The following is a 128,985-nucleotide window of genomic DNA, read 5'->3' as shown; positions in this document are numbered from 1 at the left end:
CTGCAATATGACACTAACATTCTCATCTCTGGGATTAATTTTTTTTCAATGGAATTTATTGGATACAGGCCTGATTAATATGTAATGTTTTTCTATAATTTGAATAATAACACAGTACACTAAGACATAAAAACAATCTGAGTTGCTAACTCTTTAGTTTATTTAAAATAGAAGGTGATTGATTCATTTAAAATGGAAAATTAAGATCTAAGAAGTTTTCAGTCTTCTTTTTAATGTAATAAGTTTAAAACCAAGGAAATAAATATAAAATAAATTAGAATTTGCAATTTTATGAAAGATAATTACATCATATAATTTTATACTTGGTTTCTTCATCATTAACAAATATTTTATTTATAAACAAGGATACAGGTCATGATAAATTATCTGTCTATAATAGATTTTCTAGGAGGTTCAAATCTGTTTCCTTTTCATTGCTGGGACATGGCTTACTTTATGTTTTGCTGTGGTGGGACCAGAAATAGTGGACGCAAATAACAAAGAGAAACAAAAAGTATGAAAATGTGTAGGGAGAAGAATGACTCATGTATGCAGGAATAAACATAAGTAAAAAGTTTTGAACACTGAAAGTGTTTGAAAAAGACATGTTAGAGAATTTTATAATAGAAGATTTGATTCATTAAGGTACCTATGGCTTCTTAGACTCACAGTGAAGTTCAAAACTTTAGAATGCACTACAATATTTACTAGTTATACAGCCTTTGCCAATTTCATGCAGTCCCTACAACTAAAATTGGAATAATAGTACCTACCTCCAAAAGCAGTGGGAATTCAAAGGACTTCCCGCAAACAAAAGCCAGATCCAGATGGCTTTACTGCTGAATTCTACAAAACATTTAAAGAAGAATTAATATGAATTCTCCACAAAGTCTTCTAAAAAATAGCAGAGGCAGGAACACTTCCCAACTCATTTTATAAAGCCAGTATTACCTTGATGCCAAAACCTGACAAAGACATCACAAGAAAAGAAAACTGCAGACCAATATCTCCTATGAATATGGATGCAAAAATCCTCAACAAAATACCAGCAAACTGAGTTCAACAGCATAAAAAAAGAATTATACACCATGGACTAGTGGGACTTATCCCAAGGGTGCAGGTTTAGCATCTGTGCCAGTTTGAATATATTGTGTCCCCCAAACGCCATTATCTTTTATGTAATCTTGTATGGGCAGATGTTGTCAGTGTTGATTAGATTGTAATTCTTTGAGTGTTTCTTTGGGAATGTGCCCCACCCATCTGTGGGTGATGACTCTGATTGGATAATTTCCATGGAGGTGTTGCTCCGCCCATTCAGGGTGGGTCTAAGTTGAGTCACTGGAGCCATATAAATGAGCTGACAGACAGGGGGAACTCAGTGCAGCTGTGAGTGACATTTTGAAGAGGAGCTACAGCCAAGAGGGAAACTTTGAAGAACGCACTGGAACTGAGAAAGGAGCTTCAGCTTACAGAGACACTTTGGAGATGGCCTTTGAAAGCAGACTTTTGCTGTGGAGAAGCTAAGAGAGGACAAATGCCCCAAGAGCAACTGAGAGTGACCTTTTGGAGAGAAGCTGAAGCTTAGAGAGGAACGTCTTGGGAGAAAGCTAAGAACTCAGGAGCAGATGCCAGTCACTTGCCTTCCCAGCTAACAGAGGTTTTCCAGACACCACTGGCCATCCTCCAGTTGAAGGTACCCGATTGCTGATGTGTTACCTTGGACACTTTATGGCCTTAAGACTGTAACTGTGTAACCAAATAAACCCCCTTTTATAAAAGCCAATCCATCTCTGGTGTTTTGCATTCCAGCAGCATTAGCAAACTAGAACAGCATCCAAAAATCAACTAATGTATTATATATCAATAGAATAAAAAAACAAAGATCACATGATCATTTCAATAGACACAGAAAAAGCATTTGACAAGACCCACCACCCTTTCATGATATAAACCGTCAATAAACTAGGGAGTTGAAAGAAACTCCCTCAACATGATAAAAGGCATCTCTGAAAAATCAACAGCTGTCATCATACTTATTGGTAAAAGACTGGATGCTTTCCCCCTAAGATCATGAACAACAAGGATGTCCACTCTCACCATTTTGATTCTATATTGTACTGGAGGTTCTAGCTTGAGCAATTTGGCAACTACCTTAGAAAGGAAGAAATAAAACTATCTCTATTCACAGATGATATGCTCTTATATATAGAAAATCCACTAAAAACTATCAGAATAAATAAATCAGTTCAACAAGGTTGTAGGATACAGTTGTATTTCTATACACTTGCAACAATGCAAAAATGAAATTAAGAAAGCAGTTCCATTCACTGCATCAAGAAGAATAAAACACTTAGAAATAAACTTGACAAAACATGTGCTAAAGTTATGCTCTGAAAACTACAAAACATTGTTGACAGAAATTAAAGAAGATCTAAATAAATGGAAAAACATCCTATGTTCATGGATTGGAAGACTAATTGTGAAAATGGCAATACTTCCCAGATTCCACATAATCCCTATTAGAAGTCCAGATGACTTATTTGTAGAAAATGACAAGCTGATTCTAAAATTCACATGAGATTGCCAGGGACCCATAATAACCAAATCAATCCTGAAAAAAAGACAAAGTAGGAAGACTCACACTTCACAGTTTAAAAACTTATTATAAAGCAACAGTAATCAAGATGGTGTGGTACTAGAAATCTATAGAGACAGAGAGTAAATTACTGGTTGCTAAGGCTCAGGTGGGGAAGACGGGGCAGGGAAGGGATGTGGGGGTGATAACTAGAAGATACAGGGTTTCTTTTTAAGGTGATTCAAATGTTCTAAAATGGACTGTGTCGATGGTTGCACATTTCTGGGAATATGCTAAAAACTGTTGAATTGTACACTTGAAGTAGGTTAATTGTATGTGTATCAGTGAGGGTTCTCGAGAGAAACAGAAACAATAGAAAAGAAATTTATTTTAAGGAATTGGTTTGCATGATCGTGGGAGATCGCAAATCTGAAATCTGTATGGCAGGGTAGTGGGCTGGAAACTCAGCAGGAGTTGATGCTGTAGTCTTGAGGAAGAATTTCTTCTCTGGGAAACCTTAGTTTTTGCTCTTAATGCCTTCAACTGATTGGATGTGGCCCTCCCACGTTATGGAGGGTAATTTTCTTTAAAGTCAACGGATTGTAGAGGTTAACCACATCTACAAAAAACCTCAATGGCAACACCTAGATCAGTGTTTGATTAAATCACTGGGTACTACATCCTACAGAAACTGACACATAAAATTAACCATCATTGTGTGGTATGTGAAACAGATACAATAAAGCTAATTTTTTTTAAAAAAAGGAAGTGGAGCAAAAGACCTGAACAGATACTTCACAAAAAGATATAAATGAATGGCCCATAAGCGCATGAAAAGATGGCCAAATATAAACCACGGTGAGATACCACCTCATGCACACCATGACTGAAATACCAAATGTTGGCAAAAATGTGAAAGGATTGGGAGTCTCATACTTTGCTGATGACCACAAAATGGCACAATCAATTGGGAAAACTATTTTGCAGTTCTTATAAATGTAAACATACTCTAACAATATGACTCAACAATTCCACTTCTAGCTGTTTATCCAAGAGAAATTAAAATAGATGTCCATAAAAAGACTTGTACAGCAGTTTTCATGGTGCCTTTATTTGTCATAACTTAAAACAGAAAACAATGTGAATGTCCATCAGCAGATGAATGGATGAATAAATTGTGGTGTAGCCACACAATGGAATACTACTCAAGAATCAATTTTTTTAAAAAAGGAATGAACTACTGGTACAGCAACAAGGTGGATGAATATCAAAAACATTAAGGTGAATGAAAGAAGCCAGACAGAAAAGAGTGCATAGTGTATGATTGTGTTTATATGAAGTTCTAGAGCAAGCAAAACTAAGTTTATGGTGATAAGAAATCAGTCAGTGTCAGAGATTGACTGGAAAGGGGCACAAGAGAACTTTCTGAGGTGATGGAAATGTTCCATATCCTGATTTGTCAGAAATCATTGATCTGCACACAGAAAATCTATATTTATTATGATTCTCTCTACTTTGAGGTATATTTTTAAATTTCCATAATAAAATTTTTAATTAAAATTCAGTTTTAACTGAAGCCCCAGAGGCCTAGAATAAAATAGATACCAGGACTTTATATTCTAAAGCAGTGTGCCTGACCCTACTTTTGGAAGATTTGCTAAGTTATGTGAAGTTGTTTCTTCCAGCACTGACAATCTCTCCCCTCCAGCCTATAAAAGGATGGAAGTAGAAGAGGTCAAATGAGGGGATCTCTTTGGAGTATTTTACTAAAATGCTGAGATGTTTTGTCTCCCTCATGCCCAGGTAAAGAGAAGGTGCTTCTTGAAAACACCATTCAATGAACTTGACACATGTGCCCTAGAGTCTTGGAATTCAAAGTGTGGTCCATGGGTCAGCAGCATAGACATCACCTGGTAGCTTGTTAGAAATGCAGAATCTTATTCTCCAACCCAGACTCACTGAATCAGCATATGCAGTTTAACAGTATTCCCCAGGTGATTGGTCTGCACATTAAAGTTTGAGAGGCATGTCCTCAAGTGTGGGCAGGAATAGGACTGGAATGAGGGGCTGTGCCTAAGCCACCCTGAGATAGCAAAGCAGAGAGGGGAAGAAGGCCACATGGGAGTAGACTGCACTCTCATCCATGGCAGCACGGGGATAGTATTTCTGTGAACCAAACAAGATCCACTCCATGTGCTGTCAGCCTGGGGCTCTCTGAAGGGGACTTTGCTGTGGAGACTCTCCTGAGAGCAAAGGATCCATCAGGAGGCACTGCCAGAGGCCCAGAGCCAGTACTGGAGAAGTAAGCAGTTGGCTGCAAGAGAGGCGTTGCCCGCTCATGGGAACTGCAGCTGTAGTTTCCTAATGGTGTGTGTTGTGGAGTGAGGGAGGATACCTCTAAGAGACCCAGAGAGGCACCCTGTGAGAGAAAGAGACAATAGTTGAACATTTGCATCCAGAGGGCACCAAAACCAGTTCAAGCTCACCCCAGCCCTTTTGTCTATTCTTCTACCCACTAGCTAGACCCCAGGGAGGCTGGAAAGCAGGGCAACTGAGTAGAGGGCACAGGAAGGACAAAGAAAACCAAAGGTGACTAGACTCCCCTCTCCCCACTTCAGGTTTCCCAGCTTGAAAAATTCAAGCCTTGGGATGAAAGAAGATTTAACTTTGTATGAAGTTCAGAAGTTTAATTATTATTCCAGAGAGGACATCATAATCACAGAAATAAGACTGTTCTTGTGTCTGAAAGTGATCAAAAGATTTCTTATTATCTAATAATAGCTAGAATGTGTGTGAGACCTGCCCAAGATTTCACCCAAAAGGCAGGAAAAAAGGCTAGATCATATATCAGATGTAAATTGGCAGTTAAAATATTAAGTTAATCTTCTGTTCACATCTTACTGAGTCCAGCTGTGTAAGGAATGAAAATATAGCAAGATACTTTGAAAAAAGGTCAATATAAAAAGAACCAAAGGAACTTCTAAAAATGAAGATTTAAGTCATTGAAATAAAATAAAAACTTCAATGAACCACTTAAATGACAGTTTAAAAAACAGATGAAGAATTAATGAACTAAAGTTTTATCTAAGGAAATTCATTAGATTGTAGCAGAAAGAGAACAGGAATGGAAAATATGAAAGAGAGATTAAGGGATATAGAAGACAGAATGAGAAGGTCCAATATGTTTCGAATCAGAGTTCCAGGAAATGAGATTAAAGAGAATGAGCAGAGGAAATAATTTTTCTTTAAAAATGAATGACTCAGGCCCCCTTCTCTCTAAGCCCACTCAGCAAGTGAACTCATTACCTTCCCCACTACATGGCATGTGACTCCCAGGGGTGTGAATATCCCTGGAAACGTGGGAGATGACTCCTGGAGATGAGCCTGGACCCAGCACTGTGGGATTGAGAGGATCTTCTTGACCAAAACAGGGAAGAGAGATGAAACAAAGTAAGGTTCCAGTGGCTGAGAGATTTCAGATGGAGTCGAGAGGTCACTCTGGAGGGTATTCCTATGTGCTATATAGATACCACCTTTTAGTCTTTAAGAGAGGGAAATGCCTGAAGCTATCAAACTGTAGCCCAGTGACCTTGATTCTTGAAGATGATTGTGTAACTATGTAGATTGCATAGTGTGCCTGTGTGACTGTGAAAGCTTTCAGCTTGTCCATATCCAGTATATGGACAGATGAGTGGGAAAAGGGGGACAAAAGTTAGATGAAGAACAGAGTGGGATGGAGGGGATGGAAAGATTTAGGTGCCCTTTTTTACTTTTATTTTTATTTTGGAGTAAGGAAAAGGTTCAAAAATTGATTCTGGTGATGAAGGCACAACTGTATTATGCTGCTGTGAATAATTGGTTGTACACTGTGGATGACTGTAGGGTGTGTGAATATATCTCAATTAAACTGTATTTTTAAAAAAAGAAATGAACAATGGGGGAGGAGAGGAATGGAATGTTTTGGATATTCTTTTTTATTTTAATTTTCATTTTAGTTTTTGGAATAATTAAAATGTTCAAAGTTTGACTGTGGTGATGAAAGCACAACTATATGATGATATTTTGAACAACTGTAAACTTTGAATGATTGTATGTAATAAGATTATATCTCAATAAAATTGCATTTAAAAAAATGAATGACAGTATTTTTCAGAAATGAAAGATTGCATTCTCAGATGGAAGATCACAACTATCTCAAACAAAATTTTTTAAAAATTATATTTATACATCTATGCATATAATGTGAATACATATGATACAAATATTACTTATAAATAACAAAATATTGAGGACTCAAAAATCTTAAAAGCAATCAGTGAAAAAAGACAGGTTCTTAGACTGATAACTGACTTAACAACAGTTGAGGCCGGCAGAAAATGGAACGTCATTACCAAAGTGCTGAAGGAAAATAATGGTCAGCCTAAAATTTAATTTCCAGCTAAAGAATTAGTGAAAACTGAGGGTGAAATAAAAATGTATTTCAGATGAAGATTGAGACTTAATAAAAGCACTACTAAAGGAAGAAGGAAATTGAAACCAGAAGAAAAAGTGCCTTGCAAAAAAATTTTTTACTATTATAAGTAGTAAAAACATGAATAAACCTGAATAAAAATTGCCTGACCACACCATAAGTAAAAATAAAAATTAATGAGGGGAGGAGGATGGGAAAAGGTGGAAATTTTTCTGCCTTTCATCAAGAAAAACATGTAAGAGAGACTAAATGGAGAGTGAGGGTGACTGAGACAAAAGGTCTAAGGTTCTTATATTATTGAAGAGTAGCAGAGAGATTTTGATTGACTTTAGATTTTTCTAAGTCAGGTAAAAAGTTTAAAAGTTAAGAGTAAATACTAAAATAAAAGAAATAGAAGGGAATAAAGAACAATGCCATTAAGCAAATAGAAAGAAAGTGGGGGGGAGGGAAGCAAGGAAAAAGAGCAAGATTTATAGAAAATGCAAATTAAGACTAGAAATGAGTCTACATATATCAGTTATCAAAATAATAAGCAACTGAGCTACTGCAACTGAATCAACAAATCCAGCTACATGCTATTTGAATGAGATATGTTTAAATAATAATAAAAAATATGTATTAAGCAAATATTAACCAAAAGAAAGCTCATATAATTCTACTAAGATCAAACAAAAGAAACGTTAAGGCAAAAGGTATTATTTGGGATAAAGAGAATCACCACATATTTAAAAGAAATAATTCTCCAGGAAGCTACTTTGCTAAAAGGTAAGATTTTGTCTATAAAATGGTTTTCTCACAGCTTCCATTGCAAACTTTAGAAAAGTATTCCTACTAGAAAAAAGTTAATAACACTTTCCCTATTCCACCTCCCAAATAGGACAGATCCAGAATTACTGTTTGATTGCTTCTCAGCCTTTTGGCTAAGATAAGTTGTAGAATTACCAAGTTTGGTTCTTTTCTCTCTTCTTTTTAGTTAACCCCATGGCAATCTAAAAGGTTTAAAGCCACTTAAAATTTTCAGGAATGTCTTTTTGAGTTCTTATATATTTTATTTATTAAATCCTGATTGCAAAGAGCAACAAAATATAGATTTAAGTGAGGATTCTCTGCAGGTTGGGAACACTGGCTCTAGTGTATTCACAATCATATTAAACATTATAAAAGAAATTAAAGTTTCCAGGCAAAGCAGTGAGTAATTTCAGAAACGGAGTGCCTTTTATGCCATGTTTCAGATACATTTCTTATAATCCATGGTCATTTCAATTAAGTTTCTTTCTTTAGTTTTTCTGTTTTTGAAAGAATATAATTTCCCCATATAGAAAATAAGATAGGGATAATAATACCTGCACTATCTGGTACAGGGTTATTGTGAGAATAAAACTAAATAATGAGGAGAGAATCTAAGATGGCAGCTAGGCAAGACAGCAAAAAAAACACCTCCTTGAAAAATATTAGATAAAAGCCAGAAAGTGACTCGGAACACCAGTTCCAGTGATGAACCAGCCAGACAAGGTCTGCTGAATCCACAGGGACCATGCATTTGGTGAAACCAGTAGTCTGCATTCTGAAACGAGTGAGTGAGCCGGCTGAAAGTCCAGTGGCCGCGCTGTGGTGTGGGGAAACTGTGGGTTGGCATTTGGAGATGGACTAGTTCTTTTCAAAACACACACACACACACACACACACACACACACAACCCGAGAGCGGCTGCAGTCACGACAGTGAGAACTGCGCAGTAAAGCATGGCAGGAGCAGGCTGTGCCAACCTCTCAATGTCTGGCATGGAGGATAGCCCGCTGCTGATTGCCTCAGGGCCAGGGGAGCATAGGGGAGCCAAAAGGAGAAAGAAACCACTCCCCTTGCAGCCATCTCCCCGGCGGGCTGAGAACACTCCAGCCCAGGGTCGGAGCCACAGCCCAGAGCTGCACCAAGAGTCCCATTGTGACGGGGAGTGTCTCCCACAGCACCGTGCACACACCATAATATTGACCATGGACAGTGGCCTTTAGTGCACCCACAGCTAATTGTCCAGGAGCTGGGAAGGTGGAGCTGTGCAAAAATGGGGAAATTAACACGCCCCATTCAACCATCTTTATAGCAGGCTGGGAATGCCCCTGCATGGCCCAGCGGCCCAGGGCTTAACTGGAGGCTGGCGCACACTTGTGACATGGCACAGCTTTCCCTCAGCAGAGGTCCTGGAAGAGCACGGCTGAGAAGGGGACCTGCTAGGAAATCCCAGGGACCCTACACCAATACCAAGAACTTGTTGGTCAGCAGCAGAGACAATTTGTGGCAAGACTGAAAGGAAGGCTTAGGCTCTTGCAACAGGCTTAAATCTCCGGGAACACCTGGGAGATTTGATTATTAAAGCTGTCCTGCCTCCCTAACCACCCAGACACACGCCCATTCAGGGCAGACGGCACCAACAACACACCCAAACTTAGTGCACCAATTGAACCCCATAAGAACCAGATCCCCACACACCACAAAGACAAAGCTGGGGAGAACTGACTTGAGGAGAATAGGTGACTCACGGATGCCATCTGCTGGCTAGTTAGAGAAAGTGTCTACCACCAAGCTGTAGATCTGACAAATTAGAGATCAGTATTTTTTACATCCAGAAAGAACCCTATCAAGTAAAGCAAATGCCAAGAGGCCAAAAACAACAGAAAATCTTAAAGCATATGATAAAACCAGGCAATATGGAGAACCCAAACCCAAACACCCAAATCAAAAGATCAGAAGAGACACAGTACTTGGTGCAATTAATCAAAGAACTAAAGTCAACAATGAGAGCATGGCACAGGATATAAAGGACATGAAGAAGAGCATGGAACAGGATATAAAGGACATAAAGAAGATCCTAGAAGACCATAAAGAAGAACTTGCAAGAGTAAATAAAAAAATAGAAGATCTTATAGAAATTAAAGAAACTGTTGGCCAAATTAAAAAGACTCTGGATACTCATAATACAAAATTAGAGAAAGCTGAAAAATGACTCAGCATCCTCGAGGACCACAGAATGGAAAATGAAAGAACAAAAGAAAGAATGGGGAAAAAAATTTAAAAAAAATGAAATGGATCTCAGGGATACAATAGATAAAATAAAACATCCAAATTTAAGACTCATTGGTGTCCCAGAAGGGGACGAGAAGGGTAAAGGTCTAGAAAGATTATTCAAAGAAATTGTTGGGGAAAACTTCCCAAACCTTCTATGCAATATAAATACACAAAACATAAATGCCAGTGAACTCCAAATAGAATAAATCCAAATAAACCCACTCCAAGACATATTCTGATCAGACTGTCAAATACTGAAGAGAAGGAGCAAATTCTGAAAGCAGCAAGAGAAAAGCAACTCAACACATACAAAGAAAACAACATAAGAATAAGTAGTGACTACTCAGCAGCCACCAAGGAGGCGAGAAGGCAGTGGCATGGCATATTTAAAATACTGAGACAGAAAAATTTCTGACCAAGAATTCTTCATCCAGCAAAACTCTCCTTCAAATTTGAAGATGAGCTTAAATTTTTCGCAGACAAACAAATGCTGAGAGATTTTGCTAATAAAAGGCCTGCCCTACTTCAGATACTAAAGGAAGCCCTACTGACAGGCAAACAAAGAAAGGAGAGAGAGATATAAAGAAATTTAACAGACATATATAGAACATTACATCCCAAATCACCAGCAAACACATTCTTCTCAAGTGATCATGGATCTTTCTCTATAATAAACCATATGCTGGGACATAAAACAAGCCTCAATAAATTAAAAAAAAAATTGAATATATTCAAAGCACATTCTCTGACCACAATGGAATACAAATAGAAGGCAATAACCATCAGAGACTCAGAAAATTTGCAAACACCTGGAGGATAAAAATGAGGGGGGTGATGAAAACATTCCCAGATAATCAAAAGCTAAGGGACTTCATCACCAGTAGATCAGTCCTATAAGAAATGCTAAAGGGAATTGAGCAGGCCGAAAGGAAGGGACACTAAACAATTGACTAAAACCACATGAAGAAATAAAGATTTCCAGTAAAGATCACATGGTAAATATAAATACCAATACTACTATATTTTTTATTTGTAACTCCACTATTTACTTCCTACAGGATCTAAAATACATAAACTGCAATGATAAATCAGTGGTTTTGGACTCAATGTAAAATATGTAACTTTTGGCAAGAACTACATAAAGGTAGGGGAATGGAGGAATATAGGAACATAGTTTACGTGTCCTATTGAAGTTAAGTTGGTATCAAAGAAAAACAAGATTGTTACAGATTTAAGAGGTTAAATTTAAGCCCTACAGTAAACACAAAGAAAGTATGAGAGAATATGACCATAGAGATGAAAAGAAGAGTATGGGTTATGAGAAGTGGGGTAAAGGGCAATGGGGAGTTAAGAAATGAGTGTAGGTTTTCTGTTCGGGGTGAAGGGAAATTTCTAGTAATGAATGGTGGAAGGTGATAGCATTGCAACATTCTAGATGTGATTAATCCTACTAATGGAATGATAGGGAGGGGTTGAAATGGGAAGATTTAGGCTGTATATATGTTTCCACAATTGAAAAAAAAAAAAGAAAGACAGTCTAAATAGATAATGACAATTAAATGCCAAGGATGATCCTGGATGGGATCTGAGGATGGAGGAGAGGAGGCTCAAAGGGACACAGTTGGGACCATAAGAAAAAAAAAAAAAGGAAATACAGAATCTAAACTTTGTATCAATGTTGAATTTCTTGAACTTCTTAGCTGTGCTTAATGGGATTGCATAAAGGAATGTTCTTGTTCACGGGAAATGTATATGTGAATTACATTGTTTGTTCAAGGATGTGTGCAGCTTGCTCTCATATGTTCAGAAGACAGAGCAATAGATGATGAATGACAGGGAGGGAGGGAGGGAAAGAAAGAAATGGTGTGACAGGATGTTAAAGTTGGTGGATTGGGGTATCGGGGGAGGGGGGTTGGGGTATGCTGGAGTTCTGTATATGGGGTTTGTATTGTTTTTGCAACTGTTCCTGTAAGTTTGAATTTATTTCAAAATAAAATAAAATAAAATGTACAGTGTGAAACAAGAGTGCAAGACAAACAATGAAACAGGAAATTATGGCCCATCCAAGGGAAGAAGATAAAAATCCAGAAAATACCAACAAGGAAGACAACAATGTGGAATAAACAAACAAAGCCTTTAAAATAATGATCTTAAAAATACTCAAGGAGATGAAGGAAAACGCAGAGTAAGAACTAAAGATATCAGGAAAGCAATGAATGAGGAATATGAGAGACTAAGTAAAGAAACAGAAATTTTGAAATGGAAGAAAAGAGAATAACTGGAGTTGAGGACCACAATGAATGTGTGAAAAATGCCCAAGGGGCTTTCAAGAGCAGATTGGAGCTAGCAGAAGAATCAATGAACTTGAAGACAAGACACTTGAAATGAGTCAGGCTGAGGAGCAGGAAGAAGAAAGAAATATTAAAAGTGAAAATAACATAAGACATCTATGGGATAACATCAGGCCCACCAATATACACATTATGGGAGACACGAAAGAGAAGACAGAGAGAAAGGGGAAGAAAGAATAGTCAAAAAAATAATGAGAGAATTTACAAAACTTGTTACATACAAGTAAAAGAAACATGTTACATACAAGTGAGTCCCAATTAGATTGAATGCCTATTTCTCATCAGAAACCATGGAGACAAGAAGGCAGTGTGCTGAAATACTTAAAGTGCTGAAAGAAAACAACTGCCAGCCAAGAATTTTACATCCAGTGAGATTCTCTTCCAAAAATGTGGGTGAGATTACAACATTCTCACACAAACAAAAGCTGAGGGACTTCATCACCACTAGAACTGCCCTACCAGCATTGCTACTGGGAGTTCATCAGACTGAAAGTAAAGGACACTAGACAATGGTTCATATCCACATACATAAATAAAGACCTGTGGTAAAGATAACTATTTGGGTAAATATAATGCCAGTGTTATTGTATTGTACTGTTTGGCATGTAACTACACTTCTCACTTTTTTATTGCATTCATGCAAATGTATAAAAAGTAATGACAAATCTGTATTTTTGGATGTAAAATGTACAAGGATATATGTGGTAACAAGTACAAAAAATGCAGGGGAGACAGAGAGGTATAGGAAAAATAACTGTGCATGCTTTTTTAATTTTTTTAATTCAATTTTTATTGCACTATGTTCACATACCATGCTGTCACACACAGTGAATTATATAGCTGTGTGTTCATCGCCAAAGTTAATTTTTGAACATTTTCATTACCACACACACAAAAATAATAAGAATAAAAATTAAAGTGAAAAAGAATGATTAAAGTAAAAAAGAATATGGGAAAGAAAAAAAACTAAATAATGACTTGAAGAAGATGGGGGCATAGAGAGGAGTGGAATTAAGTTAGTCCTCCTGGAACAACTAATGAACAACCAGGAACAATTGGTAAATAATCTGGAATAACTGCTGGGGGACAACCTTGACTGTCCACACATCATACACCAACCTGGATTGGGAGGAATGCCTGAGATTGCAGCATGAAATCTGCAAGTAAAAACTGCAGACCAGAGCTGGGAGCTGCCTCCCCCCATGGCAGCCCAAACTGCAAAACCTCGCTGTGATAGAGAGTGGCACTCTCTGAACAAATGAATATACCTCAGGCCAGCTCCAACTCGGGTTTTCATTAACAAGTGTGGACTGCTCAATACAAGCAACAAATCTCCAACAAACAGACAGAGGCTTTTAGTGACAACTGACCCTAAAGAGCCAGGGGACTTCTCTGTACTGGGAGGGGGAGCCCAGAGGACCAGGTGCTATCTCTGGCCAGCGGGTGAAGCTGGGGGGAATTGAGGCAGCTTTTCTGTCCCTTTTCTCTCTCTCAACCTGGGTGGCTCAGTGGAGAAAGCCACAGCCATTTTTAGTTCACAGTTCTCTGACCCAGACAAGGGGAGAGATAGCAGAGTCAGAGAGACAAAGAACCTATTTAAATGCTGATGATCACTCCCTAGGTGGTGCATTTTCCCTAAGAGGAAGGAGGTGGTGCCTAGCCCTACTACAAGCTTCCCATTCAGAACCAGACCCCAGAGCCTAGGGGAAAACAGACAAAACAGAAACTAAGGACTAAGAGGGCCACAACTCTTTACACCAGTCAGAAGTGATGGGCTGAAAGGCACCACCTGCTGGGCAGTTTAGGAATAGCACAGTGGCTTGAGGCCTCACAGGGTGTGTCAATCTTCTAAGACATGTCCTCAGGGAAACCTGATACTGAATATTGCTCCCTTCTGAGATCTGAGCCTGTTCTGGTCTGGGAAAACCTGATTGGGGTAACCAAGGAAACTAGATGCCTAGACAACAGAAAACTACAACCTACACTAAGAAAAACAAAGTCATGGTCCAGTCAAAAGAACAAACCTACACTTCAACTGAGATACAGGAATTGAAACAACAAATGCTAAATCAATTCAAAAAGTTTAGGGAAGATACGGCAAAAGAGATGAAGCGTATAATGAAAACACTGGGAGAACATAAGGTAGAAATCAAAAGTTCAAAAAACAACTGGCAGAATCTATGGAAATGAAAGGCACAAGAGATGAAAGACACAATGGAGACAAACAACAGCAGATCTCAAGAAGCAGAAGAAAACATTCAGGAACTGGTGAACAAGACACCTGAAATCCTACACACAAAAGAACATATAAAGGAAAGAATGGAAAAATATGAGCAATGCCGCAGGGAATTGAATGACAACATGAAGCACTTGAATGTACATGTGGATGGGTGTCCCAGAAGGAGAAGAAAAGGGAAAAGGGAAAGAAGCAATAGTAGAGGAAATACTCAATGAAAATTTCCCATCTCTTATGAAAGACATAAAATTACAGATCCAAGAAGCACAGCATACCTGAAACAGAATAGAACTGAATAGGCCTATGCCAAGACACTTAATAATCAGATTATCAAACATCAAAGATGAACAGAGAATCCTGAAAGCAGCAAGAGAAGCAATCCATCACATACAAAGGAAGTTTAATAAGACTATGTGTGGATCTCTCAGCAGAAACCATGGAGACAAGAAGGAAGTGGGGTGATATATTTAAGATACTGAAAGAGAAAAACCACCAACCAAGAATCCTATATCCAGCAAAACTGCCCTTCAAAGATGAGGGAGAGTTTAAAATATTCTCTGACAGACAAACAATGAGACAGTTTGTGAACAAGATACCTGCTCTACAGGAAATACTAAAGGGGGCACTACAGACAGATAGGAAAAGACAGAAGTGAGAGGTTTGGAACACAATTTTGGGTGATGGTAGCATAGCAATGTAAGTACACTGAACAAAAATGACTGAATATTGTTGAAAGAGGAAGGTTAGGAGCATGTGGGACACCAGAATGAAAGATGAAAGATAAAGACTGGGACTGTATAACTCAATGAAACCTAGGATGCTCAACAATTGTGATAAAATGTACAAATATGTCTTTGCATAAGCTAGAACAAATGAATGTCAACCTTGCAAGGTAGTTAAAAATAGGGTGGTATTGGGGAAAAATACAATCAATGCAAACTAGAGACTATAATTAACAGAAACATTGTATTATGCTTCCTTTAAAGTAACAAAGGCAATATACCAAAGCTAAATGCCCATAAGAGAGGGACATAAGGGAGGGGTATGGGATTCTTGGCATTGGTGATGTTGTCTGACTCTTTATTCTGCTTTAGTTTATGCTATCTTTTCTTTTGTTGCTTCCTAGCTGTCATTTTTTTTCTCTTTCTTTATTCTTTTTCTTTTGTCTCTCTATCTTCTTTGACTCTTCCTTCTTCTTTGTGGAAGAAATGGAGATGTCCTTATATAAATAGTGGTGAGGGTGGTAAATACATAAATACGTGACTATACAGGGAACCAACGATTGTTTACTTAGGACAGAATGTATCGTGTGTGAACAAAACTGTCTTTAAAAATAATGGGGTTGATGAAGAAACCTTGAGGGTAGTATATTGAGTGAAATAAGTCAGATACATAAGGACAAATATTGCAGGGTCTCACTGATATGAACTAATAATATGTAAACTCATGGACATGAAATATAAGTTACTAGGATATAGAATGAGGCTAAATAATGGGGAGCAGTTGCTTGTTATGGGCAGAATGTTCAACTAGGTTGAACTTAAGTGTTTGCAAATGGACAGAGGTGATGGTAGCACATTGTGAGAATAACTAATGGTGCTGAATGGTGTGTGAATGTGGTGGAAAGGGTAAGCTCAGAGTCATGTATGTCACCAGAAGGAAAGTTGGAGGTTAAAAGATGGGAATGTATGAAACAATGAATACTGTGGTGGGCAATGTCCATGATTAACTGTACAAATATTAGAAATCTCTTTCATGAACCTGAACAAATGTATGACACTATAACTAGAAGTTAATAACAGAGGGGCATTTAGGGAAAAATATACCTATTGCAAACTATATACTAGTTAGTATTTTAACATTCTTTCATCAACGACAACAAATGTAGTATACCAATACTATGAGTCAGTAATGGAAGTGGGGTGGTTAGGGGTATGGGAGGATTTGAGTCTTCTTTATTTCTTTTCTGGAGTAATGAAAATGTTCTAAAAATAGAAAAAAATTAATTGTGGTGATGGATGCACAGCTGCATAATGGTATTGTGGGCAATTGATTGTACACTTTGGATCTTTGGATAATTGTATGGAATGTGAACAATCTCAATTAAAAAAATGTAAAAAAAAACTAAATAATGAATGTAAAAGAGCTTCAAAAACTTTTTAATACTATATGAATGTAAGTTATCATTCTTACCATGAATACATGGTCCTATAATGGATTGTTAGTATTAAAAAGCTTACCTGCCATTTCTGTAACATCTCAGTTATCTATAACTCTGCTTTGTCTAATCTTAAAGAGTATAACCACTGCCATTTATATATTTATACATATACAAGCCAATAATGACCCAGTAAAACAGTTCTTACCATTCTTCTATGGTATACCCAAAGACACAGAAGATTAGTTTCATTGTTTAGTGTAAAGAAATGTTTTTCTTAGTAACAAGTTCTGTAGCTCTTTTAAGCATGAATAAAATGTCTTGCCATGCCACACTACAGTTTGACCCATTACACTTATTTAGGTAACCCTGAATTCTTGAGGTGGATAACATGAGACTGGCCTCCCAAAATAGTAGTCAAAGTTGTAGTGAAGAAGGGTTGATATGAAACACAAATAGCTATGACACAGCAATGTTCCTCCCAAATGTCATGACCTTCCCTTTCTGTAGAATTCATAGACCTAGACACATGTGTATCTGTAGAAAGTAAGGGCTCTAGAGGTAGACAGACTTGGCAAAACTGATTTCAAACCTTCCTACAAAGCTACAGTAATTAAAAGTGTGGTAACAGCATAAGGATGGACATATAGATCAATATAATTACTAGCAAATCTACAAGCAAAAGAATGAATGTGAGGGAGAACCTAAGATGGCAGCTAGGTGAGACAGGGCGAAAAAACACCTCCATGAAAAATACTAGATAAAAGCCAGAAAATTACCCAGAACACTAGTTCCAGCAATGCACCAGCCAGACAATGTCTACTAAATCCACAGGAAACATGCATTTGGACTCACCAAACCAGGAGTCTGCATTCTGAAATGAGTAAGTGAGCCAGATGAAAGTCCAGCAGCCATGCTGCAGTGTGGGGAAACCGTGGGTTGGCATTTGGAGACGGACTAGTTCTTTTAAAAAAAAAAAAAAACCCGGGAGCAGCTGCAGATACGGCGGCAAGAACCGCGCAGTGAAGTGCAGCAGAAACAGGCTGTGCCAATGCCTCAACATCTGGCATGGAAGATAGCTCTTCCCACACCCGCTGCTAATTGTCTCAGAGCTAGGAGGGCAGAGGGGAGCCAAAAGGAGAAAGAAACCGCATCCCTTGCAGCCATCTTCCTGGCGGGCTGGGGACGCTCCAGCCCAGGGCCAGAGCCACAGCCCAGAGCCACGCCAAGGGTCCCAGTGTGACAGGGAGTGTTTCCCACAGCACTGTGCACACGCCACAATATCAGCTGTGGACAGTGGCCTTTAGTGCATCCACAGCTAATTGTCCCAGGGCTGGGAAGGTGGAGCTGTGCGAAAAGAGGAAAATTAACATGCCCCATTCAGCCATCTTTACAGTAGGCTGGGAACACCCTTGCAGGGCCTGGTGACCCAGGACTTCCCTGGAGGGCTGGGGTGCACTTGTGACCTGGCACAGCCTTTCCTCAGCAGAGGTCCTGGAAGAGCACAGCTGAGAAGGCGGACCCGCTTGGAAATCCCAGGGACCCTACGCCAATACCAAGGACTTTTGGGTCAGCGGCAGAGACAGTCTGTGGCAATAGTGAAATGAAGGCTTAGACTCCTGCAACAGGCTTAAATCTCTGGAAACACCTGGAAGGTTTGATTATTAAAGCTGCCCTGCCTCCCTAAATGCTCAAACACACACCCCTCATTCAGGGCGGACAGCACCAACAACACACCCAAACTTAGTGCACCAATTGAACCCCATAAGAACCAGATCCCCACACACCACAAAGACAAAGTTGGTGAGAACTGACTTGAGGAGAATAGGTGACTCGCGGATGCCATCTGCTGGCTAGTTAGAGAAAGTGTCCACCACCAAGCTGTAGATCTGACAAATTAGAGGTTGGTATTTTTCATATTCTGAAAGAACCCTATCAAGTAAAGCAAATGCCAAGAGGCCAAAAAACAACAGAAAACTTTAAAGCATAAAACAGAGGATATGGATAACCCAAACCCAAACACCCAAATCAAAAGATCAGAGGAGACACAGTACTTGGAACAATTAATCAAAGAACTAAAAACAAACAATGAGAGCATGGCACAAGGTATGAAGAAGGGCATGGCACAGGATATAAAGGACATGAAGAAGACCCTAGAAGACCATAAAGAAGAACTTTCAAGAGTAAATAAAAAAATAGAAGATCTTATGGAAATAAAAGAAACTGTTGGCCAAATTAAAAAGATTCTGGATATTCATAGTACAAGACTAGGGGAAGCTGAACAATGACTCAGCATCCTCGAGGACCACAGAACAGAAAATGAAAGAACAAAAGAAAGAAAGGGGAAAAAATAGAAAAAATTGAAATGGATCTCAGAGATTTGATAGATGAAATAAAACATCCAAATTTAAGACTCATTGGCATCCCAGAAGGGAAGAGAAGGGTAAAGGTCTAGAAAGATTATTCAAAGAAATTGCTGGGGAAAACTTCCCAAACCTTCTACGCAATATAAATACACAAAGCATAAATGCCCAGCAAACTCCAAATAGAATAAATCCAAATAAACCCACTCCAAGACACATTCTGATCAGACTGTCAAATACTGAAGAGAAGCAGCAAGTTCCGAAAGCAGCAAGAGAAAAGCAACTCACAACATACAAAGGAAACAACATAAGACTAAGTAGTGACTATTCAATGGCCACCATGGAGGCGAGGAGGCAGTGGCATGACATATTTAAAATACTGAGAGAGAAAAATTTCCAACCAAGAATACTTTATCCAGCAAAACTCTCCTTCAAATTTGAGGGAGAGCTTAAATTTTCACAGACAAACAAATGCTGAGAGATTTTGCTAATAAAAGGCCTGCCCTACTTCACATACTAAAGGGAGCCCTACTGACAGAGAAACAAAGAAAGGAGAGAGAGATATAGAGAAATTCAACAGACATATATAGAATACTACATCCCAAATCACCAGGACACACATTCTTCTCTAGTGATCATGGATCTCTCTCCAGAATAGACCATATGCTGGGACATAAAACAAGCCTCAATAAATTTTAAAAAATTGAATATATTCAAAGCACATTTTCTGACCACAATGGAATACAAATAGAAGGCAATAACTATCAGAGACACAGAAAATTCACAAATACCTGAAGGTTAAAAATGAGGGAGAGATGAAAACATTCCCAGGTAATCAAAAGCTGAGGGACTTCATCACCATTAGATCAGTCCTATAAGAAATGCTAAAGGAAATTGTGCAGGCTAAAAGGAAGGGACACTAAACAATTGACTGAAACCATATGAAGAAATAAAGATTTCTAGTAAAGATCACATGGTAAATATAAATACCAATACTACTGTATTTTTGATTTGTAACTCCACTGTTTACTTTCTACACTATCTAAAATACATAAACTGTAATGATAAATCAGTGGTTTGGACTCAATGTACAATATGTAATTTTTGACAAGAACTACAAAAGGTGGGGGAATGGAGGAGTATAGGCACATAGTTTATGTGCCCTATTGAAGTTAAGTTGGTATCAAAGAAAAACAAGATTGTTACAGATTTAAGATGTTAAATTTAAGCCCCACAGTAAACACAAAGAAAGCATCAGAGAATATGACCACAGAGATGAAAAGTAGAGTATGGGTTACAAGAAGTGGGGGAAAGGGCAATGGGGAGTTAAGAAATGAGTGTAGGTTTTCTGTTTGGGGTGAAGGGAAATTTCTAGTAATGGATGGTGGGAAGGTGATGGCATTGCAACATTCTAAATGTGATTAATCCCACTAATGGAATGGTAGGGAGGGGTTGGAATGGGAAGATTTAGGCTGTATATATGTTTCCACAATTGGAAAAAAAAAAAAAAAAGACAGTCTAAATAGATAATGACAATTAAATGCCAAGGATGATCTTGGATGGGATCTTAGGATGGAGGAGAGGAGGCTCAAAGGGACACAGTTGGGACATAAGAAAAAAAAAAGGAAATATAGAATGTAAGCTTTGTATCAATGTTGAATTTCTTGAACTTCTTAGCTGTGCTTAATGGGATTGCATAAGGGGATGTTCTTGTTCATGGGAAATGTATATGTGAATTATATTGTTTGTTAAGGATGTGTGCAGCTTGCTCTCATATGTTCAGAAGACAGAGCAATAGACGATGGATGATAGGGAGGGAGGGTGGGATGGAAGGAGGGAAAGAAAGAAATGGTGGTGTGACAGGATGTTAAAGTTGGTGGATCAGGGTATTGGGGGAGGGGGGTCAGGGTACGCTGGAGTTCTGTGTATGGGGTTTGTATTATTTTTGCAACTGTTCCTGTAAGTTTGAATTTATTTCAAAATAAAATTAAAAAAAAAAAAAAAAGAATGTGAACACCTGCCTCTCACCATATACAAAAGTTAATTCTAAATGGATAAAGACCTAAATATAAGAGCCAATACTATAAAACTCTTAAAAGAAAACATAGGGAAATAACTTCAGGCCTTGTGTTAGGCAATGAGTTTTTACGCCTTACCAAAAGCACAAGAAACAAAAGAAAAAATACATAAATGGTACTTCATCAAAATTAAAAATGTTTGTGCACCAAAGAGCACTAGCAAGAAAGTGAAAAGACAACCTACAGAATGGGAGAAAATATTTGGAAACCATATATCTGATAAGGGTTTAATACCCAGAATATGTAAAGAACTCCTACATCTCAACAACAAAAAGATGAAAAACCTCAATTGAAAAATGGGCCAAGGATTGAACAGACATTTCTCTAAAGATGATGTTTTTTAAAAACAGAAAATAGCAAGTATTGGTAAGGATGTTGAGAAATAGGAATCCTCATCCATTGTTGGTAGAAATTTAAAAAAAAAAATGGTGCAGCCACTATGGAAAATAGTTTGGTGGTTCTTCAGAAAATTAAACACTGAATTAGCATATGGCCCAGAAATTCCACTTCTAGGCTTACACCTAAAAGAACTGAAAACAGGGACTCAGATAGATATTTGTACACCAGTGTTCATCACAGCACTGTTCACAATAGCCAAAAGTTGGAAGCAATCCAAGTATCCAACAACAGATGAATGGATAAACAAAATGTGGCATGTCCATACAATGGAATAATATTCTATTTGGCTGTAAAAGTAGTGACGTGCTGGTACGTGCTACAACATGAATGAATGTTGAAGATACCATGATGCGTGAAATAAGAGACACAAAGGAAGAAATATTGTATTATTTCCTTATATGAAATACTCAGAATAAGCAAATTCATAGAGACAGAATGCAGAATAGGGGTTACAAGGGGTGGGGGGATGGGGGAATGTGGAGTTATTGCTAAATGAGTATGAGGTTTGGTTTAGGATGATGAAAATAGTCTGGAATTAGTGGTGAAATTGCAAAGTATCGTCAATGTACTTAATGTCAAAGAATTGTCCACCTAAATTGGTTTGAATGATTTTTATATCTTACCAAAATTAAAAATACTTTTTTTTTTAAAAGCTGGGTGAATAAAGACAAGTTACTTCATTGCCATTTTCTCATATAGGGGAAATAATATCTACTAAACAGGACTGTTGCAGTGATTAACAGGAGATATTGTACATAAACATGTGGAATTATGCCTGGCATACAATATTTGCTACCTTTTTTTCTTTTTTTTAGAATCAATCATCTTTGTGGTAGTTTCATCTATCCAAATAAGCAGTAAAGGCTGAGTCAGATAATGGAGAAGAAAGATAAAGAAAACAGATCTTAAAAGAGGGGGAGGGGATTAAGTCCATATCCACAAAATATTTTTAACTTCATAATCAAAATACCTCAAAATCTATCAGAAATAAATTCAGTATTGTATGTTACCACTAATATGAACTCTGTGAAAAATGTAAAATAAATGTTTTATATTGTAGAGTGTAGGGGACCTAGAGATAGACAACAACTAGTGAAGGGGGAACAATAATCTAATAAGAACAGAAAAGCTATTAAAGGTAACCTTAATGTTCTGGGAATGCTCAGTTTTCCGGTTTGCTAATGCTGCCGTTTTGCAAAACACCAGAAATGGATTGGCTTTTATAAAGGGGGTTTATTTGGTTACACAGTTACAGTCGTAAGGCCATAAAGTGTCCAAGGTAAGGCATCAACAAAGGGTACCTTCACTGGAAAAAGGCCATTGGCATCCAGAAAACCTCTGTTAGCTGGGAAGGCATGTGGTTGGCGTCTGCTTGCTCCCAGGTTGCTTAGCAAAATGGCATTCTCCAAAGTGTTGCTCTTGGGGTGTTTTGTCCTCTCTTAACTGCAGCTGCTCTGTGTCTGGACCTGTGTGGCTCTTTTTGAAGTACTCTAGTGATCCAATAAAGAGCCACCCTGAATGGGTGGGGCAACACCTCCATGGAAATAATCCAATGAAAGGTCTCGCTCACAGTTGTTTGAATCACATCTCCATGGAAACACTGAACAAATAGGTTCTAACCTAATCAACTCTAATATGTCTGCCCCCACAAGACTGCATCAAAAAACATGGCGTTTTGGGGACATAATACATCCAAACTGGCACACGCAGGAATGATTACGGTTTGTAAATTTTCTTGGGTATGGTAGGAACATGTTGGAAGCAATGTAGTTATTTTAGGTAATCTGTTTTTCTTATTTCTTTGTTTTGTTTTAAATGTTATTTTTTAATTTTTTGATGAATAAAGTTAAAAAAACAAGGAAGGAAGGAAGAAAGAAAAGAAAGAAAAGAAAAGATAACTGCAGGGTAGAATTTGTACATTTCCATTTCAAAATGAATGTGATCATGAGGTCACCAGTGTCATGGATCAATGTGATGCTCTGTGAGATGTACAAGCAGTTTAGGGCTCTTCAGACTATCTCAACAGAGGGCAGGAGAGTTAACATAATCCTAAAGCAAAAGTGTAAATGAGTATTGTTATTCATCCCAATGAATGTGACCCATTTCTGATTCCCTTTTCTAATTAGAATGGAAAAGAATGTGTATGAATTTCCTGCACCTGCCATAACAAATTACCACATACTAGGCAGCTTAAAACAACAGAAATTTATTTTCTCACCATTCTGTAGGCCAGAAATACATAATCTGGCAGGACCACACTCCCACTGGAGGCTCTAGAAGAGAATCTGTCGTGTGTCTCTTCCATCTTCTGGTGGCTGCCCTGGGCTTGGGGCCACATTCCTCCAATCCCTGCCTCCCTGGTCACATTGCCTTCTCCTCTTCTGTCTGTCTGATTTCCTTCTGCCTCACTCTTATAAAGACACTTGTCATTGGATTTAGGGCCCAGGTAATCCAGGATGATCTCATTTCCATTTCCTTAACTACATCTGCAAAGACCCTTTTGCCAAATAAGGTATGCAGCGTTCACAGTTTCCAGGAATTTGGATGTGAATTTATCTTTTAGGGGGCCACTATTCAACCCACTAGAGAAGGTGACTGCCAAATCAAGGGCAGCATACCAGGTTATTAATCTGTATTCACAACAATGCCACATGTGGAACAAAAGCTGTGGTCAAGGCTTCTACATGGCTAAGCCTACAGTCGTTCTCCAAGACCCTCCAGTTTCTACAGGAGTCAGACTGGCAAATCAATGCTCTTTTAATGGTGGCACATATCTCTTCCATCCTCCCACTCTGGTATGTAATATTGTTTTTTATTTACTATCTATTGGAGCAGTGGCAGTGAGGGCAGTTTCAGAAGTTTCCATTTGGCCTTCCCCGCTATGATAGCTCTTACCCATAGGCCAAGGACCAATGTGAGGGTTACTCCAAATGTCAAGAATATCAATTCCAATTATTCACTTGGGTACTGAAGAAATGACCACTGGCTAGGTCTAGGGATCTTGAGGGCCCACTGTGATCTGGACTTTAGCTAGAACCCCATTTAGTACCTAGGTCCCAACATTCCATACTTTAACAGGGAGGTCATGATGGTGCTTTGATCTCTAAATATCATTGTCAACACACACCCTATATCCAACAGTCCTCTAAATGTCTACGTATTCTTTCCCAGTGTATAGTCACCCAAAGAAATGGATAGGTCCCTTTTGGGTAGGACTGGGGAAATCATAAGTGTTTATTCTTGCCATGGTGATACAGGATCTTTCCTCCTAGGGATCTTGCCACCCTCCAATGGGTTCCAGATCTGAAGATTGACTAAGGCCTGGGAAATAAACAAAATATCATGACTTTTTATTGAGGCAACCACCTTCAGCCTCCTGCTCTTTCATTCTTGCCTTTTCTGATTGTTGATGCTAAGCAACACCCTTGCTGGCTGCCCATCTATTTTGCCCCTAAGGACTCCATGCTCTGTTAACCATCTCTATAACTCTCTGCAGGTCAAAGCCCTTGATTGGCAACCCCCTTGCCAATCCTTTCAGTAATTGCAGCCTCCTTGCTTTTTGCAACTAAGTGCCTCCAAATGGTCTCTATTATTTGGAGGCCCCATCTTCCCCATATACATTAATGAACCCAGCTCTGTGACCACCTCTTTCTTGTCATCCCTGACCTGCAGAGGAGAATCACCACTGAACATCTTAGTGATACCAGTGCTCCTCTCATTAGTGCATTCTTGATGGCCTTTGTGGATGGTATGTCTTCTGGGCATCCCCACAGAGCATAAGTCTCCTGGTGGGTCTGCTGACTTTATACAATATGTCCATTTCAGCATGCCTACTTCACTCACTCAGCCTCTTTATTCTTTCTTCTACCAGCTAAGAGAGAAACTCAAGTGTTTTCACTTTGCTCAACATTGGCCAGTACTTTTTCCAGGCTTCTAAGATTGAGTTATGTACCCCAGAAATAAATATGTTCTTAATCATAATCCCATTCCCATCAGCAGGAACTCATTGTAATAGGACCCTTTGAAGATATGATTTTTGTTACTGTGTGGCCAATGAATCAAGTTGGGTCTTAATCCTATTGCTGGAAAACCATGGAAAGTAGCTGGAAGATGGAAATCAGCAGGAACCCAGAAGAAAAAGGAGAGGATATCACCATGTGATGGGAAAGCCAAGAAATCCAAGAATTTCCAGTCAGCCAGAATGCTAGGGACCCCAGAAGGAAGCAAGCCTTCTAGCTTCCAAAAACGTGAATCAACAAATTCCTGTTTTTAAGCCAACCCATCGTATGGTATTTGTCATAGCAGCTTGGAAACACACAACGTCCCAGCAGCGAGTTTGCCCCATCTCCCATGGTCTTGCCAAGGCTGTTAAGTCCTGAGTCCTGAGTCCCAAGAATGTGATCCCAAGTCATTGAATGCTTGATTATCCACCCCCTTGATCAATCATCCTCAAAATCTAACCCCAGGAGTTCTTACTCCCTTAGCTCCTGTCAGTACATGCCAGCTAATTCTTGCAACTCTTTTAGTCTCTTTTGTCCCTTAGGTCCAGCAGGTACCCAGGCAGTTTATGCTGGGATTTAACTCTTGTTATCAGTCTGTCACCCAGGAGTTAGAGTGGGAGCAGATGCTCAGGATGACACCTGTTGCCTTGTCAGGAGAGAACTCTGCCACATCATCCAGCAGGTGAAAGTGTGAGCTCTTACCAAGGAAGAGTGGGCTAACTCTGCAAGCTCTAAGGATTCAGGGGGTCTACAGAGTCAACAACCTCAGAGGTGCCATCCACGTGTCCACATCCCAAGTGTTAATGTCCCAAATTTTCCAACCAGGCATGGCTTAGCTTCTAAACATCTCTGGAGCTCTCCAACTGTACCTACAAGATCTTCAGTCCACTGCTCAACTGTGTCTACTTTTCCACTGCAGGAGATCAGGGCCTCTTTGTAAGTCATCAGAGGATCTCTGGCACTTAGACTTCACCTTTAATTACTTTTTATCAACCCTCAGTTTCTCATTCCTCTGCAGAGTGCCAATTAACTTTAAAGTAATTAGGAACTCTACGGCTTTTATAAGCATAGCTTTCCCCATATCTTTTAAATGCACCAATCATCACAGCTGAGATGGCATCTCCCAGCATTTTCCCCAGGTCACCACCAATGATATCTGTGCCAGTTTGAATGTATTGTGTCCCCCAAATGCCATTATTTTTGATATAGTCTTGTGGGGCAGACATTTTGGTGCTGATTAGATTTGCTTGGAATGTGCCACACCCAGCTGTGGGTGATGACTCTGATGAGATATTCCCATGGAGGCATGCCCTCCCCCATTCAGGGTGGGCCTTGATCAGTGGAGCCATATAAATGAGCTGACTCAAAGAGAAGGCACTCAGTGCAGCTGTGAGTGATGTTTTGAAGAGGAGCAAGCTTGCTAGAGAGGAACGTACTGGGAGAAAGCCATTTTGAAACCAGAACTTTGGAGCAGATGCCAGCCACGTGCCTTCTAGCTAAAAGAGGCTTTCCGGACACCGTTGGCCATCCTCCAGTGAAGGTACCTGATTACTGATGTGCTACCTTGTACACTTTATGGCCTTAAGACTGTAACTGTGTAGCCAAATAAACCCCCTTTTTATAAAAGCCAATCCATCTCTGGTGTTTTGCATTCTGCAGCATTAGCAAACTAGAACAGATTTTGGTACCAGGAGTGGGGTGCTTTTGCTGCTGAGTTTGCAAATACCAAACATGTTGGAATGGCTTTTTAAATGGATAAGGGGAAGACTCTGGAAGAATTGTGAGGAGCTTGATAGAAAAGGCCAAAACTGCTTTGAAGAGACTGTTTGTGGAAATATGGACTCTAAAGATACTTCTGACGAGGCCTTGACCAGAAATGATGTACGTGTTGTTGTGAACTGGAAGAAAGGCGATCCTTGTTTCAAAGTGGCAGAGAATTTGGCAAAATTGAGTCCATATTTGTGTAAGATGGAAGGAAGAATTTGAAAGTGACAACCTGGAATACTTAGCTGAGGAGAACTCCAGACTACATGTGGAGGATGTACCCTGGCTTCTCCTTGCAGCTTATAGTAAAATGTGAGCAGAGAGAGATAAATTTAGAACTGAATTCTTGGGTTCAAAGAAACCAGAAGCTGAAGGCTTGGAAAATTACAGGCTTCCAGGGGGTGGAATCCCAGAAGCTACAGTCCAACATGAGGATGTAAGCAAACATGGAACCCAGCCACCATTTCAGTATAAGCCAAGATTGGAAAAGGAGTTAAGCAGGAAGGATTTGTGGAAAGTCCTATTGTCTGACAGCTTTGACCTCTGTGTGCTTCATGCAAAGCCAACAGAATTTTTGCGAGATCTTTATAGACAGAGCTGTTGACAGTCTGGACTGGAGGAGACAGACAAGAAACACATTGAAGGAAAAATTTCTTCAAAGACAGAGCCATGGAGGTTGAGGTCTGGAGTCAAGAGGCCTTGGGCTGGGAGAGTGGAGCAGCCCACACACATGGAAAGGGTGAGTTTGCCCTGGAGGTCGAGGGCGGGCCTTCCACCTCGATGCTCAGGAAATGTCCTGCCACCCCAAGCCCCAAAGAGGGTGGAGCACATTCCCAGGGAATTGGGGAGAGCCTGGCTGCCACCACACTGTTCTAAAGGGGTTGAGTATGTGCCCCGGAGATGGAAGGGAATCCGGGAGCTGCCCCGATGTTTGAGGAGGGTGGGGCCGAGAAGGTGGTCTCCCCAATGTGTGGATATGTTGGAGCACTCACCTAAGCATTTGGAGAGGGAAGGGCTGCCACAAAGGCCCTTAGGAAGGGTTAGACTCTCGTTCTCTCAAGACCCAAGGATGCAACCTCGCTTTGTTAATGACTCTCAGACTTTGAAATCTAATGGAGTTTGTCCTACAGGTTTTAGGAACTGTTTTGGTCTGGTGAACCCTGTTTTCCTTTCAGTTTCTCCTTATGGCAATGGGAATATTTATCCTATGGATGTCCCTCCTTTGTATATTGGAAGCATATAACTTGTTGTAAGTCCACAGATCCAAAGCTAAAGGAGAATTACGCCTTAGGACCCACCACGCCTGTAATTGATTTTGATAGGATCTTGTACTTAACTTTTGTTACTGAAATGATTTAAGTTTTTGTGATATTGTGATGGAATGAATGTATTTTGTATTTGGAAAGATAATGTCATTTTGGGGTGTGCCAGTTTGAATGTATTGTGTCCCCCAAACGCCATTATCTTTGATGTAGTCTTGTGGGGCAGACGTTTGTTTTGGTGCTGATTAGATTTGCTTGGAATGTGCCACACCCAGCTGTGGGTGATGACTCTGATGAGATACTCCTATGGAGGCATGGCCCCGCCCATTCAGGGTGGGCCTTGATCAGTGGAGCCATATAAATGAGCTGACTCAAAGAGAAGGCACTCAGTGCAGCTGTGAGTGATGTTTTGAAGAGGAGCAAGCTTGCTAGAGAGGAACGTCCTGGGAGAAAGCCATTTTGAAACCAGAACTTTGGAGCAGACGCCAGCCACGTGCCTTCCAGCTAACAGAGGTTTTCCGGACACCATTTGCCATCCTCCAGAGAAGGTACCTGATTGCTGATGTGTTACCTTGGACAGTTTATGGCCTTAAGACTGTAACAGTGTAGCCAAATAAACCCCCTTTTTATAAACACCAATCCGTCTCTGGTGTTTAACATTCCACAGCATTAGCAAACTAGAACAATATCTGTAGCAACTAAGACCACCTTGTATCAGGAATACCTGTACCCCACCTACCACTCAGGATGGTGTCCTCTTCATCCCCCAGGTGATAAGTAAACCAGCCCAAAATCTCCATCTTAACACCTGTTTTCTCAGAGCACTTCTGATATCAGTTTGCATTTGTTCAGATCCTCCAAAAAAGGATTACAAATGCAAGAGAATTATTTGGGAAATGCTTGTGAGGGTGAAAGGGAAGTGAGCCAGTGGAGGCAGGGAGAGCTGTCAGACTGCATTGCAGGCTTGACCCCAGTGAAGAAGAGGAGAAAAGAACAGGTGATGAGTAGGAGAGTTTCAGATGCATTGCAGTTTTGATAGTGATTTAGTCAGGCTGATTGGGAGACCCTGAGCCAAAGGTGCCCTTCAGGGGAGCCTCCTGTCTAGTAGGAATGGACCTGCCTTAATCTGGTCACCACCACAATGAAGAAACCAGGGAACACCTTGACAGGGTGATCAAAATGAACATCAGCAATGAGGGGCAGACCAATTTCATGTGCCTGTGGATGTGATACCCCAAGAAGGACACAACAGCACTTCTGTGATATTCCTGCCCGAACAGCACAATCTGAATCTAATCATGAAGACGCATCACCAAAGGCAAATAAAAGGTGTATGTGTCAACATCATGACAGTAGTCTTCGAAAATGTCAGTGTCATCAAAGACAAAGAAAGGCTGAGGAGCAGTTCCTGATTAATGAAAACTAAAGAGATGTGACAGCCATATTCAATAGTGACCCTGGATTGAATCCTGTGCTGGAGGGGAAAAGAATACCATAAAGAGCATTACTGCGACAATTGATGAAACTGGAATCTGGACTGCAGATGAGATGAAAACATTGTATCAATGTTAAATTTACTGAATATGATCATTGTACTGTGATTATGTAATAGGTTATTTTTGATCTTAGGAAATAGGCACTGAAGTATTAAGGCATAAAAGAGCATGAGATATGCAGCCTGCTCTTAAATGGTTCAGAAAAACGAACTATATAAATTAGAGAATATGAGGGGCATTTTCAGAAAGGTATGCTCATTGAGATGCATGGACAACCACTGACTTCAACAGTGATCAAATACTGCACCCAGGCATGAAAAGTACATGAGGAATATTAAAACACATCATTAACACTGACTCTCCTGGCTTCTGGCCAGTGAGATGAAAGAGGTGCTGAGCCCAGATTTTATGGGGTGACTGTCTTTCCTCAATCCCAATTATTTGGTGATTCATTATTGCACGTGCCAGGAACTCCACCACAAGTGGAGGCAATTATCTTTCCTTTTCCTGTTTTTTTTTTTAAAAAGATACAAGTTGGATAAGACTCTAACTATTGGCACGCTGAGTTTGATCTATTATTCAGTACTACCATATTAGTTTATGTAAAGGGGATAGGAGGGAGATGATGGTCATCCTGCAAGGGTATATTAAGTTAGAGAAATTTAAAAGTAGATTTTTAAAAAGTAGACATTTTGAACTAGGCCAACAAAGACCCAGACATCTGAGATGTCCCTATTGAGCTCTGATTTTCCCAATTCTTGCACACACACACAAAAGCAGACTTATTTAAGTTTTGTCTCCATTAACCCAATGTGTACAGAAGTTTATCCTTTTGAAAACTTGCCTCTATGCATTATTTCATAGCCATCACATCAACTTTGTGAACTATCCAGCTCTAAAGTTGGGCTGTGTGGGTCTGAGTCCCAGCTCTGCCAGTTATTACTGTATGATTTGGGGGAATTATTTAACCTCTCTATACCCTCAATTTTATTATTTCTTTATTACAGATACGTTTCTGAAGCTCAGAGCAGCTTAACACCTTGTCAAAAATCACTAAGCAATTTAGGGTTAGAGCTGGAAACTTCTATGGAGCTTTTGACTCTCCCACATGATAAGGATTATTTTCCATTAGCCCAAGCATTGTTTGAGTTCATGGAATGCTGCTTAACAAGGTGTTGTTTGAAAATAGGAGCTCCATTTCTCATGATGTTGGCTAAACTTCCTGCCATGCAATCCCCTTCAAAAAGCATTTATTTAGCAGGCAGGCAGCAGAGAGGGAAGATAGGAGAGGATTTTGGAGTCAGAAGCTTTGGGTTTGAATCAGAATCTGCCATCTAATCTGTGCTCAGTTTTCTCTTTGGTAAAATGGAGATCCTGAGACATAACCTGTAACATTGTTGAGATGAATAGGAATAACATATGCATAGTGGCTAGTGCACGGTAGACATTCAACAACTTACAGCTTGTAAAAACAAATATTACTTGTTGAGCCCTTACTACCCACTAAGAACCTTGCTAGGCACATGAAATACAAAGATATGGAAAACAATTCTTGCCCTCAGGAGACCAACCTCCAGGAATCCATAATGGCTCTTTATCCAGTGAGGATTTTAAGCCAGTTGTAAAGGCTGCGATTAGTTTTCACCAGTGTGCATTTTAAATTTTGTTTATATTCCTAATTTTCTGAAGTTTTTCATTTTTATGTAGTCAAGTCAGATCATTCTTCTGTGGTTTATTTTCAGCTTTAAACTCAGAAAGCTCATTACTTTGGGGATCAGATCAATGTTCACCTATGCTTTCTTTTCTAGTTCTTTTAGAGGTTTAATTTTTCACATATAAATCTTTAATCCCCCTGGAATTTATTTGGCTATATGGTGGTAAGGTAGTGAATAGATCGTCTTTTTAAGACACTTTCCTGATGATTACTGCCTCACTTGACTTGCACCAACTTCCTTCTCAATACCGTACCTTCTAAGCTGCCTGTTGTGAAAATGGATTGCTATTCAAAGGCCAATGGGAAAGAAATATATATTTGTGGGTCTTGTCCCACTTAGTTGCAGAACAATAAATGTCAACACTTTAGTTTTGATCACATAAATGTGGAAACTTTAACAGACTATTTTGCTTGAAGGTTAGAGGTCAGGACCTCCCTAACCCTGGAGAAACACGTGAGAGGTAAAGTCATTTCATCACCCCATTAGCCACCTCTCTCCTGACCCCACAACTTCCCCTCCATCCACCTGTCATCTCCTCCCCTTGTTCTCATCTTTTCCAGATGCCATGGAGATTTTTTCTTTTAATTTAGTAAAAAAAATCATCAGCAATCCACCCACACATTCCTTGCTCCATTTCTATGGTTCCTTAAAATCTGCTCCAGGTGCTTGACCTTCAAGAGAAAACATTTGGGAAGAGGTCTCCAGATGAGTCTGGCTTGAAGCTCAGAGGCACTTTCCCCAGAGATCAGAGCAGGGCTGGGCCAACTCACTGTCCAGTCAATGAATGTGGACAATGACCGTTTCCCTTCAGAGTGTCTCGCAGGTTCTCCAAGGTTCCTGGGCTGGTGGGGATCACCTTGAAACCACCGCTTGGCCCTCTGAGCATGACACAGAGGCCCAGAGCCCCATGGTCAGTGCCAGGCTGTGGGCTCTCAGGGCTGGAGATGGGTGCCTGCACTCTGGGCAGCCAACATGGTGCAAGAATGTTCTCTTGCCATCAAGGCCCAGCTGGCCCCTCTGACCTCCTGCTGTGAGAGGTGAGGAAATTCCTAATGGGGCTTTTCCCCTGCCTCTTCCCCCCATTTGTTTCACATATTAAGGAAATTTTAGGAGTTTACCACCACCAGCGCTCACAGAGTGAGATCATTGGAGGCAGGTGGAGCTTGGAAGAGGACATCACCAGGGTTAGTCTCAGCATAAGTCACTAAACTTCTCTGCAGAGGTCTGGATGGAAATAGAAAGCACGGCACCACATGCACTCTTGCAACTCCATCTATTCATCTGGGAGGCAGGGGCAATGCCATCCCCCCTTCCACCCCTCCACTCACAGCTCAGTCTCAGGCTTCCTTGTCCCAAGAAGATTCCTCTAATATGACTATATTTGCCACCATCCTCCAAATCAAGGTAATCCTTTCTTAGAGTCCCTCAACTAGTCCCCTTAACCCTCCTACACCCTCCCACCCCACCATACACACTGCCCCAGCCTGAGTGAGACACAAAAGCAAAGCACTTCCTGGTACTTAATCATCACACCCCCCTTTCCCAGGCAGTCACATTTGTTTCTAAGCATTTGAGATTCCGTTCCCAAGTCTTGATGGTAGTCATGGAGGGTGTAGAGTCCTCATAAAGTCCCTGTGCACACACTTTGTCAACCTCAGGGCTACATATGACCAGATGACTTTGTTGATGGTTATACCTGCAAGTCTTGCCACCTTTACAGACACAAACCTGCTGCTGGTCAAGGTCAATGTGTGTGTGTGTGTGTGTGTGTGTGAATTTAACACAGAAACAGAAACAGAAAGCCTTGAATAAGCTGCTTTTCTTAAAACTGTGGGAAGGAGAAATATTGATGTGGTATAAATGTGCATTCAACCCATTCATCCTGACAAATCTATTTCCCAATAATAGAAGTTATGAAAGGAGACCCTCCCTCCAAATTCATAGTCCAAAAGCATGAACCTCCAAGAGAATAGCAGAGTATTTAGAAAAAGAGTCTTTTGGGAAAGAAATATATATATATATATATATATATATATATATATATTTACAGGTAAGTAAGACATATACACGAAATCTGGTATATTCCTGAGACAATTTATTTTCAGGCAAATTGCTCATCATATTTGTTACCATGTTGGATGACAGGGTAATAGCATTTCTCTCTCTCTCTCTTTCTCACCCCCCTCAATTTGGATGATTTCAGCAACTTTGTAATTGATTTCCCAGCCTATCTTACTCTACTCCAGTCCATTCTCCAAAATTCGGCCTTTCTAAGATGGAAATCAGGTCATGTAGCAACCAGGTCTAAAACCCTTCCATGGTATACACAGTCCTTGTAGTCTCGCCTTGTCACTTCTCTTGTCCTGTCTTCTACCATTTTTCAAACAAACAACTTACATTCTGACCACCAGAAAACATTTAGTTTTCCTAACCTACCAGGTTCTCTCTCAAATGTACAAGACTTTGCCATTTTCTTTTTTCAGAAAGCCATACTCTTTCCTTTTTTCCAGAAGGTCCATTTCCCACCCCATACCACAGTCATCCCAACAAATACAATTTATTCTTCAAGTCTCAATTCTACTATTGCCTCATCTCCTTAAGAAGGCTTCATTCATACTTCGTACTATACTATACTCTGCTCTCATACAGTACCTTGGGCTAACCTTGAATTGTCCTTGACTTTTTTTTTTATTGCAGACAAATACTTTTATCGTAGGGCTTTTTATAAAGGGAAAATGGCAAACTGATTGAAAAACTCACTTATTTTAACAACAAAATCATAGAGAAAAACTAGAAAGAAATTGCAAAATATTAGCAAGAATTATCTTTGGTTTGGTAGGAATATGGCTGTTATATGTTTCCTTCTCTATAACTTTTTCTGTATCATTGACTCTTTAAGTGGTTGTCTCTCTTAGTAGACTCCAAACTTCTTGAAGGCAGGGTCTTGTCATTCATTCCTGCGTCCTTGGTCCCTATCACTGGTTTAGAGGTCAACAAATACGTGCTGAATTAATGGTCTTTTAATAACATCAGCAGTTTCCTTTTTCACATCATTACCCAGTGTTTCCCAAAATTAATGGTGCCAATCACCTCCACTGAATAATTAGTTACCTAGAAAACTTCCACATTGATTAGCTAAGTCTACTTTCTGACCCTCCAGCGGGAGAAGAACAAATATTGATAGCAGCTCTCTCACTTTTCCCTAAGGCAACCAGGAACTAAAACCCAACTCACAGTCCTGTTATCGTCAATAATGTACACAGGATGGCATCAACACACGGTGCTGGGTCCAAAAGGTATATTGATATCTTCTCCTTCTGTAGACCTAGCATGGCCGGTTCACCAGTGAGGATGTAAATTCACTTTGTCAGAGCAAACGTTCCTCTTGGGGGACATCTGCTCAACCTCGAGGAGAGAGTAATGACCACAGCCCACAGACTGCAGGGGATGAGTAATTTACTACAGCTAGGCAATTAGTGTTGCTAGAAAAATAATGGCTTTCATTTAAAATTCTCTTTAAACCATATGTACCATGGCTCATGGGATAATTTATGTATCATTAGAAACTAAGAAACATACATCATGCTAATAAATTGTCTCCCCCATTCACCACTGCCAGTAGCTCCCAGAGGTCTTTAAGAAGTCAGAGTTTTGCTGTCCTTGTTATGTAAGTGGTGGGAAAATGTTCAGAGGTAACTCATTTAGCTTGCCATTCACACCCTAGTTCTCCAGCAGAGACAGATGGCAAGAGAAACGTCTGCCATCATTCCACCAACTGGTTTACAGCAGCATTTGCTGTAAATGAGCTGATGGTAAAACAGGCATGAGTTTTATTGTTTTCCCTTGCAAGTTGAGTGTCTATTTTGACATTTGGTTTATTTTTAAGTCTTCCCAGTGCTAATACCCTATTTTCTCCAAGATATAGCATGTTTAGCCACCCTATAGATTCCTATTCAAAGAAAGGCCATGCACACTAAAATCCAATGGCTGCAAAGAGCTTGGAGAGAATACTTTCATGTCCAGTGTGTGGAGCAGGTCCCAAAGGACTTTACCATGCAAGGTCAGAGGTCATATGGCAACTGGGAAAACATGCTAGAGTTTAGAAATTGTACCACCCTAAACCAATTCTCTGCCAAGGGAGAAATATCAAATGGAAAGCCAAAAAATGAGGTTCTTCATTGATGGACAGTGAGGCTTTGGGCAAAGGAAAGCATCTAGGGAAACACTGATCAGTGTCATCAACCGCAAAAGTTTAATCTTGGTCTTTGTGAAATAAGAAGCAGCTCCATGGCAACTTATTTGTGAAGACAGAGACTAAGGAAATGGTATACCCAAATGTCTGTAGCATTGACTCTTTAAGTGGTTGTCTCTCTTAGTAGACTCCAAACTTCTTGAGGGCAGGGTCTTGTCATTCATTCCTGCATGGTCATTAGGTTCCCTCTTTTAATTCAAGTCGATTGTTTTAAAGGAAGAGTACATACAATGCTAGATTTCTAGCCTTGTCCTGAAAGGTCACACTCAGATGTTTTAATCAGGAAGTCATATAGTCATATCACCAGGATGAGAAACAATCTTGAGGGATGACTATAAAATGAAAACATGGGGCCCCTTTTTCAAAAAATATTAAGAATGTCAAAACCATGACAGCAGAGCATTAAATCAAATGTGGGTCTGGCTCTAAGTATCATCATGAAATGACTTACCATTTAATGTTTCTCCCTTGGCAGAGAATCAGTTTAGGGTGGTACAACTGGAACATCTTGAGGGGGTCAAAAGGGAAAGCAAAGGTGTTCAGCAATGGCTCCAACACATCAAATCACCAGTTTCCTATTCCTACACCTGTTGTTCATGGTCCTTCCCTAACGTGCCAAAACCAGAATGCTGTGCTTAAAGTTTGGTCTGTGATATTCACATCACCCTGTCACACAAGAACCACTTCATGTATGCTTTCACAAGTAGGATGAACATGGCAACTATCTGATAAAGGCTCAGTATCATTGGAATAATGTGGTTGAGCTATTCAAACTCCAAGTCACCTGGCTACTTGCTCTGAGATCAAAAGTTGGGGCTGTTGTGCTTTTCTAAACCCCAAGATTCTGAGCCAGACTTCTGCTGGGTCAGTGTACCCCTCCCCCACTGTATGGCATTGGCCATGAAGCGCTTTTCCCAAATACCATCTCACCCTTCTGCATGTGCCACCTTGGACCGAGAAGCAAACTGACCCCTATTTTGCACATTCTGGCAAGTTTGTTTAAGGCAGTGGGCTCCTAGTACAGGCCTGAGGGGTCTCACCCAGAGGGTGAAGGACTGGGGAATTGTGATGGCCTGTGCAACTCGGGGACTTTTCCCCTTCTGTCAGGACTGGCAGCTGTGCTCCTAGTGGCAGGTCATTTTGGCTCATCTACATGCCACTCCTTGTGGCCTAGTGTGAGCTTCTGAGGGCTGAACTGATAATTGCCTTGAGGATAGCACTGGATGGGGAACTTTTGCACACTCGAAGTCCTAACCAGGATAAAGTCCACCTGAAGTACATGGTGAGCTCAGTAAAAAATAAAGAGCTTTCTGGCAGGCCCAGGGGCATAGATTTGTACATTTGTAAACCAAGCAAGTAAGGCTTTTTTAGGTTCTACACACTTTAGGTTGACCTCAGTTAATCCTCGCAACAAGTCTATGAGATAGGTACTATCAGCCCATTTTACAGATGAGGAAACCAAAGCATGGCGTGGTCTGTCCTAGGACACTCAGGAAGTAGGAAGAGGACAGGAGCCCAGGCAAAATGGCCACAGAAGCAGGTCTCTTGATTTATCCACTATTGAATTTCCTCTAAAATCTATTCCCAAACATGGCAGAGAGCCAACGAGAAAAAACAGCTCAGGTTTAATGCCAGGGTTGGTATGAGTTTCCAACTTAAATGCCAATCTCACATATTTGCTGAGGTTGATCATCATCATTACTTAGAAGCAAAAAATTACCTTGCCCCAAGCCACAAAGCTACAGGTTAACCTGGGATTTAAACTCAAGTGGATCTAAATGGTTTCCAACTTCATGCTTTCTTCCACCATCTCAAGTCGATACCTTATCTGTGTCACTGCAAGTCAAGGAGATTAATTCTACGAGGGTTGGAAGTCTTGGAATTGTACCAGGAGGCAGGAAGGGTCTCCTAACTTTGACAAATGTCTCAGATGTGTCTTTTAGCAGAGTTATGAGAGCATTGTTCAATAAAATCCAAACAGATAATACAGTTGGTAAAGTGACACTTGTTTAGAATTTTTAAAAAGAGAGACAATGTTTTCACAGATACAAAGTGACCTTCAAAGGGATTTTTCTTCCTGAAATTGTTCTGTCCAGCTGGAGGGAAAAGAAATAAAAGGAAACATGAAAGCCAATAAAAGAAAAACATGAGCATAGAAGACCTCCATGAATCTTCTATTCAAATGGCAGTCACAGCTACAAATAAGCCGGAGGCTTTAACAGCAACTCTGTTCAGAGACAAAACGAAGTATATGGGGATATAATCAGAAGTGAGTAAGTGATCTAATTACATACTCAATTCCGAAGTCATGAAATGACCCCCAATGGTTCTCAGTTTAAAAGTCGAGTATAACTCTTGGCATTTTTGTAAGAAAAGAAGTTAAATAAAACAATAATTTAAACCATGTACTGAACATAGACACGAGTCACTTACTCTCTTACAAACTTTAATGATATTAACTAAATTATTTTCCCTGACTAGACTTGGTGTCAGCACATGAAGAAGTAGGCACAGGAGGGAGAAGGAGTAGGGAAACCTGGTGTAGGGCTAGAGAGAGAGTTAGAGTGGTGGGCAGGGGAAAAGAGGAAGAGCCCTGGGACTGCAGTCCTCCTTAATTCAAATTTTATTCTTCACCAATAAATTTAAATAGTTGACCGTTGAGATGGCTCAAGCATGACATAAATATCTGTATGAAGTGATCGTCATCTCTCAAGTCATTTTCGAAAATATTTGTTGATTAACTTCCATATACTATCCCCTGTATCTCCTTCTCTGTTTTTAAGAAAGTGGGGAACCTCTTTTGGAGATCAGGTAGTATTAGAGATGTATTAGGAAATTTTCCCCGAACACCCCTAGGTAGATGTTCAGAGTCACTGCCTTTTAAAGAATAGTACTAGTTCCATGTTATGATAAAATAAATTTATTTTTGGAAAAATGGTCATATTTTCTTGCCTGACAAGGGTAAATCCCCACCACAGTGGGGTTCAATTGTTAAAATGAGTGAACACTGCTACAGTTGACTTCCACATGTCATTTGTGTACAATCACCAGTTAGCATGAGTGACAAGGTGTCCAAATGACTTGGATTCCTATTCATACCACGAAGACAACACATCTTTTTTCTTCTTCACATCTTGCTGAAGAAGAAAAAACACAGGAAAATGGGCCAAAATAGTCCATTGCCACAAGTTTTTTGTTGATTTAAACGTGATCTTTAAATGGCTTAATAGTTCTCCAGCTTGGAGTCTTTAGTTTGGTGCAGCAACCAACTCCATTTCTGTGCAGACCATGAATAAACAAATGTCTTCTAATTCAACAGTTACTGTTAGAACAAACCTTTATTTGACCAGGAACACACATCTTTAAACACATAATTTTAAACACCATTGCTTTGTACACTCATGTCACAAATTACAAGACTAACGGAGAATTTCTTTTATCACTGCTCCATTGCACTAATGCCAGTTGTAGCACGTAGTCTTTTGTCATCATCCAAGTTTATAAAAAAAGTAAGTTAGGAACTTGGTCATGGTCAGCCAGCTGGTACTCACTTCTTTTTCCCATTCTGCAATTAATTAAGTCAGTAGTTTTGGAAGTATTACTCCAAGCTGTTTTGGGATCCCTCTGCTTTGCCAATGTTAAGGCAGGGCTAAAACTTGATTGTCTTTAGCAGAAGGCTTTTAGCTAGTAAGTATCAAATGGTCATCACTTCCTTTCCTGTAAACAGAAAGGGGGAGGAAGAAAGAGAAAAGAGAACGGTGATTTAAAAATCTTTGAGGAGGAATAATCTGCAATCTAGGCACACATAAATTATAGTATACAAACTATAAAAGGAGAAAAATTAAGAAGGGCAATTTATATTATTTTAAGTTTGAGTGCATGCTTTTGTTTTTTTGTGTTTTTTTTTGTTTTGTTTTTTAAATCTTCATTTTATTGAGATATATCACATACCACGCAGTCATACAAAACAAATCATACATTCGATTGCTCACAGTACCATTACATAGTTGTACATTCATCACCTAAATCAATCCCTGACACCTTCATTAGCACACAGACAAAAATAACAAGAATAATAGTTAAAGTGAAAAAGAGCAATTAAAGTAAAAAATTTTCTGTTTGTTTGTTTGTTTCCTTCCCCTATTTTTCTACTCATCCATCCATAAACTAGACAAAGGGGAGTGTGATCCCCAAGGCCCCCCCAATGCCACTGCCCCCCCTCATAAGCCACATTTTTATACAATTGTCTTCAAGAGTCAGGGTTCTGGGTTGTAGTTTGATAGTTTCAGGTATCCACCACCAGCTACCCCAATTCATTAGAACCTAAAAAGGGTTGTTTAAATTGTACGTAGGAGTGCCCACCAGAGTGACCTCTCGGCTCCTTTTGGAATCTCTCTGCCACTGAAGCTTATTTCATTTCCTTTCACATCCCCCTTTTGGTCAAAGATGTTCTCGATCCCACAATGCCGGGTCTACATTCCTCCCTGGGAGTCATATTCCACGTTGCCAGGGAGATTCACTCCCTTAGGTGTCTGATCCCACGTTGCGTGGAGGGCAGTGATTTCACCTTTCAAGTTGGCTTAGGTAGAGAGAGAGGGCCACATCTGAGCAACAAAGAGGCATTCGGGAGGAGGCTCTTAGGCACAATTATAGGGAGTCCTAGCCTCTCCTTTGAGTGCATGCTTTTGGAAACAAACTTTCAGGAGCTGTCCATCTCTTAGGACCCTTTGTCTCCCTTATCTGAGAAAGCCTTATCAAATGGCTAAAGCAGCAGATTTTCTTCCTTCATTGCACTAGAGAAAGGGAAATATTAACTCTGCATCTGTTACCCATAATATTTCTCCAAAGAACCACATCACTTTAGAACTGGAGGTTTCAGAGATCATTTGGTCTACCCTGATGACACGTGAGACCCAAGAGGTTTGAGGGTTGAGGGTGGGATCTAGGATACAGTTAATGGCAGGGTCCAAAATGAAAACCCAGATGTTCTGATGATCAGTCTGGGACCTCTTTCAATAATTCAAAGGAGGATCAATCTGTAGTGGTAGCCTGGACTGCTTTGTTGAAAAAGAGCTGTCACATCCTTGCTCGGCAGGGGATAGACCAATGCTGTCTGTCAGGGGAACTGGACAGGGAAGACAGTCACCAATTTTGCAATTACCTCCTTCACCATGTTACCTCAGTGAGTCTCTCTCCAAAATTTACTCTCCAACCATAGTCTTCCTCAATTTTAGTCCATTCTTTTGTTCCTTACCTTTAAGCATCCAGGTGTACCTAATTTTTGACGGAGACAAGCCAACACTTGTTCTCAAGGGTCAATTACAATCCATTTCTTTCCATCAGACCTTCCATAATGACCTTCATTTATTCTCTGCAGAGTTCCTTCAACACCCTTCAACCCACCCCTGACCTGGGAATCTAGGCTTTGATCCGATTATTCTTCTAAAATTGCTCTAGCTGACTTCACCCATGAGCATCATTTGGCCAAACCAGTATTGCCACTTCTGTTTTTAATTTTTGATATCCTTTATTCCCCCAAAACTTTAAACATCCTGGTTCTTTGACTGATTTCCTTAATGGATTCTCTTGTTCCCTTAAATTCTTTCCTCCTTAGTATCATGCATCTTCTTATCAACCTTACCACATCTTAGGGCAAATTATCCATTGATGTTGTTCCCTTCTTCCCCACCATCAGACCTAATCTTGTCAATAAGTCTTCTAGCCCCCTCATTCTTTGAATCTTTCTTTCATTCCAACCTCCTGGGGCTTTTTGGAGTGCAAACCAAAGTCCAAAAAAATCAAACCCAAAGACCTATCAGTTATTTTTCAGAATTCACAATTAGATTCTCTGCTGTATTTTTTTTTCTTTACAGTTAATGACATATTTGAAAAGCAACTTTGAGAGACTTTCCTTATACAAGGTGCCCCTTATGAAGCAGATCCTGAATAAGAAAATTAATTTGCCTTTAATTTAATGCTCTGAGAGGATACAATGTGATTTTTAAAACTTAATTCTTCTCGAGGACCTCATTTCATATTTACTAGATATTCTTTGGAAATGCTCAATCATATCACTTAAAATCCCAAGATGTGGTATGAATTGATTAACAGAAAAATAAATCCTGTGGTTTTAAGCAGCAATTATGTTCTCCTGTCTTCCTTCAAGAATTTGTTATAGAGAATGCTTCTCAAAAAACGTGGGATGGGGATAACTTTTAGTTAGAATTCCCGAACCCTGACTACAGGTGAAAACAAGCATGGACACATTAAGGAAAATGTCCCTTATCTGATTCCCAATCTAGTCATCAAACTGCTATGATAACTTCGTCCACTGAGGTTCAGGCCATTTTCGTAAGTGTCCTGAAGAACAGTGAGCAAAGCACAGTCAGTTAATGAAGAGCTGTTGATAACATGTTTCCAATCAAGTCCATGTACAGCTTCCTCTCAAGCAAGTTTCTTCCTCTGCTTAAGAAAGGTTATTGGTAGCAAATATTGCGAAAAGGGAATATGCCTTTGACATTCCCAGAGCTCCACCCTCCAAAAATAAGAGTCTTGACCTTTTACTTTGGCCACTTAAGAGTTCTCTCTCTTGGCTTTGGGGACATTATTTATTCCTTCTCATCAGAATCTCATAATATTCCTAAGACATTTCAACCAGGGTCCTGTAATACTCTAAGTAACACTATTTTATAAGAAAATGATTCATTTCTAAATTTCAGTGGGAGGAAAGAAATGAAAGATTAATTATTTCCCACAATAACCTGATTTCTGAGTGCTGTGTTAACCTTGGGATGACGCTTTTTAAGAAAGCAAAGCTGCTCATCTCAGGAACGTGGAGACCGGATTAAACACAATACTGACCTCCTATGACAGCAGATGCAGGACAGGAAGGCGGGGGGCTCTTTCTGAACCTCTTCTTTGCTACTACATTCCTGCAGGAATTCCTGAAGATCCGTTTCAGGAAACCCATTCTGTTGGTATTTCTTTGAAAAGTACACAATGTTGTTACCTTATTTAAAGAGCATGAGAAATTGCTCCCTTTGTCAGCAGACCAAACCCATCTTTGCCAAAATAAAGCTCTCCCACACTGCTAGCTCAGATCCAAGAACTGGTATTAACAATGATGAATCAACTTGTCAGTCCCAGAACACGAAGCCAGGGCACCATGGGAACAGAGAACAATCCAGAGGAAAACTCCAAAAAGAAAACCAAGGTGGGGTATATTAATAAAGGAATGAAGGAAGTAGCCAAAGGTTCAAAACTTTAAGCCCAGATAAGACGTCCACCCTCCCTGCACCACCATGTAGAGTCTACCTGAGAAGTAGTCTCTATTTCCTCTACTTTTAAAGAAGTTGGTCACTAAGGTAGGCCAGGAGGCAGTAGGTTCTTCCAAGTTGATACACAGACCTTGGCACCCACTCCCCTCAGGTTTACGTAGGTTTTCCACCTTGGCACTTAAGCTTGGCCTACTCATGGGGACATCGCCACATCAAAGACACAGACGTACACAGCATGAGCATGCAGCTCTTCTCTCTCCATGCCAAGACTTGCTGCTAGAGGCAACCACCCATTCCCACGTGAATATAATCTCTCCTCCCACACGCACAAAAAGTACTCAGGAGTTTTTTCCAAAGAGGCTGGCTTTCTTCCGAGTTAAGTCTGAAAAAGCTTTAAGCAGAGGACAGCAGCCAGAGACATTGACATCCCTGGTTGTTCAGACACTGGACATGAAACAGGGCTTGCTGAGCACAGCCATTTGCTATGGAGGTACCACCCCAAGAAGGCAGAGCTTCTTTCAAGCTACAGATCCATTAAATGGGCCTAGCTTGAAAGGATTCAGAACCCATTGGGTGGCTTAGGAGGGTAGGAAACAAAACAGTCAAAAAAGTGGAAGGCCAATGAGCGGCCATATCACCCAGTGTACAGTTGTGGCAATATCTGAACAGCTGTTAAGGTGGTGGCCACCCCTTATCAGCAAAACTTGCTATCAAAAACCTTAATTCCAGGTTGCCACACAGACAGGTACATCTGTCAGTGCTGAGACAGGCAGTTCGGCTATTTGATTTACCAGACTCAGCCCATTCCTACCCATTTCCTTTCTCTTTCCTACCACACCTCCAAATCACCCCACCCTGACTTGGGGTAAGAGTGATAATGTCCTCAATGCATATTAAAGAGTTCATCTCCAGCATCTAAAGAATATCATTTCTACAAAACCTCAAAATCCTTGGCGAGAAATACAGCATTTTCATGTTGCAATCTATACAGAATGTACAGATTTTTGGCAGCAAATACTGACGATAATTACTTACCTTGATGGTGTCATAAGAATCTGTAATAAGTGCAATAAAAAGGCTGAGAATCATATATATAAAAAGGCTGATGAAGGAATATAAATATAGGCGACTAAACAGCCAGACCAAGATGCTTTTCTGTTGTATTTGAGCAAAGGTTGCAAACATGTCATCACCGTTGACCAGAGAGAACAGACACTCAGCAACTGTGTCTAGATCTTCAAACTGTAGGGACAAAAAATTAGCTTCTGAGATACACTTATATTACCTTAAAATGCATAGAGGTATCTATTTAGCTCATGTTTTTGCAATTGTTGTTGTTATTAAAAGTTACGTATTCATTTTAAGATATCTAGGATACCACAAGAATAGAAAAACACTCAAAAAACCCCTCTCCACAATTTCAAAGATAGTTTCTTGACATTTCCCCCAACTTTTCGTATGTACTTTTTCATATATCGTGGTATTGCATCCAACAATTTTGGATCCTGATTTTTTTTTTTTTTTTTGTACTTAGCATAAGCATTTTCTCATGTTATTCACCCTTAGAAACTATTTAGAGACTTTTTGTTAAGCAATAGATCATTCCCTGCAAATGTCAAATTTACCTATTTCCCTGTCACTAGGCATACCAATACTGTTTGTAATTATAAAGAACAATATAAGGAACATCTCAATGCATAATGCTTTTTTCCTATTATTGGGTCTAAGGTCAATAACATTTTTAAGGCTACATTCTGCCAAACTGTTTTCTGAAAGAACTGTAGCAGTTGTATATTATAACCAGCAATATATGACTGTTCTTGGGATACAGTATGGGCTCAAAAACTTTCACTAAATGAATGGTTTCATAGTACCTTCTCCAACCACTGGTTCGGGTAATTTTAACACATTAAGAAATAAAGATTGTCAGGGCTGGAAGAGTGCGGAAGGATGAATAATCATGGTTAACGCCTTCCAAGCAGGGGGGCAGGCTGCTACCAACATATTTAAGAAAGGCCTGTGATAGAACTAGGGTGGGATGCACAGGAAAAGTGACCCTCTGAACTATGCTGAAGGCTGAGTGGTTCACCAGTGAGAGGCGACGGGGAGGATTTTCTCAACAAATATGGAAGAATATAGCACTAGGCATAAGGAAAATGGCAAAAGGGGGCTGAGGGAGGGTTCTGTGTCATGCTACGAAAGATCTTATTTGGTCTTCTAAATACTTTAGACTTAATCCAGCCCATAACTGGAAACAAGTAAAAATCTTCAGCCAGTAGATTGCAAACATGTCATGTAGAGGGGCATGATTTCATCTGTGTTTCTAAAAGACAACTGATGGTATGAGGAAGATCTCCTAGGAGGGGAAAAGTCTAGGGGCAGGGATGTCCGTGAGAAGGCAACTCCAGGAGTCCAGGAGACTAGCAGCCCCTAAATGGGAAAGGGAGGAAACAGACGAGAAAATAAGTCTGGAGAAGTAGCAGTGGGAAGGGATTGCTAATGGGTTCAATTTTAGACAAGATGAGTTTAAGGTGCCAGGTAGAAATGCTGATTATTAGGTGGATGTGTACACCTGAAGTTCAGGAGACAAGCTGAGGCTAATATGGAACACCAACGGAATCCTATGAACAGCTAGACACATTTCCTAGCTTTAAGTGGTTGAAAAACTGCACTGCCACAATGATTAAAAATAAGCAGCAGAAATAATAGGGGGCATTTTGGGTGTTCTCATTTTATTTTTATTCTTATTATTTTTTGGAGTAATGAAAATGTTCAAAAATTGATTGTGGTGATGAATGCACAACTATATGATGATACTGTGAACCACTGTTTGTACACTTTGGATGATTATCTGGTATGTGAATACATCTCAATAAAATTGCATTTAAAAAAAAAAAACAAGCAACGAGTGCTTAATAAACTATTTTCTCTAGGGCCAGGGAGTTACAACATTAGATGAATGTGAAAAGCTTCTATCCAAAGAGCAATAATTACCTAATAGGTGAAATAAAATATAGTTTTCAGAAACACAGATTAAACAGGTGACTGTAAGAGTTTGGAACCAAATTCTGCCTTAGGGGTGGGGTTTAGTACTTCCATTAGGTTGCTGTGGCCTTGGAGGTAACCAAGTTCTTGTGGATGTCTATGGGACGTCTTCACTCGGAGGTTGTGCTATCACTTCATAGGCCACAAAATAAAACTTCCCCCACCCTAACCCGGAAAATGGGCTTTCCTTCCTGATCTCCCTATTACTGTCAGTGATTCCAATCTCCTACCACAGAAATATTTACTCCACAAGAATCAACGTGTTGACTTGATTAATGTTCCTCTCTCTTCAATCTTTAAAGCCCTGTCTGTTCCTATGACACGGGTCTCTGATCCGTCCTTTCTATTCTGCTCTGATGTTGACACAAATGGCTTATTACAGCCACCACCAAGGAAGTCTTCATTCCAACCTCTTCACCCTCCACTCTAAGCTGGAGTAAGATCTAAACTTTATGGAGGATGCCTTTCAGGTCATTTCTGTTGCTTAAGGCTAGATACAAAATAAAAATAAAAATAAACCAGGAAGGTTTGAATAAGTCTCTCCCTCATGTGGCTTCATCCCATCTCTTCATCATCAACATTAATATTCTGTGGTCATCTCCGCCCCGAACACCAGGCTCATTTCTACATCTTTAATCTCTTCACCTGTTGTGTACTTCTTCCTTTTCTCTGTGTCCACATCAAGTCAATACTCAAGGGCTATTTCAAACTCCACTTGAAGGGTGACTACCCTGACAGCTGTCCCACAGTCCCAGCTCTCCTCTCTGTATCAGGCAGGACCACAGAGTGAACTACTGGATGGTCTTCTAATGTTTTATACACAGTCTCGATGCCCAACTAGAAAGCAAACGCCATGTCTTACACTCCCTGCCCCATGGCTGGATGAGACAGGGTCGAGTTTGTGGCTATGGGAAAGGGTACACAAGTGTATCCCACCCACACTTCTGCTGCATCAGCAACAACTGACCAAGTGGACTAAAGTCGCTCTCCATAAAGACCTAGAGGGAATATTCCCAAGAGCAAATCACTTAATGATATGCAAATCATTTGACAGTGAGACTGGCAGCTCCCAGAGTAAATTGTCTCCATCCCCTCCACTAGCCTTAAGGCTGAGAAGTTAAAGCTAGATTCTCTGGGTGTCAATTACAACTTTGGCACCAGCATGAATAATTCATCTCGCTCATCATTGCTTTTGGAATCTGGCCAATTCCTTCCCTTGGTTTCAAGAGCCCCTAGCACGCTGTGCTCCAATTTTCAGAGCTGCAAAGAGCCAGTTATAGTACCTATCAAATTCAGTCCTTCTTGAACAGTTACTTTGTTAGAATCTAGATGCAATACGTGTCTCATCATTAATGTTATTCATAACCATTGTATCTCCCTCTCCTCTCTGCATGTGAGAATTATTTTAACCGATCAAAAAGTTAAAGTAGAGACCCAATAAGTTAAGTGATTGGCATACATTATGCCATTTTGTACCACAAAAGTGGCTGTGAATCAGAGTCCATCTCAGTGGCCAAATTCCATAGTACAGTTGAGCTTTAAAAATGTCTCAGGTAGAGGAAAGCAAGTTCTAGTGTGCTTTTGGTCTAGGAAGATAGCATTTATAGAGAACTGCCTCAGTTCCTACAAAATCATATGCGCCTGGAGAAGCAGACACCGCTATCTCTTTCTTTCTTGTTCAGGAAGAATCCTATTACGTTCTATGGGACCACGGTGACAATCCAAGCTTTGGTTCCACAAATGATGAGAAGTCTGTGATTGACCCAAAAAGAACCTTCATTTGAATGAAAACATCCTGGATTGGCTTGTATCAGAGAATGATTTTTTTTTTTTAATGTGCTTCAAAAGCTGATGCTAAGAACTGCATTCAGTATACAGGTAAAATGCTTTAACTGACTACCAACTCTTTTGAATAAGAGAGTGCTTGATTAAAATCAGAGGCCTCGGAGGCATAAACACATAATGCAGTTTCCCCCAACTTTTACCCGATACCCGTGGCATCTGCAAACTCCAACAAGTTTTCAATGCTCTGGTCTTCCCATTTGCAAAATGGAGAAAATGCAAGACTACAATTTGTTCCTTACAGTAAAAAAAAAAGTCTTCTGGAAACATAAAAGCCACATTAGACTAATATTTAATAATTCAAGGTAAAGTTTGGAAGAACATCAGCGTCTTTAGCCCTCTATACCCAGACATTTTAGAAGGGCGCTGTGCCAAAGTCCATTAGTGCTGGAAATGAACACTGACAGGACACCTCTATCTGTATTCTCTTCCAGTTGACCCACTGAAATTAGATGTCTAACAGGAAATCAGAAAGCTATAAAGTTGTGGGCCTCCTGCTGCCAAACAGTGGCATACAATTATACTTTTCCTGATATCTCTTCTTTAGGGTTGTTACTGTTTTGTTTGTTGCCTTTTCTTTTTTAAGAAAGGATTAACTTCTACACTCAAGGCTGCTACAAGTGTAAGAATCCTAGAAATTGTTGCTGTCGTGTTCAGCATTTTGAAGAAGGGCACTTCCCAAATCTGGCCGTGCTAGGAGTAGGCCTACAAACTGCATTAAAAGATCCAGGCATGCCACAACTTCCTAACATAGAAGAGCCATGAAATATCCTCGAGGTGAGCCAGAGACATACAAGAAGTCACGGTAAGATCGCGACCAAACACAATTCCAACATGTTTAAACACTCTCCATTTAGGCGAAGAGAAGAGAGCATTTTTGCAATATGAGGAACTCAAAAATTACAGTTTTGTCCAGAATTTAAGGGTTATAAAATATATGTCTTACAGTACCTAATCCATATATTCTCCTCATCAATATTTCTGATGCATATACTTAGTTTAACTTTAAAGGATGCCATTTATTGCATCCCAATAAATAAAGACTCACAAAATCTCTTTGTATTCAAATGAGAAGACAAGACCAAGAAAATAAAGTCAATTCCTAGGCGACCAAGTCCCAGTGGCTATTCCTCTATGCAGGGGGCTGAGCCCTCCAGAAACAGCTTTGGCATAAATTTCTGGCCACTGAGTGCCCAAACCAAGTGCGGTTTCCTGCTTACAGCTCCAGCAGGAGTTTACGCGTCACTGAAGAAGAAACAAACAGGGTCCACAAACAAAGGAAGACTAAGAACCAGAGAAACAAGACCAAGGCCTGTACAAGCACACAAGACATCCACGTTCACTCACCAAACCTGTTTTCCTCCGCAGCCAGCCGCCGTTGGGGTCCTGGATGCCCGGGGCAAGAAACTCCCTTGTCCAGCTCTCAGAGAAAAGTATCTCCGCTGGCCATAGAGCTGAGACTTGCGAATGTCTTACCTTGGGGGTCCAAGGAGTCCACCGAGCAGCACGTCATATAGACGTTCTTGTCCCTTCGTGATCACCAAACTAAAGGGGCACTTCCCAAATCTGGGTTCATTGCTTGGCACGGCCAATAGAAGTCACACTGAACCAGGCTGAAGAGGAAAAGAGGGTTTATTGTGCCAAATCTGCCTCCCCGAAGTGTTGGTTTCTGAACCCAGGTTCAGAGACAAAGAGAGATAATCATTCAATTAACATGCAACAAGAGTGACAGACAAAAGGCTTGTCCATATCTGGGAGGTTTGGGGCAATCTCCCAGTAATTCTTTAATTGGCTCAACCCATTAGAGACAAAGGGAGTTAATCAATTTAGTTATTTCCCGTTTTCCTGTTTTCTTCAGGAGCTAGGGGACACCTGTGAAAGGTGCAAACTTTACATTTGACTTTACATCTTGCTCTTCTGTGAGACCAAATGTCCTCACCCCTGCCCACTTCCTGTTTCAAGATTACATTCAAAGCTGCTTTAGGTTACACTTTCAGGTTAATTTACAATTTCCTGCTTGCTTACAGTTTTTGGTTATATTTTAAAAGTTACTGTTACAATTTTAAGGCTTCAGGTAACACTGAAGGCACTCTGGTTCAACAGATTTCAGGAGAACCTGAAAATCCTGACAGTATGGCTTAATTGGGGGGTGGGGGGTAGGGAGAGGTGCAGAGGGCCAGTAAAATTTTTTAACTTCAGCTTCAAACAAGCAATATGAAGAAAAGCACAAAGTCCAGGTTCAGAATGAGGGTTTTCTTCCACCACTGACTGGTGCATTCACTGAATTTTTAACTTAACTATGCGTTTCTCCAAAATATTAGCCTGGCTAGAGATGGGAGACAGACACTGCCAACGTCCTGCTGGGCAAGAGACATCCTTTATCCCTTTACTCTTCTGGTGGGGGGGGGGGAGGATGGAGAGCTAACATTAAGAGAGAAACATTAATCTAGGGCTATGGTGTTCAGTTGGTAGCCACTAGCCACACATTTGAAATGTGGCTGGTTCAAACTGAGATGTCTGTAAAGAAAAAATACGTACCAGATTGCAAAGACTGATATGAAAAAAAATATGTAATATTTTATATTGATTACATGCTGAAATAATATTTTAGATATTTTGGGTTACATAAATATGTTATTAAAATCAGTCTCATCTGTCTTTTTTTTGAAGTGGCAACTAGAAAAATTTAAAATATACATGTGACTCTCATTTGTAGTTCTCATTCTATTTCTATTGGAGAGTGCTTGATCCAGAGATTCCCAATTTTTCCCAGATCCTTTGAAAGAGCAGAGTTGACATATGGAAATGCAGTCAGACTCATAAAGCAAATAAGCCCCATTTTCCACGGGGAAACCTTGACACACATTCAGAGAAATAAAAAATGATTATGAGGTTCTCCTTTCACAGTTTATCTAGAAATACCACCCTGCTTCTTGGGTCACACTATGTACTCTTTTGTGATGGTCCATTTTAGATAATACCAAAAAAGAAGTGCGGACAGGGGATTGGTGGAAGCATGTGCATTGAGGTCAAGCAGATCTTAGTTCTGAATCTCATCGCTGCCGTTTACTAGCTGGATGAGTGCAGGCAAGTTATTTAACAGATTTGGGCCTCTGTATTCAGAAACAGGGACGGTTAACACAGCAAGAGAAGTGAAGAACTCCAACTCCATGCCAAGCACACATGGCATTTGAGAATGCTATTTTGGTAAAATTCAAGCAACATTATCTGCACGCCTTGTAGAATATTTATGGGAAAATGGAGGGCAAAGGAGCTAGGACCAGTTGTCAAGAGGTCCTGGGGCCAGTGAATTAAAGCCAAGATCCTTAGGCTCAGAATTTGTTCTACACGGAGCAACACTGCCCTTTCGTGGCAAAGACGCAGAGCCGCTTTCAGAGCATGATGCAAGGAAGGAAGAAAACTGAATTTTCCTGGGCACTAACACACTAAGTTCCCCAATTCAGAGAGATCATATCAAAGAACAGTTTTTACTCATGAGTCATCTTTAAAGCAGTGACATGGAACTGGAAGAGCAGTAAGATTATCCAGGTTTATTATTAACAGAAGTTGTTACTTTGTTAACTACAGCTTCTTAAATGGGACAAACAGCAATTCTCTTTGGACATAGTAAATGTGATGCTTAATTAAAGAGGAGAAAGCCTGGAGTCCCAGGTTATAGGTTTTATGTCGGGAAGGCAACACAGAAGGTCTGAGCTTTGAAGATTCTTACTCTTTGTGAATAGTTTACAAACCAGATTTGATCACGCATGCTGGTTAATACATTTATCAAGGACAAACATTAAGGCTGAGATGCGAAAAAGCGTGGACGTCATCCTTTACATTTTTACCTCTTTTCTCCTTGTAGAGTCCTTTACCTGAGGATAACAGTACTCTGCAATGGGGATTAAATCAGAGAATACAGAAGCACTTAGCAAACTGCCTAACATGCAAGCAGTGTTAGCTGCTACAATTTCCATAGCCATTGCTCCTGTCCTAGCTGCTTCAGGCCCATGGAAAAACAGTAAGATGCAATAACTCTTCTGACTTTTTTGGCTTCAAACATGACCTACCTAGTCTCATTTCCTGATGCAGCTACCAATCAATTTTATCATTTTTGAACAAGAACATCTGAGCATATCTTTGGTGTCTCTGAGATTATGATGCTGACTTAAGTCCTTTAATATTTTAGAACTCAGATACTGATCTTTAATAAGGCTCAAAGATGATGCTGAAATCAAAACCACCTACAAAGACAAGACATGTTATCATTTCCATCATAAACCTAGTGTGGTCATTCCGAGCTGAGTCTTCCCACTCTCATTCTCCCCAGTTAGCCTGGATGAAAACTCTAATACTTAAAGTTAGAAATATTTTGTAATAATTTTCCTCACTTAATTTTCATTTTTACTCTAATGATCTCATGTCCAAATATTTCTCATTTTATGATCAGTTGAGATCCCCTTAAGCCAGTCTCAGACAACTATGAAGTGTGCTCTCTAGTGCCCTGCAATTCTTGGTTCAATATCCTGAAGTCACTTCAATATCCTGAAAAGAAAAAGGGAAAGGAAACTGATGGAAGGTTTTGTGTTTACTGACATCAGGGGTGTGTGCTGAAGTCTGGGAAGAAGGTAAGTAATGAAAACTCATTTTTAAGGGTCCCAAGTGCCCTTAAGGAAGGGTTTTCATACACACCTTGTCATGATACGGTCCTAAGACAATCCAACCACAGAATGTGTAACCCAGATAAATCATGCCAGCACATGCACAGAACCGAAGGACTTTTGGAAATGAGACTTGCATAGTTAAAATGAGCACCTGAAAAAAAAAAAAAAAAAAACACAACAGAATGGGAGAAATGAAAAAGAATTTTTTAGAGGTATTTTACTAGAACCCAAAGAATAAATGAGTCTCAAACCCAAGGGCACTCTCCAATGCCACATCCTTACATTATATGTTTGGAAATAACCCAGGTATCTGATGACTCCAACCCAAACAAGCAGTGTAGATGTTCCAAGCAAAATGCTGCACAGATCATAATTTGTGAGATTCTAAGGAATAAAAAAAAAAAAAAAAAATTAATACAGGTCAGTAAAATATTCTACTCCACCCAGCTTTATTCAAAGAAATAATTGTTCACAGCATCAAGTTACATTAGTCTCACTTTAAATGGATTGGGAAAAAATGGACTGCTTGCCTTCCTATAAGTGATGTTAGTGTTTTTAAAAAGAAAAAAGAAGGGGAAAACTCACTACCAAATGAGTTTCTTGTTTCCTTTAAATACTTTCAAATTGGCTGTACCAATTTTTTTTCTAATATCCTGAAATAGAAATTGCATCTACCACTGAACTAGGCATCAAAGAACATAAGCTCAAGGTGTTTGCTAAATATCAAGCAATACCATCAAGCTACTTTTGGAAAAAAGCTCACACATTAATTGCTCTCAGTTCTTGCTCTCAAGGGATTTTTAGGTCTGGTTGAGGAGACAAACACACAAACACAACTCTACTATAACTTGCTAAGGGCAACAAAATGCTTCCCCCGGGGCGGGGCGGGTCCGAAGGGCGGGCTGCGAGAAAGCCCCGCCGGGGAACGGGCTGCCGAGAACCCGCAAGATGTCCGAGAGGCGCAGTACCGCTGGGTCAGCGAGAGCCACGGCAGGAGCGGGAGGCAGAGCCAGACGGCGAGGTCCCAGGAGGCAGAAAGGATTTTAACAGCGAGATAGGCACTTCCGGAAAAATTCCCCGTACAGCTGTGAATGGATCTGAGGGATACAAGGCTGAAGGCAGGAGAACCAATTATTAGGCTTGGTGCAGCAGTCCAGGCCAGAGAGACGGGCAAAGATAGTGAGGACGGAGAAGAGCGGAGACGCCTCCACGGTTAGGCGGTGAAGTTGGTAAGACGGACTGACTGACAGCGTCGTGTAGAGGAGGAGAGCGGTGAGGTGAAGGAGCCAAGACTTGGCTGTTGTGAGCTTATACTGACTGAATTATATAAGGTGGCAGGCAACTCTCACTCCCATCCAAAAAAGCAGTGACTACATCATGAATTGTTGCCACTGGCTCTTGACATACTTGTTTGGAGGCACTGATCCCTTTTTAGGTCAGTTGCTCCTTCTGCAACTTAAAAAAATAAACGAAGCCAAATCAACCACCTGTCAAGTCTCCTGGGAGATGATCATGAGAATGTCATCTTCCACTGGGCATCAGCTTCCTTATTCTACCTTATGAGGGATCAAGTCAGAGGAGGCTTCAATTGTAGGGATGTGAGAAAAAGAGGACACGGGAGAACACCAATCTTCTCCATAGAGATTTTGTATCTTAACATGCCTAATGTCATTCAGAAGAATATAAAAGACAAATGGGCTTTGTCTTTTACAAAATGGGCTGAGCCTCACCTTTGCTTTGATTTCCATTTTTAATACGGATCCAATTATTGTCATTATGTCACTGATAATCACCAGGATGTACCATCTGTTGATGAACTTCCATTGGTCAGTGTCACACACACGTCGCTTGTACTTCTCCAGGAAAAAGTTTAGAAATCTCTGCAGTGAACATTTTAAAAAGCATTCTTAAAAACCACACTGCCACCTGGAAGGAGAAGGCACTCAGAAAACTGCACTCTGGCCTCTAAAATGATACAGCTGTCCCTTGTCCAACTTGATGCATCCACCTCAAGTGTGAAGAGTATGGCACACAACTGCCCTCAAGTCTACCCTAGCAATGAGTAAGTATTTAGGTGCCTGCTAAATTATATCAAGCATTAAATAGATGCCTGATGCTCTTGCTCCAACGGATTCTTATCATAATAGCTCACACACGGTACATTCCATATAGTTTACATGTATCAACTCACTCAATCCAACAACAACCCAATGAAGAAGGTACTATCAGTCTTATTTTCCAGATAGGGAAAGACGGGGAAGTGAGGCCCAGCGGGGGCCATATAGGATTGGAACCCAGACAGCTGGGCTCCCGACCACTTCCCAATGCGATCCCTCACCATCACAGAGCCAGTACCTCTGCCTTGGATTCGGAATTTGAAGCAGTTTGGGGGAGGTGAGTTAAGAGAGGTGGATATTGACAAAGTAAGTTCACAAAGATTAAGGGAAACCGAGTGTAGGCTAGTTCCTTGCTCCACAAACGGTTCTTCAATTCCTTCCTATTTCCCTTGACCCCAGTATGCATTTACACACATGCTACAAACCAGAATAAGATTTATGAGGAGCTGAAGTATATATTCGTAAGAAGCCCACGGGCAAAAAGACAAAATGAAACTCAGAGAAGATTTTTTTTAAACTATTTAAGCAACAGAATAAAGTATTTTATGCTTTATTATAACCCATTTATCATGTCTCTGTATCAAAATGAACTCCAATTTGAAGACGTAAGATAAAACCGGCATGTGCTATTACTGTTCTTAAGATCACTCCTGAATTTAAAGGGCCTCAAGTATTCTAGAAACATTCAAAAGCTTGAGAGTTCACTACTATGTGCCTTTGCTTATTAGCTTAATTTTCAAGCAGGATAATTATCTGATCCTACCTGGTATAGCAGGAGCTTTTACTCACCGCCTCTGCCTATTAAAGCTTGCTGGGGGAGGGGGAGGGTGGGAGAAGGGGAGGGAGGCTGTGGGGAGGGAGGAGGAAGGGAGAGTGAGGGAGTCAGAGGGGGAAGGAAGGGGAGGTGGGAGGGTGGAAGGAAGAGGAGGGGGGCATGGATCAAGTCTGGATGATGCAACATCAGCCATCCCTGTTTGAGCAAAGTGAGGGCTGAGAGGGGAGGGAGAAAATGCCAGCTTACCTTCCGTAACCTCAGAGCAAGAACAATGGATCTTGTGCACAGAATAAGGGATGCCAGGCAAATCACAATAACAAAGGCATCAAACACCAGGACATACTGAGTATTTTTCTGAACTGAGGAACAAAAACAGAATTCAAATGTTAAACACACCTTACTCACGAATAATCTCCAAAGAAGGATGGCAGTCTGAAAAGCAGCTCAAGTGGCAAATGTGCTGTCTATTGCTGAAACAAAATGGTAAACATCAGAAACAAATCATACTACATAAATAAGGGAAAACATTCCCTGCTGTGAAGAGTCAAGGATTTGAAAACATTTGAACTGTTTATAAATACACTAAAATTTATTTATGAATGGTACTACAGAATAGAATTCAACAGAAAGTGGTCCATTTGGGTTCCATTCAAAAGAGTACAAAGTGACATACTCTAAGTTTCTTTCATTTAAAAGGCACAGACAGACATCAAGTTCACCATTAATGAGAGAACAAACAATTTAAAGCAAAACCACTCAGAATCACCATTTCTGCTTCTCAGTCTCACTGTGCACTTTCCAAGCAAAGACTGCCAATTTCATAAGCTTTCTCTGCAGTTGGGGAAAAGTACTTCCTGGACTGGAAGTAAGGAGGAGGGCAATGATCAGATTTTTGTTTTGGAACAAACAGAAGCATGGAGGATATACTAAAGTAGATGAAACTGCAGCCTTAGCTTCTCTCCCAAATCTGGACCACTGCTCTCTCCTGCATGTCCCCTGCCCACCTCTATAGCCTCATCACCTGCTGCTCCATTCTACTCTGTGGACACACTGCCTTCCTCCTTCCCTGCTTGTCCCAGGCTCTCTCCTGCCCCAGGACTTTGCACACGCTGGTGGCTCTGGCTGGAGCAGCACCTTCCCCACTCCCCATACATATGTTTGCATTATTTCTTTTCAGCCTGAGGTTTCAGATTAAAAGTCCTCTTCCTCAGAACAGAATTCCCTAATTCCCTTTTCTATTAGCCCCTTTCTATGTTCTTTCACAGCCCTGTCTACAATTATACACACCCGTGGCTCCTTTTACCCTTCTTTTCTTGACAGCTATTGAACTTGTAATTATGTGTTCAAAGGCAGCACAGAACAGCACACAAACCAGTGTGAAGTGAGAGAGAACACTCTGAATCTCGGGTCTGCACTCTGAAGCTTCAGAGCTTTGGGGAAGTGGCTTAAACTCTGCATCCAAGTTTCCTCATCCCCAAACCAAAACCAAAAAACAAACAAACAAACAAAAACCACCACACTTACATGATAGAACTATTGTGAGGACTAAGCAAGTTCATATATGAAAAGCACTCAAATAGCTGCAGGCACATAGCAGTAGCAAACACTTAGAGCAGTTACTAGTTTATTATTCTATGGCCATCTTCCCCACCAAATGATTAGCTCTGTGAGGAAGGGAAAATATGCATTTTGTTCAACATGATAACACCCATGCTTAGCATAATGCTTCAGTATATTTATAAATAAATGAAAAGAATCAAGCAGAACATGAGAAGGCCACTGAATAATCTAAGTTAGAACTTGGGAAGGCCTGAGCTAAGTTAGATAAAGAGGGAAAGGAGAAGACATGGAGTCACAAAATAAGAAGAAGAAAGTCACAACTTGGTGGAAGAAGGACCCACCAAGAATGACTCCTGGTTCTTTGCCTTGGGCAAACTGAGTTCAGTCTGGGCATTCATGATGAGAAAGACAGACTTGGCCTGCGGTGGCAGCTGAAGCCATAGGTATGGACACAGCTACCCACACAGACTGCAGAGAGATAAAGCGGGCAGGGAAGGATTTGGGGTGGGGGTAGTTGTAGCAGGGTTTGAGAATGAGAAGAGATGAGCTCAGGAACAGGCATGGCAAGAAAAGCCAGAGGAGGAAGAAGCAGTACTGGGATAGGTGACCTTTAGAGAGTTTCAAAGTCAGAGTGCTCCACAGCGATGTCTGCTGAGGCAAGGCAGCTAAGGAAAGACGAGAATCTGTGAGTAATACTGCAAAAGGGTCTGATGGTAAAGCAGCACACTCAGTGGGTTATGAGCAGAGCCAGTTAGTAAATGTAGCTGAGATTCCTCAGCTACAAAATGGGGAAAGCAACAATACCTGCTTCCCAGGTGTGCCAGTTTGGATATATTATGTCCCCCCAAAAGCCATATCCTTTAATACAATCTTGTGGGGACAGATATATTAATCTTTTTCATTAGAGTGCAACCTCTTGAGTGAATGTTTCCATGGAGATTTGACCCCACCCATTCAGGGTAGATCTTGATTAGTTTTCTGGAGTCCTATAAAGGGAGCTCACACACAGAGCAGAGAGAGGAAAATGCCCCGGGATGTGCTAAGCCAAGGCCAGACATTTGCTGACACTTTGAGATGCTAGCCCAGAGTTTGCTCCAGAGAAGCTAAGAGAGGACCCTGACACTTTAATGCACAATAGCTGAAGAAGCTAAGAGAAACACCCAGAGACATTTTGAAGAAAGCGATTTTGAAATGCAACCCAGATGCAAAGAAAGAGCAGACGCCAGCCACGTGCCTTCTCAGCAGACAGAGGTGTTCTAGATGCCATCGGCCATTCTTCCATGAAGGTAAGCTGTTGTTGATGACTTAGTTTGGACACTTTTATGGCCTTTAGGAGTGTGAATTTGTAACCAAACAAACCCTCTTTATAAAAGCCAATCCATTTGTGGTATTTTGCATAACAGCAGCATTAGCAAACCAGAAAAGATTTTGGTACCAGAGAAGTGGGGTGCTGCTGAGTTTGCAAACATTGAACATGTTGGAATGGCTTTTTAAAAGGATAAAGGAAAGATTCAGGAAGAATTGCGAGGAGCTTTATAGAAATGACCTAGACTGCTTTGAAGAGACTATTGGTAGAAATATGGACTCTAAAGATACTTCTGACAATGCCTTAGATAGAAATGGTGAATGTATCATTGCAGTCTAGCAGAAAGGCGATCCTTGTTTTAAAGTGGCAGAGAATTTGGCAAAATTTGAGTCCTGGTGTCAGACAGAAGGCAGAATTTGAAAGCAACGAGCTGGGAAGATACTTAGCTAAAGAGATTTTAAAACTAAATGTCCAAAATGAAGCCAGGCTTATCCTTGCAGCTTATAGTAAAATATGAGAGGAAAAAGATAAACTGAGAACTGAACTCTTGCATTCAAAGAAACAGAAATTGATGGTCTGGAAAATTCTGGGCTGTAAGAAAGGGATAAGTTTAGTTTTCACATAGAAACAGCATGGAATAAGGAAAATGAAGGCAAAACCATCTTAAACAAGCCCTATGGTAAAGGGAAGAAAGAGAATCTATGCTAGCTCCTTATATAGAAAAGTAACCATGATTACTGGAATGTAAAGAGATATGAAGTAAAATCAAAGGCGGGAACTCCCAGCAAAAAAATTTTAAACTGAACTCTCTCGGATAGGCTGATCAGTTCAAAATCTCAATAATGAGCTAGTTGGCTCTCTTGGATAGGCTGTACAAATTAAAATCTCAGTGATGAATTAGTTAGTTCTCTCGAATAGGCTGTAACCTCTGTAGTACCCAGTCAATGGGGAAACAGGAAAAACTTGCGCATTAGAAGCAGGAGATTTAAAGATCGCCATTCTCTTCCTCTGGCGCGCCAGCCTTCCACGTGTTTGTCTGGGCGCCCTATCTTGCAAAATCGTAAATAAATTCTTTTCTCCTCCAAAACTGAGTGAGCATTTATTCCCTTACAGGTACCGCTTTATTTCCGACAACTTGGGGGCTCGTCCAGGATCCGAAGCTTTGGATGGGGACCCCCGAAATGGACAAAGGGAAGGCACACCCCGCTGATTGAGCGGTCTCGAACTCCGCCATTGGGGGCCCATCTCCGGCAGCTAAAGGGCCCGAGACCAGACGCTTGGATCTGCCGGTTGTGGATGACAAAAAGGAGAAAAGGGAAAGCCTGCCTCTGGTTAGCCAGACAACTCCATGCACGGACCAAGGTAAGGAAAGAAATATTATATTACCTTGGCGGTTAAAACATTCTAAGAGTCTGGGGCTGATCCTGAGGGAAAAATGCCCAAACAAGACTCAGAATGGGGACATTCTGATGAGCCTAGAGCTGATCCTAAGGGAAAGATGCCCAGGCAAGACTCAGAATGGGGAATTGAGGCAGTCAGCTGGCCGGGAATAAAGGAAAGGGGGTACCTTTAGGGTCCCTGGGGAAAATTCCTCTAAATAATCCATTGGGAAACATGTTAAAACATTGGGCTGAAAGTGATTGAACCAAGGGAAAGGATAAAAGAAAATGATCAAATATTATTGTTATGTTTAGACAAAAAAAAAAGGGCATTTTGCTGCCAGATGTATTCTGGCCAAAATATAAGGCAGATGAGAGTTGGCTCTATGCTGACCTCGTGTGTCATGTTAATAAAAATAAACCTTTTTCCAAGGCAGAATCGAACTGTGCCATGTGCTGGCTGCAGAGAAAGAAAAAACTAAAACCTGAGATAAGCATTCCCCCGCCTTATGGTTTCCCCTCCCCCACTGGGGCGGGAACCATTAAAGCCTGGGGTTTTGGTGGAACCAGTCTATGCCCCCAGGCAATTGGAGAGCCAGTTAATGCTGACTGCTCCAGTAATTACAACCCACCAAAAGTTAAGGAAAAAAAAAAAAAAATGAAAAAATATCCAAAAGTTTCCGTTTCTGAAGGCTCCTAAAGAAAAGAAGGTAAGAATCATTAATAAAAAGCCTAGCAAGGCTAGCTAAATAACAATTAAATCGATTCTTAGACTCTGGTTTATGTAAATATCCCTTTCTTGGAAGAAGAAAGGGGAATGGAAAAGAGGGCGGCTATGAGAGAAAGAAAGAGACAGCATCCACCTAAAATAAAATTGGCTGTACCCATATCCCCAAGAACGATGAAAGTTAAAGTCTGAAGTCAAGTGGTCTCAGTCTGGGAAAGTGGAGTAGCCCACATGCATGAAAAAGGTGAGTTTGCCTGGATGTTGAGGATAGGCCTTCCGCCTCAATGCTCTGAAAAAGTTTTGCCACCGCAGAACCCAGAGGGTGGAGCACATTCCCAGGGAAATGGAAAGAGCCTGGCCACCACCCCACTGTTCAGAGAAGGTAGAGCCTTTGCCCCGAAGAGGCAGAGTCTGGGTGGCACCCCGATGTTTAAGAAGAGTGGAGCCAAAAAGGTAATCTTCCCAACATCACCCCAGACTTTGGAGAGAAAAGGGCTGCCACAAAAACCTCTGAAAAGGGTTGAACTCCCACTCTCTCAAGCCCCAAGAATACAATGTAATTCTGTTCATAACTCTCAGACTTTAAAAGGTCAGCTATATAAAGGAATTTTAGCCTAATATTCAGAGAAAATCCAAAAATTGATAAATGGCTAATTAAGTCATTGGAGGAAATATTCAGAGAGTCTACAAGGCAGGGAGGAAACAGACAAAAGTGAGATAGAGAAGTAATTGAAGCAGTTTTTAAAAAACAAAAAAAAGAGAAAGGAAATTTGTAGCATGGGGTTTGTGTGATTCTCTATTCATATACTTACGTGGGGCTAAACAGGTATTGATGAATACATTTACATATTTTAGTGTGTTGTGTAATTAAGTCTAAGGCATGTGAAAGCTACATTTAAAGTTCTTTAATGTGTGTACCAGGGTGTACAGGAAGTTATATGCACATTTTCTGGGACTGTATTTAGATGCATTCTGAGAGTTAAAACTTCATAAATCTAATGGGAGTTTAAGTCGTATGTTTATACAGGGATGTGGAATAGTTGTATTTGTATGTAATAAAAGCATGTAATATAATTACATCGGAGTCTTCAAAACTGTGGAAGTTTGTCAGTGTGTAATTTAAAACTTGGCAAAAATTTCCTGTGTACTCATCTATAGTAAACTGAAGCTATTTCTTTGTGTCTTTATAGCATATACTAGTTTGTGTGTACTCTAAAGCTGGGCAATTGTGTGCAGTTTCACAATAGTGTGAAGAATGAAAAAAAAAGTGAGAAAAACTATGTAAAGGTTTTCTATGTATGTGTAACAGTAGTGTATTGGCTATACATGCTTGTAAATGGGCACAATGTATGTCTGTTCTGTATGGTTATAAGTGTGTATATAAGTTATATGTGTCTGTCTGTGTTCCAGATATATGGGACTGTGTGTTCTTGTAAAAAGCAGTATGGTTTTGCTAATATATTTTGGGCAAAAGCAAAAGGTCCATACTCAAAGTGCAAGTAAATGTTCCTATAAAAGGGGTTAAGGTTCACTAAAGCTGAATTAAACAAACTTAGGACAGTGAGTGGTTCATATCTCTTCCCAGGTCTCCATTTGGTGATGCCAGGTTGCTATCTTAAAATTGGGTCTAATAGAAATAAAGACACCACATATATTGTCAAATACTACACACCAAGGCTTGTCCTCCTCTCCCTGGAGAGTGGGTTTTTACTCATCTAACAGCAAAACTTGTATGTTCAGGGTATGCATATATGTGAATCAAGTATATTCAAGCATCACTAAACTAGCTGTACTAAAAACTGAATTTTAAGTTGGCATTTAAAAGTGATAAGCCTTTTTGTGTTCATTAATCTTAAGTTATTGTAAATTATTGTTGTCCTTTAGTCTAATTATTCCAGCCCGAAATGTTGGTAAGTTCTTACTGCTCTTCATGCACATGACTTCAGGAGCATCTGTACCTAAAGCAGGTATTAGCAGTTTTACACTAGAGGAGTCATAAGAGAGGTGCAAGCCATGTGTGATTTAGTACTTAGGCAATTTGGAGGTGTAGGCCTTTGGTTTTTGGTTTGCGTTTCCCCAGGAGGACTAGAGAGCTCCCTTCCCTAGACCCAAAGGATTTTTTTTTTTCCTTAAAAATTATATACTGGCCTTGTCTTCTACTTTATCATCTCTCAGGCACCGTGGACTGCTAGCTCAAACCCCACCTCTTAAATTTGCTGCCCATCAACATCAGCCCAGCAGCTGAGTTCTGATCCAGTCGTGAAAAGAATTCAAACTTCAACCGATCTGGGAGGGACCCTATCAAGTCTTGCTGACAACTGAGACGGCAGTCCGAACAGCAGAAAGAGGCTGGACTCATTACACACGAGTAAAGGGACCAGCGCCTGAACCAGACGATAAGTATCCAGCAACTCAACCTGAATCCTGGAAAGTGACTCCCACCTCAAATCCCCTAAGGATCACTCTAAATAGACAACAGTTGAAAGAACATACTAGGAGGGAAAAAGGGCTGAATTAAACCCTGTGTTTGCACTGTGCTCTGTGTATAGCTTAATAATGAAATTGCTTGTACTGATCATAATGTTCAATATTCAAGAAGTAACGGGTTCTGCTAAGCTGGTTATAAGTGTAGTCAAAGGCTTAGAGTCTCAAACTGTACAATTTAATGTTTGTCAAGTAATTAGCTGTAAAAATCTAAAACATCAGCAACAGTTAAGGAAGGAATATAAGCATTTATGTAAGCGGACTGTTCAAATAGAGAGCAAGATTATTAGGGGGTGAACATTCGAGAGTATAACTTATGAGTCATCTGACCCCTGTTATTCTTGAAACACTGTTTGGTGGACCAAACAGTATGAGGGATGGGTCTTACTGAGGTTGGAGGAAAAACCATTAAGGAAAACTTGGCTGGAGTTTAACTCTCCAGTTCAAATTGACCCCAAGGTCATTAAAATACTTAAGGCCAAAAACTTAAAGCAAACCATAAAAATAGAGACAGATTATGAAAATACAAATGTCTGGGTAGAACAGATCAAATATACCATCCAGAGTCTAAACAGAAGTGACTGTTATGCTTGTGCAACCAAACAACCCACTGTTCAGATTATGCCCTTCCCCTTGGGAATGAAAAAGCATGAAAAGGAGTTTAAATGTATAACACTCTTCTTTCAAAATACTACTCCTGGTGAAAGTTGTAGTAGGGTGTCCTCCCTTTTCCCTCCAGTCCAGAAGAGAAGTGTCAAAGCCATACCAGCGTCTTGCCTTGGTCCCAGAAACCACTCTGCCTGTCTCTCCAAATGGGAAGAAGAGCTCCAGAATCTTAGTACCATGACTTTGTGTACACAAGTGTGGAATGTAAGCAAAGATAGTACTGGCAACTTCTCCAGCCTAACTATACCCCGAGCAGACCTCTGGTGATACTGCAGGAAGGGCATCCTCTGGCCAACACAACTTGAAAAGTGGGAAAGAACCTGTGCTCTGGTTCAATTGGCTATCACATTTACCCTGGCATTTAAAAGTAATAAGAAGGCGGGGCAAGATGGCGGCATAGAGAGGAGTGGAAGCTAAGTAGTCCCCCTGGAACAACTACAAAAAACCAGAAACAACTAGTAAATAATCCAGAATAACTGCGGGGGGACAAACGAGACCATCCATTCATCATACACCAACCTGAATTGGGAGGAATGCCCGAGAACACAGCATAAAATCTGTAAGTAAAACCTGCGGATCCAAGTCGCGAGATCCCCTCCCCCATAGCCCGAGCTGCGAAGCCTCGTGGTGCCAGAGTGAAGCTCTCTCCCAGTAAGTGAATACAGCTCAGCTGAGCTCCAACTGGGGTTTTAATGAGCGAGTGTGAACTGCTCACTACAGGTACAAATTCCCAAAAAACAGACAGAGGCTTTGGGTGACGACTGACCTGGGAGAGCCGGAGGGTCGCCTTGGACTGGGTCTGAAGGGGACTATCTGTTTCTTTTTCGCCTCAGTGGAGAAAGCCCCAGTCATTTTCAGTTTCCAGGGCTGTGACCCGGGGAAGGGCGGAGACAGCACAAGCAGAGAGCGAGACCATTGAAATGCTAATGACCTCCACCTGAGGGGTCTGTCTTCTCTAGGAGGAAAGGGGTGGGGCCCTTTCCATTCAGAACCAGACCCCAGAGCCTGGGGGAACACGGCCATACCTCCTCACACCAGTCAAGAATTATAGGCTAACAGGCGTCACCTGCCGGGAAGAAAAGCACAGTGGCCTGAGGCATCAAAGGGTGGAGTAACTTTCTAAGACACACCCTCAGGGAAACCAGATACTGAATATTTCTTCCCTCTGGGACCTGAGCCTGTTCTGGTCTGGGAAAACCTGATTTGGATAACCAAGGAAACCATGCCTAGACAACAGAAAATTACAACCTACACTAAGAAAAACAAAGTTATGGCCCAGTCAAAGGAACAAACGTACACTTCAACTGAGATACAGGAATTTAAACAACCAATGCTAAATCAATTCAAAAAGTTTAGAGAAGATATTGCAAAAGAGATAGAGGCTGTAAAGGAAACACTGGGCATATATATGGCAGAAATCAAAAGTTCAAAAAAACAACTAGAATCTATGGAAATGAAAGGCACAACACAAGAGATGAAAGAAACAATGGAAACATACAAGAGCAGATCTCAAGAGGCAGAAGAAAACACTCAGGAACTGGAGAACAAAACACCTGAAAGCCTACACACAAAGGAGCAGATGGAGAAAAGAATGAAAAAAATATGAGCAATGTCTCTGGGAACTCAAGGATGAAACAAAGTACAATAATGTACGTATCATTGGTGTCCCAAAAGGAGAAGAGAAGGGAAAGGGGGCAGAAGCAATAATAGAGGAAATAATCAATGAAAATTTCCCATCTCTTATGAAAGACATAAAATTACAGATCCAAGAAGCACAGCGTAATCCAAACAGAAGAGATCTGAATAGGCCTACGCCAAGTCACTTAATAATCAGATTATCAAATGTCAAAGACAAAGAGAGAATCCTGAAAGCAGCAAGAGAAAAGCAATCCATTACATACAAAGGAAGCTTAATAAGACTATGTGCAGATCTCTCAGCAGAAACCATGGAGGCAAGAAGGAAGTGGTGTGACATATTTAAGATACTGAAAGAGAACAATCACCCACCAAGAATCCTATATCCAGCAAAGCTGTCCTTCAAATATGAGGGAGAGCTCAAAATATTTTCTGACAAACAGACAATGAGAGACACTGTGAACAAGAGAACTGCCCTACAGGAAATACTAAAGGGAGCACTACAGGGTGATAGAAGACAGGAGTGTGTGGTTTGGAACACAATTTTGGGAGATGGTAGCACAACAATGTAAGTACACTGAACAAAGGTAACTATGAATACGGTTGAGAGAGGAAGGTGGGGAGCATGTGAGACACCACAAGAAAGGAGGAAAGATAAAGACTGCAACTGTGTAACTTGGTGAAATCTAGAGTATTCAACAATTGTGATAAAATGTATAAATATGTTCTTTTACGAGGGAGAACAAGCAAATGTCAACCTTGCAAGGTGTTAAAAATGGGGAGGCATTGGGGAAGGGATGCAATCAGCATAAACTAGAGACTGTAACTAACAGAATCATTGTATTATGCTTCCTTTAATGTAACAAAGGTGATATACCAAGGTGAATGCAGATAAGAGGGGGGGATAGGGGAGGCATGTTAGACACTTGACATTGGTGGTATTGTCTGATTCTTTATTCTACCTTGATTTAAGGTTATTTTTCCTTTTGCTGCTTCCTAGCTGTCATTTTTTTTTCCTCTTTCTTTTGCCTCTCTACCTTCTTTGACTCTCCCTCCTGCCTTGTGGAAGAAATGCAGATGCCCTTATGTAGATAGTGGTGAAGGTGGTGAACACATAAATGTATGACCATGCAGAGAACCATTGATTATTTACTTGGGATGGAATGTATGGTGAGTGAACAAAACCATATTAAAAAAAATGGGTTGAAGACAAAACCTCAAGGGCAATATACTGAGTGAAATAAGCCAGACACACAAGGACAATTATTGCAGGGTCTCACTGATAGGAACTAATTATAATATGTAAACTCATAGACATGAAATATAAGGTACCAAGATATAGGACGAGGGTTAAGAATTGGGAGTGGTTGCTTAGTATGAGCAGAATGTTCAATTAGGACGAACTTAAATGTTTGGAAATGAACAGGGGTGTTGGTAGCAAGATGTGAGAATAACTAACAATGCCGAATGGTGTGTGAATGAGGTGGAAAGGGGAAGCTCAGAGTCATATATGTCACCAGAAGGAAAGTTGGAGGTCAAAAGATGGGAATGTATAAAACTGAATCCTATGGTGGGCAATGTCCATGATCAACTGTACAAATACTAGAAATCGCTTCCATGAACCAGAACAAATGTATGACAATACAATTAGAAGTTAATAATAGAGGGGCATATGGGGAAGAACTATATACCTATTACAAACTATATACTACAGTTAGTAGTTTTTCAACATTTTTTTCATAAACAGTAACAAATGTACTATACCAATACTACGAGTCAACAATTGAGGGGGGTTGGTTAGGGATAGGGGAGGATTAGAGTTTCCTTTTCTTTTTTTCTTTTTTCATCTTTCACTTTATTTCTTGTATGGAGTAATGAAAAGTTTCTAAAAATTGAACAAAAATTAAGTGTGATGGATGTACAGCTGTATGAGGGTACCCAGGGGCAAGTGATTGTACACTTTGGATCTTTGGGTAATTATATGGTATCTGAACAATCTCAATAAAAATGAAAAAAAAAAAAGTAATAAGAAAGGTACCAACCCAAGGCAAAGAAAAAAAAAATGTATAAAATGTACCCTGTTCCTTCAATAAAAAAAATGTTTGTAGATAGTATAGGGGTCCCCAGGAAAGTTCCTAATGAGTTTAAAGCTAAAAATCAAGTAACTGCAAAATTTAAATCATCCTTATTCTGGTAGGTCACCATCAATGAAAATGTAAATCATCAGCTAAAATTTATCAACTATACCAGGAATGTCATTAAAGGACTAGCAGAACAGTTAGATGCCACTAGCTAAATGACATGGGAAAACAGAATGGTTAAAAAATTGGTTCAAGAAATGGAAAGGAATTGCAACATCTATTTTAATTTTCTTTATCATTCCAGCCAAAATGTTTATAACAGCTGGGTGCTACATCATCCCGTGTGCCCAAAGGCTAGTTCAAAAACGCATCAAAACCACTCGAATCAAAAATAAGAAAAATCCCTACAATGAGAAATGTAAAAAAGCCCTTAGCAAATTTAAGAATCTAAAATGTGAAAACTGAAAGGGTTTAGAAAAGAAAGAGGAGGGAATCTGTAAGAAAGGGATAAGTTTAGTTTTCACATAGAAACAGCATGGAATAAGGAAAATGGAGGCAAAACCAGCTTAAACAAGCCCTATGGTAAAGGGAAGAAAGAGAATCTATGCTAGCTCCTTATATAGAAAAGTAACCATGATTACTGGAATGTAAAGAGATATGAAGTAAAATCAAAGGCGGGAACTCCCAGCAAAAATAATTTTAAACTGAACTCTCTCGGATAGGCTGATCAGTTCAAAATCTCAATAATGAGCTAGTTGGCTCTCTTGGATAGGCTGTACAAATTAAAATCTCAATGATGAATTAGTTAGTTCTCTTGAATAGGCTGTAACCTCTGTAGTACCCAGTCAATGGGAAAACGGGAAAAACTTGCTCATTAGAAGTAGGAGATTTAAAGATCGCCATTCTCTTCCTCTGGTGCGCCAGCCTACCACGTGTTTGTCTGGGCGCCCTATCTTGCAAAATTGTAAATAAATTCTTTTCTCCTCCAAAACCAAGTGAGCATTTATTCCCTTACAGGTACTGCTTTATTTCCAACATGGGCTTCCAGAAAATTAGACCCTAGAGGCTACAGCCCCACATGAGGATTTAACCAAACATGGAAACTGACCACCATTTCAGTACAAGCCAGGATTGGAGATGGAATTATCCAAAATGAATTTGTTGGGAAGTCCTATTGTCTGACAGTTTTGACCCCTGTATGCTTCATGCCAAGCCAACAAAATTTTTGCAAGATCTGTATAAATGGAACCACTGTCAGTTTGGACTGGAGGGGATGGAGAAGGGACAAATTGAAGGAAAAATTTCTTAAATGACAGAACCGTGTAATTTGAGGTCTGGAGTCAAGAAATCTCAGGCAAACAGAGCAGAGCAATCCATGCATGTGGAAAGGATGAGTTTGCCCTGGAGGCAGAGAATAGGCCTTCCCCCTCGATGCTTGGGAAAAGTGCTGCCACCCCAGGCCTCAGAGAGGGGAGAGTCTTTGCCCCAGAGAGGCAGAGTCTGGTGGCATCCTGATGTTTGAGGAGGGTGGGGCCAAGAAGAAGGTAGTCTCCCCAATGCATGGATATGTTGAAGCGCTCACCCCAGCATTTGGAAAGAAAAGGTCTGCTGCGAAGGCCCTTGGAAAGTGTGGGACTGCTGCTCTCTCAAACCCCAAGGATAAAACATCATTCAGTAAATGACTCTTGGACTTTGAAATCTAATGGAGTTTGCCCTCTGAGTTTTAGGAACTATTTTGGTCCCATGAATCCTGTTTTCCTTTCAGTTTCTCCCTATGGCAATTGGTATATTTATCCTATGACTGTCCTTCCTTTGGATATTGGAAGCAGATAACTTGTTCTAAGTTTCACAGGTCCACAGCCAGAGGGGAATTTTGCTTTTGGACAGACCATGCCTGTAACTGATTTTGATGGGATGTTGTACATATTATTACTGAAAGGATTTAAGTTTTTGTGATATAATGATGGGATAAATGTATTTTGTATTTGGAAAGAATGTCTTTTTGGGGTCCAGGAAGTAGAATGTGCCAGTTTGGATATATTATCCCCCAAAAGCCATATTCTTTAATGCAATCATGTGGAGACAGACAATCTTTTTGATTAGGGTATGACCTCTTGATGGAATGTTTCCATGAAGATTTGGCCCCACCCATTCATGGTAGCTCTTGATTAGTTTATTGGAATCCTTTAAAGGGAGCTCACACAGAGAGCAGGAGGACAAAAAAATGCCCCAAGAGATGCTTGCTGACTCTGATGCTTTGAGATGCTAAGAGATGCTAGCCAGAGTTTGTTCCAGAGAATCTAAGAGAGACAAACCCAGAGACATTTTGTAGTATGCCATTTTGAAATGCAGGAGCTGAAACACAACCCAGGACAAGCAGATGCCAGTCACGTGCATTGTCAGATGACAGAAGTTTTCCAGAAGTCATCGGCCTTTCTTCAGTGAAGGTATCTTCTTGTTGATGCCTTTGTTTGGATACTTTAATGACCTTAAAACTGTAAATTTGTAACTTCTTAAATCTCCTTTACAAAAGCCAATTCATTCCTGGTATTCTGCATAATGGCAGCTCTAGCAAACCAGAACACCAGGGATGTTAAAAGAATTAAGTGAAATGATCTACGCAAAGTGCCTATTGGAATAGTGCCTAGCACCTCACGCTTACATTTACCTTCAGACATTTTATACTTAAGAAATTTAAGTTATTTCAAGACACCATCTAATGGATAGGTAAGAAAACTTTACCTAAGACCTTTTTTTTTTTTTTTTTTTTTGGATGCATGGAACAGGGCAGAAGGAATAAGGACAGTTCTTGGGAAGATGGGACTAAAAATCATATGAAATGCAAGGAAAGCATCCAGAATCTTCCATCCTGACCTATAACTAAAACAAATTCTCTGTAAGAATGCTTGCATTGTGCCTTACTTTACAACGGGAAACCTGAGGCTCAGATGGGGGAAAATAAAACATTCCTCCTAACAAAGAATTCAGTATAATAGTCTGTATTGCTTCTATCTTTTTGAGAGGACCAGCTCGATGTGTTTAAAAACTATTTTATGAACAACATAATTACTCTTATGCTTCTGAAACCATGATATCTCCAGCCAGAGGAACATTTCCTATATCTGGGTTTGCAAAGCACTAGTCACAAGATGCCCCTGTCAATTTGGTTAGAGAAATCCTGTGCAGCATTCAGCCTTTCCAAAGGCCCTGAAGAGTCCTACACACACACACCACCAGCCTGCCTGTGTGACTCTAACCCAGGGCTTCCCAAACTTATGAAAACCCTCTTTCCCTGTAACACTCATTTATATCACCCATCATACATTCTGCCCACCAAGGCTCTCATCCCCAAATTGCTAGACTTATAAAATCAAGTGAAGATTAGTGGCACACCCTGAAGGAGCATGAGGCTCGTATGTGAAAATGGACATTCCTTCAAACTTTGCCTTAATATGAGTAATGATAAAAGGGACAGAGGAATCTTGAGTGAAATGTATGGATGTGAACGAACTCAGAACTCTTTGGAAATAGCATAAGAATGTTACCAGATAACATCCTTGTCCTTGTTCCACTTCCATTCTCTCTACTCCCCCCACCCCCAAAGCCAGGGTAACCAATCCACCAGACAGCTTCATATATGAAAAAAGTCCATTTCTTAAGCTGGTTTCTAAAGTTCAGTTGTTTAAGGTTATCACATCATATCATTTTATTTTAAATGTGTATTCTCCTAATCACAGTGTCTGGTTTCTTAGGATGCAGCTCTGGGAGAAGCATATGTAAATTTACAAGTGTTTCTACCTGGGGGTGGGGGGAGTGGGGTCTGTGAGAGCTGTATTTCTCAACTCTAGACACAAGAGGGCGCCAGAGCTCCTCCCTTCAGGTACAAGGCAAGGAAAAAACCTGAAGTTCTAAGACTTTTTTGTGGAGGAAGGAAATAGTATGGGAACATATTTGACTAATTCATTCAGTCATTTTGATCTTCATAATGATTGTACCAAACTATATCTCATACACAACAAATGTCAACTTTTTCCATAGAAAATGACTGCAACCTATATTTGCACTTGGAAAATATGTGTATGTGTGTGTGTGTGTGTATGTGGGGGGAGGGGGAGAGGGGAGGGCAACAGGGAAAGAAGGGGTAGAAAGAGTGGGGGAAAAGGGGAGAGAAAGAGGGGAAGAACATGTTCATTGAGGAATCATAATTACTTTTTAACAGAAACTAAAGCTGTTATTCTGACCAGGGAGGTGGAAGACTGTATGTTAAGAAGTATAAATCACTGGTGAAAGAAATTAAAGAAGACCAAAATAAATGACAAGGCATCCAATGTTCATGGAGTGGAAGCTTTAACATTGTTAAGATGGCAATACTACCCCTCAAAATCTACAGATTCAATAAAATCCCTATCAAAATTCCTGCAGCTTTTTTGCAGAAATGGAACAGCCAATCATCAAATGTATATGGAAATGCAAGGGGCCAAAACCGTCTCGACAAAGAACAAAACCGGGGTCCCAAAATTACTGATTTCTAAACTTACAACACAGCCACAGTAATCAAAATGCTTTAGTGCTGGCATAAAGACAGACATAAAAGACCAGTGGGACAGCACTGAGAGACAGAAATAAACCCACACTTCAATGGTCAACTGATTTTCAACAAATGGTGCCAAGTCCATTCAAGAGGGGGAGAATAGTCTCTTCAACAGATGATTCTAGGAAAAGTGGATATCTACATGCCCAGCAATGAAGTTGGACCCCCACCTCACACCACATACAAAAATCAACTCAAAATGGATTAAAGACCTAAACATAAGAGCTAAAACCATAAAACTAAAAAAAAAAAGAAAAGAAAAGAAAATTGGGAGAAACCTCCTTACCTCCTTATCTTGAATATGGAAATGATTTCTTAATATGAGACCAAAAGCATGAGCAACAAAAGAAAAAAAATAGATAAATTGTATTTCATCAAAATTAAAAACTTTTGTGAATCAAAGGACATCATCAAGAAAGTGAAAAGACAGCCTACAAAATGGGAGAAAATAGTTACATGTCATATATCTGATAAGGGTTTAATATCCAGAATATATAAAGAACTCCTACAACTCAACAACAAGAAGACAAATAATTCAGTTTAAAAAATGGGCAAAGGACTTGAATAGACATTTCTCCAGATAAGATACACAAGTGGCCAATAAGCCCACAAAAAAGATGATCAACATCATTGATCATCAAGAAAATGCAAAGTCAAACCACAAGGAGATACCAATTCACACCAACTAGGATGGCTATTATTTTAAAAACAGACAATAAGAAGTACTGACACGGATGAAGAGAGATTGGAACACTTGTACATTGTTGGTGGGAATGTAAAATGATATGACTGCTGTGGGAAGCAGTTTGGCAGTTCCTTAGAAAGCTGGACACAGGATTGCCATATGACCCAGCAATTCCATTCCAAGGAATATACACAAAAGAGTTGAAAACAAGAACTTGAACATATACTTGCCCACCAGTGTTATAGCAGCATTATTCACAATAGCCAAAAGTTGGAAAAAAAAACAAATGTCATCAACAGGTTGAATGAATAAAGAAAATGTAGTATATACATACAACAGAGTATTATTCTGTCATAAAAAGGAAGGAAGTTCTGACACATGCTACAACATGAATGATCCTTGAAATCATTATGTTGAGTGAAATAAGCTAGACACAAAAGGAAAACTAGTGTATAAGCCCATAAATATGAAATATCTAAAATAAGCAAATTCATAGAGACAGAAAGTAGATTATAGGTTACCAAGGGCCAGGGGGAGAGGAGACTAGAGAGTTATTGCTTAATAGGTACAGAGTTTTTGTTTGGGGTCATGGAAGAGTCTTGGTAATTGATGGTGATGATGGTAGCACAACATGAATATAATTACTACCACTGAAGTATATGTTTAAAAATGGTTAAAATAGGAAATTTTGTGTTGTACATGTTACCAGAATTTATAAAAACCTATGTGTTCTTATCAAAGGCTTATGTCAGTTAATGTAACTAGTGAAACTACAATTTCAAAATTATCAGAATTGGTATATGGGAATGCTCTATTTTATGCATGATTTTTCTGTAAATGCACAACTTCTCTAAATAAAAAAAAAAAATCATCAGAACCAGTTATGGAACCAGTTATGCAACTTAGAAGCAGCAGGCTACAAATTAAATCTAGTTTTTTTAAAAAATCTAAAATAATTAGGAACTACAGGTATTTTACTTTTATTTTGTTCTGATAATCTGGTCAAAAGCAAATTCAGTTAAACAAAATATTCAAATTAAAAAAAAATTACTGACCATTCATCATTAATCTCATCTTGAGCCTTCATTGAGTAAAGGGAACCAGTCCTGTGTGGCCCATTTCACAAGTCTGGATTAAGAGGTGTTCTCAGGAGTAAAGAGTGAGTAAATGGCCAAGTGTTTATACGAGCTGCACTCTCAGCTCAGAAGGTCTCGATCCCTTTCTGTTGTCTAAGGTTCAGATCAAAGCCTACCTTCTCCAAGAATCATTTCTAGATTTTATTTCTCACTCCACCCTAGTCAAAACTAATCTTTGCTTTCTGTATCCTCAAACCTTTTTGTAACTCTACCACTTATTCTTATCTACCATGCATTAGAGATTTTATAGCATGTCAGTCTCCCTCACTACAGAATTTTCTTTCTGTTCTCATAGCGCCTAGCAATTACCAGGTACCAACTCTTGCTCTCAGAACTTTGCTTCACAACTAACTCATTTAGTTGTCAACAACCCAGAAGGTAAGTACTATTTTTACCCTTTTTGCAGAAAAAGGTACTGAGACAGAGTGAGGTTAAGTGACTTGGCTGTCTTGGTTTTCCAGGGCTGCTATAAAAAAATACCAGTTTGGCTGGCTCAAACAACAGGAACTTATTGGCCCAGAGTTTTGAGGCTAGAAGTCCAAAACCAGGGTATTGGCTGGCCATGCTGTCTCTGACGTCTACAGCATTCTGGTGTTGGCTTGCAGGCAATTAGTCTCTGCCTCCATCCCATGACAATCTGCCCTTTTCTATCTCCTCCTGTGGCTTCTGTTCCCATATCCAAATTTTCTTTGTTTGTGAGGACTCCACTCATATTGGATTAAGGCCCACCCTGATTCAATTTGACCTCATCCAAACAGGATCTTTGAAGATCCTATTTACAAATGAGTCCATGCCAGCAGGACCAAGGGTTAGGACTTGAAGATCCATTTACAAATGAATTCACATTTATAGGACTGGAGATTAGGACTTGATTCAGTCTACCACATTGTCCAAGATCACAGGCATAGGAAATGGAGCCAGGATCTGAAGTCAGGGCAGTCTATCCAGAGCCCGTGCTCCTAACCACCAAGCCATGCTGCCTCTCATAAGAAGTATGTAACAAACATTTGCTGAATTGAAGGAAAAGGCATGCTTTGAGGCATGCATTACAGAATCTAATGCTCAAAATGTAGTTTTCCTGGAGCCCTTTCTTCCTGTCACCACCCAATTAAATCATTTAAACACCCACATCCCAAAATAGTGTTAAAAATCATTCCTAGTACAAAAATGGGCAAGCATATTGCATACTCACTGGATCCAGATATGTTCAAGTCTTTACATTCTTCAATGCTGGCATCACTGTCAAAATAGATTTTGATTTTGCCGCTGTGAGCTTTATTGTCAAAGGTAATCTGGAGACATAAATGTATTAAGAGATTACAACACAGCAGAAAGTATGACTTATTAAATAAATTCTGCTAAAAAGAAAACCAGTGCCATCCAAACAGATTGCTGATCCAAAGAGATTTATACTGACGAAAATGTCCTCTTCACATGATTTGCTTACAGTGTTCTATTATTAGTGAAAAAATATGACTCAAAGGATGAATACCTGAGGTTTTTCTAATCCAGGATTTTACATCTCTGATTCAGAGAAATACTAGAGCAAGACAAAACAATGAGTCCAAGGAACAAAAATCCAAATTCACTAATCTCTGACAAGAGAATATGGTGACTTCATTTATTATACTGAATGGAATTCAAAAGTATTTGCACCAATTTAGTCCTCTGAGTGTGAAGCTTTAAGTTTTTTCTAGGCTAGGAATTGTTTTTCTGTTTGCTTCAAGAGCCACATATGATAGTCTCAGAAATGACAAACATTGCTCCAAGGCTGCAGACAGAACTTAAAGATTTCCAAAGCCTCCCAAATCTTCCACACTATTTTTCAGTCATTTAAAATGTATAAGCAACGTATACTTAGTGGTTCCCAGGGTGAATACATGATAAAATCTTAAAAATTCACAGGTAAAGAACTTGTATAACTGAATGCACTGATGATCTGTGCTCAAACCCTCATGCGCCTGCATGTAATCTGAGACTATCACTAAGACCAAACCGGAAGTTCAAGAATTAAACCCCACAGACCTCATGTCTATACCTATTAGCAACAGTTAAAACCTTTATTAGTCCTGGGCATTCAAGGTCTCCATTTCCCCAAGACAGCCCCTAAAAGTCTTCAGACCCTTAAATCAAAGTCAAAAGAAGAAAAACAAAAATAAAAAAGGCAATTTTTTTTTAACCCACATTGCTTCCATGGCCCACAAAGTCAAAAATGACGTCGCCCTTGCTGTGCTCCCTCCTCCATGCTCCTTCTCTCTCTGTCCCTCCAGATCCTCCCTGTGCAATCCCTGCCGACCCAGGGCGATTAATCAAGCTCTTGTCTGCCTGAGACATTCTTCCCTACCAGGCATCACAATCTGTAACTACTTTTATTTCTTTGTTTGCTTGTGTTTCTCTCTGTGTCCTCCACTAGGCTGTAGGCTTCCCCAAGGCCTCTGGATCTCTAGGACACAGAGCTGGGACTCATTAACTATTTGTTGAATGTCGCTGAATGAAGCACCCTTCTGAATTACTACAGGACAGTTATATACAACTTTCAATTTAGCACCTTAAAAAAACATTAATTTAAATAACAATAAAAATGAACCATGAAACTTGATGAAAGTGAGCCATTGAGTCAGCAGCTTCCTCTTTCCACAAAAGTGAACAGTCTCTTCTACTTCCCACATACAAAAAAGAAGCGAATAACCCACTCTTAGGAAAACTGGACTTCAGATCAAGGTGACAGTTTCTGCCTCTAGGTTTGAAAACATGTACAACATATTTGCAAAGACCTTCCTTTAAAAGGTGGGAAAAATAGCATATACTTAAAACATTATAAGCAATTTTTTTTAATATATGAGGAGAATAGGAAGTCAAAGCCAATTGTGAAAAGCTCCTCTTTTCAACCCAGAAATCTAGCTTTAAGAAGTTACAAAGTGTTCTTTCATTTTCAGAAGTAATAAAGTAATAGTCCCTGAATCAACAATGCCATCAAGTGTCATTGAAACTTTTAAACATGGCTGCATTGACACATCTGTAGCCTGGCGTGTTTGACAAAAGGAACAGAGAAAGATACTAAAAAGTGGCTTAGGAAAACAAAGACACTTACGGTATTCCGAAAGAGGAAACAATCTGGTAGCTCACGGGAATGAATTGTCTGTAGGTCAATGCCTTTGAGGTGAAAGGTGATTTCAACTTGTAAGAGCCTGAATTAAAAATATTCGGAGGTATTACATGATCAGAGCCCTATGGCACTACCTCTTGCCGCTTCAGGAAACAAGACGTAATAACAAACTTACCGATAAAATTCTAGTCTGAAGAATGATGAGTTCTTCCAGTCCTGAGGGTTCTTGGTGAGGACCTGAAGGTCTAAGTGAATACAATCTGGGGCAATGAAAGAATAAGCAGTGATTGCTTCAGGCAAGCATCAGATGCTAAAATTAAACAGGCAAAATTTAATTACAAAGTTTCAAAGTATCTCCCCACAACATACTTATTAGTTACACAGGAAGAATAGTAGCTCTAACAGTATCTTAGGGCAGATACCACGCCCTAAGCAAGTGGTCACAGCTAATATCAATCTACGCCATGTGCCTCCCGATAGGAAGCTCCGAGAAGGACATAACCTTATTATGTCCTTATTATATGCCTTATTACTGCCAAAAATGCATAACTTCAGCCTGATCATGAAGAAACAGACAAACCAAAGCGAGCAACAGTCTACTCTTCAAAGATGTAAAGGGTCATAAAAGTAAGAAAAAAAGAAAAAAAAGCCTATTTTTTTCCAGATTAAAAGAGACTAAAAAGACATGACAGTAAATGAATAAATGTAGTGTGTGATATTTTGGACAGGATCCTGGACCAGAAAAAAGAACAAAGCTTTACTTTTGCTATAAAGGACATTAGGACAATTGACAAAATGTGAACAGGGTATAAAGGTTATAGGCGTATCAGTGTTAATTCCTGATTTTAAATATTGTACAGGATAATATTCCTATTTTGGGGAAATGCACATGGAAGTATTTAGACATAAAGGGGCATTGTGTCTGCATCTTGCATATATTTCAGGAGAAACATTTATATGCAGGAAGAATGACAAAGCAAATGTGGTAAAACGTTAGCATTTGGGGAATCTGGATGAAGGGCAGACAGTAAATCTTTGTGCTGTTTTTCAAGTTTTCTCTAACACTTTGTCCAAATGAAAAATAAAAAGGGAATGGAAAGGGACTTCACAGTTGTATTCCGGAAAAAGCAAATTATGAGCTGCAAACAAAATAATGATTCCAAGCGCCTCACATAAAAATTAGTATCGTTATTAGTATTACTGGTAACACCATTATTTCCTGCCCTGTAAAACAAGGGCAGGAGACCGAGGACTAGTGAAGGTGAATACCTTTCAAGGTCACGGAGGCCTCATGACAGAACTAGTATGAACCCATCTTGGCTGACCCTTGCCCAAGTAATTCCTGTCCCTTCTTCCTGCCTTTGAAATGGATAAAGTCTGGGCTTTGTGCAGTGCCTGACACCCAATAGGAGCTCCAGGGATCTTGGCAGATCAATGACTAATTCTTTAAGAGTCTTATCCCACAACTGTTTCAGAAGAACATCCAAAGACCCAGGTTTTCTACTGGACTCACTCATTTATTCTGTAAATGTTTGCTTAAAGCCTCTGTGCACCAGGCACAGTGCTAGGCCCTGAAGGTAAAGCAATGAACAAGACAGAAAAGGCCACTACCTTTGTGGAGCGCACATTTTAGTGGGGGATATAAACCTTACATACAAATATATATACAAGATAATTTCACAGTGTGCAACGTACCATGAAGACAGTAAAGTGATGGTGAATGACTGGGTGGGGCCGCTTGGGAAATGCTATCAAGGAGGACTCTGAGGTGGTGACTATGTTTGAACAGAAACCCAAGGGAGGAGAAAGAACCAGCCATGCATGGACCCAAGGGAAATGCTCCAGGAAATAAAAATGCCAGTACAAAGTCCCCTAAACAAGAACGAGCTAGGTTTGTTCAAGAAACAGAACAGATGCTGGAACAGAGAAACAGGCACAGGGCTATGCAAGGCTTGGAAAGGCAAGTGGGCAGCCAACTCCTGAAAGGACTTATGGATTTCATTCTAAGTGGAATGGGAAGCCACTAATGGTTTCTAAGCCAGGGAAAGGCATGATCCAGTTTTAAAATATCACTCCAGTTGCTTTGGTTTCTAAGCCAGGGCAGGGGACGATGGAGACCACAATAGATGCAGGGATAGCAGCCCAAGCAAGAGATGACAGTGACTTGGACTATGGTGTTGGCAATGGAAATGGGGAAATCAACATACTCAAGTTTTGGGGTTTGAGCAACTGAGAATATTTAGGTATGATATGAAAATGAAGGTACCGTTTTCTGAGATGGAAAAGACTAAGAATGAAACAGATTGGGCCTGGGGTGGAGAAATTGGAGGAGGGGGGATAATTTAAAATGTTCTGTTTGGGACATATTAGGTTTGAAATCCCTATTGGACACCACGGGGGAATCGTCAAGTAGCCAATTGAATGTATGATGGAGCTCAGGGAGAATTCAGGTTAGAGATGTAAATTTGGGTGCCATTAGCTTGTCACTGCCAGAGAAAAAGGGCATCCTTTTTCTCCTTCTCAGAAGCTGAACGGAATGGGATCTGGTCACCAGGTGAAGTGCCTCTGCAATTCTTTTGTAACATGAGGGTGAAAAGGAATGGAAGAAAGTTATGCAAGGAGCTTTGAAGATGTGGTGGCAAGAATGTGAGAAGGTTGTGCTCTGGTAGTTCCTACTCTTTTACCCCCAAGGAACTATGATGCCACGTTAGTTGCAAATAAGGAGGAGAAGAAGTCATGGGGGCATCTTAACAGGATAGAAGGTATGAAATCGTCTTAAAGTGGGAGTGACAGCTAAGGAAACTCAGTAGGATTTCAAGGCAGTTTGAGGTTCATCTGAAGCTTGAACTGGTGGTGCGAAGTGTCCAGTAACCATCAGCTGCTGGGGCACAGGTATGGGAGAAGCCTGGGACCAATGAAGGTTGGGAGGACACAGGTGAGAAAAGAGGGAAAGAGAGCAAGGGCCTTGACTGCTTTTGTATGGGAGTGATATTGATGGACAAAGATATCTAAGCTGGGTATGGAAGACAGGAGGTGGTGATTGATAGTGGAAAACGTGGGGAGGTCAATAAAACAGGTCTGTGTGAAGTCCACAATCTTTAATGGGAGAGTACTGGACCCCTGCTTCTCAAATTTAATGTGCATATGAATCACTCAGGGATCTTGTTAAGATGCAAATTTGGATTCAGTAGGTGAGGGGTGGGGCCTGAGATTCTGCATCTCTCACAAGCTGCCAGGTGATCCTGTGCTGCCAGGTGATCCTGTGCTGCTGATCTTTTGAGTAATAAAGACTAAATCATTATATGACCTTGGCTTAGTCACCTAGCTTCATGAGCATAAGTTTCCTCACCTGTAAAATGAAGGCGAACTTGATGATATTTAAGGTTCCTTCTACCTCTAATATTCCAATTCCAAGTTGAAGTGAAAAAAAAGAAAAAAAAAACATTTAAATTAAACTGATCTGAATAAGTGACTATATTCTGAATGTAGAAGTAACATGCCAGAATTAACTGTGTGCTAGATACTGTCCCAGCTCTTTTTTATCTATTCTAAGATGCACTTTTTTTTCCACATTTAAACATCTCTAAAACAGATGAGTCTTAAAAAATTGATGGCATCTTAGATTCAGAGAAATGTGACAGTAATTTATTTGTTAATAATTTCACACTGTAAATTTTGCCTTAAAATGTCTATTTGGCTATTCAAATTTTGTCTTAATTTGTTTGTAATTATAGCATTACACTATCTAAATTCAGATTCATGATTTTCTGTAGGCTTGTACTTCTTACACAACAGTTATTGCTTCTGAGGCTATCAAGTACCTGGTGTCAGCAAAACCTAAACACTGAGATAAAAAATAGTCAGACCAGTATGGCAAAAGTCCTAAGTAAAATATCAAACCTCAAACAAAGAGCTATCTACAGTCTCAAATGAATCTTACTTACAGAGCAGAATATTCTGGCAAAAGAAATAATAATCCTCAACGAAGGGAGGGAGGATTAGATAAATTTTTCAAACAGCAGGGAAAAATTATGAAATGGTCATAATGTCTCATGCTAAGAAAATCTGGAAGGGAGAACATAAATTCAAAAATTGGGTTAAAGAAAAGGAAACACTGTATTAAAATGATAGCCATCTAAATAGTGTAGAACAATTAAAAAACAACAACAACAAGAAAAACAGGGTTCATAACAGTCCTCCCAGCGAGACTCGAACTGGAAAGCTGCATTCTGAGAGGCAGGGATGAGAGGAAAATGCCCCAAGTATGAAGTAAGAGAAAACGCTCAGCTTGATCTGCCCAGTCAGTTGCGCAACTAAATATAAACCCACAGGGAATTCTAGGGATGCAGGTAAATCTCTAGCACCCTGAAGGATGGTTCTTCTCTTGAAACAGTACACATAATGCAAAATTTGTATGAATTGTTAATCTAGAAGAGCTTCTGCTAATTGACCTACCTAACCTGTAAGCTACACCAATGAGGTCTAGCTCAATTCCTATTTATATCATCTACAGGCTTGCTCCGAAGTAGCCAAGAGAAGAGAGTCTAAAATCCAGTATCAAGTATTTTTAAAATATTCTTTATACCTTTTGAATAGATAGGTCAAAGGATTCTCTTCGACAAGTCATATTAAGTCGAGGAATATAATTGACCTGCTTAAACAGTCTCTCAAAATAGAATAAGATAAAAATTAAGTCCTCTCCAATTGACCAAAAGTATTCCACGTTCTGTTGAATGGAAATGAACAGAGCATTGCTGTCCGATGGCCATAGAATAAATCCAGCTTTCTGGCACTGCTTGTCCTACCTAGCCACCGATATTAACTTTGGCCACATTTCTTTAGTCAATTTTCCAAGAAAAATCAATTGAGAAAAACAAAATATGACTCTGGAAAACAGTCATATGGTACAGCCAATGTGAGTTGCATATTTAAAAGAGCGAGCGGCCAGTGGTTTACTCGAAGCAGAAGCTCCCTGGACAAGCTTTCAGCCCATCTTCCCCATTCTCTACTCATAGGGAGAAGCATAGCTGACATCCCAGGAAAAGGTTCAGAGTGAAACAGGATTAGCCCCTGTACACTGGCTACCAAACAGATCTCAGAACAGCAGAAGCCTCCAGGGCAGTAAGACAAAGAACATTTCAAGGTTGCCGGCCATGGAACCAAGCAACTCTTCACTACCTCGATGGTCTCTAAAAGCAGCCTGGGAGCCTGATGCTACATGGGCCCCTGATGGCGCTGGCTCAGGGGCTGCTGCTTTCCAGCTGAGAGCATGGGACACATTTAGTCATGATTCCAAATTTAAACTGCTACTAGGCCCCCTGCTCCTGAACTGGTAGCTACTTGAGGAGCCATGGCTGAGTAATCTTTGCAACCCCAATATGTAAAACAATGAGTGACTTGGGCACAGTAGGTATGCACCAGAGGTTTGTTGAATGAATGACAAAACCCTGAGTCTTAAGTTAAATACTTTGCATTTATATATGGTGCACTTTTAAATTCTTAACAGAATGGTACAAAATGATTCTACTTATAATTAGCAGTTAACTTTTTGCCAAGTGATCTCCTAAACGTGAAAATGGGCTGCTAATCATGATTCACCTTTGAAGAGTATTTGTATACCTTACAAATAATAAAAACAAGTATATTTCATTTAAGAAATATAGGCTTATTTTTAAAAAAAGCCTGATTGCCCCCTCTTTGAGGGAAAAACCTAAACAAACAGGAAATGCCAGTGCATTTACTCCCAACACAACAATCTGGATTTGCACCAAAAGACAAATGCTACCCTGTCCCATCGATATAGACAAGCAGTTTCTGAGTCAAAGAGTTTTGCAGGCAAATGTTAAAGTGACAGCCTCAAATAGAATAGCTCTCAAAAAAGCAAAGTTAGTTCCACTTGGGTTGCCGGTACATGAGGGGCATTTTTTCCCTTACCACAGAAGATGATACAGGCATATAAGCAAATTATCATTGCATTACCTAGCTCAATGTCACTGTCAATATTCAGTGTCTCATTCGAAGGAAGCATGGCCCCTTTCTTGTAATGCTGCTTACAGACTTTCAAGCCAATTGCATTGTCTTCGTTTTTTCCGTAACCAAGAATCCCCAGGGATATATTCTTTAGTTGACAATACTATTAAAACAATAGTTGAACAAAAACATGTATGAGCTTTTAAAGGTTTGATCACAAGTTACAGCACATGGAATGCACTTTTCATTGTTTTTATCACGCCCCTCGATCAGGCTCCCCAATTTAAAATACCACAAAGTAATTTTCTCAGGTTATGCAGAAGCACAGGGCCTCACAGAACTCAACTCTAAACTGCACTTTGCCTCTGTGCCCCCCACAACCCCTCCACCAATGCCACACTGGCCTCCAGGCAGATCCTGAAGCTTGCCAGGCATAGTCCTGCCTCGGGCCTTTGCTGTTCGCTCTGCAGAGAACCTCTGATACTGATCTGCTCGGTTCTCTCCCGCAGGTCTTGACCTTAACATCGCCTTCTCAGGAGGCCTTCCCCCACCAACCACTGAACATTGCAAATACCCTTCCCCACGTCCAGGCACTCCCCATCTCCTAGCCTGTGCTTTACTGCACAGCAGTTATCACCTTCAGACATCCCACTGAGTCTACACTAACACGACTCTGCTGTTCGGCTATCTGCACTGACAGGGCTTTACTAGCCTCCTATCTTCATTCATATGACCTTACTCTTCCAGGAAATGCTTGCCCAGGAATGTACAGGTTGCAAATAACTGTAGTATTCATTTTAGGAACACCCAAAAACCCCATTTAAACAGGTATCAATTTGTCTAACAACTCCAAGACTCTTTGAAATTCCCCCAAACCCTCACATTGCTGTGTCATCCAATCCTAAACTATTATATCATGATTCTTATCCATTTCTAATCAAAGCCTGCCCCCTGCCACCCTCTCCCCTTCCCAGTCACCCCCATCTGAAAGACCTGCCTTAAACCAGACTCCAGAACCTACAACTGAACTTGGCCCTCCTCCACCCAAGGCAGTACTGAGACTTGTCAAGAAAGCCCCTCCCCTACCATGGCAAGCAATCAACTCAACGTTTTTAAGCAATTAAAGTGTATATTTAAAATATTTAATCACTGAATTGATACAAACACTGACCAAACATTGCAGCCATAGTTCTGGATCAGGACCTCAGAGGCCTCTGCTTTGCCAAGCGTTAAGGCTTCAGTTACTGGTGGGTGGAGAGGTCTGGTGGTGGGGGGAGTGGGGGGGGCAGTTCCTGAGGAGGGGCCTGGTTCTGGAGCGGTGGCAAATACTCAGGGGAATAAGCTCATCTTTGCTTTTCAACAGGTTTTTCAGTGGTGCTTTTAGGGACATTTCACTACTTTACATTTGTGTGGTTCTCTCTAAGGGTAGGGTTTTTGCCTGTTTATTCACTGCTGTATCCCCAACACCTAGAACAGTCTTATACATACAAGGTACTTGAATATTTATCGAATGAATGAATGAAAGGAAAAAAAGAAAGAATAACAGTTTCTTTCCCCTAGATGTTGACTTCATGTCTACCAATCTGGTTTTTCATATCTTAAATGTGATATCTCACTCATCAAACTTCCTGAGGTTTTAAATCTACTCTTGGTCATTTGGTCTGGTTTAAGTTAAGATTCCAAAAGGAGTGTGTGTGAAGAAATAAACAGAAAAGATAAATCTTAAAGAAAAACTCAAAATAGGGTTTCAGTGTGGAAAGATAGCTACAGAAATAGCAATAAACAGTTTTTGGCAGACTGTGAAATTTATATTAGAATATTTCAATATATGTAATTTTTTAGCTAAGACAAGGCTAAGTATTGATATATTCTTAAAGTATAAATAAATCATTCACAACAAAACACTTGCCTGATTAATAGTAAAAAATATGCTCTCATAGGCATCTTCTTGGGTATATACACTGCAACTGTAGTCATCTTCATCTGTCCCAGCATATCCTTTCAAAAACAAATGCTTAAAAGCAATAGTATTATCTTCTTTGAAAGAAACCACCAGCTGGTTACTTAAACCAAAACGAATAAGCTAGGAAAGAAAATAGGAAATCATTAATTTTACAATTTACCAGGGAAGGCAGATGTCTTCTTGTTATCATGAACACACTAAACATTTTTATTTCTCTTACATTTTTGCCCCCTGATCCCACTTGATTTGAGTAACTCTCACCTATAAAGATCAACAAGAAAAATCTCACTTGCTTGGTTTTATACTAATAGCCCAAAGAAAAATAACGTCATTAAGCTACATCAGCAACTCAAGATAGCACAAAATTGGAAGAAATAACAACCATATTGGTCTTTAATTAAGGCAGAAAAAAGAAGAATCCAAGCCAGTTAAGTCCAAGTCCATTTTTCATAAACTTGAGTTTTCAAATTGTTTTTTAAAATTGATGCATTTAGTATAGCAATGATACATCTTCCATGGATTTAACATTTAGAAATTATAAGTTTTTAAAATCACAATGAAGGTTTTCATTTGGCTTTTAAGACTCTTTTTGAAAGTGGCCTTATAGGATACTGTTAGAAACAAGCATTATACCTTAAAAATGCTCACCCCGTTATGGAGGAGAAAAGAATTTATTCATGATCTTGCAAGAACGGACGCAGAGCCAGACATATGGCAGGCGTGGCAAAAAACAGAACACAGCAAAAATTTATATTCCAGTCCTAACGCAAGTCCCTCCCCTGTTTCTCCATTGGCTGGATACTCCAGAGGGTACAGTCTGTCCAAGAGAGCTAACTAGCCCACCTTTGGGATTTTAAATTGTACAGCCTATCCAAGAGAGCCAACTCTAGGCTTACATCAAGGGCCCTTTCCCTCCTCCCAACCACAGAGCCCATTTGAGCCAGCCTTGTTCAGCCTCCTTTTTTTCCTACTCCACATTGTCTTTATGTGAAAGCTAAGCTTAACCCTTTCTTACAGATACCTACTCCATTCAGGAGATGATAGTCGCCAAGGGAATTCAGTTACTCCAGCTCTGCAAGTATTTTCTTATAAGAAAGGAGTTTCCCTCTCCAATATCTGCAGCTACCCAAGCACATAAGAGGACAGGGCTCGATTTGCCAATACAATGTCAAATCCACTCCCTGTCACCAACTACCTGCCTTCTCATGATAAGTCTCCTATCCCATCTCCCATCTGTGGTAGCCTGGCACAAGTTAGGCACCGATGGCTCAGTGATTACAGGGTTTCTTGTTACTTTCTGCCCTAAAATTCTTTCTGCCCTAAAATTTTCTTTTGAGAATGTTCATGGAACCCAAGAAATGGGGAAAATAAGCCAGCACTAAAAATTTACAAAAGAAACTACACACAGAGACACACAGGCACATATACAGATACACACAGACATGCAAGACTCAGACACACACACAGACACAAACACAGACAGACTGACAGACACAAAAGCAGTGGAGGAAGGGAAGTGTCATCTCTACAGACCCCACCACACATTCCCTTCCCCACCTGCCCAGGTGATCTCCTCAGCCTCTTCTCTTCAGAGGCAGCTGTGGTCAGTGAGCATCTAAAAAGTCTACCTTATTCCTTGCCTTGACACTTATTACAACTGAGTGATTTTGGCTAAGTCACGAACCAATTTGGGACTCTGTGTCTTCATGTGTGAAATTAGGAGGTTCAACAAGGTGACCCTAAGGATCTGTCATTTCCTGTCATCCTATGTTCAATATGACACATATGCATGGTAACAAATGAGACACTTCAATTACTGAGCCATTCAGATCAAACAGATGTTAATTTGCATATGCAAACTGGCATAAGCTGTTTTAGTGGTTTATAGTTTTTAGCTGTCAAATTTTGTCTGACATTTTTTTTTTGGAAAGGCTGAATAATAAAAATAACTACCATTGTTCAGCAATTACTATCTGCCAGGTACTGTACAAACTGTTTTATGTGTATTAGCTCACTTACTACCACAACAATCCTAAAGAAATGCTGCTACTGCTTCCCCACTTTACATACATGGAAATTGAGATTGAGCCTCATTAAATTGCCCCAAGTCATCTAATTAGACTGGAAACCAGGTCTAACTCTGAAATTGTCTTTTATTATGTTACACAAACAATTTCCTACTTCTAAAAAATTTATCTTTGGTATTCTTCTTATAGAAAGGAATTTACGTGCTAACTTTACAGAATTGTGAAAGGCAACTATCTGAGAATGTATGTAGATGACAATCTTCACATTCCTTGAATTCCAACTTAAAGGATGAGCAATTGCTAAAACACAGCTCTTTTAAGGAAAACATCTATTAAGAGGTCCCACATCATCTGTAAGGAGGTTGCTATGCTGAAAACATCAAGCAACCAGAGGCTAAACGTTCTTCTAAGCAGGTGGTATCTGTTGACTGTACTCATAGGAGATGCCAGAAAAGGCCATGCTGTTTTTGAAAACTGAAAATGTAAACCAGGGAACCAACATACACGTGATTATTTCAAAGTTTTATTAACATACTGATACACACATGGGAAAAACTGATACACAGACACACAGGAAAAAAGTTCTTCAACCAAAAGTTTGCTGAATGTTTACTCCATGCCAAGCTGGGATATACTGCATGCTGGTGAGTACTCTACTGAGTACCAGGCACTGTGCCAAAAAAGTCTATAATTATTATTTCTCATTTATTTTATGATGATATTCTTATATAATTATAATTTATAATTATTTTCTCATTTAATTCCCCAATACCCTATAAGGTAGATATTATACCAGGTTCCATGAGGACAGGGATTTCCTGCCCCCAATTACAATATACTCAAAAACTGGAATAGTGCCTATGACAATGTCAGAGCCAGCTGCTGATGGATATAATCCCATTTTAAACATGGTCAAGTATGAGGTCTGAGGTCAAGTAACTTATCCAAGTTTGAACAGCTAGAAAAATCCAGACCCAGGTCTGTCTGCCTTTAGAGCCTGTTCCCTCAACCACTCGTCTGCACTGCTTCTCAAGCTGAAATGGTGCCTACTTAACTCTAGACATGGGGATGTCAGACCCATTCCTCCCATGCTCACAGGTAAGCTGAAGAACTACAAAAAAATCAGAACAGGGAAAGGCCACACTGACTAAAAGTGGTAAACAATTGGCTGATGTTTTAATCTACCACCTCATTGAAACTCAAAGCTCATCAACTCAACTTTGGGAATGACAGAACTTGGAATCACCCCCACCTGGTATCAGAAACAAGAAATTTCCTCTGTTCTTTTGCTCATAGAACAAGCCACGATGCACATGTATGGGCAGTGTCAGGTAAGGGCTGAAACAAGCAAGGGTTTGGATTTTCAAAGCATCTCTTAGTAGTGGAGACAAACCCTGGAGAAGAAACTGTGAAGTCCCCTTCTTGCTATGGCAAAACCAAACACTGCCTGCAGAACAAGGATATGGAGATGATGGTATTGGCCAAATAACTTTTTTTTAATGTTATATTTTGAAATAATTCCAAACTTTTAGTACAGTTTCAAAAACAATACAAAACCCATACAGAGAACTCCAACATCTGCCCCATTCAGACACCCAAATCCACCAACTTTTGATTTTATTTTTTAAAAGGATTTGACAGCAAACTGCATCCTAACTCCACTAACTAGACCTTAAGATTTGCTGAGGATATCACACATGACAGAAATATAATTACACATTAAGTGCAGCCTGGCAAAGACTATGAATTTGAGACCTGATTATGAAATCAATGTAGCAGAAAAATATTCTGTACCAGGTAAAAACAAGATACCTCTCTGAATATGTACAAAAAGTAGGGGAGAGGAGGAGAAGAACTATCCAAAGAAGGAGACATCTCCCTCAAAATTATAAATTACCTCAGAATGCAGAAAAGGAACATTTAAAAGAAAAAATAGTTTCCTTCTCATCGACCCTGATAAAAAGCTCTCTATTCCTACAGACTTGAGGATGGAGTGCTAAAGGAAACAGAAAAAGAGGAGGAGGTATAAGTGGGATTTGAAGAAAGGGACAGTTTTGGAGAAATCTGTTCCAATTAGAAATCACCCAAGTAGCAAAACTTATTAGGATGATCTTACAGGGGCACAGAAGTGTAACCCTTCCCAACTTTATTAGGTGAAACAGGATACACCCAAACAAAAAGCAAATTATCAGTTCCTGGAAATGATTTCTTAAAAGGGAGATTAGTGGTATACACAGTGAGAGGTACAGTAGAGCACTGAGCAGATGGAAACCCATGTGCTGAGTGGGCAGGCAAAGCTGGTGAGGGAGGTGGGACATCAAACAGCACCTGTGAGATGAGGGGAATGAATCACTCTGGAGTTGGGGGAACAAAAGAAGCAGTGATGAGAATCATTGGGTTGTTCTATCTGGCTGGGATTTGAGTAGGAAACAGCAGATTAAAACTTGTTGGAAAGACAAGCTGACGGAGACTATGAAAATCTATGAATTCCAGGATACCGAGCCAAAATTTTATTCTGTGGATGGAAGGGTTCTACGGAAGTTTTGGAACAAGAGAGTGACACAATGAAGGCTATTCTAAGGAAAATTGATCTGACGTTAGCATTGAGTGGACTGGTATGTACGTGGATAAGAAAAGTAGACATAGGATGAAGGCTAGAACCATCCTCATTAACTTTTCCATATTGCTAGACTGCAAACCCTGAGGACAGGACTGATACCTAGAATAGAAAGAGAATGACTGTGAGAATGCAAACTCTACAGCCAGAATCCTGTGCTCAAATCCTGGTTTCCTGAATGAGTGGCTGTAGCACATTACTTAACTGTCTTTGTCTCAGTTCCCTCATCCATAAAAAAGAGAACAACAATGGAACTTACCTCCCAGGGTTGCAGCGAGGATTAAATGAGTTAAAACAGTGTGCCTGGCACATGACAAACACTATGCTAAGTGTTAAGTGTCAACCGTAATGGTGACATTTCCACAGCTGTAATACCAACAAATGCACAGCATACAGGCGCTTCATAAATATTTTTAATTAACTAACAAGGTAAGAGTCTGCTCTGGAAAAGAGAGGAGGAATGGGAAAACACAAATAGATGCATTTTTAAAGGAAAAATTAATAGGATTTAGTAGGTATCAGGGCAAAGGAAGTAAGTCGAAGATGTTCATGCCTGGGTAAGTCAGAGAATCTCAGTAACATTAATAGATTGAAATGTTGGAATGGAAGTTGCTTTGGCAAGAGAAGAAACTGGGAAACAAAATTAACCAAAAGACAAAAGAGGACATTATTTCTACTTCTTCCAAATAATACTAACAATGCACCTGTTTTATAGGTTGCTAAAACTAAAACTTCACAACCAAAAAGGAAAAAAGTTAACCTACACATTTAACAGTGGCCCTGCCTCTCAATTTTGTTTTTCTTTGAAGTAACTTGCTTACCCAAAAACTTGATGAGTTGGTACTACATGTCATACCAAAAAAAAAAAAAACTCCTTTTTGAATGCACAATAAAGATGCAACCCCAGTTGTAGCAGGAAACTCCTGTCAGTTCTAAAACCACACAGAGGGATTTTTTTTTTTTTTTTAAGTATTTATTTTTCAAAGTCAGAAATAACGTCTTTCAAACATTTTACATTTATAACAGAATGATTATTTGTCAATGGAGCCTAATATCCTAAATCAGTACTGCTTTTCAAAGGGCATGTGTTTCAAATATCGTTACCTGTACAGAGGCCTCCCTAAAATTGATTTGGTACCACAGGCCCAAAAACTACATCACAACTCTGATGGCTGTTTGATACTGTTTAACAACATTAACTTAAACAAAAAGCCCAAATGTCACTTTTGTACACTCCTGATAGTGCCCAGAGGTCAGTATTTACTTACAGCACTTAGATACCAATCAAAGGGAAATTTAGCATTTTATAAGGTGGCAGGCAAACAACAAAACTGCAGATTTCAGAAGTTTATGTGACTAAATATGAGAGATTTCAAGAACACAAATCACTTTGGACTAAGAAGGCTTCCACAGTCTATGTGCCTCACTCAGGTATAGAAAACCCACTCAGTAAAGATCTATATTTTACACAGTATTTATAGAACCTGTGGACGGATGGCCTCATGATCCTTCCCTAAAACAAGGTCGTTATCTAAACTGAACTTCACCCTGCAGAGTCAACATAATTTTAGAGTTTTATGAACTTGAGTGTGGACTTTTCAGAAATAAAGTCAAGTGGCAGAACACGTATGAACAGTTTCATCTTGGGGTAAGGAAAAAAACAAATAAAACGGTAATATAAATTACCTGTGCGGTGACCATGACTATCTTCAAAATCTGCAAACCCAGTTTCCATGGAATCTGGTGTCTGGCTCGGTATTTTTCACAAGGGTTCATGAAGTAAAACTTCAGATCTTCCCTCAGACATTCTTCTTTCACCTCACAATCAAGATGAGCCATCGCGTTTCTGCCACAGAAGATCAATTTTTAAATACAGAGAATAGTCTGTCAGAAAGATCCTGAAAAATTCTTTCTGTTCATATGTTTTCCCTCTCCAACCAGTGAACTCCTTTTCTCTTTAGAAATGCAGAAGTTATTCAGGACCCTTTATAATCTGATTTTCCCCATCTCCACCCATCTTCTTCAAAATGGGCATTCTCAAAAATTATAGAAATAGGATTTTTTATGCAAGACCCAGCAATTCTTACATCCTAACATATAGCATTCACTTGTCTCTGAAGTATCACAAGAAAGTGTGTGTACTGAGTGTGTGTGAACAAAAATTAGATGGGACACTTTCATGATGTTCCAGGTATGAACTCACAGAAATTTGCTAGAAATTAATGGAATTAGATTGTCACAGAAGTAGAGAATCTTTATTCTATAACTCTGTAACTGAAAGAAGGAATATGCCCCTCCCCTTTTTTTAGATAATGTATCAGTGATTATAAGATTTTTAAACATAAATGGTTTTTAAATAGTTAAAATAGCATGTCCCTACTAATGCCTAGTCAGATACTTGTCACCTTATACCAGTAAAGTTTTCGTTTTACTATTTCAAGGGTTCTGGATACAGGGAGGGGCACAGAACTCAAATCAGGCCAAAAGGAACCACACAGGGCTTTGATTATATCTGCTGAGAAAGATGTGGTTTTTCCATTAATTAGTCCCCAAAATACGGTACACAAAATGATCCATTGGGAATACAGAAAATACTAGTACTATTTTTTTATTAAAAGTAAAAAATTGTGCTCTACTAAGAGTTAATATAACATATATAATAACAGTAGTATATAGTAGCATATAATTTACAAATAAATATCACATACTGGGGATATATGGTCAACTTTTACTTTTGGGTATATAATTGATAAACTTTGGAGAGTGTAGACTTAAAACATAGGTTATGAGTCTGGAGTTCCTAGAAGAAGCCATTTTGTCACCACAGGAGAGCTTGCCAGAATGTGGAGCTAACACAGGAAAAAGCAAACAAACCAAGAGATAGAGACTAAATCTAATGGAACTGTTGGATGTTGGATTTCCTGGATCCAGTTGTGCCTGAAGTCATCAATTCTAAGACTTTTAATTTGAGCCAATAGTCCCTTTAGAGCTTAAGCTAATGCGAGTCAGATTTCTGTTACTTGCAACAGGAAATGTCTTGATGGTAAATTTAATGAGTACAGTCCAGTAAGTTAGGCCAATCACTCAAATTACTTGTTTCTTTGGAAGTTTTTTTATTAGGGATCATTCTTAGGATAATTTTTCCTGAAATATTTAAATGACGTATTTTTTGATAATGACATAACCTGTTATCTACCTGAACTAATACATTTTAAAAAGCCCAAAGAGGAATGACTTTTTTAAAAATTAAATTCAGTTTTATTGAGATATGTTCACATACCACACAATCATCCATGGTATACAATCAACTGTTCATAGTACCATCATGTAGTTGTGCATGCATCACCCCAATCTATTTTTGAACATTTTCCTTATACCAGAAAGAATAAGAATAAAAAATAAAAGTAAAAAAGAACACCTAAATCATTCCCCCCATCCCACCCTATTTTTTATTTAGTTTTTGTCCCCATTTTTCTACTCATCCATCCATACATTGGATAAAGGGAGTGCGATCCACAAGGTTTTCACAATCACACTGTCACCCCTTGTAAGCTACATTGTTACACAGTCATCTTCAAGAGTCAAGGCTACTGCGTTGTTATATAGTCATCACCAAGAGTCAAGGTTACTGGGTTGGAGTTTCAGATATTTACTTCTAGCAAGGAATGACTATTTTAAGGCTTATTCTCAGTAGCTAAAAATCTTCTATTTGTAAATTTATTCTTGGACCTCCTGTTCCAGGATTAGTGGACTAGATTATTCAGAACTTTCCTGCTGGAAGGAAAGGAAAGGCAAGAAAATAGGACAAAGGGAAGAGAAGGGAAGGGAAGAAAAAGAAAATTTCTGGATAAGATACATACTTTTTGGGGTGAGGAGGGGTTGGGGGAGTCCTTTAAAAGACTAAAGAGCTACAAGAGAACAGGGATCTCCCAGGCCAATTTTGGGGAATATAGAGAAGCAAAAGCCAGTTTCCATGATCCTACCCTTGGGCTTCAGTTCTGTGGCCTCAGGAACAGGGAACAAGGATGGCAAGAGTCAAGGCCAGAGCTCACTCATGATGGCAAAACTGATAGGAGACCCTCCTCATTTATAAATGGGGTCCCTTCAGGAAAATAACCAGCATCACAACTGCCTTTCCCCAAACTTAGAGGACTACAGAGAAAGCCGGAGCAGTTGTAAATCAAAGAGAAAATGAAATTTAAAATAGACCATCCTGAGAAATGATGGTCACAAATCAGCCCTTTGAGCCCCAGCTTGGGTGATCCAGGGAACTTCAGACAGTGATCTTGCTTTTTCAGGGGCTCTCTCAGTCTCCTGGCAGACACATGAACTCTCCTGAAATTCATCTTAGGCCTTGGGCCCACCAACAATAATTTGTAAAAAGCAATGACCAAGCAGCATCATTCACAATAGCTGAAAATTAGAAATAACCCAAATATCCATCGACTAATGAATGGATAAACAAAATGTGGTCTATACATACAATGGAATATTGTTGAGGCATAAAAAGTACTGATACATACTACAGTGGAGAACCTTGGAAACTTTATGCTAGTGAAAGAAGCCACATACAAAATGTCACATTGTATGATTCCATCTATATGAAACATCCAGAATAATTCATTCCAAAGAGGCAAAAAAGCAGATTAGTAGTGGCCAGGGGCTGGGGAGAGGGGGAAACAGGGAGTAATTGCTTAATGGGTATGGGGTTTTATTTTGGGGTAAAGAAAACATCTTGGAACTAGAGAGAGGTGATGGTTATACAACATAGGTAACATACTAAATATCACTGAATTGTACACTTTAAAATTGTTGATCATTGATATCAAGTTTTGCAAATTTTACCTCCATTTAAAAAGATACAATGACCAATGTGGTAGATTAAAATTATTTAATATTAATTTAATCTTATTCCACAAAACCATTGTGAATAGGACCTCTTGAAGATGTTATTTTAATTAAGGTGTGTCCTAACTAAATGAGCACAGGCCTCAATCTGATTGCTGGAGTCCTCTATAAACAGACGAAATTCAGACACAGTCAGACAAGGCCCCAGGGAGGAGACATAGGCTGGAAATCAAGGGAACCCAAATGATAAAGGAGAAGAAAACACCATGTGATGCGGGGCAGGGATACAAGCCAAGGAACCCCAAAGGTCACTGGCAGCCAGCACCAGAATGTGATAGACTTTAGGGAGAAAGCATTGCTTTACTGATGCCTTGATTTTGGACTTCTAGCCTCAAAACCATGAGTCCATAAGTTCTCACTGTTTAGGCCAACCCATTGTGTAGTATTTGTCATGGCAGCCTGGCAAACTAAGACAACCAGCAAGTTGTTAAATATAACCAAGCACACAAGGAAGCCAAGCAAGATGAGTATCAGCTTAGAAGACCACACGGACTGAATATACAGTATTGGAATTTGATACCCGTTAGAAAACAAGCATGCCTACCATGTTTCAAGACAAAAGAGAGGGGTGAAAATATCTATAGGAAAAACAGAAAATGTGTAGAAATGAAAAGTCAAGAACTGCAATGAACTTCATTTCAAAAGAATTAGGCTTTAAATATGTGTTTGCCTTCAGCAGCTATCATTAACTCTTGATTTGACTGGACCCATTTAATGAGCACTTACTATTTCAAGCAAGCATTGTGCTGTGCACTCAGGACACACAGCTGTACAGGTTCCCTGATCTTTAGATATGTAGTGTACAGTTGGGGAGATAGACTTGTGAAGGGATAAACTGTCAAAGAATAGCTCAGTGAAAGCTGTACCATAACCATAAACATCGTTATGGGGACAGAGCTTTAACTCTAGGGAGTGAGGTTCAGAGAGCTAATGGGGAAAAACCCGTATCAGTTAGAATACACAGTGTGGTAAGCTCTATGGGGCATGTGACTAGGAGCGCTGGGGGGATGGGGACGGGGTGGCATTTCCGGGAAGGTAACACTTTAGCTGTGTCTTAGAGCAACGTCCTCAAATCTGAATCTTCAGGCCCCCAAGAGCATGCCTGTAGAAGCCTCTGTGGACTTACTGATTTACAGTTAACCACCATCGCTGGATCACTGTTGATAAACTATTCATCCTGATGATTAAGAATATACATTTCATTTAATAAAATGAAAAGAGCATCTGAAAACTTGCATACTGAATTCTTAGAATTCTGAGAATAAGGCCATGGAACTCCCCCTTGACTTCTAGTGTGAGAAACACTGTACTGAAGAAAAAGGAAGTTGTTTTGTTAGAAGCAGGGCAGGGCAGACACTGGCGAGAAACACAGATTATTAGGTCAATACGTGCTCAAAAATTGATAACTGATGTTAACATTACTCTAAGAAAATTTATTAAGAAAAGTCTCTCTCTCACACACACACACACAAAACAGAACAGTCAAATGTAGCAGATGATTAACTTCAGGTTCATGCATTGTATGAAATTATTTATATTACTATATCCTTCCAGAATAGGTCAATACGTGCTCAAAAATTGATAACTGACGTTAACATTACTCTAAGAAAATTTATTAAGAAAAGTTTCACACACACACACACAAAACATAACAGTCAAATGTAGCAGATGATTAACTTCAGGATCATGCATTGTATGAAATTATTTATACTACTGTATCCCTCCAGAATTTATTCACTAAAGTATTACAGAGCAGTTACAATAATTCTAGCACTGTAAGTGATTTTTAAAAAAGGGAACACTGTTAAACTAGTGTGAAAAACTGTTCCTTCATGAGCCATTGGGCAAAATATAAGATAGTATTATCAAATGTGATCAACCAGAATCATGGTGAGAAGAAAGGGGGTTGAAGCAGCACCAAAGCTACTGCCAGCGTTTCTAAGAAAACCTACTCTTCCCCCGTAAGTGGGACTGTGTGATGCCAACTGATTTTAAAGCTATTTTATGACCAATGGCAATTCTGGCTTTAACAAACCAATAATTTAAAACGTCTATAGTCAGAGTTGGAAATTAGAATAGAGATCACCAGGGGCAGAGGTGGAGGTGGGGAATGAAGAATTAATGCTTAATTGGCACAGTTTCTGTTTAGGTAATGGATGGTGCTAATGAACACCAACATTGTGAATGTAATTAATACCACCGAATCATATACATGAAAGTGGTTAAAACGGGAGATTTTATGTTGTATGTATGGTACCACAATAAAATCTTTTTAAAGTCTACGGAAACTTGAAGTTTTGAAAGAAACAAGTTACCAGCAATTCTTAACCTCAACAGGGTCATAAACCCCTATGAGAACCGCATGAAAGCTCTTGATCTTTACCCCCAGAAAACTGTGCACACCAGTTTCGGTATTGATACCCTGTTTCCATGACCACAATATGCTCAGCAAATAAACTCACCAACCCACATTGCTATTGCCGTTTGGCTTACATGACCTTTGCCCTGTTCAACAAGAGGCCTGAAGTTTCTTTCTGCAGAGGTCTCCAAAGTGGGGTGTATGCACACAGGGGGGTAACAAGACCATTCACTGTATGTGAGAAGAAAGGGTTAGGGCTTCTATTTGTGATAACCTTGAAAAGAAGGAAGTTAAGATTTACTAACATCTAATGTAGGGATTATTGTAGGTCATACATAAGGTGCCCCCAATTGGTCAGAACAGCAGATGCTTATGTTTCACTCAGGTGTGCAAGGTATCCTGGGGGAAGAGTGCAGGTTCCCCAAAGAAGGGGCTGATGGCAGTGCCCTTGCGGTTTTTCAGCATATCCCCACCTCTTATGGTTTATGTGGTCTATTTAAGTAATTTTTACCATATATTATCTAGTATTATCAAAAACACCTTCACATACTGGGCAAGGAGCATAAAGATTCTTGAAAAAAGTTAGAGTAAATATAAAATTAATATTGCAAGCTCAAATTAACATCAAGAAAATGGAAGAACGAACACTCTCCTAATATAAACTTTGTTGGCCATGAGGTAAGAAAAAGACAAGAAGTTAATCTGATCTGAAAGAAGTTGGAAGAAAATTAGATTTATCAAGAAAACTATTTAAAATATGGGTTAAATCTATTATTGTTAAACAATGAAACTGACCCTAAGTGTTAAGATATTATGAAGTCATAATGATATTATGACATTATGAGGTTGCTGCATTTAACAATTCATTTTAACATTAGCATTTATCTCATTCCTTAATGAGTTCATTTTATCTGTTTTATAGTATACATATGGTTCTGCAAAAATGTATAAATAAATATAAATTTATTTATATTTATATATATATAATAAATTTATATATATATAAATTTAGAGAGGGCGAATGCTCTTTTAACTGATGGGGATAAGTTATCAAAAATATTGGGGCCACTTCTCTAGTGTTTCTGAGCACCAACCACTCCTTACATGTGTTTGTTCTTTTGTTATCCCAGCTGATATTATAAATTCCTTGACTTTGGAGAAATTGATATTTGTTTCCCACTCCAACAAATAAATAAAACTAAAAGACATCCTTTTTCCTACCAGACCCGTTTGAGTTTTGTGTACTGATGCAGCGACACTAGAACAGATTGGTTTTGTTTTTTTTTTTTTAAATTCACAACTATCTCTGTTACTAATCACAGGGGATGGAGAGAGGAGTCAGGGTGAATGACTTCCCAAACAGCGTTCCTTTCCTGTAGCCTCATGTGATGCCTAATTTCATGTGTCAACTTGGCTAGGTTATGGTGTCCCATTGTTTGGACAAGCAGTGGCCTGATTGTTACTGTGAGGACATTTTGTGGCTTTAAATCATTAGTCAGTTGATTGGATCTATGGCTGATTACTTCTACAGTCAACAAAGATGATCACCCTCATCCAATCAGCTGTAGGTCTTAAAGGGAGAACTGAGTATTTCAGCAGTCAGAAAGAAGCCAGTTAGCTTCTCCCAGGGAATTCCTGGTCACTTTCATCAGCATTCTCATCTTGTCACTCCACCTGGGGAATTCAGTAGCACCACTGATTTTCCAACTTGCGGCCTGCCCCATAGAATTCAGACTTGCCAATCCCCATGGTCACATGAACCAATTCCTGTAATAAATTTCCTAATATTTACATATATACACATACATATATACATACATACAGACAGACAGACATACCCCCCCCCCCCCCACACACACACACAATTACACACACCTCTAACCCCTGTTGGTTCTATTTCTCTGGAGAACCCTGACTAATACACTCCATCACAGTGAACAGAACCACCAGCGTTGCAGGCCCCCAAACCAGGACCCCACATCTCTGCATGATCTGGCCCTGTCTACCTCCCTGCCATCTTAAAACAACACAAACAAAAAAAAATTTTTTTTAATTGTCTACATAGTTTTCAATGAACCATAATGAAAAGCAGCAGCTCCTCATCCCACTCCTGATTGTTGTTCCTTAAAGGCAACCTCTTTTATCTTCTTTTTTTAATTTACTTTAATGTTTCTAAATAATATTTATACCACTATTTTTCCTCTTTTAAATGTTATCAATTTATATCTTCCCATGGAACTTATGAATTTAGCTCTTATGTCACCCCACTACCAAAAACATACACATTTCACCTCCCTCCCCCCCCCCCCAGTTATCCCAATAAAGTTTTAATAAAGTTTTTGGCTAAAATAACATTAAAATTTTATGAAGTGAATATGCACATACCCTTCACAGTTGAGTCATTAGTACACAATAATTTTATATTCTTTCTTGTACAGATTTGTTTTTTCTGGAGTTGTCTTTTTTCCATTTGCTTAGCTTTCTTCTATGTACCCGCCATGACTTCACCAAACTCGGGCTGAATCCAGCAGCTCCCTTCCTTAGAGTCAAATACTTCAGGTATTCTATCAATTCCTTTCTTCACTCCCTCCTCCCCAAGACATCCATCATTTCTGGAGCCTTCTAACCTACACTGATTGCTTTCTAATCCCTATCCAGAGCCATCACATTGGGAATTCCCTTCATCTCCTTTCTAAATTGAACTCCCTATTTCCTGGACCCCACCTCTGCCTCTTTACTCCTTCATTTTGGTGGAGAGAATCCTTCAGTCGCTTCCTGAGAAAGAAAGTACAGAAGTTAAACTTTGAGATCTCCAGTGACAAACACTGCTAGTTGCTGGCCCATATCCATTCCTCCCTTCTGCCTGATTTTTTTGAGAAAAAGGAATATATTAAATACCAAAGGAAGGAATAATTCAGTATTAGATGTAGAGGAGACCTTTGATTCTCAGAGTTTTCAAACTAGGCTGCACAATGGAATCTCCTAGACTTTCCAATTTTACTGATCCCCTTCTCCAGTGCTCATTCTTGGCCCAGGAGTTCATCTTTCTAACAGAGTCATGGCCTATAAATGGTCAGGAATGAAGAAAAACTTGTTAGGTTCAAATAAACTAGTACTTCAAGCATAATGTCTCTCATTTAAAAATGTGTAACAATGTTGCAACAACAGCCATCTGACTCCACAAAACGGTCATCTTGTTGAAATGAGAAGGAAAAAATAAGTGAAGATACCTGATGGAACGAGGCCAACATTTACCTTCCTCAAGTCATCTTTGTGCTTCAAATTCTCTAGGGCAAACATTGGGCTTTCATTCCAACTACTCCCCTGAAACCGCTCAGCATAAACTGTCTCCTGCTACAGATTCCAACAGACACCTCTCTGGCCTCACCTTACTCATTCAGCTGACCGCTTCCTCTTTGGGACAACCTCTTCTCTTGACTTCCAGAACACCACACTTTCCTTTGTGGAACACCACACTTCACTGGGCCCCTCTTAGTCTTCTCTGCTGACTCCCCTTCTTCCTTCTCCATCTGACTTCTGGATGTCAAGAGTCCCTTGGGGTAGTCCAGGGTTTTTCTATTCTTTCTAGAAGAGCTTCAAATACAATCTACATGATATATACTTCCATATTTGCATTTCCAGCCAATCCTCTCTGTTCAACAGATTCCAGATTCCCTTTTCCAGCTGCTTCCTCAAAACTCTGCCCACAAGTCCAGTAGGTTTCTCAAACTTTCCTTCCACCCTCTTCTCCACCCATCTGCTCAACACATGATCTGCACACATTTGTCCAGATGCTTCAGCTACAGTCTCGAGGTCTGTCAGTGGTTCTCCACCTTGGCTGTACAGTAGAATCACCTGGGGATTTTTTTTTTTTTTTTTTTTTTTTTTTTTAAGATTTCAATGCCTGGCTCCCAGCCCCTAGATTTTCCCATTTAATTCATATGAGTTATGAGCTGGGCATGGTGAGTTTGATAACCTTCCCAGGTGATTCTAATGTGCAGCAAAGTATGGGAAACCCTGCTCTAGAGTCCTGATTTGATTTCTCTGTTTCTTCAACCCTCACATCTAATTTATCAAGTCTCCCTTGAAAACACATCATGGAGCATCTCTCTATATCCACTAAAGCCTCCCTGGTCCAAGCACCGTCATCATTCATCTGACTACTCCAATAGCCTCCCAGTTAGCCACACTGTAGCCACAGGGGTATTTTTAAAATAATAAGTCAGACTTCAGTCCCGTGCTTTAAACTGTTTAGGGACTTTCCACTGCCATCTGAGTAACATCCAAACCCCCTTCTAATGCCTGAAAGACTTGCATATACCATCCCATACCCTCTCGGCCTCTTCCTCACTATACAGTGGCCTCCTTCTTGATCTTGGAACATTGCCCACTCTGGGCATTTGCACTTCCTGTTTCATCTACCCCACTGCTGTCCCATACCTCTTTGCATGGCTGACTCCTTCATGTCCTTCAGCTTTCGGCTCAAATGTCACCTCTTTAGAGAGAGCTCCTTGACCATTCCGCCAAACGTGAACTCTTCCCCACTTCTTCTTCATCACTTTATTTCCTTCACAATGGAGATCACAGTCTCTATTGGCCTTTCCTATAACAGACCTTCATGAAGAAGACTGTCTTGTTTATCACCATATCCCCACACACAGCATCTAGTGCATATAGGTGTTTGATAAATGCTCTTTGGGGAAAATGAGTCAATGAATGAGATAACACTCTGACTACATGAACTTTTCCTTGGCCAATACCCTTTAGAATTTACTATTATTGCTGCTAATAACAGTGATGATAATAATAATGTCCAGAAGATTAATAATATAAAGAATTTAAAACATATTGAAAAGTTTTGTTTAGCTAAAATACATTAGAGGGTTTTAGGCAATTTAGTTGCCTGATTTGCTGATAGTAACCCTATTTTATTTCACTCACTACTATTAAAGTCTTTCCAAAGAATAAATTAGTCAATAAATTGTATCATGATAATTTGTTATCCATTTGGGAGGAAGAAAGTTGTAGTCCTCCCTCAAACCAAACACAAAGATAAGATTTAGACACACTCAAGAAATGAAAATGATGAAGTGTAAGATATAGAATATTTCTATAATTTAACAAGCCTTTCTGAGTATGACAAAATTCAGAAGCCACAAAAACAACTGACAGATCTTACCACAAAAATTTAAGACTTCAAAAGTTAGAAGGCAAACATATTGGAAGAAGAGGTCTGCAACATATTTAAAAGCAACATATTTATTACACTGTTACATATAGAAAGCTACAAACTATTTTAAGAAAAAGACAACCCAATATAATAATAGGCAAAGGATCTCAACAGGCTAGTAACATTTAACAACAAAGAAATTCACTGATTAAAGTGAAATTTTCTCAATTTTTAGTTATCAAGAATGAAAAAATAAAAACCCTACTGAAAGAAATGTAAATTTCTGAACGGTACTTGGGATGTTTTGTGTTATGAAAATTGTTTAAAACTGAGAGTGATACAAACAGGTAAAACTGATATACGGCATTAGAAATCAGGATAGTAGAAATCGAAAGAAGTCCTAAGTGGGTTTCTGAGACGCTAGTAATGTTCTGTTTCTTCATCCGGGTGCTATATACATAGGTGTGTTCACATTTTGTAAATTCCAGCAGCTTTTTGGTATGTATCTCAGACTTCCATTAAAAAGAATTATAAAAGAAAAAAACAAAAAAATTGAGAGTGATGAAGAAGAAAAAAAGAAAGATATGGTTACAAAAATATTGATGGCAGCCCTACTTGTTACTTTGTACCGATTTGATAATGTCTATGACAGATTGTAAATTTTTTCAAAAGCAAATTACAAAATAGTAGCTATATTGAGATCCCATTTTTCCAAATTGTCTAAATTTATATTGGTACATAGACATTTTTAAAAATCTGGAAGTGCATAAACCAGCAAAAACATCTTGAAAATCTGTGTGAAGTAGCGTTAGGCAACCTTAATTTTCTTCATTAAGTTTTCCATATTTTCTTGATTTTTGTTGATGAGCATGTGTGAATTCTTGGGTTATCATTGTGAATTTATAAAAAGCTATTTCAAAAAGAGTCTACTATGCATCAGGTAATTAGATGTTCTCCTGCTCTTAGTTTGTGTCTGTCAACAGGAGGGGAGAGGTAAGGACAGAGACTAAAATTCAGTGTTTCTACAGCAGTGCTCATAATGGCCCCAGAGTGAATGTCATGGGGCAAGCTGGCTGATGGAAGATTTTGGACTTTTCCCAGCAACTCCCACATTGTTTCTTCACACTTGTCATTTGATTGTCTCGTGAGAGAGAGTGTGGGGAGGAGGGTGGGGGTGGGGGGAAAGGAGAAAAGTAGAGTTAGCTGAGGCTCTGGAGGTACTTGGTCCTCAATTAAAGGAAGTTATAAATAAAAAGTTAAAAATTTTTTAAGGAAAGCAAAGAAGGTAAACCTTCTTTCTCTGCACAGTTCTCAGAACACAAATGACATGGTCATTCTGATCCTTAGAAGCACCCCAAATGATTTTCATTTTTCGTTCAAGAAACTTAGCACACTGTAACATTCAGGAATTTCCCTAAAGACAATCATCCTACCCAATTCCTACAAAATCATTTCTGATCACTGCTTTGCTGCCTCAGACCAGCAGGAAAGCAGAAATAGAACTCTACTTTTTAAAGTGCTTATCTTGAACAAGCCACACGCTTCTTGAAAAAAACATACTGAAGAAACAACTCTCTGGGACAGAGAAAAGTAAAGGGAAACTCTGTTTCTCAGCAATACGGGTTCCCAAATTCAATTAAGGCTGGAAAGAGGACTGGAATAATGGCATTTCCTTACATTTCTCTTTCTCTAACACTTTCAATAAATGCTATCTAAGTTTAATAGGATCATGCTGATGACTCTAAGTAAAAGAAGTTAGAAGTCCATAATCTCCTTTTTCCTTACCACATTGAGTTTACCTTATTTTTGGACAAGCCTACCTCAGTGACATGTTGGTGAATCCCCAGATTCACCCTATCTCTTTGGTAGGGATGTTACAATTTTCAAAACACTCTACCTTTTAAATTGTGGGTCTTCTAGAATTGCACCAAGGATAATTTTCCAGAATCTTTAGCATCACTAGTCACCAATTATTGCCTGACTTATATTTTAGGCTGAAACCGCCAAGATATGCTGAAGGAAAGATAACAAAATACAATCTTCAACGAAGAAAGGAAGCAGTCCACCCATCTGAGGGCAAAGAAATACCAGTAACATGCCCCAAACAGTCTTGTCACCCAGGGAAAAGGGGGCTGAGGCCCAAGATCAAAACAGAGTAGAAAGCTCAGCTTGAGGTAGATTGAGAAAAGAAGGAAGAAAAAAACGATAATTGCCAAAACAAAACAAATAAGCAAACCAAAACATGGCTTTATATATTAGATACTGAAAAAAATATTGAACTTTGATAAAGGAAGTCTATGCCCTTAACATGTGACCTAACAGCTCACTACAGGGTGATCTAATTCTTCAAAACTGACACATGGACTTACACTCCTGGTCTCAGCTAACGAGAACAATACAACCTCAGAGAAGATTCTGCTTTTAACTTTTACAGCCTAAAGAGTTTCCCTTGACCATTTTTTTTTACTTTAGTGGTCAAAACTGTAGCTACAGAAGCCATCTGTTTTTCCACTAAGTTTTAAAACTTGTCTTATTCTTAGTTTCACTTCACTGATAGAGACCTAGACAGAGATTTGCTTGTGAATATGATTGTCCACGACTTTCAGTTCTGTATTCTCTTTTGCTCTGTTTAAAATTTGCATCTCCCGACTTTTGTTACTTGCTTTATTGAGATATTATATATTTATTATTTTATTGTGTAAAGAAACACTTTTGATGCACTCCTCTTTGTGAGAAAAGAATGTAACCTCCTTAAACCCTTCATCAGGACAATTTTAAAGAGGAGATTAAATAAAATCGACACTATTACAATGGCCTCAGCATAGGAATGGTCAAGGTCCAGGCCACAGAACATTTTTATGGAAGGTTTGCTAAAGGAGATGGATGTGCCAGTGGAAAGTTCATGACCATGGGGTTAGAAGCATTAATGGGTTTTGACTCTTCTTAAGGTAAGAAGAGGAAGATAAGCTAAATCTTAAGAGAAGTCTGACTCAATAAGGAAGAGGCTGCCAGATTTCGCAAACACACACTGTTTGGTTACAGCATCACAGAGGTGGTGAGCATTTCCTGAAAGTGTAAAGTCTACATCCCACCTCTGGGTAGAACTATGTGGTCGGTGCTTTCTACCTAAGGTATTGGAATTCACATCCTGACATCCATAGACAGCCTCTCCCACCTTCCTCTTATTGGCCCCTTCTTCCATTCTTGATTTATGACACATAAACTTCTGGTTGCCACTGGTTCTGGAGCAGCCAGGCATATGTGTGTGTCTGTGTGTATTTCAAATCAGAATTCGTCCAAAATCTATTTATGTCCACATCCAAGTGCCTGTTTGTTCCATCCTTAGTGGCTTTACTCTACCAATGGATGGGAGCTTCTGAAGATACTCTCTGGAAATGATATAAGCTTTTAAGCCGTGAAGAAAATGTGCTAAGAAAAATATTGGAGTCAAGATTAAAAAATGGAAAGATTACACCCCACACCACCCCTCCCTGAGCACAAGCCTGCTTATCAGCCTGAACAGAAGATGATATATAAACCCAGAATCAGTTTTCTCCCCACACTTAGGACAGTGCATTTAGGGCTCAGAGAGACAGGAAGGTATGACTTCTACCAGCCTGGCCCATTAAAAATAGACACCTCAGCATTAAAAGAAATGGTTTATAAAATATATGACACCAATCATTTTTGGGTGACATTCACAGGTATCCATTGTCAAAAAGGGCAGACTCAAATGATGTTTTCTAATTCAAAACTGGCCTTTCAAAAATCTGAAAATATATATGCCACACCGCTTGGCATTAAGTAAACACCCATCTGTATAGCCACCAGAGATCAACTCTTGAATAGCCTTAAGTCCATTTATGAGATTGAGAGTCCCATGCAGGAAAGGCAGGAAGCCAATACTATTTTAAGAAAGTTTAACAGCCTACCACTGTATTTGTTTTGGGAGCAGGAAAGGGAGGCAGCCAATGCCTGTTGCTACTCACCACCCCGGCTCAACTCTGCTGCGGCCCCTTGGCCGTGCCAGGCTGCTGAACTGTACACCTTTTCATGAAGGCAAAGGAACTGGGGCTAACCACATTAGAACCCTCCCACCTGAGGCTAAGGCCTGTTTGTTCCGGAAGGCAGAGCCCAACCTTATTTAACTAACTCTGTGTAATGCGAGCTGTTAATATAAGCATTCACAAGGCCGTACGAAGCGCTCTAGTCTTAGAACAGTAAAGCCATCGACTTTATGGGAATTACTCCAGTGTCCGATACCCTGAAAGATGCAGCCTATTGCCTCACCTGACGGTTAACCTGAAAACACCTGATCCTCCCTCTGGGTTCCTTGTCTGAGGAAAACGATAAGGCTGCCAGGCCATACCTCCGCCTCCAAAACTTTCCACAGCTCTCAGAGAGTCGAAGGAGGAAAAACTGCTCACTGCACACGCATTTCAGCTCCGCTGGGGACGCCTCCCAGAAGTAGAGACCCTCGTAAGCCAAGCCCCGCTTCTCTTAGACCCTTCCCCTCTTGCCCTTCCTGCCAGCCGCCAGGGCGCGCAGACCCCGGCCAGACAGCAGGGACCGTTTGGTGGCCCGATGCGGTGGGCACTGCGCAAGGGACGTCCGCGGCTAAGCTGAAAGGCGCGTGGCAAGGCGTTCCCGCCCAGCGCCCAAGTTGCCACCTCCTCTGGTCGCCTCCCGCTGAGGCTGGGCGGGCGGGGGAGCCGTGGCCGTGAGCTTCCCAACTGGGTTCCCTGTGAGACTTTCTCCACGTGCCAGCGAGCCGGCCTCTCGGAGCCCCGCAGGCAGAAAGAAGCGAAGCGAAGCTGAGCAGGGGCTGTGGGAGATGGAGCACGGGCGCGGGGTCTAGAGGACCCGAGGAAGAAAGCAACCAGGCGAGGGGGCGGTGGGGCTGCCGGAGGGGAGCCGGAGGGCTCCACGGCTGCCCAGGTGGAAGGGGCCGAGCCCCTCCAGCAGGCCAAGATGCTAAACTGACCTGTGGCCGGGCACCCGGGACACGCCGGAGGCGCCGTTCCAAATGGGCAGGTCCAGTGCCTCCACGCCTGGCGGCATGGTGCGGCCCCAGAGTGGTGGACCGAGGCACCTGCCTCCGCCGGGGCCCCCTGGCCCTGGCCCGCGGTTCCCACGCTCGCGTTCCCTATGCCCCGAGCTGCGGCCCGGCCCACCCGGGCTCTTAGTGGTCTGCCCCCAGGCATTCAAGCGCCTTAAAGAGGGAACCAGGGGGTGGAGAGCTGGTGGGAGGCAGCCCGCGCACGCTCCACAGCGCCCTCGGGCGGCCGGGCTGCGCACTCCCTGTCCGCCGGGATTCTTGCCTTTCTTCATTCCTTCGTTGATTTCTGCATTCTTTCGTTCATTCCTTCATGCGTCCATTCCTAGTTTTGTATTATCCATTCATTTGTCTATTTCTTTAGTCATTTCCATTTTGATGCGTTCAGGAAGCACTCATTGAGTGTCAGGTACAGTGCTGGATACTGGGGTCACCGACATGGGAAAGACGCGGTCCTTTCGCTGGAGAACTTCACATTAAACTGTCAGACAAGTTTATCCATTCCGGCGAGTCTTCATCCTGAAGTGCACGATCACAAAACTCTGTGGCACCGGTCCTGAATCGAAGATGTTAAAAGTGCTGCGAACGCACGGGACAAGAAAAACTAACCGCCTGTCGCTCGCTTGGGGAAACTGGAGGCGGCTTCCTGCTTCCGAAATAAGTGTTCGCGGGGCTCAGGGCGAGCGCTCAGACGGATGGCCCGAGTGGCGGGACTCAGTAAGCTGGAGCGCCGCGCTACAGGCGTAGGTGCTCTTTTCTCTAGGCGCACGAGGGGAAGACGTCTGTCCGAAATCCGACAAGGCCGTCTTTCGCGGTTCCTTTATCTTGAAGATGAGGGGAGCGTGCATATGCCCAAATGCCTCGTTTGGATGAGGGTGCTGTTGACTTAACAGTTTAATTTCGACCGACAGCCTCTTCCCTAAGGAGTGGTATCCCTACTCTTCACCTGGTGAACAAAAGAAAGTTCTGAGTTCCAGGCTGTTTGGATCAGCAGGTGTTTTAAACGTCTCTGGGTTTAGCTAGGGTAAGGAGTGTTCTGCAAAAGAATTATTTTAATATGCATCTCCAGGTAGAAACAGTTGGACTGAACGATGTATATAAAAACAAACATATCTGACTTTCTTTGGAAAGTCACATCCAAAGGGCTATTAGGCAAAAATGCCTTGTTTTAGAGCCCCTTTTGTTGGAGGTGCACGCTAGGTAGAGACAGGCTTTAAAGATCCCGTTTGTGTTAGTCACAGTCCCTGCATGTTGGCGACCCAGTGAAGTGATTAGTTTCCTTCTTAGAAGAAAAGGAGAGGAAATAGTAAGTGCTGCTCTTGTGAGGTTGTGGACTCGGAGGCAGACTATAGCTTGATTGGAGAGTGTTGGAGGTATATTGTAAGAAGTGTGCGTGTGCATGACTTTGATGCTGAAGAATTTTTTAAAGGCTTTTTCATTCAAAGGAAAGCAACTGCAAAGTAACAAACCTGTTAGTTCCAAAATTCCAGGACTGTACTGAGGGCAACAAACCCCTTAGAAGGAGATTGGAAACTGGGATAATGTTCTTTGTATCTGCCCATTCTTTGTATCCCACTCTCATTACGAGTGTTTCATAAAGCCAGGCCAATTCTAGTGAAAAACTTCCCAGTGAGTAGCTAAAAAGAAACTTCATAGATAACATATTAACATCTACCATGTGCAACATTCTGTACTTCAAATGGGTCAGAAGTAACCTTGATGACTAGGTTCCTAGGTTGATGTACTAGTATTTTACCCCACTGAATGTTCAGAATGGTGAAATGCTGAATGTTCTACATGGTGAAATGGGTTCAGAGAGATTTAAGTGACTTTCCTGAGGTCACCTGTAGAGTTATGTAGCAGGTCCAGGATTTCTATTCAGGTGTTTGAATCTCCAACACCTTTATGCTCAGCACCCTAATACACTGATAGGAACATGATTAATAAACAGTACTGCCCTTTAGTAGCTTTCACAATCCAGTGGAGAAGAGATGCATGTACCTAAATAGCTGTAATTGGAAAGGCATATATCAATAGGTATAAAAGTATCACTTGGAAGATACATAATAAGCAAATTCTTGTAGAATACTGAAAAGGGAGAAATAGTTTCAAAAGCGAGATCTGGGAATCTCAAACTTGAATATGCACAAGCATCATCAGGGGATCTTATTGAAGCAGACTCTGATTTGGTAGATCTGGAGTAGGATTTGAGATTCTGCATTTCTAACAAGATTCTGGTGCTACTGCTGCTACTGTTGCTGGTTAATGTACCACTTTTAAAAAAAAATTATTAGAGAAGTTGTGGGTTTACAGAACAAATCATGTATAAAAAACAGGATGCTCATACACCACTCCACCACCCACACCTTGTATTGATGTGGAACATTTGTTACAATTCATGATAGCATTTTTTAAATAATTGTTCTATTTTTTTTAATAGTAGTAGCCAGTATTTATTGAGAAATTCTATGTTCTAGGCACTGTGTGAAGCAATTTACAAGAATAACCAAATTTAAAACACTCATTACACAGGCCTGTGAAATACGTCCTATTTTTAAAAAATTTTTTTAATTAGAGAAGTTGTAGGTTTACAAAACAAAATCATGTAAAAAATACAGCATCTCCGTATACCCCTGTGGTTGACACTTTGTATTAGTGTGGTACCTTTGTTACATTTGATGAAAGAATATTAAAATTGTACAATTAACTATAGTCCATAGTTTACATTAGGTGTTATTTTCCCCATATACCACCTTATTATTAATACCTTGTACTAGTGTTGTACATTTGTTATAACCTGTGAAAGAACATTTTTATACTTGTGCTATTAACTATGGTCCATCTTCTACAATAGGGCTCCCTATGTTATACAGTCCTATGTTTTATCTTTTCATTTTTATTCTAGTACAACATATGAACTAAAGTTTCCCCTTTTAACCCCTTTCACATATATAACTCAGTGCCATTAACTACACTCTCAATAATATGCTACCCTCACCACCATCCATATCCAAACCTTTACAATCAGCCTAAATAGAAATTCTGTACAAATTAAGCATCAACTCCCCATTCTCTACCCCTGATCCATCCACTGGTAACCTATATTCTAGATTCTAACTCTATGAGTTTGCTAATTATAATAAGTTCATGTCAGTGAGATCATAAAATATTTGTCCTTTTGTGTCTGGCATATTTCACTCAACATAATGTCCTCAAGCTTCATCCATGTTTCCACATGCATTGAGACTTCATTCCTTTTTACAGGAATAATATTCCATTGTATATATATACCACATTTTGTTTATCCATTCATCAGTTGGTGGACACTTGGGTTGCTGCCATCTTTTGGCAATTATGAATAATGTTGCTATGAACATCGGTGAGCAAATATCTGTTCGAGTCCCTGCTTTCATCTTCTGGGTATATACCTAGTAAAAGGATTGCCAAGTCATATGGTAATTCTATAATTAGCTTCCAAAGGAATAGCCAAACTGTCTTCCACAGTGGTTGCACCATTTTATATTCCCATCAGCAATGAATGACTGTCCCTATTCTCAACAATCCTCTTCAACACCTGTAATTTTCTTTTATTTTTTTTTAATAGTAGCCATTCTAGTGGGTGTGAAATGATATCTCATTGTGGTTTTGATTTGCATTTCCCTAACAGCTGGTGATGTTGCACATCTTTTCCTGTGCTTTTTAGTCATTTGTATATCCTCTTTGAAGAAATGTCTGTTCAAGTGTTTTGCCAATTTTTTTAATTCAGTTGTTTGTCTTTTTGTTGTTGAGTTGTAGGATTTCTTTATATATTCTGGATATTAAATCCTTTTTGGATATGTGTTTTCCAAATATTTTCTCCCATTGAGTAAGTTGTCTTTTCACTTTCCTGACAAAGTCCTTTGATACACAAAAGTTTTTAATTTTGAGGAGGTCCCATTTATCTATTTTTTTTCTTTCATTGCTTGTGCTTTGGGTGTAAAGTCTAAGAAACCATTGCCTACCACAAGATCCTGCAGATGCTTCCCTAAATTTTCTTCTAAGAGTTTTATAGTCTTGGTTCTTATATTTAGCTAACATCATAGTCAATGTTGAAAGACTGAAAGCTTTCGTCTAAGATCTGGAACAAGACAAGGATGCCCACTGTCACTACTGTTATTGAACATTGTACTGGAAGTTCTAACCAGAGTACTTAGGCAAGAAAAAGAAATAAAAGTCCTCCAAGTTGGAAAGAAAGAAGTAAAACTTTCCCTATTTTCAGATTGCATGATCCTAAATATAGAATGTCCCCCAAAACTACAACAAAGCTACCAGAGCTAATAAATGAATTCAGGAATGTGGCAGGATACAAGATCAACACTCAAAAATCAGTAATGTTGAGAGAACCTAAGATGGCGGCTAGGTGAGACAGGGCAAAAAAACACCTCCATGAAAAATACTAGATAAAAACCAGAAAGTGACCCAGAATACCAGTTTCAGTGATGCACCAGCTGGACAAGGTCCACTAAAACCACAGGGACCATGCACTTGGTGAAACCAGTAGTCTGCATTCTGAAACAAGTGAGTAAGCTGGCTGAAAGTCCCGCAGCCATGCTGCGGTGTAGGGAAACCAGGAGTTGGTGTTTGGAGATGGACTAGTTCTTTAAAAAAAAAAAAAACAGACAAACACAGGAGTGGCTGTAGTTACGACAGTGAGAACCGCACAGTGAAGCATGGTAGGAGTGGGCTGTGCCAACCTCTCAGTGTCTGGTGTGGAGGATAGACCGCTGCTGATTCCCTCAGGCCAGGGGAGCAGAGGGGAGAGCCAAAAGAAGAAAGAAACCGTGCTACTTGCAGCCAGCTCCCCAGCGGGCTGGAGACACTCCTGCCCGGGGCCATACCCACAGCCCAGAGCCATGCCAGAAAATGCAGTGTGACAGGGAGTGTATCCCACGGCACTGCACACATGCCACAATATCAGCCGTGGAAAGTGGCCTTGGGTGCATACGCAGCTAGTTATCCCGGAGCTGGGAAGGCAGAGCTGTGCAAAAATGGGGTGGGGATGGTGGAGATGCCCCATTCAGCCATCTCTGCATCAGGCTGGGAGCACCCTGCACAGCCCGGTGGCCCAGGGCTTCCCTTGAGGGAAGGCATGCACTTGTGATGTAGCACAGCCTTCCCTCAACAGAGGTCCTGGAAGATCACAGCTGAGAAGGGGGGCCTGCTCAGAAAACCCAGGGACGCTACATCAATGCCGGTGACTCATGGGTCAGAGGCAGAGGAAATCTGGGGTAAAACTGAAATGAAGGCTTAGACTCTTGCAACAGCCCTGAATCTCTGGGAACACCTGGGAGGTTTGAATATAAAAACTGCCCTGCTTCCCTAACCACCCAGACACATGCCCCACATTCAGGGCGGACAGCACCAACAACACACCCAAACTGAGTTCACCAATTGAACCCCACAAGAATCATTTCCCCACACACCACAAAGACAAAGTTGAGGAGAACTGACTTGAGGGAATAGGTGACTCGCAGATGTCATCCACCTGCTGGTTAGTTAGAGAAAGTGTATGCCACCAAGTTGTAGTTCTGAAAAATTAGATTGGTATTTTTTACAACTTGAAAGAACCCTATCAAGCAGAGCAAATGCCAAGAGGCCAAAAACAACAGAAAATCTTAAAGCATATGATAAAACCAGATGATATGGAGAACCTAATCCAAAACACCCAAATCAAAATATCAGAAGAGACACAGTACTTGGCGCAATTAATCAAAGGACTACAGTCAAAGAACGAGAGTATGGCACCGGGTATAAAGGACATAAAGAAGACCCTAGAAGAGCATAAAGAAGAAATTGCAAGAGTGAATAAAAGAATAGACGATCTTATGGAAATAAAAGAAACTGTTGGCCAAATTAAAAAGACTCTGGATACTCATAATACAAGATTAGAGGAAGTTGAACAACAACTCAGTGTCCTAGAGGTCCACAGAAGAAAATGAAAGAACAAAAGAAAGAATGGAGAAAAAAATTGAGAAAATCGAAATGGGTCTCAGGGATGTGATAGATAAAATAAAACATCCAAATTTAAGACTCATTGGTGTCCCAGAAGGGGAAGAGAAGAGTAAAGGTCTAGAAAGAGTATTCAAAGAAATTGTTGGGGAAAACTTCCCAAACCTTCTACACAATATAAATACACAAAGCATAAATGCCCAGAGAACTCCACATAGAATAAATCCAAATAAACCCACTCCAAGACATATTCTGATCAGACTGTCAAATACTGAAGAGAAGGAGCAAGTTCTGAAAGCAGCAAGAGAAAAGCAATTCAACACATACAAAGGAAAACAACATAAGACCAAGTAGTGACTACTCAGCAGCCACCATGGAGGCTAGAAGGCAGTGGCATGACATATTTAAAATTCTGAGAGAGAAAAATTTCCAATCAAGAATACTTTATCCAGCAAAACTCTCCTTCAAGTTTGAGGGAGAGCTTAAATTTTCACAGACAAATGCTGAGAGACTTTGCCAATAAAAGACCTGCCCTACTTCAAATACTAAAGGGAGCCCTACCAACAGAGAAACAAAGAAAGGAGAGAGAGAGATAGAGAATTTTAACAGACATATATAGAACCTTACATCCCAAATAACCAGGGCACAAATTTTTCTCTAGTGATCACGGATCTTTCTCCAGAAGAGACCATATGCTGGGACATAAAACAAGCCTCAATAAATTAAAAAAAAAAAAAAAAAAGAACAATTGAATACATTCAAAGCACATTCTCTGACCACAATGGAATACAAATAGAAGTCAATAATTTTTGATTTGTAACTCCACTATTTACTTCCTACATGATATAAAATACACAAACTCCAATGACAAATCAGTGGTTTTGGACTCAATGTAAAATATGTAATTTTTTACAAGAACTATATAAAGGTGGGGGAATGGAGGAGTATAGGAACATAGTTTACATGTCCTATTGAAGTTAAGTTGGTATCAAAGAAAAACAAGATTGTTATGGATTTAAGAGGTTAATTTAAACCTCACAGTAAATACAAAGAAATTATCAGAGACTATGACCATAGAGATGAAAAGTAGAGTATGGGTTACGAGAAGTGGGGGAAGAGATAATGGGGAGTTAAGAAATGAGTGTAGGGTTGCTGTTTGAGGTGAAGGGAGATTTCTAGTAATGGATGGTGGGAAGGTGATAGCATTACAACATTCTAAATGTGATTAATCCCACTAATGGAATGCTAGGGAGGGGGTGGATGGGCAGATTTAGGCTGTATATATGTTTCCACAATTGAAAAAAAAAAAAAAAAAGACACTCTAAACGGATGATAATTGAATGCCAAGGATGATCCTGGATGGGATCTGAGAATGGAGGACAGGAGACTCAAAAGGACGCAGTTGAGACATAAGGGGGAAAAAAAAGGAAATATAGAATGTAAGCTTTGTATCAATGTTGAATTTCTTGAACTTCTTAGCTGCACTTAATGGGATTACATAAAAGAATGTTCTTGTTCATGGAAATTGTATATGTGAATTATAGTGTTTGTTCAAGGATGTGTGCAGCTTGCTCTCATATGTTCGGAAGACAGAGCAATAGACGATGGGTGATAGATACGGAGGGAGGGAGGGAGGGAAAGAGAAATGGCAGTGTGACAGCATGTTAAAGTTGGTGGATCGGGGTATTGGGGGAGGGGGTCAGGGTATGCTGGAGTTCTGTGTATGGGGTTTGTATTGTTTTTGCAACTGTTCCTATAACTTTGAATTTATTTCAAAATAAAATTTTAAAAAATCAGTAATGTTTCTATACACTAGTAATGAGCAATCTGAGGTGGAAATCAAGAAAAAAAATCTAATTATGCTATCAACTAAGAGAATCAAATATCTAAGAATAAGTTTAACCAAGGATGCAAAGGGCCTATAGACAGAAAACTACAAAACATTGATAAAAGAAATCAAAGACACCTAAATAAATGGAAGGACATTCTGTATGTATGGATTGGAAGGCTAAATGCCATTAAGATGTCAATTCTACCCAAATTGATCTACAGATTCAATGCAATCCTTATTAAAATTCCAACAGCCTACTTTGCAGAAATGGAAAATCCAATTATCAAATTTATTTGGAGGGATAAGGGGCCCTGAATAGCCAAAAACATCTTGGAAAAGAAAAACAAAGTTGGAGGACTAACACTTCCTGAGTTAAAACATATTACAATGCTACAGTAGTCAAAACAGCATGGTACTAGTATAAAGATAGACATATTGATCAATGGAATTGAATTAAGAGTTCAGAAATAGACCCTTAGATCTATCATCAATTGATTTTTGACAAAGCTCCCAAGCCACTGAACTGGAACAGAAGTGTCTCTTCAATAAATGGTGCTGGGAGAACTGGATCTCCATATCTAAAAGAATGAAAGAGGACCCCTACCTCACATCCTATACAAAAGTTAACTCAAAGTGGATCAAATACATAAATATAACAACCAATACCATAAAACTCCTAGAAGAAATATAGGAAGCATCTTCAGGTTCTAGTGGTAGATGGTGGTGTCTTAGGCCTTACACCCAAAGCACAAGCAATGAAAGAAAAAATAGATAAATGGGACCTCCTCAAAACTGAATACTTCTATGCTCCAAAGGACTTTGTCAAAAAGGTGAAAAGGCAGCCTACTCAATGGGAGAAAATATTTGGAAACCACATATCTGATAAGGGTTTAATATCCAGCATATATAAAGAAATCCTACAACTCAACAACCAAAAGGCAAACAACCCAATTAAAAAATGGGGAAATATATGAATAATCATTTTTCCAAAGAGGAAATACCAGTGGCTAAAAAGCACATGAAAATATGCTCAAATTCACTAGTTAATATGGAAATGCAAACCAAAACCACAATATCATTTCACACCTACTAAAATGGCTACTATTAAACAGAAAGAAAGCTAGACGTGTTGGAGAGGATGTGGAGAAATAGGAACACTTACTCACTGCTGGTGGGAACGTAAAATTGTGCAGCCACTATGGAAGACAGTTTGGTGGTTCCTCAAGAAGCTAAGTACAGAAGGGCCACATCATCTGGTAATCCCACTACTAGGTATATTCCCAGAAGACATGAAAGCAGGGACACGAACAGACATTTGCAAAGAGATGTTAATAGCTACATTATTCACAATTGGCAGAAGATGGAAACAACCCAATTGTCCATCAACTGATGAATGGATAAACAAAATGTAGTACATATGTACAATAGGATGTTATTAAGCTGTAAGAAGGAATGATGTCCTGATGCATGCAACAACATGAATGAACATAGAAGACATTACGTTGTGTGAAATAAGACAGACACAAAAGGACAAATATGGTGTGATCTAACTAATATGAACTAAATATAATGAGAAAACTCATGGAGTTAATATCTTGAATATAGCTTACCAGAAGATAAAACAAGGCTAGAGAACAGGGAGCTGATGCTTAATTTGTGTAGAATTTTAAAATAAGGGTGGTTGTAAATGTTTGGAAATGTAGAGATGATGGTAGCACATTATTGTGTGCATAAATAACACATTGAATTGCATGCATGATATTAGTTGAAAGGGGAAGTTTAGGGATGTGTATATCACTGGAAGAAAAACTAGAGGATGAAACAAGGGATTGTATAAAATTGTTAACCCTGTTGAGGATGATGAAGGTGGTTGATAGTGCAAATACAGGAATGTTCTTCCATGGATTAGAACAAATGTATGTCCCAACTATAAGATATTGGTAACAGGGTGATATATGGGGGAAAATGTACTTAATGCAAACTATAGACTATAGTTAACAGCAATATCTTAAATTTTCCTCCATCAGTTTTAACAACGGTACCACACTGAAGATAAGTGTCATGAATGCGGTGTATAAAAGTCATGGGGCTTTTCTTTTTGCAGCTATGAAAATGTTCTAAAATTGATTGTGGTGATGGAAGCACAGTTCTGTGATTATACTGAGAGTCACTGACTGTACTCTTTAAATGGACTGTATGGTATGTGAATAAAACTTTAAAAAAGAATAAGAATAAGAAATTTTAAGTGGATTAGTAACTTTAGGATTTCAAACTTTTGCTACCCACATGCAAACCCCCCAAAAGCTTTTATTTGCTGTAATACCTCCATTGACCTGATTTTGATTGCATTTCTAATTTTCTACTTAAAAGTACTATAAAGTTTTACTTTAGGCTTTTTGTTTTTTAAACAAATGAGCACATCTTCTCCAGACATCCATTCAAATATCACTTTCTTAATGAGACCTTCCCTGACTACACTATTCAAAATTGTACCCCCTCCACACACACACCTTTCTCTATCCCTCCCACTTTTTTCCTCCATAGCATTTAGCCATCTGTAGTAGCACAGAGAGACAAACTGATGGGAAATTTTATGGAAAAGCATTGAAGCATGGAAAATAAAGTGAGAAAATTTGTTGTCTAATCAGAGTCCTGGTTAAAGACCAGAGAGGGAATGGGATAAAGACAATATTTTACTTGATAATAGCTGAGCAATTTCCAGAACTGATGAAAAATACCAACCCATAGACTGAAGAAACCCAGCAAATCCAGAGCAATTAACATCAAAAAGGGGAACAACAACAAACCCACTCTTAGAGTCCCCATAGTGAAATGAGATCATACCAAAGACAAAGAGAAGATCTTAAAAGCAGCCAGATAAGCTTTATGGTAGATTGGATTATTGTTCTCAACTCTTCATTCATTGCCATTATAAAATCATACATCCATACCATGTACCATGATGGTAGTTTCTTGCACTTTAGGCAAAGTACACTTCCCTGCTTCATTGATGTTGGGTTTAGCCACTAGCTTTAGAGTTCTTAAACGTGCTAACCTCATCAGACTTGCCCCCTTGAGCTCCAAGAGAAGACTATGCTCCAAGTAACTGGTGGTCCAAGGAGAATGAGAAATGTGGAGAAAACCTGAACCCAACATGTAGCCTGGACCAAAATCTAGCTACTAGCCTAAAGCAGAGCTGACCCATGAACCCATGAGCAAGAAAAGTAAATGCTTGTTTTTTAAGTCATAGAGTTTTCCTGGTAATTTGTTACACAGCATTATTGTGAGTAAGGAAACTACTACACCCTGAAAAGGAACAATGAAACTGACAGCTGAGCCCATCCACCCATGGCAGGTAGGGAGGCCAGTGGAATGATATCCTCAAAGTGCTCCAAGAAAATTATTAGTCAACCTAGAACTCTATATACAATGAAAAATACCTTTCAAAAACAAAGCAAAATAGATAAATAAAAGCAGACAGATTTTGCAAACAGCAGACTCTCACTATAGAAAATTCTAAAAGAAGTAAATCGGAAGAGTGAACATGCATCTCAGAAACGTCTAAGGGATGAAGAATAAAGAAAGTGGTAAATATGTGGATAAATCTAAACAAATATTGACTACATAAAACAATAACAAGACCATCTTGTAATAATTAAAAAGAAAACAAAAAAAGTTAGAATTAAATGTGCACGATTTCAAAAGTATATAATTCAGAAGGGAATGAATGGTGTTCATGTTCCAGAATAGGGTAAAGATATTGATTAAATTTAGACATTAAATATGCATGTTATAACTATTAGGGTAACCCCTAAAAATAATATCAGATTCTATAGATTCCAAATTATAAATGAGAATAAATGAAATAAGGAAAAAATAAGCAGTCAATGCAAAATAAAGCAAGAAATGAGAAAAAGAGACAGAAAAGACTGGACAAAAAGAAAGCAAAAAAACAAATGGTAGATATCCAACTATACGCTGTTAACAAGAGACCCCTCTAAATTACAAGAATACAGAATGTTTTAAAGTAAGTATTCAGAAAAAGATATGCCAGGCTAATTTTAATAAAAAGAAAATTGATATTGGCTACTATTAGGGAAATTAGATTTTAAGGCAGAAAAGCATTACTAGCAATAATATCACCAGGAAGATTAAAAAAAAATTTGTTATGTTTGGGGGCACTAATACTAGCTTCAAAATATACAGAGCAAAAATTGGCAGAACTATAAAAAGAAATAAATTCATAATCATAGTAAGGATTTTAACTCAAAATTATTGAATAAGCAGAACTTCCTCCCTCACCACCACCCCCTACCCCACCCCAAATCAGTAAGACTACAGAAGAGCTGAACAAACTTGGCCGAATGGACATGTTAGCAATCAGTGAACCAACTGTGAATACACATTCCTTTCAAGCACACACAGAACATTTACAAAACTTGGCTATAATGAATGACAAAACAAGTCTCAACAATTGTCAAAGGTTGAAATCACTGAGCTCACACACGCCAATTAAGCTAGGAAACAATAAGAAAAAAACAGAAAATAGCACTTATTTGGAAATAAGAAAACATACTCTTAAATAACCCATGGTTAAAGAATAAATCAAAATGAAAGAACAGAAATATCTGGAAGTGAACCATAATGAAAAATCCTTCATCAAACTTGTGAGATGCTGCTGGAAAAGTATTTAGGGAGAAATTAATAACAATGCTTAGATTAGAAGAGAAGAATAGCTATTAATATTAATGAACTAAGCATCTACCTTAAAAAGTTAGAAAAAGAACACAAAGTTGTCATCACTTGCAGAAACTGTGTACATAGAAAAGCCAAAGGAATCTACAGATGAATTATTGGAATTTGTAGGAACAGTTTACTTTTAAAAGACTGATGGGCATAAAACCAATATACAAAATCTGTTGCACTTTTGTATATCAGCAAAAAACAGTTGGCAGATACAATTTTTTTTAAAAATGGTATGCAACTAGCAAAGACTTTTTAGAGAAAATTGTAATACTTTATTAAAAGATTTTCAAGATGACTAAATAAATGAACTCTTTCATGTTTATGGATTGGAAGTCTCAGTATTGTCAAGGTGTCAGCTCTCCCTAAATTGACCTATAGATTCAATGCAATTCCAATCAACATATCACCAAGTCCTTTTCTTTTCTTTTCCTTTCTTTCTTTTTCTTTTCTTTTTCTTTCTTTTTCTTTTCTTTTCTTTTCCTCTCTATCTTTTTTTTTTTATTTGATAAGATGATTCTAAAATGTATATGGAAATGCAAAGGACCAAGGATAGTCAAGTACTCACAATAGAAAGTCCAGAAATAGGCCCATGTTTATACTGGACATTTAGTATGATAAAGGTGATAGTACATATAGGTAGGAAAATGGTGACCTCTTTAATGAACATTGGTTTTCATTATAGTTCACTTCTAGATATTTCTGTTATTTCATTTTGATTTATTCTTTAATCATGGATTATTTAAGAGTATGTTTTCCTATTTCCAAATAAATGTTATTTTCTGTTTTTTTCTGATTGTTTCTTTTTTTTTTTAATCTTCATTTTATTGAGATATATTCACATACTACGCAGTCATACAAAAGAAATCATACTTTCGATTGTTTACAGTACCATTACATAGTGGTACATTCATCACCCAAATCAATCCCTGACACCTTCATTACCACACACACAAAAATAACAAGAATAATAATTAGAGTGAAAAAGAGCAATTGAAGTAAAAAAGAACACTGGGTACCTTTGTCTGTTTGTTTCCTTCCCCTATTTTTCTACTCATCCATCCATAAACTAGACAAAGTGGAGTGTGGTCCTTATGGCTTTCCCAATCCCATTGTCACCCTTCATAAGCTACATTTTTATACAACTGTCTTCGAGATTCATGGGTTCTGGGTTGCAGTTTGATAGTTTCAGTTATCCACCACCAGCTACCCCAATTCTTTAGAACCTAAAAAGGGTTGTCTAAAGTGTGCATAAGAGTGCCCACCAGAGTGACCTCTCGGCTTCTTTTGGAATCTCTCTGCCACTGAAGCTTATTTCATTTCCTTTCACATCCCCCTTTTGGTCAAGAAGATGTTCTCCGTCCCACGATGCCAGGTCTACATTCCTCCCCGGGAGTCATATTCCACGTTGCCAGGGAGATTCACTCCCCTGGGTGTCTGATCCCACGTAGGGGGGAGGGCAGTGATTTCACCTTTCAAGTTGGCTTAGCTAGAGAGACAGGGCCACATCTGAGCAACAAAGAGGCATTCGGGAGGAGGCTCTTAGGCACAACCATAGGGAGGCCTAGCCTCTCCTTTGCAGCAACCGTCTTCCCAAGGGTAAAACCTGTGGTAGAGGGCTCAACCCATCTGATTGTTTCTTAGCTTAGTTGGTGTGTGTGAGCTCAGTGATTTCAACCTTTGACAATTGTTGAGACTTGTTTTATCATCTGTTATAGTCAAGTTTTGTAAATGGGTTGAATAGAGTCCCCTCAAAATTCATATCCAACTGAACTTCAAAATGTGACCTTACCTGGAAAAAGGATCTTTGCATATTAATTAGTTAAGTCCATATGAGGTCATACTGGATAAAGGTGGATCCTAAATCCCATAGCCAGGGCCCTGATAAGAAAAGGAGGGGACATGTAGAGACACACATGGGAGAAACAGCCAGATGAAGCTGGAGGAAGATATTGAAGTGATGCAGCTGTAAGCAAAAGAAAGCCAGGGTTTGCCAGGAGCCAGCAGAAGCTGGGAAGAGGCAAGGAAGGATTCTTCCCTTGAACCTTCAGAGGGACCATGGCCCTGCCAACACCTTGATTTCAGACTTTCATACTCCAGAACTGTGAGGAAATAAAGTTCTATTGTTTTAAGCTATCAAGTTTGTGATAATTTGTTGCCCCCTAGGAAACTAATGCAATTGGTAAGACAAAATGTGAAATTGGGCCCCTATCTCACATCATACAAAAAAAATTCTGTCCTTTGTGGATTAAATAATTAAATGTGAAATGCAAAACTATAAACTTCCTAGAAATATTAAAAGGAGCAAGTTTTCATGACCTCAGGGTAGGGGAGGATTTCTCAAACAAGACCAAAAAGTATGAACTTTAAAGGAAAATATTAAGAAATAGGACTATATTAAAATTAAGAATCATCATTTATCAAAAAGACTATAAAGAAAGTTAAAACAGTAGCACAATCTGAGAGAAGTTATTTGCAGCACATGTAATTGACAAAAGGATAATATCCAAAAGGTGTGAAGGACTTCTGTGAATCTCTAAGAAAAAGACAAACAACCCAACAGAAAAAATGGGCAAAAGTCTTGAATGGGCACTTTCACTTAAGAGACCATAAATGGCCAATAAATAAATGAAAACATACTCAACAACATTAAGATCACAATGTAATACCAGTACATAACCACCAGGTTAGCTAAAAATTGAAACTCTGATAATATCAAATATTGTCAAGGTTGTAAAACAATGAGAAATTCAGAAAGAGCTGGCAGAAATGTAAATTGGCATTCCCTTTGGACAGCAGCCTCATGTTTTATAATATTCCCTACTAAGTCTAATGTGCACATAAAATTCTATTTCAAGAATTTACCCTAGAGAAAATCTTGTTCACATGCACAAGGAAACATGTACAAGAATGTTCATAGCAGCATGGTTTATAATTGCCAAAAATGCAAAAACCTGGAGCTATAGATTAAATAAATAAATTCCATACAATGGAACAACACACAGCCATGGCAATGAATAAAACTACACTACACGCAAAAACATGGATGAAACCCACAAACTCTTGAAGAATACAAATAAAGTCACACAAGAATACATACAATATGATTCTATTTACATAGATTTCCAAAACAGGCAGGACTTAAAATTTTATTTAGGGATGTATACATAGATGGCAAAACTATAAAGAAAAATGAATGAATAATTACCACAAAGGTCAGGAGAAACCATGGTGGGGAAGGAAAAGGAAATAATCCTAAAGGGGTACAAAGAGAGTATCAAAGTTATTGGCCAAGGTCTATTACTTAACCTGGGTGGTGGTTACATAGCCGTCATGGTATTGGAAGGCATTATAATTTTCATTATGGACAGGTATGAACAGGTTGAAGTCTTTAAAACCATGTGCACATGTTACCTAAACAATAATAATAACCACTATTTTTAATAGATCCTGCTGATTTCCCTAAGTTGTTTTGAAGACTGGAAAGATGGTATCTGTGAGACTGTTTTGCAATGCAAATATTACTCTGCAGGTTCAGGATGAAATCAGAGGCATATCTGAAGTCAGAGCCTTTGAGGAGGTGAAAGGGATTAGGATCCAGTGTATGGGGGCAGAATGGTCTTTGAAAGGACACTAATTCCATTGTACTGAGAGGAAGACAGCATAATATGTACTAATATAGATGGGTTTGTGGGGTTTGTGGGGTTTGTGGTGGGAAGGTAAGGGACTTCCTGTCTGATAGCCGATGACTCTACTTCATACACAAAATTGAATCAAAGCATGAGGCTGGGGCATGGGTGTGGGAGACTGGAAGAGAGAGTATGAAATAGTCATCTTGGCCAGTGGGAGAATGAAGAGGCCAAGGAAACAAAATAAGAATTTCTGGGTAGTTTGAGTGACCATTTGAGGTTTGAGGCTATGAAACCAGTCAGGCAACTTTATGACTTTTCTGCAGTGATGTTTAGCTGCTCAGGTGCAGGTGAGGAAGAGGTAACTAGTTAGAGACAGTAAATAAGATTTGCCAGAATAATAAAGTGGAGAGAGGAGGATAAGGCTATAAATGGTATTTTTAAGGGAATGATTGTGATGATCCAGATATATATGAGTATGGATAAGGTGGGTAAGGACAGGAGTGGGCTGTACAGTGAAAAAATGGTGGGGTTGATATTCTGGAGGACTGGGTGAGGGCAAAGAATTGTTGCAGCATGGTACTAAGTAATTGAGATTGAATATAGAAAGTGGTAATCAGAGTAGGATGCACAAAATTGCAATTTGGGAGGTGATGTTGATGACACCGTGCAGGGTGTGCCTGTAGGATAAGTGAAGTGGGGATAGAGAAAAGGATCTTCAGGAGGCCAAGTTTTTTAGTGAATCATTCTCAGGCTTATGACCACAGGCTAAGAAGGAAGTCAGTGAACCACAAGCTCAAGTTCTCATAGTTCTCATGAAGGAGGTGCGTGGCCCAGAGCTCAGTAGGTACAGGAACAAAGGAAGGCAGACGCAATACAACAGGGGACATAAGAACCAGAAGTGCTGGGGTATTTGAAGGAAGAGTTAAAAGTTGATTTCAAGTGACAATGGGGATTAGTGTTTGAAATACCAGAGCAAAATGACAATACCAGTATTTCATATTTATCATGTATAAAACTGAAACATTCATATCAATTCCAGAGTTTTATTAAAAATTGAGATATGGTCACCATTGACTTCCACATTTGTGCTGATGATGTTCCATCTGGGAGGAGCCAAAGCCAGAGCTGAGGTTCCTCTCTTCTAAATTCTTGAGTCTCTTCAAAGAAGATGATGGGGCATGATGGTTCTAGTTAAAATAAATTGTCCCAGGGAAGGGAAGTCCAGGGCCTAAACACCGGGGCTGGCCTTACAGGGGAAAAGGAAAAGGAAAGAGGAGAGGAAGGAATCTAGTCCTGGGGAAGGGAGGTAGTTGGGTTCCAGGGGAGGGACTGCTGATCTGGGAACCTGCTTCCCCTTTTCCCTCCCTTCATACACCCTATGGTAGCTTTGAAAGAGTAGGTCATTTTCTTCTCAGGGTTGAACTTTGCCTAATTATATTATTAATAAAACAAAAATTTGTAAAGCTTTCCAGCTCTGTAGAGAGATTAATATCTATATTTAACTTACTTCCTTCTCATCCCGTGATAATCCAATGATCTAGCTGCCTGGACTGTGTTTGCCTAATTCAAGATTTTCCTCAGTCATTGGATAGCTGACAATTGGTTTGAAGTTTTGGAATATGCATTTCACCACCATCAGCCCAGGTAAAATACAGGGAGGTTGACAAATCATTCCTGGATGTCTGGCAACACTCTGGTGGGGGCTTCATGAGAATAAATGTCATAAAGACTCTGACCCCATTTTTTGATGTTTGCTGACAGCTTTTAAGCCTCATCCCCACCTTGTGCCCTATATCTGGGCAAGATGATAAGAAAGCCAGGGGCTCCTTCACATGGTGTCAGTGGGAGAGTCAAACAATGCAAGGCCCTGCCCACAAATGGGAATCCTCACCTTCATCCCCACCCCACACCTTAACCACCATAAACCCCATTCCAGTCTACTTTCCCTACTCTCTCAAGCCATTTCTGGACCTGTGTCCCCAGTAAGCCTTATTATGTAATTAATAAACATTTTGGTATGTGTTTAGTGTCACCAGTCTCAACATCCAAACCAAATTTTGGGTGGTGGGGTCTCTCCCAGTTCTGAAGAATGACCACAAAAATAAGCATAAAAATGAATTAAATAAATAGAATAAACAGTATACGAACCAATAACCCAGCAGCACCAGGGCCTCTGTCCACTGCCCCACCTCCACCCCAACTCCTGTGCTAACTGCTGTCTAGCCAGCATGGTTGCCTAAATACATCGAGCTGTCCTAGTATAACTTCACGGCTGAACGCATTGGCTTCGTAGTCATATGGACAGGTATAAACCCCGGCCCCACCATAAACTATTTGTGTGAACCTAGTCAAGGTATTTAACCTCCAAACCTTTGGTTTCTTTCCTGTAAAATAGGGATAACACCACAACATCACAGGGTCTTTAGGATTAAATTATATAAATCAATGTGTGTTAAAGCGCTGAGACTTGTGCTTGATAGAGTGCTAAACAAACAAACAAATAAATATTCATTTCACTAAAAGTATGCCACGATACCTACTTATTATGATGGATCATTACCTATATTCCTTTTACCACCTTACTTAATCACATTAAAGTATCTGTGGTACACTGAATAGTGCCTCCACAAAGATTTCACATCCTAACCCCCAGTCCTGTGAATAAGTTCCCTTACCTGATAAATGGGATTGAGTAGGGGAGGGGTGATAAGGTTAAGAATCATGAAATCCTGTGGTGGCTCCACAGGAAGCTAAGTATGGGATTGCTATATGGTCCTGCAACACTGTTATTGGACATATACTTGGAAGAACTTAGAGCAGGGACACGAATAGACATTTGCACATTGGTATTTATGGAGGCAGTATTCAAAATTTGCAATGGATGGAGGTGGGCTAAAGGTACATTGACTGATGAACAGAATGGCGAACTGTGGTATATACATACAATGGAATACTGAGCAGCTACAAGAAGGAATGAAGTTGTGAGATACGCAACTAGGTGAATGGAACTTGAGGACAGTACATTGAGTGAAATAAGCCAGAAATGAAAAGACAAATATTATAACGCCTCACTAATACAGACTAACTATAATGTGCAAACTCTGAGAATTGAATCTGAGAGCGCAGGTTATCAGGGGAAGGCTTATTGTAAAGGTTCCTAGAGTGTAAGCTCTTAACAGCAGTTACATCTATTCCTGAGTTGTAATGGTTATTTCTAAATGGTGAGATGCTGAGCTCTTTGTGTATAATCTCATCAGTCCTTGAACTTCAGGTATCTGTATGACACTGAGACTCAGAGCCAGAGTTTGGCAGCTATGAATGTCAGTATTACCACATACAGCAAATGTCAAAGAAGCTGGAAAAGAGATTAGACTTCAATTAGAGATATGAATGAAGCTGATCTGGCTAGGACTAAGGCAAATCAGAGAAAAGAGTAAAGGACAATATTGATAATGTTTTAGAACTTCAACCTCTGTGTGAGACCAAAGGAAGAGATGTTTATTTGTTGCAAAATGTATATTTTCTGTAGCATGCTATGTAATTTAACTTATATGGTCAGTTTATTCAAACACTATAGTTACGTGGAACTTCAAATAGGGAGTGAGATCTGTTTGGTTTGTACAGGTTAGTATGAAGCCCTGATACATCCCAGAGTTATCTGGGCAGAGAATAAAAATGTATTTGCAAAGCCCCTCTGAGGGACTGGTAAAAATATGGAAATATTAAACTTCCCCACCTGGGGAATTACTGATATTCACACAAGCATTGGGGACTACCAATTTAGAAGGCAGAGCCCATGATCTTGGGGCTTGACCTTATGAAGCTTGTTCCTGCAAAGGAGAGGCTAAACCTACTTATAAATGTGCCTAAGAATCACTTCCAGAGAATCTGTTTGTTGCTCAGATGTGGCCTCTCTTTCTAAGCCAACTCTGCAGGTAAGCTCACTGCCTTCCCCCTACATGGGACATGACTCCCAGGGGTGGAACTCTCCCTGGCAATGTGGGACATGACTCCTGGGGATGAGCCTGGACCTGGCATCATGGGATTGAGAAAGCCTTCTGGACCAAAGAGGGAAGAGAAATGGAACAAAATAAAGTTTCAGTGGCTGAGAGATTTCAAGTGGAGTCAAGAGGTCATTCTGGAGGTTATTCTTATGCATTTTATGGACATCCCTTTTTAGTTTTTAGTGTTTTGGAACAGTTAGAAGGAAATAGCTGAATCTGTTGAACTACAACCGGTAGCCTTGATTCTTGAAGATGATTGTATAACCATATAGCGTACACAGTGTGACCATGTGATTGTGAAAACCCTGTGGTTCCCATTCCCTTTATCCAGTGTATGGACAGATGAGTAGAAAAATGGGGACAAAATTAAATGAATAATAGGGAGGGATCGGAGACATTGGGTATTTTGGGTTTTCTTTTTTACTTTCATTTTTATTCTTATTTTTATTTTTTCAGAGTAATGAAATGTTCAGAAATTGATTGTGGTGATAAATGCACGACTATATGATGGTACTGTGAACAGCTGATTGTACACTTTGGATGACTGCATGTGAATATAGCTCAATAAAATTGAATGAAAAAAAGAATCATGAAACAGAGGGATTATCTTGTATTATCCAGGTGGGCCCAATGTAATCACAAGGGTCCTTTTAAACAGAAGGCAGGAGATCAGAGAGAAGAGGTTATGACAGGAACAGAGATTGCAGAGACACGGCCACAAGCCAGAAATGCCAGCAGCCTCAAGATGCTGGAAGAGGCGAGGAATGGATTCTCCCCTGGAGCCCCCAGAAGAAACCAGCCTTGGCAACAGCTTGAGTTGAGTCCCATAAGACTCATTCAGACTTCTCACCCCCAGAACTGTAAAATAATAAATTTGTGCTGTTTAAGACACCAGGTTTGTGGTAACAGGAATTAATAGAGTCTCTGTTTGTATTTTCTTCACATTTAATCTTCCCCATTCATTCTTTTTTTTTTTAAATCTTCATTTTATTGAGATATATTCACATACCACGCAGTCATACAAAACAAATCATATATTCGATTGTTCACAGTACCATTACATAGTTGTACATTCATCACCCAAATCAATCCCTGACACCTTCATTAGCACACACACAAAAATAACAATAATAATAATTAAAGTGAAAAAGAGCAATTAAAGTAAAAAAGAACACTGGGTACCTTTGTCTGTCTGTCTGTTTGTTTATTTCCTTCCCCCACCCCTCTACTCATCCATCCATAAACTAGACAAAGGGGAGTGTGGTCCTTATGGCTTTCCCAATCCCATTGTCACCCCTCATAAGCTACATATTTATACAATTGTCTTCGAGATTCATGGGTTCTGGGTTGTAGTTTGATAGTTTCAGGTATCCACCACCAGCTACCCCAATTCTTTAGAACCTAAGAAGGGTTGTCTAAAGTGTGCATAAGAGTGCCCACCAGAGTGACCTCTCGGTTCC

General features: G+C 39.7%; 1 protein-coding gene across 4 annotated transcripts; it reads right to left on the bottom strand.

Annotated features, from left to right (window-relative positions):
- Positions 1-39,500: 39,500 nt before the first annotated feature.
- MCOLN2 (mucolipin TRP cation channel 2) lies at positions 39,501-107,505 on the bottom strand. 4 transcript variants are annotated; one of them, XM_037826752.1, is made up of 14 exons: positions 107,256-107,505; positions 91,521-91,680; positions 85,137-85,310; positions 83,237-83,390; positions 77,433-77,517; positions 77,243-77,339; positions 75,344-75,443; positions 56,148-56,260; positions 54,740-54,889; positions 53,292-53,393; positions 53,038-53,160; positions 44,494-44,700; positions 43,043-43,164; positions 39,501-39,898 (listed from the first exon to the last, which is right to left on the bottom strand). In XM_037826752.1, the coding sequence occupies exons 1-14, from the start codon at positions 107,330-107,332 to the stop codon at positions 39,862-39,864; spliced, it is 1,701 nt and encodes a 566-aa protein (XP_037682680.1). In that variant the 5' UTR covers positions 107,333-107,505; the 3' UTR covers positions 39,501-39,861. The 4 variants fall into 4 exon arrangements, with proteins under 4 accessions (XP_037682680.1, XP_037682681.1, XP_037682682.1 ...); XM_037826753.1 differs by lacking the exon at positions 107,256-107,505 and adding an exon at positions 106,562-107,229; XM_037826754.1 differs by lacking the exon at positions 107,256-107,505 and adding an exon at positions 106,641-107,227.
- Positions 107,506-128,985: the final 21,480 nt, after the last annotated feature.

Source organism: Choloepus didactylus, chromosome 2 (assembly GCF_015220235.1).
Source record: "Choloepus didactylus isolate mChoDid1 chromosome 2, mChoDid1.pri, whole genome shotgun sequence".
Taxonomy (NCBI): Eukaryota; Metazoa; Chordata; class Mammalia; order Pilosa; family Megalonychidae; genus Choloepus; species Choloepus didactylus.
The sequence above is the reverse complement of the archived record's forward strand: the minus strand, read 5'-3'. Positions and strand labels throughout refer to the sequence as shown.

Coding starts and splice junctions, on each gene's coding strand:
- MCOLN2 (XM_037826752.1), bottom strand. CDS start 107,332: ATGCCGCCAGGCGTGGAGGCACTGGACCTGCCCATTTGGAACGGCGCC. Junction 75,444..77,242: donor GTTTCCTCTTTCGGAATACC/GTAAGTGTCTTT, acceptor TTATGTCTCCAG/ATTACCTTTGACAATAAAGC. Junction 44,701..53,037: donor TAGGACCGTATCATGACAAG/GTGTGTATGAAA, acceptor TTGTCCCTACAG/TTTGAAGATCTAGACACAGT.